Raw genomic sequence first — 144179 nt, forward strand, 5'->3', positions numbered from 1 at the left:
CATAACTGTCCTAGGCTTAACCTTCCCACGACTTTATATGGGAATGGCATGCCGCAGAAATGTGGCAGGTGGCTTAGATCCTACTGCAGGCTCTTTCTTTGCATAATGTAATGGATGAAATGGCCACCCAAAATGGTTGTCAGCCCCTCAGAACTAGGGAAACTAAATGGATTGATAGCAGAGACTCGTCCCAAGTCTCCCTGATTTGGGTTTAAATCATAATATTCACTTTTACTAATTTAATGACTAATCAATTACAAACACTCCACCCCTCATCTCCCCATCTGCATTATTTTGATGGTGTCCTGTCTTATGTTAGGAAGTCCATATGACAAAACCGTACAAGCCAACACAGTCAATCAGATAAAGTGGCAGTGAGGGTGGTAAGGAGTCCAAATACTGATGGTAATAGAAGGAAAGCAATGAAACAAGCTGCTAGGGTTACAAACAGCATTGAAACATCATACTAGCTTACAACTGTTGAAAAATGGGTGAAAATGTGCCTTTAAACACTCATGAAAACAAATACAAAATTAGCTAACTAGTTTTTGCTCAATGCAAAATATAGCAAGCGGGAGAATGAGTGGTCCCCAGTTTCTGACTAAAAGCTCCTCTTTTGCTTGAGTCCCATAGGGTTATACTTTTGTCATTGTGAGGTGCAGTGAGAGCTCCCTCTCCTGTTGTAATCTGCTTTGACACCTTCTGAGGGCTCCATTTGTGTGAAGCAATTATGACTTTGTGTTTTCCTTTATGGAGAATAAAAGCACCTATTGATGGACATCTTTGCACACAACACCATTCCTGGCCATGGTGAAACTCCTCAGTACATGATGAAAGGCATTGAGATACAGATAATTTCAAAGTAGCAAAAGGGAACAAACCTCCATCCTGTCAGATCCCAGTTTCTGAAGCAGAGGGCTGATAATTCAAAATTAAATTTGGAATGTATCTTTTGAAAAGTAAATGTTTGCAACTTTAAGTAAATTCTGGGAACATTTGAAGTAAAGTGAGCTTCACAAATGAATTTGCAACCAAAAAGAACAGATCGGTTCAGCCTTTGCCACTGGCTTGGGCTGATGAGAGTTGCAGTCTAAAATATCTAGAGAACACCAAAGCCCTATGTAAACACAGCTGTGAGAGAACTGAGTGACCATTGTCTTGAGACTTTATGGTAGCTATGTAATTCTGAAGATTTCTTTTTTTTAAAGTTGGATAGGCTTTGGAAGTTATTAATGGAAATATGGATTGTATTAAATCACTAATACTCTGATTTTTAATTTAATAATGGTAATAATTTTGATTTGAGGTTGAAGCAGCAGCTATAACCATGAAATATTCATAGAGAATTAAGGTTCCACAATGACCTTCTTATCTTTGAACTTAGGAGATAATGTGGATGTAACAAATGGTCAAGTCAAGCATCTGACCACTGGGTCTTTACATACAAAGGATAAATTCCATTGTACACCTGGCCTTTTTATAACTCATGTTGTAAGTGCGATCTTTGTGGTCTTTTCCCACCATACTCAATAACATCCTTATTGGCTCATGTCACTGACCCATCTACCACAATATATTGTTCTCAGCAGTATAAAGAGCATAGGGTTACTTGAAAACTACAGTCTCATTCATCACTTCCATCTCTCTCTTCACGCTAGAGGAAGTGTACTTCAATATGGATGAGGAAAAGATGGCTATGAAGGATAAGAAAGAAACCAGAAAACAATATATTGGTAATGTAAGTTTGATAGGTCTTTTTTAAAACCCAATTTGATTCTTAGGTACTACCTGTGATGTTAAAAATGCATCCTTGTATTTACATCATTTGGGGAGCTGATATTTAATTGGATCAGAGCAGGCATGGTGGGATAACCCTTTAATCTTCTGCTAAAGTCCTAAGGAAAATCTCTACTCCAAAGATGCTAGGATTCCAATTGGGAAGAAATTTCCCATAGAGTTCTGTGGTAAATAATTCCTAATTTTTGGCAACTGATCTCAGGTAATGAAACCTGGAAATTCACCCACCCAAGTCTTATGGAACATTACTCTAGTCTGCCTTTGTTACTCCTAAATGTTATTTCCAAGGGCTATGCTGAACTTGGATCCACCGATCTCATCCCCAGCAGCAAAACTGTTCAGCCATTTTATTTCAGTTATTTTATCAGTCTTAGACCACAGTTAGCTCAATGACTTTTACTTGGAAATGGGATTTATTTTCACGTTATGTTCTCCAATTGCTTCCTTGGCTTTTTCATTGTGCTGTGAAGCAATGAAACTCACAACAAAACTAAAAGGCAATAGGTCAGGTGGAACATAGGCACAGTACAGGTGTCTAATGAGGCTTGAGAACAAGTTTTCCACTTCAGGTCTACCTGGGAAATACCTTTCCCTTCCTCTGTATTTCTGATTTCACCCACCTTGTACAGTACTGACAGTAATGGCTGATTACAAAGAAGAGAAACTGACAATTGTAATGCTTCAGCTCCCTAGCAAGGCTACTTCTTGCATTAAGCTACAATGAAATTTAAAACCCAATTCTCCAGAAAACAGCAGCTCTCTTCATCTCCACATATAGAGTGACACATGAGGACCATGATTCTAGTAGCATGCCAAATGCCATGCAACTTTTACCAACACTGGTGTGTTACTGTAAATGCAGGCATCTGAAGAGTCCACATGCATGCATAGAGTTGTAGTGTTCAAGAGGAACAGCTAGGTGTGTACAGCTGGTTCTACCTTCAGATATCAATGCTTAACCCATGAATGTTGGGGGTGAGGACCAGGAGATGAGGTCCTGCATTTAGCCTCATAAATTGAAGGAAATTTGTGAATAGGGCAACTACTGCTCTGTGAAACAAGTAAAGCCCAAAGATCACACTGGAATTAAAACTTGACAATTGACACTGGATGGTCGTGGTGGTAAAATGAATGGTAATATTTCCCACCAGTTGACTTCCTCCCCAAAGGGTGAATGCATTGCACCAATATCTGTCTCATTTCTTACACTGCTACACTAATAGATTTTGGACAAGAGAACCAACCAACCTATTAAATACCGGAAAATAAAAACTGCAGATAAAGAAGAAGAGGATGCCACTACTTCTGATTTCATTAATGTGAAAGTGCACTATAGTTTCTGGTCTTTACAATTAGCACAGTGTCTACCAAAACACCTGATTAACACTTGATGGAAATAGATTTATTTGGTGATGGCGTCTTATAATGGATGAAGATTGATTCATGTGGTAAGAGGTAAAAGGTTTTAGCATGGTGTTTTGGCAAACAATAAACCTGGATAAAGAGCTGTCACCTACACCGCTGCAAAATTCAAAATATTTCACCCACATTATTTCAATGATCCTTACCACAGCTTTGTAAGTTTAGTCAGTATTATTATCCTCAGGTTTCATTTTGCAGACTGAGGAAGCAAGACACACTGAGGCTGGTGGAATGGTGATTTTGGTCAAACACAAACCAATGAATTAATGGGTGTGAGGTTTGAATCAAGGCTGTCCCAGTTTACACCTTACTATTTTAACTCTTAGTATGTCAGATATGAAATGGTTCCTTCAAAATGGTAAACTTCTTTACGAAGAAATTGAACCAGAAATGCCAATTTGCAACTCAGTTTAAAGGGGGGCCTTTCAGTCTTTCAGTCTTTAGTGCATTTGCATTTGCAAAACATGTGGAATCCATTTCAAAATGGTTTTCCTCCTCTCCAAAATAAACTCATTAGTAATATAAGGTCAGCTAGGATGTTGTTAGTGTACCGTCCACCCTGCTGTGCTACAAGCTTGCTAACCGAGCTGGTGGAAATAATCTTGCATGTGGTGTTGGCGAACCCTTTCACAGCGGTGTTGAGGAACTTCAGCATCCATGCTGAGGATGCCTCAAAGAGGCCAGTTTGAGACTCCATGGACTCCATGACAACCATTGAGCTGTGTCTCAGTACACATTCACACACATGTGGGCAAGCATATCCCCTACTTGATCTTTGCAACAGAGCAGATTGGTAATACTCTGTTGATTGAGGGACTCCTTGTGAATGTATAGACCATTCCCTGATGAGGTATGGGCTGAATATAGCAGCTACACTCTACAAGGATGGGGGACCCATTGAAACAGTCTACCCCTGGAGACTGATAGAATATGATGGGTTCATGAATGTTCTGAGGAATGACTCTGAAACTTCAGTTGGTCCAAAAGGCAGCAGTTAGATTACTGAAGGTTGGAAGACTGGGGCAAGATAAAAGAAAGTACTTCTTCACACAGCACATAGTCAAACTCTGGAACTCGCTCCCCCAGGAGGCAGTGATGGTGGGCGTAAATTGAAAATGTCTGTATTGATGCCTGGTACACTATGGAATAACAGCACTATAATGTTAATAAAAGTTGGAAAGCAAAGACAGCCCTCTCATGCACCACACATTGTTAAAAGAAATTTAATAATCATAGTACCAAGACTTCTGCTGCTTCTCTTCAGATTTCCTTATGAGGCAAGGAATTATGTGCAGGGCAGGGAGAGAAACTATTTCTACTTCTTATCACTCTTCATTATGAATCGAAGGAGGAATAGGACGGCCAAAGAAAAGCTTCTGTACAAGATGCTATAGCATTAGATATCCAGGCTCAACACAATGTCTTCTCCCATAATGTTTGATGGTTTCTTCAAAGAGATCCAACTTAACAGATACAGCTTGCTGGGGATAAGCAAATCTCTCAGTTTCAGTTTCTCTCTATTTCTCATTTTTAATATATATATAGCAGTTCTCTACATTGCACATCAGTTTGCAATTTTTTTAAAATGAAAAATTATTAGCATTTTAGTGCAAATTTCTCCTATGCATGTTTGTATACAATTTTGCCTAATTTGTGTATGTTCATTTCACTAACATATTTTAAGGCACATTTTACCACATCACATGCATATTTGTACACATTACTTGGCTGGAGAACTGCATTGCAAAATTAAGAAAACTATGCATTTTGAAGGATGACTGTGTTTCATGTATTGTTTTGAAAGTGCAAATTAGGTAGGTTTGCCTTTAAATGTGGAAAGAAATGAACTTTCTCCTCATCCCTAGGTGCAACTCACATTGTACTCCTCTCCCTAACATTAAATTTGAAAAGAAAGAAACAGGGAGAAAATGAACCATGCAAACATTAAATAATATACATTACCAGAAACAACTGTCTCAATACCTCAACATTTCTCCAGAGTGCTTCTCCTGTTGCCCTATTTGTTCCCACAGATCCTCTTTCCTTCCTTATAGGTGAGAATGCAAATATGGCCCACAAGGAAAAGATATAACACCCCACATGCAATTTGCAGCATCCTGAAACTGTATTTTGCTATATATATATTAAAAAGTTGTGGAATCGGTTACCTGTCACCAAGTGTCACATCTGAGCCTCCAAGTCACTAAACCTATTGTTCTGCAGTAGTTGTGTGCTGTGTCTTCTAATACGTGCATGGCTATTGCTTTGGAATCCTTAAATTATTTTCTTTGGAAGCAGGATGAAACACTTACATATGAACTTATCAGTACTTCAGAGCCTCAAATATACTAGACTTTTTTTAAAAAAAAAAGCTTTAATTTTCTTCCTAGACTGGTTGAGACACTTTTGAAAATGTATTTCAGATAGCTGAGATCAGTTTTATGCTATCTCAGAGTCAAGTGGAACCAGTCTGATCCCAGTACACACAATTACAAATTTACTGATCTGTGACTCAGGCTTATTTAACAACAGGAAAATAATGCTGCAAATTCGCTGGTCTTTAAAGCATATTTTAAAAAGAGGGAATTTCACTTCCATCACAGGGTGAGCAATAGATCCAGCATTTTTCATTTGTTATCCCAGATTTTAACACTATTGAAATTAGGCCACCTTAGTGCATATGCCTATATCCGTGCAGAGCCTCTTTCTGGTGGGTGGGGGTGTGGGGGGGGAGTGATGGAAGATTTAACTTCTAGTATCTTATTTTTTAAAGTCTTAAGGGAAGATTCATAAAACTTCAAGTTCACACATCTCTGTTAAACCTCTTTGACATGCAGATAATCCGTTCAGCAATCAGCTTTCAAACCCATGACTATTTACATTGATTTTCATGATCCCATACAGAAAAGCTACCTAGATAAACACACACACACACACACACACACACACACACACACACACACACACACACAGTGAACCTATTTATTGGGGTCTGGTCTATGCTATGCAGAAGTGACGCTAACACTTCCTTTTCCACCATCTTTCCCAGTAACTCCTTTTCATACTTATCAGTAATAAAAAGCACACTTTTGAGGATTATCTTAATCACCAAATTGCTGGTGCCTACTTTAAAGAGGACTCTCTTGGATTATTTTTCTTAATGTTTTTTTAAAGTCTCTTATGACGTCTTTGCCCTCAACTCATGTATTTACACAAAGGCAGAATTTGTCTGCTTGGGAGATCCTCTTGCTCAACTTCAGATTTAGTGCCGATTTCTATGACTAATAAGGGAGCTACAACTTTATGAGTCTCTTTCCCAAACAAATACTCCCACTAAGCAGTTTGGTCTGGCTATGTAAAGTCCAAAGGCAAGACCAAATTTCAACCAGAAACATATTCCATTATTTAATTCAAGCTACATTTATCTGGCTTTTACACACAGAAATGATTTCCATTGTTAGTAGGCAACACATTTAAATACAGTATCAGAGAATGGTGGGGGCTCTGATCACTTGCGAATATACACAATGGAAAGACATAGAGAGAGACTGGTGAACAGCAGGAATTTGAATTTGTGTAATAGAATGAGCCTTAGTCATGTTACAACTCTGAGGAGCAGAGGCATGCCATTTTATGACCAGTTCTGTGGGATAGGCTCATTCTGTAGCTCAGTGGTAGAGACCCAGCCAGATGGTCGGGGTACAAATATTATTATTATTATTATTATTATTATTATTATTATTATTATTATTATTATTATTACTTGCTTTGTGTACAGAAGGTTCCAGTTCCCAACCCCAACATCTCAAGGGAATACTGGGAATGTCCTCCTTCTGGTTAAAACCCTGGAAACCCTCTGTCAGTTGGTGAAGACAGTGCTGAGCTAGATGGACCAGTGGTCTAACTTGGCAATAAACAGTTTCCTATGCAACTCTGATTTTAAAATGAATAATCCTTCAACCTTGGATTGGCCACACCAAACACAAGAAACTGTATTCAAGACCTTCTGCAACTAGCAGCTCATGAAAACATTCTACTCTATAAAACTACATAAAAAGTCAAAGCTTCTAAGAGATTTGGAGTGCTGAATTTTAAGAGCTCTTCAGCAAGTAATATCCACGGTTAGAATCAGGGGGAGGCACAGTGCATGGATGGAAACTTCCCCAACTTAATCTAGGAGTGCAGCAGAGCTTTGACACTCATTTATCCTAACTCTTATCTGAGGATGCTGATATGAACACTGGTTACCATGCTAAATAACTAAATATTCGAGATGAAAATTCTCTCTCTCTCTCTCGGTATAAGGTCAGAGGGAGAGAGGTAAGCTAGGGACAAGGGATACTGAGAGATTGTATTGTTTTATTGTAATAATTTGAAAATGCTAATAAACCATGGATTTAAAAAAGGGGGGGTGTTGCAACTGATTCGAGCTTCTTCGCATTTCATAGTTTAACACCATGGTAAACACAAGAGTACTTCATTCCCTGGTTGAACAACGGAAACATCCCCTGCAGCATCCAAAAGGTGACTGGCAACTTGTCATAGGTGGCAATTACATGAGCAGTGCTTGAAAACATCATTACAGATGCAATTTCATTACTATGGAATTGTTTGTGTTTCTGTTACAAACACTGATTGCATTCATGGTAAACAGTCATAATCTACAGAAGACATTTCTCTCATCCGGAACAATATTCAATTCAAAGAAAGAATCCCTGCATTTTTGAAACAGCACCTAGATGACAGTAGACTGGCCACACTCTTAACACATACAAGGATCTCCCCTGTTGTCAGTTTGAGATGGTGGGGGAAGGGAATACAGCAGCAAATAGGTATCTGGAATCAATCCCCTGTCCCCCAAGCAAGTGATCAAAGTTGTCAGAACTGACAGTTCTGATTTCTGTGTGGTGGTTCATACACACTGCAAGAAAATGCTGTACCAAAGCGCTGGCTGTGGGATTCGTCCCTACCAATAGCATGGAAGGGAAGATGATATGCATACCAGGGGTGTCGCTGGGGAGGGGCGGTGGGGGCGGTACGCCCCCAGTGACAGGGTGACAAGTGGCGGGTGGGGGGGACAAGCGGCGGCCCCTCCCGCCACTCCCACGCGCTGCCGCTCCCTCCATCACCCCGGGAGCAGCAGCACACGAACGGGGTGCTTTCCGCCGCTTTTTTGGGCAGGGGGCAGTCGACCAGCGAGGGGGGGGTGTCGCGCTTGTCACCCCCTCCTCGCTGGCCACCACCCCCGCCGAAAAAAACCGCTGGGGGGGGGAAAGGAAGCAGAGCCGGCGCATTCAAACGCCGGCTCTGCTTCTTTTTCGCCTTTCCGCCGCTTTTGTCGGCGGGGGGGTCGACCAGCGGGGGTGGGTGTCACGCGCTTGTCACTCCCCTCACTGGTCACCCCCCCGCCGAAAAAAACGCTGGGGGGGCAGGGAAAGGAAGCAGAGCCAGCCGGCTCTGCTTCTTTTTCGCCTTTCCGCCACTTTTTTTGGCGGGGGGGGTTGACCAGTGAGGGGGGGTGTGGCGCTTGTCACCCCCTCCTCGCTGGCCACCACCCCCCACCGAAAAAAGCGGCGGAAAGGCGAAAAATTCCCCCTTTCTGCATCCACGTGCGCCGTGACATCATCATGCCGTCACGACGCACGCGTCGTGCCCCTCCCCCAGGGGGGTGCCTCTGCGCTGCTGCTGCCCCCAGCAGCGCAGAGGCTAGCTACGCCACTGATGCATACACTTCTTTCAGTGCATGGACTTTGTGGTTCTATATGGGGCTCCCTTTAGATGGCCATGTATATCCCATCAGTTATGAAGCATACAGTTTCACCACCATTCCATGCTTTACATAGCTTCTACATTCCTGATCTATTAGAGCAAAACCACACACACAAAAAGTGGGGTTTCCATATTTTGAAGCACAAAAAAGAGGACACATTTGCCGACTTGTAATTATGGATCACTGTGGCAGCTCTCATTTTACATACCCATGAAAAAGAGGACGTGGCCTTGAAAAAGAGGGCATATGGCAACCCTAAATTCTAATTTAACTATAACATTCTGAGCATGTGTACCTACCTATTATAAACTGAGATCATAACAACATCTAGACTACATGAATAAAATGGAGCTTGCTTCTGCTACTAAACACATTTACTTAGGAATAAACCATGCATCCATCACCATCTGCCTGCTCAACCAGCCATCCCAGTGACTATATATATATTTATTGGAAATAACCAGAAGTAAAAGAAAGCAGAGATCAGCATCAGCCCTGGTGTGCTCCAGCCTGTCCATGCCAGCCCAGCTGCTGATGTGAGCCTGTTTGCTTCTCCCCAATGCCCATAATGTGCTGTTCTCTGGGTGGTCATTTGGAGAGGCAGGATGGACTGTGAGACCTAGACAATTATTCCAGGGAACAAAAGCAAGTAAGTCTGGCTCTCACTTCACAGACATGCAGTCTTATCCCATGAGTGTTTACTGAGCAGTGTTTACCCCTACTGCATTCAATGGAATTACTCCCAAGTAGACACAGAATGCAGCCTTAATTTTCTACTGATTTGCCCTGGATTGGTTTCATTACTCATATGTAGACTAGATCTAGAGTCCAAAATAGTCACATATGCATGGCCAAAAGATGTTATGCATACATTATAGACCCTGTCATACACATACAAATTGCTTCAAGGTGAGGTGGGGGGTGTTCAAAAGTGGCAGGGGTCCAATAATGGCATGAATAGAACACAGCATGTCTCTGTGTACATGTGAATGTAGCATGAATGGTCTTGGGATTTGCGTCCTTGGTAAATAAGGTTTCTTGGCTTAAGCATATTTAGAAATAAAAGTTCAAAATCTTTTTTCAGGTACTGGCATCATGTAAAACCTTGTAACAGCATAATTAACTTTGCTGCAAATTAAGCAGATATTGGATTCTGTTGAGCAGAGCATCCAGATGCAGTGACCCAAGTGGTAAATATTGATTTGTGCCAAAGCGGAGATTAATATTTACCTCAAGGGTCAATACATTTTGATGTCCTCTGAAATGTGAAGTCAATATGCGTTTTGTTAGGACATTCTGAATATGTTCAAGAAGAAATATCTATAATCACCATTCTGACAATGCAGAGCTTAAGAGGATTTCGCTCTGCCTGCATCTCCTTTGCCAGGGAATCAACGTTAGAAATGTAGGAGTGGAGATTTTATTTCATGTGAACACATGAAGCTGCCTTAAAAGGTAAAGGTAAAGGGACCCCTGACCATTAGGTCCAGTTGCGGACGACTCTGGGGTTGCAACGCTCATCTCGCTTTACTGGCCGAGGGAGCCGGAGTACAGCTTCCAGGTCATGTGGCCAGCATGACTAAGCTGCTTCTGGCGAACCAGAGCAGCACATAGAAATGCTGTTTACCTTCCCACTGGAGTGGTACCTATTTATCTACTTGCACTTTGATGTGCTTTTGAACTGCTAGGTTGGCAGGAGCAGGGACCGAGCAATGGGAGCTCACCCTGTTGCAGGGATTCGAACCACCGACTTTCTGATCAGCAAGCCCTAGGGGCTCTGTGGTTTAACCCACAGTGCCACCCACGTCCCTTGAAGCTGCCTTACGCTGAGTCAACTCACTGTTGTACTTTGCTCAGTCTTCTCTTCTCCAACTTGCAGTGACTCTCTGGTATTTCCTAGCCCTGATACTTCCGATCCTTTTACAAAGAGGTGCCATAAATTGAACCTGGGACCTTTTGTATCCCAGTCATGGGCTTTAATACTGAGCAGTGGAGATATATGAGCAATAGAAGCTGCCTTATAAGGTCAGACCATTAAGGGGGATATGGCACCACAGCTCAGTGTTAGATCACAGGTTCATCCTTGCGATCCCAGCTAAAACTATCAGGTAGGAGTTTGGATCCAGACTCTGCCTTCTGAGAACAGAAAGACTCCTTCCATCCATGGGTGGCTGCTGAGCAGTGGAGGAATCTTTAGCTTTCCACTGCTTCCTTTTTGGCCCAGCTGGCACACTTCTTTGAAGGACCAGGATGAGTTAAGGTAGTAGCTGCCCCACCTGCCCCAGCCTATGGTATAAAAAGTATACCATAAGAAAATTTGAGAACAATGGAATTAATTGGTTTTCTACTTCCATTTGCAGTAATAATGATACATGCAATGGTTTTTTTCCTGGGGGTATGCAGGGGTATGCATACCCCTAAACATTTTGATAATCCAATGGGAGAAACACGGTGAGTCATCAGTTCCATTGCTACATTCGATGGCGGCCTCATTTCCTGTCATGGTGTTGCCTGAGTCTCAGAGGGAAGCAAGCGTTTAATGTGTGAAGTAGGAGTTGGAATCTAGCACAATGATCGGTCAGTTTCATTGTTACCACCTCCGATGGTGGCTTCATTTCCTTTCCCGGTGTTTCCTGAGTCTCAGATGGAAGCAAGCATTTAATGTGTGAAGCAGTGTGGAATGTGGATGTATGATGTTTTACTGATGAAAGTTTGGCCTCATTGAGGGGCAGTATTTCAATATGAGTAATGCATGTTCTTTGTACCGGTACTTTCGTCCATTTACTGTATTTATTTTCCCCGATCTGAAGTATAAAAGGGTGATTTTTCTTGAGTCAAAATGAGAGTATCCCTAAACATTTTTACGGAAAAAAAAGTGCTGGGTGCATGCAAGTACACAGGAATCCATGCTTTTTCCCAACAATTAGTATAAGTGACTTAGCTCTGTTTCATTTTTATTGAACCTTGTCAATGAGTTAAACAAATCTGAGAAAACGTGCACTGACTGTTCTGTCTGAGAGATAGTTTCCATAGGGTAGAGTTCCAGCCCTTTCTAAACATCAGGTGCTGTCAAGATGTTAAACTCGGGATTAAAAAGACACACATTTTAGAAGCATTTTTGAAGGGATTTACTCATGAATATACATCAAATAAGGAATTTATTCCTGAAATAGAAGTTAAATACCTATGATGCCAAGTTTCATACCAGACTTACCAACTCCTTGGACATAAATCTTTGTATATCTATTATTTTCATGCTTTAGCAAAACATGTGGGGTTGATTTATCTTCACAAGTCGTTCTGTCTTTTCTCTGGTATATGCTCACATGCTACAGTCTGCGCTTTTAAGGAAGAATTTGCTGATCCAGAGGCTGTAAGTGGAGAAGGCAATTTACCTTATATTTTCCCCTCCTTATGCCTCCTGAAGTATTTTTACTCATTGCTCACAATTTCTTCTCCTTTCACACTGAACCTGTACCTTATTTGCCCCAAACTTTTAGTTTCTTTCATTTATCCTTGTTGCTCCTGTTAGATTTGCTTCTTTCTCCTATAACACATTTCCTCTCTTATTGCCATTCCTATATAGTCTTCTTCTTCTTCTTCTTCTTCTTCTTCTTCTTCTTCTTCTTCTTCTTCTTCTTCTTCTTCTTCTTCTTCTTCCCCTTTCCTAATTTCCCCCAGTGCCTCCTTTCATCCTTTTCTCTCTCAGACTTCTCTGTCTCCCACCAACCTTTCTTTAGTATATGGGGAATACTTAGTGCTGGCCTCAGTCCAGTCCAAAGGCCATAGAACAACCAAGGAGTGAGGTAGGCAAGGGAGAAGGTACTGGGTGGGCTGCGACACTGGTGGTCCCCAGCCCATCATTTGAGAAATGCTGGATTGTGAAATGCAAATGCTCACCAACTTGCCCATCTCATTGAAAGTGCTGCTGTGTTGACCGAGCGCACCATCTTTTGGATACATATCTGAATGTGTAGCCAATATATGCCCGCAATATCAAGTCCAGTCCGGAAATGGATAGGCATGTAGGCTTAGGACTCTGCTTTAGATGCATCTGTAACATATTTTCTTCTGCTGCTGCTGCTTAAGCTGATCCACAGTCTTGGTCTGCTTCCCATTATGTTTCCCAGTCCTGCGGCATTTTACTCTCATGCTGAAAGCAGACTAGGCAGTGCATATTTAGCATGAAGATGCTTGCACACTTTTCGACAAGTACCACTGAAATAAATGGAACAAAAGCTAAGGCCCAAGTAGCATTGAAATAAATGAAAGAGAAACAGTTATGCGTAGCCTATAGCTATGCAGCATATAATCCTGTCTAGAGTTAGTCTTACTGAAATCAAAGGCGCTTGCCTTCACTTCACTGTGGGCAGTACTTTAACTGTAGAAAGCCATGCACATTGTTTTCTTGGGATTTACAAGGAACTGGATTCAGTATAGCAACAATCTCTTCAAGGCTTTATGGAATCTATTTCACTAAAGATCTTAGAAATAATCTTTACTTGCAGATGTTAGTCAGAGTGCTCCCCTAATCCATATATTTTGGTCTTTTGTATTTGGCTGGTCTGGGGGTGTCAACTTTAAATTATTGCAAAAAAAGCAAACAACTGGCAGCAGAAATTCATCTTAATTAGATCTTTAAGCATCAATGTTACTATATGCTACCTGTCAGAAAATGTGTGTGCACCTTGTACTAGAATGTTATTTTATGTATTATTAAACATTAGGAACCTAGCATCATAAAGATTGCTTTTTTAATGCAGTGGGTCTAATTTGATTACACAGTCTGAAGTAAGCAAAAGCATGCAGAGTGAAAATTCAGACACTGCAGATATAATCCATCTCCCTGACATATCCAACGCCTTATTGTGAGACAGCCAGTCACAGGCTGCTAAGATGAGAATGTCACAGAATACCAAAATAGGCAGAGATGCAGTCTTGTTCATCATCACATTTATCTGCTACTACCCAGCTAAATATATTTGGACTAGGGTTGGGGAAGAGAAACTGAAGCAGCAGACAGCAGCACAGCTGCTAACATGGAATACTTGAACAGAAGACCGGGAGTTCCACACTGACTGAACTTGATGTGAGCGGCTATTGTTTGCATTGTGAAAATGTTAAACGGAGAACTGTTCAGGACTGAGACTTGCCTTCTTGCCCTCCATAAAAGTGTCATGCACCCTGATGGTGCAAAATAAATAAATAAATAAACAAATAAATAAATAAAGTGAGATCCAAGATGTATCTATTGCAGATATTAATATTACACAGTTTGAAGCAATAGGATACATATAAAACCAACTTCTGTTGGAATAAAAATTGTCCAGACCCATAAATATGATTCAAAAGCTTTACCACCTTCTTAAAAACAGATACAAAAACAAGTAATGATACATCCAAATAGTTCCAAAAGACATGTGCTTGTCAAAGCATGGGTGCATTTTCTTAGTAATATTAAATGACTCAAAAGAAGACCTAAAATTGGAGATCTGTTTCTCTCCCTAGCCTGCATTAATTTGGAGTTGTTTTCTATCTAGGAGATACTCATTTGTACATCTGCCACTGTGGCTTGGAACCAAAGATCAAAGGCAACTCCATTCAAAATGGCGATTTGCAATTGAATACCTTACTTCAATACCTTACTTAAGTCAAAAATCAGAGAACACCAACAGTTAATTATTAACCCATTTAGGTGCTTAGAGCCCTACTTTGCTTTAGTGAACCCCGATGGAGTTTTCCAATATTAAACCCTTAGCAATACATATATTTTCCATTAAACAATTATACTTAACACTCTGAAAACTCATCAAAGAACCCCATCTTAAATAAGTTGCATGAGTGTCAGAGTGAGGGGTGGGGTGCATTGTTGTCTTCAAGAAGGATGAAAGAGGGGTCATTTATTCTCAAGTGACATAGTGGTGGATACTGCTGTTGCACATTTGTCAAACCATGCCCCTCTAAAGCCACCGTGGATTGGCTCATTTGAATCAGTGGGTTTGGCGGGAACCCGCGAGCCTCCACGGCTGCCGAAGAGGACATGCTGTGCTCATAATGGAGCGTCGCGTCTGAGCAGCGAGGGAGGTGCCGCGTTGGACCGCAACCACCGTTCACCAAGGAGGTACAGTAAGCAGCCATTTTCACCCAAATATACACCAGCTTTCTCTTTCTGAGGTGAGTGTTTAATCAATATTGCCTGTGGTTATGACTCTGCAATAAGATAATCAGCCGCTACAGTGTCTGAGCTTTGTCTCCAGCAGAAGGCAAAGATCTATGACACTGTCGAGATAAATGATTGCTATTAAGAATTGCTTAATTTTATATTTTGTCTTTCAGGCTAAGAGATTCCCAAATGTGTTGCAAAACTTGGTGCCAATGTACACTGCTCTTCCCAAGTGGAGTTAAACAGGTGCCACTTGGCACCATGAGCAATCTGTTCTTTCTTTCATGAAGCAGCCACAACAAAAGTGAAAAGGGAGAGCTGGTGAGCAATACACTGCAGCAAACAGCAGTTCCCAGTGAAAAGGGTATAGGTGGAATACACAATACAGTTAACAAAACCTGCATGTGTGGTGAGTTTGTGTGTGTTGTATATCTATGTGTGGTGAGTGTTGTGGTTTGTGCATGCACACTGTATATGGGTGCTATAAGTGGGTGTAGGTGTCTGTGTGTGCACAGACATAGGCCATGCTAATTGTTGGCATGTAGCCTCTGGAGCATAGCTGTCAACTTTTCCCTTTTTTTTAAAGGGAAATTCCCTTATTCCGAATAGGATTCCTTGCAAGAAAAGGGAAAAGTTAACAGCTATGCTCTGGAGGGATGACTGGCAGCAGTTGTGCCTCTCAGACCACCCCGGTTTAGAATAACAGGTTAATGATAGAGAAGACCTCCAGACAGGGTTGGGAAAGTCCTATTTGAAGCTCTGGAAAGATGCAGCCAGCTAGCATGGACAATACTGAGCTAGACGGACCAATGGTCCAATTCAGTATAAGGTAGTTTCCTGTGGAGTTTCATGTTATTAAAGAGATTGTTGGTAGCAAACTAGTTGTCCTACTAACTTCAGTGGGATTAGATTCTAATGCAATGTTGCAAATGATTTAGGGCTCATTCTGAGCTGAAGAAATAATTTATTATTTTTTCCATGCTGGCAGATAATACAGACCTTGTTCAGGATGTAAAATAAGTATGGTTCTTACACATTTGTAAGGCATACATGTATAGAAGATGAGCAGCATACACATGTGCTAAAATAAATTAAAAAGTCCCTCCCCAGTACTGCGTGCTGCCATACTAATATGATGTGCTAATTAATAAAGTCTATATGCCACACAGTTGAAGTGAAATATCAAGCCTGGTCCCCCCCAAAAATGCCTTTCCATTTGGAAGTAAATAAAAATTCAACCTTATTCTGTTTATCTAGGTGTTATATGTCACTACTGCTTCCTTTTTCAACAAGTAAATTCAGGTTTCCAGGTCCTAGATTAGGCCTAGATTACAAAAATCATAACCATTTGATGCAAGAATTTTACATTCACCTCATAAAATAAGTCATTTCAAAGATACTTGAAAGTGCATGCAAAAATGTGATATTTAGTAACAAAGAGGATCAGCCTTCTGAAACCAGCAGAATAAAATCCAGCTGTAGGGACTTTAAAATGGTGGGTTTGTTTGCTTTGAATTACCTTGACTAGCATTGATATTTTTGGGTCCATTCGTGGTTGGCTGTCCCTGACAGGTTAGTTTAGCTTAAAGCCATGCTTTTTTTTCTGACTCTGCAAAGAACGTCCATTAACCTTGAGTGTGAGAGGTCAAACAGCAGTAGCAGTTCATATGGTTCTCTAAGCTTTCAGAAACATTTAGCAAACAAATGATTGATAGTGACTTGTTGAAAGTGGCAGGGGAGCTAATGGAAAATAAACGTGACAGATAAAGAGATGGTTTTGAAACATCTTATTTTCCTGCCAAGATTGTTGTCTTCCTATCATCTCATGGAATTTGTTGTCTTCATATCATCTTATGGAATTTTGGATCATTATGGCAAAGTGGGTCTGTGAAAGCATGATTTAAAACCATGTTTTCTTATATTCCCATACATTGCTGTTATGCTGCTTCTGGATGACAGACATGTCTGCAATTCATTTTACTTGTAAACAGTGTCTTCAATAGGGCATTTGGTTATAATGATCACTCCCCACATCAAATGGGGGGCAACGTTTGTGTGGTCACGCGCAGGCCCTTGAGCTCCTGGGCGACACCTGGTAGTACGAACTGGCTGCGCCTTCCCCCAGGAGGGATACCTGGGGTCTCCGCCTACCTCAGCTAAGTGCCCAATCCCGCCTGGGGGAGGCGTTGCCAGGGGATTGGCCAGGTAAGGGGAGGGACTACCTAGCCCACACAATAGAAGGTAGCTTACTAGGAAGCAGCAGCCGGACTCCCGAGCTTCTCCCACCCTCCACTCCGTCAATTAATGCTTATTTTTGCAGGTTAACATCTTCTCCACAGGTACACAGGCGCTGCTATGTCAGGCCACTGTTGAAGGACCGGAAAGGAATTTCGCTGCATTGGCAGGTTTTGCCTTTCCCGTGGCAATTTGTCACAACTTTGGCAGTTTCAGGCCTTGGGCGGAATACTTTAGTCATCTTCCTAAATGGGGGGGGGGAGTGGGGCGGTGACTCCACGCCCCCAATGCGGCAGCGATACCAGGGTTCCCCGTTAAAGGGGTCTTGGGGGGAGGCATTGGCGATATGCCGAGAGGTTGTCATTGCTCTCCCCCACCAGTAGCGGCAAACGGGGGGCGGGGGCGGCGGGCTATCTGCTTTAACATATGTTCTCCAGAGCTAGCCCAATCCCCGCACATTATGGATAACCCTGAAGTTTCCCAGATCCCCGGCTGGGGGCTGGGAAGGATAAACGCCCAATGCCTGAGCCAAGGTCTCCCTACACCTGAATCTTAATAAAGTTGTGGCCAATTTTAATCCCATAGCATGTTGTCTTCTGTCATTATTCTGCTCGGGGGTCGCCTGGGGTTTGGGGGACTCCTCCTGTCCACGCAAATGCATCTCACACCAAAGAGAAATTCTCCAACCTATTTATATGAATGAATAGTAATTATATTGAGTTGATGTGGAGATTATTACTGAGACAGTTTTAAAAGTATGCATGTAAAAAAAAACCTTACATATATGTTGTTTCTGTTTTTGAAGAGTACAGTTGTAGGAAATATATTGGAAGAAATTTGGATAAATTACATTTATGCAGTCATGCTAGGGTACATGTTTACAGCTTTGGCTCAGTAGTGTAGAGAGTGAATGCACGATAACCTTATCAGAAAGTTGCTGCTGTGTTGGTCCCATAAAATGAGAGACAGAAAGTTGTTGGGGGCCTCAAATTTCTACAACAGAGGAGAAAGGAGGACTTATGTGTAGGCCAGTTTAATGAATAGTGTTGATTGGCTCATCCATTGACCCTACTTTCTCCTAGAAGTTGTGTTGTGGTAAAATTGTAGAGCCCTACACCCTGGAGTGGAATTTAGGCCCTTCGGCCTCCTGCTGTATCCTCTTCCATGTCCTAAGTACACAATTGGTCCAAAATAATGTTTTACCCTTTTTTCTTTAGGCAGTTGACCCTTCTGGTCATGAAAGCCTTCTTAAGTTACATGACTGGCATGTTTGATGCTTCTTTGTGTTCTGTGAAACTCTGGCAATATAAAATGTTGATATGTGGAAAGTGCCAATGACATGATTACTTCCCAGAGCACCCATCAAAGAAGCAATAATTGCAAGGGCCAATCAATCATTGTCAATCACTCCTATCTGAAATTAAAGCGGGATATCAAATCCAAACTCTTCTTCTTCTTCTTCCATTGGACAACATAGTTGCAACACCTATTGTGGTGTCCCAGAAACTCCATGCCCAGTGCAACTGAAGTGGCCGCGCTCCCCTAGACCTGCCATTTGCCCAATCAACCACTTAGATCTGTGGAGTTGGCAGTTTTACAAGTGTCACATAATGTTTCATTCTGCACTTGCAAGAAACTGATCTTCTAATGTGCCTTTGCTGCATTGTTTTCAGTGCCTGCTAAAAAAAAATTCTTTTCCAGCAAGCCTAACCAGCCATGAAATTTTAGCATGTGATTTTAAAAAGTAAATTTGTTTTAAAATTACTGATTTTATTTTATTTCACTCGCTTTTAACATTTTACTTTTACTGGTATTTTTAAATGAATATCTTAGATTGTCTTTTCTGAACAGCTTAGAGTCTTGAGCATGTGAGATGTTGCTTGTAAAATAATAATAAAGTAGTCTGTCCTGTTTTGCTGTGGGTTCATGTGGAAGATTCTAGCCAGGCCCTATTAAGAATACATCTGTTACAATTTGGTGGCAGCAAACAGGATTTGAAAATGCTCAGTGGTTGAGCTTCTGCTCACATGCAGCATCTCCAACTAGGCTGCAGTGGTGGGGGACAAAACAGGATTGAACAATTTCAAATTGCTGCACAGTTTAATGCAAATGTGACTTTTTAAGGGGTGTTGCAAGGGAAAGCTTGTGAACCCAATGAGGGACTGAATTCCAGAATCAGTAAAAATTATAACCAAATTGGCCACCAACTTGCAAAGAGTGCTAGAGCTAACAACTTCCTCTGAATGGTATCTCACTAAACTTTTAAATCACAGACCAGAAAGGTGAAACATCCTTGACACAAAGCCTGCAATGTCTTGGCTAACAGCCTATACCACTATGACCCCCTATATACCAGACATGTTGGAATATATCAGTTTGCAACCTAGGGTGATCAATCAATTGTGGGGTGATCAATTGCAGGGTGATCAGTAAATGTAGCAGAGACTGTTGAAGCATAAAACACTGGATAAAGTCGTGGCACAAGCAAGCAAGGTAGAATTAGTGAGGCACCAATCTATGACTCAAGTGCAATTACACACTTCAGAGAAGAAGGATTGATCTTGCCAATCTGATGAAAGCTCTACTACAAAGAATATTCCTACAGCCATTCAACAGTTGGAGAAAGATGTAAATAAGCTAAAAGCAGCTGAACAGGAACAGCCATGGGCTGTGATTTACCTGGAAGAAAAAGAAGATGAACACTTGAGGAAATGACTCTTGGGACTGCTAGGCATACAGGCAGGCATGTGCAAGAGGGAAATCATGTAATAAACAGGAAAATAGGAGAACGTCCCTTTTGCTGCAAGTTTGACGGAAGGTCCGGGTAGAAAACTATCCATAGGGTATCCATAGGAGATGGGTATCATGTACTGAGCAACCTATCCTACCCTAAGAATTTCTGGCAATGTCTTGTTAACAGCAGGTAGCTGATGTATCTCTGCTCTGCTTTATATAGGTCTTAGCTGGCATAAACAATGAGTTTCTCATAACCACCTACCATTTGGGATAGAAGAGAGCAAATCCACAGCTCACATACAAAAGTTCTTATCATCATCATCAACAACAACAACAACAACAATTATCCATCACTTATTACATAAAATGTCTCAAAGTGACTTGTAATTATAAAAGCATACATAATACAAAATTCAAAATACCTTGGAAAGATGAAAGAATAAATGGCACGTTGACATCACAGTAAGACAGTACTTACTTTTAGATGATTTTTTGTGTTTCAATTGTTTTATCATTGTGTTTGCTGGCTGGCGTCCTTTGTGAGGAAGGGTGATATATAAATTGAATAAATAAATGGAAATATAGAAATAAATACAAGGGCAGTCATAAATTGACTTGTATATTCCAGAAAGGTTACCTGGCAGGACTAGGAACAACTGAATTTAGTTCTCTATTTTTTTGACAGTCAAAATACTGAGAGAGCAATGGCAGCAAAGCTCTCTTTAAATCTAAAATAATATGAAGCCAAACCCATAAAACATTTCACGTATTGATCAGCATTGATCATGTTCCAACATTCTGTTTTTTGGGTTGTTGTTTTTTTACCATTGGTTGCTACTCTCTGAGCCAATACAACCTGTCCTCAATATTTTACTGACTTTCCAAACAATGTACACTATGCAGGTTTTATCATTAAGCTTGCAGCTCTGAGCTTTTGGGATCCTTTTGGGATGCTAGATGTTTCCCAAATGTCTTTTGGGTAAGTGTAAGTGTAATAAATATAATGGATTGTAGCGTGAAAGAGCACATGACATACATCCCTGTAGATGCTGCCTGATACCCAAGATGGGAACTGCTGTGTAGATCTCCTAAAACTATACCTACTTACCAAATTAAAATTAATAAATAAAAGTCAGCTGTTTCATGCCAAAATTTTAGGCTTAAATCATCTCTCACACAAGCCCATTATTCTATTGGGAAACTTGAGTTTTTGGAATATTCTATATCAAAATTATTATACATTTTGAGCATATCCGAGTTTGAGTAAGTGCTTTAGCTCATTTTGTAAATTATATAACTTGGATTTTCAGTTATTTAGAAAACTATTTTGAGGATCTTTCTAGAACTGAGAAAGTCTGATCAATTATGAATGCCTTGTTTAAAATAACCCTTCATGTCTTCCTTTCAGACACATCCTAATATGAAAAATAAATCACAGTTTTTCCATCTAGAAGTGTTATTTGAAGTCCTTGAATTTACTCCTTAGCAAAGATAAGATCTATTAATCTTTTAATCTCTGTTCCAATTCCCTAACACCTCTGATAAAATCCACAGTGATTTGACCTTCTGAAAGTGCAAGTCCTTATATTTGGTTGATAAACTATAAAATGTCAGGATGCTACTCTTGCAAATTAAAAGAGCAGCCAAAATACACGTACTGTGCACTAAGATCTTCCTCCTTCAGCTATACATAGAAATAATAAGTATTGTCAACTCTTTTGACAAGAGGGGACAATAATTCTTGAAATCAGTTCCAATTCCTAGGGCTGACACAACTGATTATCAATTCCAGGATGAATACAGGTTGAAACAGCACAGTTCAAGCCACTCTTGCATTCATGTGTAGACTGGCTGAAAATGTTTCAAGGAAACATTGTAGCCAGCTGTTAGCCAGAATTGTCCCTACACCTGCTTTTTCCAAAGAAAGAATCCCGGCTCTCAATGGAAGGTGGGGTCTTGGGCACTAAAATAGACTTGCTCAACTTTAGAGCCCAACTGCTTCCACATTGCTCTGCAATCGCAAACCAACACAGGACAAACAAACATCAGCAAAGCAGCAGTTTTTATTTGGATCCACCTTCAAAAACTAAATCGTACATATTTCAGATGCCTAAACTGATAAAAAAGCAACTATTGACATTCTTTTTCCTGTTAACAATGTGATTAATTTTTATTGCATGGACAGACAGAGCCCCCCCCCCCTCAGGCGACCCCCGAGCGGAATAATGACTCAAGACAATGTGCTATGGGATTAAAATTGGACACAACTTTATAAAGTTTCAGATGTAGTGATCCCTTGGCTCAGGCCTTGGGAATTTATCCTTCCCAGTCCCCAGCCGGTGTAGTGTAGTGATGTGGTGTAGTGTAGTGGTTAAGAGTGGTAGACTCGTAATCTGGTGAACCAGGTTCACGTCTCTGCTCCTCCACATGCAGCTGCTGGGTGACCTTGGGCTAGTCACACTTCTCTGAAGTCTCTCAGCCCCACTCACCTCACAGAGTGTTTGTTGTGGTGGAGGAAGGGAAAGGAGAATGTTGGCCACTTTGAGACTCCTTCGGGTAGTGATAAAGCAGGATATCAAATCCAAACTCTTCTTCTTCTTCTTCTTCTTCTTCTTCTTCTTCTTCTTCTTCTTCTTCTTCTTCTTCTTCTTCTTCAGGGTTATCCAGAATGTGTGGGGATTGGGCTGGCTCTGGAAAACATATGTTGAAGCAGAGAGCCCGCCCCCCCCATTTCACCACCACTGGAGGGGAGAGCAATGACAACCTCTCGGCGTATGGTCAATGCCTCTCCTGAAGACCCCTTTAATGGGGAACCCTGGTATCACCGCTGCAAGGGGGTATGGGTCACCATTTCAGCCCCCCCCCCCCAATTTAGGAAGATAAACTAAAGGATTCCGCCCAAGGCCTGAAACTGCCAAAGTTGTGACATTTTGCTACAGGAAAGGCAAAACCTGCCAATGCAGGAAAATTCCTTTCTAGCCCTTCAACAGCAACCCTGACATAGCAGCGCCTGCGTACCTGTGGAGAAGAGTTTAACCTGCAAAAGAAGACTTAATTGAGGGAGGGGAGGGTGAGAGAAGTTCTGGAGCCGATTGCCGCTTCGCAGGTAAGATTCACCTTCTGTTTTGTGGGCAGGGCGGTCCCTCCCCTTACCTGGCTAATCCCCTGGCAACGCCTCCCCAGGCGGGATTGGGCGATTGGCTGAGGTAGGCGGAGACCTCCAGGTATCCAGCCTGTGGAGGATGAAGCCAGCCCTAACTACCAGGAGTCGCAATGGGATCCGGGGGGCTGCATGCAACCATCCAAAAGGCGCCCCCCATTTGAAGTGGGGAGTGGTAATTATTAAGATTTCACATTAGAAAGATACTGCCTTCCTTCAGTTTCTTCAATGACCTCTGCAACATAATATGTAAATGCATCTAACTTTTAATGAACACACAAACAAATTAATAGACTAAAGCAGAAATCGTGGTCCTCCAGATGTTGCTATGCAACCCGAGCCAGCATTGCCAGTACTCAGGGATGATGGGAGTGGTAGTCAAGCAAAACCTGGAAGGCCAAAGACTCTTGACTCCTGAACTAAAATCAGTGCAATCCCTTGACAGTCTTCTCGTGTCTATTTAGAATGCTGTCTTTTAAATATTTTAAGGGTCATGAGCCAATCAAGCAAAGTGTTTTTAAGTTCTATTGATTTCTCTGAAATAGTAAGTAAGTGCCTAGTTAAATCAATGTTACTTAAAAGTGTTTAATTCTGGCCGAATCATGTCCCATGTTTGTTTATGTTATTACTCAATCTAGAGAACAAAGAAGTATAACAGTTTTTAATTACATTTTACAAATTTTATCATGGTGCTATAAATGTGTTTCCTTCAATATTAATATCCTACATTCCCTGCCACGTACAATTGTTAATTCAAAATAGATCTGGAATGGGTTGAGGAGAAAGCTAATCCTTTCTTACAAGAGGTACAATTTTTTTCAAAAGGCTGCTGCTAGCAGCTAAAAATAGTTTAAAAGAAAGAAATAAGTTCTCAAACCACCTCATCAATACTTCCAAAACAATGCTGATCTGTTAAAAGTTTATGGATTTTAAAAATTGTTTTTCTTTTTTTTTAAATTGTGCAGACTTTGGATCAAACAGACTTGGCAGACTACTTGTGTGTAATGGACAGGGACTACTTGATTAATCCCTAGCTACATGTGATCAAAATAGGTTCAAACAATAGAATAACGGCAGTCAGAAGTGGGTAAATCCCAGTTCTATAGGGTGAAACAACCGGTTGTGACAAAGTTTCTGTCTAATGTTATCAGTGCCCTATTCCCTGGCAATATGAACAGTAGCATAGGGCTTCAAAAGTCCGGATTTTTCTGGACATTACCAGGATTTCAAAGGCAGAATTGACATCCAGGGGAAATTTCCAAAAGTAAAGGAAATATGACTTAGATCAATAATTAATTCAGTCTTCAAAAATCAGTGATCCGGATGAACCAAAGAACTTCAGACCGATAAGTCTACTGTCAGTGATAGGGAAAATCTATGCTAAGCACCTTTTACTTAAATTACTTGCCCGGATGAAATATCTAAACTTACCAGGGAAAGAGCAAATAGGTTTTTCCAAAGGCTGTGCTATCTTATACCATTGTCTTAGACCAAACTCTGTGGGTGGTAACAGTGAATGGAATTCAGGAGGTAGCGTAACTTTCAAAATCTCTTTGACTCATCTCACAAGTCTCATTGAACTCTGAGGAATTTCCTTTTCTTTGTACATGTAATGCAAAATCGTGTCCTCTCTAAAAGAGGGTACGTGTTGCAGTGAGACTTGGAGACTGACCTCCTGGTTGTGGGTAGGTCTATTGGACAGCCACAACACCCGATTGGTAGGTCCCTCATTGCTGGGTTTAATCTAGCCAATAGGGTGCAGTCCAAACGGACCGAGGGACTATAAATACCCATGCACGTGACCCAGAGCTTTCTCTTTTGGCTTGTGCATCGGAACACCCGCCCACCTCTCCCTACTTTTAGGGCATTTTGCGATTGACCTTGCTATGCCGTCATGTCTTGTCTGTCATTGGGACAGGGGCATGGCAGGAATTTTTCCCACTTGGCTGATTGGCTGTTGCCATTTGGGTTTTTCCTGCCATGTAGCAAATCGTCACAACATGTAAGGTTGTGAATAGGCTCTGGTTCAGGTGATAGTTATAGGAGAACGGTCTCTCCATCCCTATGTGAAGGGTATTCTGTTAAAGGAATCCAGGGACTCAGCTTGGTTTGCTTGAGGGTTGTGCCCATGCCTGAGTCCAGGGGAGCATCCAGGGAGTGAAAAGAGTCTGTTCCCGGGCTTTTCACCTACCTCAGGTGTTCACCCTTGGCTGACCGATGATGGAGCTCTGGGTCAGTGCTACCTGCAAGAGTACAGGGAGCTAGTCGAACCAGAGCCTATGCAACCACTCACTTTTCTGTAATCAATAAAGTTGTGGCCTAAATTCTGCCATAAACCAAAACTAAAAATTGAGTCAAATGTGTGTTTATTTAGGGGGGAGGTCTCTGGGTCTTAACACGCAATTGCCTTATTATGAAAGTGTGACCGTGTACCTACTCTAGCTCAGCCTACCACTAGCTGTCCTATCGGCCCCAACAATTGCAATAGGCACCAGCTTCTTATGTTTTAAGGCAGGAAATGATCATGCCCCAAATGTTGAATTTGGAATACATTTCAGTTTAAGTTGAAGCAATATGCCCTGACCCAGCTCTAGTCACAGGCAAGTCATCTTATCCAAAAACCAGCAGATCTGGGTGGTGTATACATTCATGTGTTCTCTTCTGAGATTATATGCCCAGGGAGCAGGTCTGCTTTTGCAGAAGAATTAATCCTGTGATGAACAGGTGAGACTTGAAAAGAGTTGCAATCCCTGGATAAAGCTTGTTTTTCACCATTTCAGAATTTCAGAAGCGTCCCTTTTTGTCATCAAGATAGATTAGAGAAGAAAATGAAAGAGAGTATAGTTAAATGGAAACAATACAAGCTAGAGAAAATACAGAGAGGGGGGAGGGAAGATGTAAAGAAGCAACACAAGTGATTTTGGTAAACTATAAGAAGTTGGAATCATGTTTTTTACTCTGATTTTTAATGTTAGGCCTTATTTTAAAACAAATATACCCTTTGTAGCTGTGGTTGGGCTTGGAGCCAGAAATAAATACCTCAACAGATCAGTGAGGGGAGGAGGTCTACATGTGCAGTGTTTTGAGCACATAAACTCAGAAGCTCTGGAAATTTTACAAGACCACTAATAGAGAAAGTATTCAGCCTCATTGTCAAACCAAATAAGTTAGGCCAAGCATCAAGTCTTTTGAACTCATGTCAAAAATACTGAGCTTCTTGTCTTTCAGGCTTGCTTATTGCTTGTGATTACATTTCTTCAGAAACATTCTTACTGGTTTCACAGCTGTTGAGGTTATTATGTGCCACATGTTCAAAGTGGAAGGACAGATATTCAGTAGAACAAACATTTGTGTCACTTTCAGAAATCCAGGAACTCATGACAGAAATGCTTAAGGAACAATTTCCTCCCATATCTATAAGTCCCAGTGGTTGTCTCCAATGTTAGCCAACTATACAAAGTGAGGCAAGCTGAATGGCAAGAGTCAGTATAAAAGTAAAGGTTGAGGGGGGAATCAGAGAATTGTCACTAGATTATCAGTTTGAAAATCTTGGCTGTAGACAGAACTTATGCAGGTGTTGAGGTGAGTAGCTAAACAGCTTTCTACTGGGGTGAGATAGCCCTCAGCTCAAAAAGGGTTCTCCATCTCCATCTTATATCCTGTATCCATATGCTTATTAAAGCAGCCAAAAAGGAAAAGAAATGAATACATAAAATGTCAAAATAATATAATTTTATTTATTAGGATCTGTGGTATATGACATGTACGGGGGGCACATCCAATGGAAATATATTGTTTATTTGAAGTTGACATAGAGCTGCAGAGCAGATGATCAGTCATCATAATCAAATATTTAGATGGTGAGGTTTTCAACAAGCAAGCCTAAAACAGTTGATGTGGTCATGAGATATAGCCAGATTTCCCATTGGACTAGGAATGCTGTGGATTCTCAGAGTCCATTCTGGCAGGCGCTCCAATGCTCTGCAGAACTTTGGTCAAGTAGGTGAAGCTAAGCAAGTTTCAGCAGAGATGGTCCACACTTCTGCTTGCCCTTTGCAGAGAAAGCATTCATGAAAAACCTGATTTCCCTTGTCTCCAATTCAGTGCTAAACCACAGGTTTCACTAAGGAAAGTGGTGAATGAGCCCTAAGCATGTGCAAAAGTACCCTTAAGACACAGATATGTCTTATGTCTTCTCATCATCCCTGGAATGTACTTATAACCTGTGGCAGCTACTCTTAGCAAAGTTCATTTGTATTCGCAGATGGAATAGTGATGACAGGGGTGGGGGACAATGTTTTCTCACACTTTTCCAGTGGCTTGACACATGTGCAATGGCCATTCCAATCAATGTAGTGAATGTGATTATAGCGCCTATGAAAGAGAATAATTTTGGATTAATCCAGAATGTGATTTTATGCATATAATCCAAATATTTAACTGTATTTTTTTTTAATCCGACACCATCTTTATACTCTGGTTTACAAACAATACTATTTTCATATTCATTTCACAGCTGGACAGGAATAAAAGTACAGCCTTTGCTGCACATGCATTTCTCTCTCTCTCTCTCTCTCACACACACACACACACAATGAGAGAGCAAATTATGGAGTGATAAAAAGGAGAGCCCATTAAAGAGTGGTTAGGACATGTCTTAGTGCCAAGGTTTATTTAGTTATTACTTGCTCTGCTGCAAAATACTGTATGTCCCAACTACTACTACAAAATTTAGCACATTAATAGGAAACCAAGTTAATCAATGCAGCTGCAGCAGTAGTTGGTTATCTTAAAGTTAAATTCTTTGCCATGGTTAAGTCAGGGTAAACTGATATCTCCAAGTATAAGGAAACATACAAACAGAATGAAATCAGTAGCCACATTTAAATCAGCAAATTGGCTGAGCCTGGCAGTGACTTCAATTACTTCTGTCCAAGTGCACTTGAAGTATCAATTAATCTCCCACACTTAGAATGTACACGTTCCCCACTTATCAAATTAAGATTTAAAATTAAATCAATGCATGCAATGATAGTTTAATTATATTAAGCCACATAAAACACACAATGAGGAAGTCTGTTCATGCAGATAACCACTTGGGTGCCAGGGATTGAACAAATTGCTAAAACTATTAATTTACTTTTCAAGTTGCTTTTTGCATAAAATAATATTATTCTGCCATCAGCAATGCAGACACCAGTCTTGGTACATAGATGGCTGAAAAAGAGAACGAGGGGGTGGGTAGTGTATAATGGATTTTTTTTTTTCTCCTTAGGGCACCAGGTGTTTTAAATGCCACCAGAAGGGTGCTTCAGGCAAAACCAAGATAGCTTGGCATAGATTACTGAAAGCTTTTGTGTCCTTGGCAAGTTTTGATTAAGGGCCAATGCTGTAAGTCCAGTGGGCTTTCAGAGGGTACAGTCTAGCTCATATTTATTTTAATCGCTACTGGCAGTTAGGATAATTACATTTTAATTTAAATTGGTAATTTTATGCTAATATACAATCAGAATGCTAGACAAAGCGGCTCATATTTTGCTTTCCAGACAGTAGTCCTTGTGCGCTAACATAAAAGTCCAGTTCCACAGAGTGCAGTCTACCCTCTTGTATTACATACACTGAAGTTCCATCAAAGCTTGGACTTAGCGGACAGCATGAAGTCCCAAGAGTAAAAATAAATATTGAATATAACATGAATTTTTACTTCTTCCCCACCCCCCAAAACCCCAATAATTTCTGTCACAAGGCAAAAGCAAAATGAAACAGAAAGAAGGAAATATCTGTTTGATCAGTTTGTTATTCTTCATGATTCTAGTCCTTGCAACACTGAATCTCCCTCTCTAAGGCCGAGTTCACTCTAAACAACATGGTGGATTATTGAACAATAGTGTCCCTCATGCTGATGGAATGTTATTTGGTTCAGCAGAGGCTTCTGTCAGTGGAATGGAGAAGGACGACGTGTTTGCTGTTTTCCTCTCCCGTCTGCACACCCTCAAAATCTGCTCTAGAGAGCCTTCAGAACAGTGCAGGTGACACTGTGGACTGCAAAGGGGAAGGGAAATTGGTGGAAGTTGCCTTCTTCTCTGTTCCGCTGATGGAAGTTTCTGCTAAATTCTTTTTTTTTAAAAAAAAAACACACCTCCTTATCTGGCAATTCACCTCCTTATCTGAAGATGGAACTTTCAAGTTCACATTGAACACCAATGTGAGGAAGTGAAAATAAGAGTCTCAGGGACTGGACATTACATACGTAGATCATGCAAGTTTCTTAACCAAGTCTTTACTTCAGAGCAGTTGAAATATAGAATGTTAGAGGGTCAGTGGAAGTAAACAATGGAAAACTGAGAGGAGAGGAAGGGGAATTGGTCTGCTGAAACCCTAACAGCTTATTGTAAGTATGGAGGTGAATATTTAAACACATACTCTCTCTATATATATATCTGTTCCAATAAAATGCTCATATTTGGTCAATTCACATGGACTCTCTGTTTATGTCATCTATCCCAACCCCATTTTTTTAAAAAAAGAATCATACTGTTATGAGTTTGAGAGGTTAGGCTGAATACTTGGACCCGCCTTCTAATTCTTGGATCCAGCACAGTTGCTGGAATAGTCAGGCCAGCCTGGTAATCACCTGGGAGATGAGCCATTAAGAAAGAAAAGAGAAGGTAAGGGGTCATTAAGAAAGTCAAATGGGAGGTGCCCCTCCCTCAACCCAGAGTTTTGAAGTTTTGAAGTAAAGTTTTGGAGTTGAGTTTAGGATTGGAGTTTTTGCATGGTGTGAGCTAGGAGAGAAAGGTTGCAGCCTTGTAAAGGCAAAAGTCTGTAAAATGCAGCAAGCTGGAGAGAGGGTCAGAGCCATGGCTAAGGTCACTTTGAATCCAAGGTTACAGTTATGGGAGAAGCAGGACCCTCTTGAACTGTTAATGCTGTGAGCTCCTCCATTGTAGGCTTGGGTTGTATATATGTGTAAATAAACCATCTATCATAAAGGCACCACAATCTCCACTGTGCCTCATTTCCAAAGGAAACACAGACCCTAGAACCGCTGGAATCTTGCAATGCTCAGAGGTTGGGTGGAGTGCAACAAGACCAATTGGATTTCCTTGCAACCAAGCATCTATGTACAGCATCTCAGTCAAACACACCACTTGTTATTTGAGCCTCAAAAAGAAGCAGCTCATCCGATAAAGACATCTTGTCCTATCCAATGACTAAGTTGTAAAACATCAGTAGCTTTCTTTGTTTATCCATGCAATCATCAGGTATGCAACTGCACAAGACAATGTTAATATGGTTGAATGTGGGTATATATGGCTGTAGTGTGCTGAAAAAAATAGTCTGGTAAGACTGCTGGTTGAAAGAATAAAAAAAGTTTAAGTATAAGCTTAGATGTGACTATCACGGAGTCATGAAGTCAAACAAAAGGTCTAAGACTAACTGACTTGAACAGGAAGGAAGTGAAACCTGAGAAACAATGTACATGTCAGCAGTTACTGAAGAAGGAATCAGCAAGGGAAGAATAGGTTGCCTATACACACACTGGTTCAGGCTAACTTATTGAAAGCATTGTTGCTTTACTCCCAGCAATTATGAGCAGGGAGGGAGTACGTGACACTTACAACTATTGCTGCAATTTTAGTTCCAGTTGCTATGATCATAGCAATGGCCAGTGTTGTCTCTGTGTACTGCCCTCCTGTCACACGTAACATTTCTCTGCCCAGCTGTGCCGGCATACACTAACATGAAACAAATCCAGCTACTCCTGCATGTGGATCATCCCAAATCACTTGCCCAGTACCCAGCTTCAGGATATAGAGAGCTGCTACCAGTTGGTATAAACAGCATTGGTCCATCTAGTTCTGACTCAGAATAAAGGCACCTTCCTAGGTGCCTATGGTCTACGTATTACATCCTTTTTCGCTGTCTAATATTTTTTGAGAAATATTAATGAAAAACAGATTTGTTCTAATTTTATAGTATTTGTTCTGTTTCTTTTTCACTAATTGTGGTGTGAAGAATCTGGAGGAATGGAAGCCAAGATTTTCTGTCTGCCACATTTGGGGGGGGGGAGGGGAGAGGAGGAAATATAATGGCACACAAAGATGCCTGGCAGCATCAACACACTGCTGGAGAAGCAATTTCTCTTTGTTTAGATGGCAATGTGTACGAACATTTACATAATAAAATAGTCACACAAGTAACAGATGGTGAAGAGGCACTTACTTTGCCACATGTTGGAAGCATGATACAGCTCCTTGATGAACTCATTTTTCTTACTTTTGCCTGTGGACGTCTACCAGCTATTAACCCTCCAGGGTTATTTGACTGGTGAAAGCTTTGAGGGCTGAAGCTTGGCAAAAAACAACAAGCCCTGTCTACAGAATTTTCCATCTTAAATCAAGAGCAAATGTTTTACTCTGCCGGCAGCTTTGCAGTTTATCCAAATCTTCCCTCCCTCCTCTTTTTTTTTTTTTAAACTGTCAGAAAAACTAAATATTAATCCCTTTTGCTGGTGACACTTCCTGGGCTGAAATTCTGATAAAAGAAGATAAATCCTACCATTGCCCCAGGTCTTAAATCTCTTTCCCTCTGGGCTTTTTTCTTTTTTTCATAAGAAGAGGAATGAGAACCAGAAAGAGCTAACCATACTAATGCCTCTTATTAAAAAATATCAGTACTCTGATGAATACCATTAATTTTCTTTATGAATTAAATGCCAGTAAATAAATCTCTATTAGAAGGAATGGCAGCTTCACAATCTGTGTAAACCCATGATTCAACTATTAGGGGGAAACAGCTTGACTCCAAACTGTGCTGTACGCTAATTACAGCTGGAGCCAAATGCATCTTCTCATATCTACAAGATTGCCATGCGCAAAATTTGATATTTTTCATGGACCTTGGTGCCCATAGTCTCAGCCTTTTCTTTTCTTCTTTCTGAAAATATTGTAACCTTATGGATGCAAGGATTGAAAACTGATGGCCAGTTTCTATTAAGCACCAACAAACTTAGCAAAGCTTAAATGCCTGTGGGTGGTGGATTGTTTTACATAGGCTTACAGAGCTACTTTGCTTCTCCCATGACTCCTGTTCCCAGCTCCTCCCACAGACCTTTCTCCTCTTTCTACTCCCACATTTCTTACTGAAGCATTTCAAATGAGAACAACAAAAAGGAATACAACCTTGGGCAAAAGAAATGCAAGCCAACAATGAGGATTGGGGCCCGGAGAGAATTCAGGGAGTGCATCACTGCAAACATTAAGACCAACAATAACAAATGATCTAAATACCTTAGAAGCAGGAAACCAGTTAGAAGCTGATTGGGTCTTTGCAGGATAAGGGAGCCAAAGGTTTGTTAAAGGAGGAAAAGGAGACCGAAGAAAAGCTGAATGACTTCTTTGCATCTGTATGGACAGCAGAAGGTGTAGGGTAAAATCCTATGTCTGCCCTAGTCCAGTTTCCTCAGGATGAGCAGCTGAGGAATTAGGGCAAATAATAGTGACAGGAGACCAAGTTCTAGGCTGTATTGTCAAATTAAAAATAGTATTCATCTTAAAGTATCTAAATATGACATTGCTTATCTTTTCGTGCATCTTAAGGACATGTTATATATTGTTGTTCCTCAGCTCTTTGGAACAAATTTTGAGGGTGCATGGAGGACTGTGGGGAAGAGGAAGAGGATGTTTTGTTGCATGCGTGGAAGTGTGTTGTGAGAATGTAATTGGCCCAATGACTGCATGTTAATTGCAAATAAGTGTTCGGTAAGTTTTGCAATTTCAAATTCTTTAGCTTGGTTTACTAAGCACACTGAAAATAAACCTGCTAAATTAAACCTTTCTTTGTAGCTTTTCTAAGAAGGCATTTCAGAATATTCTACCAGTTCAGCCTAATCCAGGAAAAAAACAGTGGCACCAGCAGGAGAAAGGCAGCCCTTCTTGGAGTTTGTGGTTCACAGCCTTGTTTTGATTACTTAGAGCAAGGGTAACCAACATGGTGTTCTCCAAATATTTATTGCTGGACTAAAATACTACCATCCCAGACCATTGGTTATGCTGGCTGAGGCTGGAGTCCAGAAAAATCTGAAGGATACTATGTTATCCATGAAATACAGATATATGCTGAATCTGGGTCCATGGGTGTATCCAGGATTTCTGTTGTGGGGCCAGGACACTCACCGAGCTACCTATGATGCGATTGGTCAGTTCACAGAAGCCATGCCTATCGCTCAGTTGTGTTGCCAGTTGTGTCTCTAGAATGCACCACAACATCATCCAAGTGATCTCAGCGAACATTTCAATTTAAAATATTCTATGTCTACTTTTTGTCAAGTGTTTTTATTTATTTGCATGATTTAGGGGGGTAGCTGCCCCCCTGCCTGCCTGGCTATGCCCATGTCTGAGTCTTAATTAGTAATTCCAAAAAAGAAAACAAAAAGAAAATACAGAAAGTTAATTTTTTTAATGAATGAATGAGCCACGTAGCCAAATGGTTGTTGTTGGGTTATTTTTTAATAATCCTGAAGTGATATGGAAGCAACCACAGAGGCACCAGCGAGCAATTAGGTAGATGTAAAGAAGGGATTGGTCTCATTGAACTCAGTGGGACATTTCTGAGCACATGTTCTTAGGTCTCAGTAGGTCTCAGTTCTCAAATGTTTCCAATATACGTGTTGCTCTCTGAAACATTCTGAGATCTTTGTTGACCTGCAATGAAATGTTAGTTTCGGTACTATTAGCCTGATGGCTGAGGCAATGTTGTTTTTCTTATTTTAGGGAACATATTCATTGTTTGTGGAGTCTAATGTCACACCAGACTTTCTGAAACATGCCTTCAAGGAGTGAACTCATCAACAAGTAATTGAAAGGACTTTAGCTGATTCAGTATGCTGTTGAGATTCTACTTCATGCTGTTTTACAAGAGCACTCATTTTTCACCTGCTGTGGATAATCATGAATGAGTTTAACCTGAAAAAGAAAGATCAGCATCAATTTGGCCATCAGTCAACTGAAAATGGTAGTGTACTCAACGTTTGTGAGCTGATTCCACTCTCAAATGCAGCTATGAATATGTTAGACTTCCGTTTCTGAGCCCTAGTTTGACGAGATCTTCTGATACATCAGTTTTGTAAGCATGTATTTGTGTAAATTCAGGGAAATCTGCTCTGTAATATGTAGTTATGTAACTACATATTGTAGTCACATGTAACTCTTTGATATTTATTTTTTTAATAAATAGTAATTTACTGTGAGTTATTTATCACAGACTATTCAAACATTGGATAAAATTTGATTTGCACATTTGGGTGTCCTACAGAGGTTCATCTCTCATGCAGCAGAAAATATTTTGCTCCAAAAGGTTCCTATTAAATGGGTCATTGCTAGGGTGCTCTGCTCTGCTGGCTAGCCATATGGTTAAACTCTAGAACATATCACTGACTATGTATGTCACTGTAGCAGAAGCCAATCTTATACTCTACTCTATCAAAAAGTTTATAAAGGCTGAGCAGAATTTTTATGTGAACGTTTTCAGCAATGTTAAAAAATGTATTCCCCATTTGTTGGCATTCTTCATTTAAAAAAAAAGCTTACAGATTTGTCTAAATTACTCTCACCTGCTGTTGCTGACATCATCATGCAAGCATATCTAATTGGCTATGAGATGTGCTGGGATAGCTCAGTCAGTAGAGCATGAGACTCACCCTCAGGATTGTAGATTCGTGCCCCATGTTGGGCAAAAGATTCCTGCATTGCAGGGGATTGGACTAAATTACCCTTGTGGCCCCTTCCATCTCTACAATTCTATGTGTAGCATTGTGACAGCATCCCATTCAGTATGTGATCCCTGGTTAGGTCAGATTACCATATGGGTGTGTGGAAATGCAATGAGCTAGGGATATTACCATACAAGTGGCCTGAATATAAGCCTCACTTTCCCCCCAAATTCTGACCATGGAAAGTTAAAATGTGGCTTATATTTGCGACCTTATGGTATGCAGCCAGGAGCATGGGGCAAACAGCACCAGGAGCGCAGCAAAGCGGCGCCCGCCCCATGTGTACTTCCGTCCTCTCTCCCAAGGCCAGGAAGGGAGAGCAAGGAAGAGGAAAGGCTGCTGGAAATGCAGTGTGGCTCCCCCCCCCCAGTATGCAGCCAGGAGCAGCAAGGAATGGAACGGCTTATATCTGGGTATTTTCTTCTTTTGTTCCCCTTCCCCCCAATTTTAAAGGTGCGGCTTATATTTGAGTGTGGCTTATATTCGGGCCAATACGGTATTTTCTTTTTTCTCTTTCAGGAGAACAGGAATTGCTAGTTTCAACTTGAAAACTGAATCTAGAGTTTATACAGTGTAGCCCAAATATTTATTATTAGAGTTCATTGAGACAAAACGTTTCCATTCAATTCATTACACATTTCCTTTTCTAAAACAACCTGATTCTGACAAATGGAAATGTAGATCTTATAGTCTGTCTTTTCCATATGATCTCACTCAGAAACGATAGGCCCACCAGCAGCCATTACTGTTTATTCTGTTTTTGTGACAGCTGTGAACAGTGATGAAGTGGTGTATGTATTTTTAATTTGAGTATTTATGTCCTGACTTTCCAATGTAAATACACCAGTCAGCCAGCCACCCCAGACCATCAATAAGCAAGCATTGCCACCACTAGGGCTGCCATCTCAGGAAGATAGAACAGCCTGGAGGCTCAGGAGTAATGAGTGAGGACAAGAAGTTGCTATCATAATCCATGTCCATCTCCCTGTACTCATGAGCCACCTAAATCTTTCTAATGGTAGGACAGGCCATGACAGCTGGGAGTCAAACTTCTTCTACAATTGCCCCACGGTTGTGGAACCTGCTGCCTGAAGATGTTAGAAGACCTCTTTGAAGGTGTTTTGGAGGAAGTGCAAGAAACCTGTTGGATCGGGCATTTAACTGAGAATATAATTCCTCTGGCTGTTCATATGTAGTGTCAGTGTTGTTTTTAAAAAGAGCTTTTTTAAAGTTGCATTTTCTTTTGCACTGCAAACATCTTTTAATCCTTTCAAGAAAGTATGTTGGCATCTGTCTCGAGAAACAATGGAGTGCACTGCACATCCAGGGGTAAAGTCTAACTGCTCTGTTAGCAGTACCGAAGTGACCGCCCCATAGTGCAAGCCTGAGCAGTGTTTGCATGTCCTGGGATGCCCAGATGACAGGACCCCCCCTCTCAGCCTCGCTGATGTGGTCCAAAGGAAAGCAGAGCAATACGTTTGGCACCAGCTTGGCTACAGGAGTTGCCAGAAGGAGGCATACAAGGTGCCATTCAACTGTCTTAGAGTCTCCACTCCAGATTTGTTTAGGGTTTACTCCTTAGCCTTTTCTTCTCCTGAATATATCTCTCAAGGCAGCAGGGGTTAGGACCAGAGTTTTTCTTCTCCTAGATAGGCTACCTTCCTAGGTTGATGAGCCCCATTTGCTTCTCACTCCCCTCTACAGCTCATGCAGAAAATACTTTTTTGACCATTAGACCTACTGTTTGTCTCATCAGCTCAATCCACTGGAGCCTGTCTTTGCATGCAGGGGAAGTCTCTGACTCACCAAGGGTCTGAGACCCATTGGCTATCCTCACCTGGTTTAGCTAGCCAGTTGAAGCCACTGTCACATGCTGACAGCTTCTAGGAGCCAATGGTGAGAGCTGAGTGTAGGGTGGGGACCAAAGATGGACAAACTATCCCAGAAGGAGCACAACACATCCCCCACCAGAGATACTACCCCTCCCCTAACACCCTATACACCCCTTTGGGGAAAGTGATACTTGAATGAATAATAATACAAATAAAATAGAAAGACCAGCTTTGGAATAGTTGAAGGCTTGACATTGTTGTTGTTGTTGTTGTTCAGTCGTTCAGTCGTGTCCGACTCTTCGTGACCCCATGGACCAGAGTACGCCAGGCACGCCTATCCTTCACTGCCTCTCGCAGTTTGGCCAAACTCATGTTAGTAGCTTCAAGAACACTGTCCAACCATCTCATCCTCTGTCGTCCCCTTCTCCTTGTGCCCTCCATCTTTCCCAACATCAGGGTCTTTTCTAGGGAGTCTTCTCTTCTCATGAGGTGGCCAAAGTACTGGAGCCTCAACTTCAGGATCTGTCCTTCTAGTGAGTACTCAGGGCTGATTTCTTTGAGAATGGATAGGTTTGATCTTCTTGCAGTCCACGGGACTCTCAAGAGTCTCCTCCAGCACCATAATTCAAAAGCATCAATTCTACGGCGATCAGCCTTCTTGATGGTCCAGCTCTCACTTCCGTACATTACTACTGGGAAAACCATAGCTTTAACTATACGGACCTTTGTCGGCAAGGTGATGTCTTTGCTTTTTAAGATGCTGTCTAGGTTTGTCATTGCTTTTCTCCCAAGAAGCAGGCGTCTTCTGATTTCGTGACTGCTGTCACCATCTGCAGTGATCATGGAACCCAAGAAAGTGAAATCTCTCACTGCCTCCATTTCTTCCCCTTCTATTTGCCAGGAGGTGATGGGACCAGTGGCCATGATCTTAGTTTTTTTGATGTTGAGCTTCAGACCATATTTTGCGCTCTCCTCTTTCACCCTCATTAAAAGGCTCTTTAATTCTTCCTCACTTTCTGCCATCAAGGTTGTATCATCAGCATATCTGAGGTTGTTGATATTTTTTCCGGCAATCTTAATTCCGGTTGGGGATTCATCCAGTCCAGCCTTTCGCATGATGTATTCTGCATATAAGTTAAATAAGCAGGGAGACAATATACAGCCTTGTCGTACTCCTTTCCCAATTTTGAACCAATCAGTTGTTCCATATCCAGTTCTAACTGTAGCTTCTTGTCCCACATAGAGATTTCTCAGGAGGCAAATGAGGTGATCCGGCACTCCCATTTCTTTAAGAACTTGCCATAGTTTGCTGTGGTCAACACAGTCAAATGCTTTTGCATAATCAATGAAGCAGAAGTAGATGTTTTTCTGGAACTCTCTGGCTTTCTCCATAATCCAGCGCATGTTTGCAATTGGTCTCTGGTTCCTCTGCCCCTTCGAAATCCAGCTTGCACTTCTGGGAGTTCTCGGTCCACATACTGCTTAAGCCTGCCTTGTAGAATTTTAAGCATAACCTTGCTAGCGTGTGAAATGAGTGCAATTGTGCGGTAGTTGGAGCATTCTTTGGCACTGCCCTTCTTTGGGATTGGGATGTAGACTGATCTTCTCCAATCCTCTGGCCACTGCTGAGTTTTCCAAACTTGCTGGCATATTGAGTGCAGCACCTTAACAGCATCCTCTTTTAAATTTAAATAGTTCAGCTGGAATATCATCACTTCCACTGGCCTTGTTGTTAGCAAGGCTTTCTAAGGCCCAATTTGACTTCACTCTCCAGGATGTCTGGCTCAAGGTCAGCAACCACATTTCCTGGGGTGTATGAGACCTCCATATCTTTCTGGTATAATTCCTCTGTGTATTCTTGCCACCTCTTCTTGATGTCTTCTGTTTCTGTTAGGTCCTTTCCACTTTTGTCCTTAATTGTGTTAATCTTTGTACGAAATGTTCCTTTCATATCTCCAATTTCTTGAATAAATCTCTGGTTTTTCCCATTCTGTTATTTTCCTCTATTTCTTTGCATGCTCGTTTACAAAGGCCCTCTTGTCTCTCCTTGCTATTCTTTGGAAATCTGCATTCAATTTCCTGTATCTTTCACGATCTCCTTTCGCATTTTGCTTGTCTTCTCTCCCCCGCTATTTGTAAGGCCCTCATTGGTCAGCCACTTTGCTTTCTGCATTTTCTTTTCATTGGGATGGTTTTCGTTGCTGTCTCCTGTATAATGTTACGAGCCTCCATCCACAGTTCTTCAGGTACTCTATCCATCAAATCTAAATCCTTGAAACTGTTCTTCACTTCAACTGTGTATTCATAAGGAATTTGATTTAGATTGAATCTTACTGGCCCAGTGGTTTTTCCTACTTTCTTTCAGTTTAAGCTGGAATTTGCTATAAGAAGCTGATGATCTGAGCCACAGTCAGCTCCAGGTCTTGTTTTTGCTGAGTGTATAGAGCTTCTCCATCTTTGGCTGCAGAGAATAAATCAATCTGATTTCGATGTTGCCCATCTGGTGATGTCCATGTGTAGAGTCGTCTCTTGTGTTGTTGGAAAGAGTGTTTGTGATGACCAGCTTGTTCTCTTGACAGAACTCTATTAGCCTTTGCCCTGCTTCATTTGATCTCCAAGGCCAAACTTGCCAGTTGTTCCTTTTATCTCTTGACTTCCTACTTTAGCATTCCAATCCCCTATAATGAGAAGAACATCCTTCTTTGGTGTTCATTTCTATAAGGTGTTGTAAGTCTTCATAGAATTGATCAATTTCGGTTTCTTCAGCACTGGTAGTTGGTGCATAAACTGGATTACTGTGATGTTAAAAGGACTGCCTTGGATTCGTATCGAGATCATTCTATCATTTTTGAAGTTGCATCCCAGTACAGCTTTCGCCAACTCTTTTGTTGACTATGAGGGCCACTCCATTTCTTTTACGGGATTCCTGCCCACAGTAGTAGATATGATAGTCATCCGAACTGAATTCGCCCATTCCTGTCCATTTTAGTTCACTGATGCCTAGGATGTCAATGTTTATTCTTGCCATCTCACTTTTTACCACATCCAGCTTACCAAGGTTCATGGTTCTTACATTCCAGGTTCCTATGCAATACTTTTCTTACAGCATTGGACTTTCCTTTCGCTTCCAGGCATATCCGCACTGAGCGTCCTTTCGGCTTTGGCCAGCCGCTTCATCAGCTCTGGATCTACTTGTACTTGTCCTCCGCTCTTCCCCAGTAGCAAGTGGACGCCTTCCGACCTGAGGGGCTCATCTTCCAGCGTCATATCTTTTATATGCTGTTGTCTTTGTCCATGGAGTTTTCTTGGCAGGGATACTGGAGCGGCTTGCCAGTTCCTTCTCCAGGTGGATCACGTTTGGTCCAAACTCTTCCGCTATGACCTGTCCATCTTGACCTGTCCATAGCTTGCCTGAGTAATTCAAGCCCCTTCGCCACGACAAGGCAGTGATCCATGAAGGGGAGGCTTGACATACTTCTTGGTTATTGAAGCTCATTGTATAACAATTATTCTTTGGTCAGAGGTTTCTAATTTTCATTTCAATTCAAGTCCCTTTTAATACACAAAAATTATATTTCCAAAACTGACCAGCTAACATACAAAATGATTATTTCTAAAACCATGACAGCTAGAATGAACATGAAAGGCAAAGTGAAATAAAAATACTGTATGAAGTCAACTGTGTCCTCAATAATTGAGGGAGAAAGCACAGCAAATATAGATGTATTTGGAAAAAGTAGCTCAAAGAACCTGGCATCCCTCTGTCAATTTGAGCTGCCAATTTGCAAATTCAGCAAAGGTTGACAATGAATTACAAGGGCTTTTAGCTGTGGGCCAGCTCCCTGGTGTTTTATGTATTCCATTTTTTTTTATTAGAAAGAATAAAACTGTAGTTGGAAAAGGAACTGAAAGTTGCATGGGCCATCCCATAGATAAATTTGCAAACTAGGCTAATTTAAAGCAGACATTCACACATGTAACATCCAAAAGAGGAGGGAAATCCATTTTTTTGGTTCTATAACCAAGTTCAGTGTGGGTGTGAGGTCAAATTTCCCTACCAAATCCAAAATTAAATAAATGAAGCTTTCTCTCAATTGTGATGATCTAAAAATCACTGGTGATCATAGGTGTTTCATTATGTTGATAACACATATATTTTAGTTACACACTTGGGCTCCAAATTCATGGCTCCAAAAAGAGCCTGGTCGTGCAATGGGTCTTTCCTGCCCTTTCTGACCATTGAAATCTCTGCTCATCCAAAAGCAACTCCCAACCTTTGAAGTTTGGGGATCTTCTGGACCAATACTGAATAGGATGGATGTGGGTGGGCCTGCAGTAAGATGCGGGTGGGGAAGCCATATCGCCTTAGCAGACTTCTCTTTGTACAAGTTTGGATTCAAGCCATAATTATTCATTTAGGTTCAGTACAACCCATATTTTTGTGCCAACAGGTTTAAGGAAACTTGTGCTGCATCCATATGTTGGTTTTTGAAGGAGGCAGACATATATCTTATTCAGTCTTCCCAGAGCTTCCATTCAGCCTCAGCAAGCATGGACAATGGTCAGGGATCGTTGGTGTTAGGAGAGCACCAGGTTCTGGAAGGTTGATCTAATTCATAACGTCTACCATCAGGCTACACACACTGGTCCATATTTGCCCCCAGCTGTCTCCACCAGTGGTGTATGTAACCCTGGGTTCCCTTCTTTTGTCCATTTGCAAAAGTATACTTCTTAGGATATTTCACAAGATTTTAGGACTGGTATACTGAATCTACAGTCTAATCTAAAAATTGTGGGAACAAATCTGATGGCAAAGTGAAGTGTTTCCTCTATTTGCTAGGTTCAGGATAGTTCATAAGCAAGCATTTGATGAAAAACCCATATAATTTATCAGTGAAGCTTTCTGCCCAATCTTACAGTTTTCTACTTTCTAAATAGTTTCCAATTGGAACTTAATGGGACGAAACCCAGTTAGGTTCTTGATTAGTGTTCTAGATGTTTTTCCAGTGGAAAGCTCAACTGCAAAATGTTTTAGAAGAGAGTGTTCCTCATATCCTCCAAAAGATCTCAGGCATTCAGATCCCACCCACTGATAATTTCCCCTCATTATAAAGGGTATTATTTCAAAATTCTCTTTATTAAATATTTCATAAATGGTCATGAATCTTTATGATTTTTGTTTTACATAAGCATATCACTGAGTTACTAAGTTTTATCAGTGCTGGCCCAAGACATTCACTGCTGAAAGCAGCAAAGAACCAAGCAGCACCACACATGTGTCCAAATGCTAGGATCAATACTTTAAAAGTTCTCATTGACTCTTCAAGGACTGCCTTCATTAATTTCCATCTATTCCTCTTCTTAAAGCAACCAGCTTCACTTTGCCTGCTTCACTTTCGGTAGGACTTGCCCTGAAACAATTGAACTAGACAGTTGACTAAACATTGCCCTGTACAAAAACAATGAGTAGGGAAACTTCCAACAAACAAAGTCAGTATTGAAAACACATTTTTAAAACTGTAGTACTCAGTACAGCCATAATATTCTCTCTTCAGCTTCCCAAAAATCTCAATTCCTTTAAAATTTATATAATAAAATTACTTCTGAAAGTGGAATGGTGAATGCCAGTGTATTTGATTGTTTTCTCTTCTCATATATCTCTTATAAATCTGAACTGATATGAAAATAAACATATTCAAGTCTCCTGTTCTCACTTATATATTGCCTTCTCATAGGTTGCTTCTTACTGTGAAATTGTGACTGTTCAAGAAAATTTTATATTCTGGTATCACACAGATATATAGCAGGGAGGGATGGTAAACAGTGGGACCAAATGGACACCATAATGCAAACCATACAGTTTGTGACACTTCAATGGAAAGTTTAAAAGTGTAGGCAACTCCTCATTTATGTGGGGGTTACATTCTGAGGCATCATGTGTTCTAATAAAATCTCATATATTTGGAACACCATTGAAAAAGTCTGCAAACACCGCAAGCTCCAACTCTCCACAGGCCACAAAGGTCGGTGCAAGGGCTCATGGGATTGCACTTGCAAGGGCTTGTGGGATTGCTAGACGCTATTTTCGCTGTTTTGTGCTCTTTTGGTGCCATTTTGCCCCTTTACTTCTGTGTTCGTGGCAGTGTCTCCATGTGCTCTCACGCACATGAGTAAATGGGGAGTTGCCAGTATACAAAAGTACCAAGACATTCTGCTGTTACTTCTCCAGAACAATGTTCAGAATTTTGTGAGTTGTTTCAGCACGACAGTTAAGTGTTCACCTGATTCATCTCCTTTAACCCGTGATTTTATTACCAGCTACCGACATAAAATGTAACACAATCCAAGGTCAGGGAACAGTGTGTGCTGTTCATGTAAGTAAGTAGAAAGCTTATCTCAAGAAGGGATGCAGAGGAAATGATAATGGGCATGTTATAAAAAGGTGAATGCTATTCCATCCATTACCGAGCTCTAAAACAATAATTTTTTTCTGGTCTGGAGATGTCAATAAATCATTTTGTTTTTACTTTGGGTGATTTGTTTGGTAATGGAGTAGTCAGAAAGCTCGGGGAATTGTTAGCCACAGTGGTCTTCTACTTCTGTACATGGGATGGGATGGTGAACATGTGGCCTTTCTGAAATTGTTGGACTAAAATTCCTGCCACCCTTGACCACTGACTGCCATGCTGTTTGGGGGTGACAGGAGTCAGAGTCAAGCAACATCTGGAAGGATGCAGGTGATATCACACACAGATGGGTGTGGTTTCGGCAAAACAGTCTTCTGGGCCAAACTTGGCCTATGGACCAGAGGTTTCCCTTGTCTGCTCTACAGATTGGTTGTGCCGGAGCACTGGTTGTTTTAGTTCTAAGGTGTGTTAGTTCAGTTTCTTAAAACTACATCCACTGTTTTAAGCTTTGAGATGTGCACAGGCTTAGAGACTGACCTGTAAGCATTACTGTTTAGCTTTTATATAAGCCAAAGGCAATTCAGGCTAATAAAGACTTCTTATTGTCTCCTATTATCTCCTCTGGCTGGGGCAGCCCAGTCAGATGGGTGGGGTACAGATAATAAATTATTATAAGTTATTATTTATTTTTTTAAAAATTATTTTTTTAAAAAAAAATGCAACACTGCACACAGTGAGATCTGTTATGTCCCATTTGGAGACAGCTATGAATATTCCACTTATTTCTTGGTGGAGCATCTGAATCACATTTTTATGAGCACTAATGATGATGAGTTTTCCAAACTTATTTTTATTAACCAAAGCACAATATATTCTGAAAAGTAACCAATTCCAAATCACAACCATTGGGAATGTAACAATATTGTAAAATGTTTATCCATTCTAGGTGTATATGGAACAAGGCAATGCAACCTAACAGATAGACTTGGTAGTCTTAGAATCGGGGGGGGGGGCATTCTGTTACTTCTTCTGTCACTTTCACTTTATTTAAAATTGATTGAGCCATGTTCTAAAAGTACAACCCCCCTCCCCCAATGCAGGACTGTTAGATGAACTTTAAACCAAAGGTGTCAGACATACAGTTTCTGGACCATGTGTTGATTGCTATTTATCATGCCCATAAGTGTCTGGGCCTTGTAACATAAAGCTTTAAGCATAAAAATAATTATTTCCACTGCCCTTTCAGCTCTATCAGACCCATATCATCATACCACAAGTACAATGAAGTTCCTTCCTCCCCAGACTACGCATGGCCTTAGCTGGCAAAAATGTCAAATTAAAAGGAGATATCCTGTACTGTAATATATAATGTCATTAAAAAAAAAAAAAACTTGTTTGTGTAAATCAAGCTGCACCTGGCTGTCAAATATGGTCTACTCAAATGGTCCTAATCTGACAATTACAAATTATGGTGTGTAGAACTATATTCTTTTAAGACTATTTATTTACACTGGTGATGGGCCAAGGGCACCCAATATTATTATTATTGTACAGCAACAAATAATTTACTTGTTGGCTTTACTATGAAGAAAAATATCTAAGAGAAACTGTTAATCAAGACTTGAGAATTATTCTGTTCTATTAACTTGCAGTGAAAAGGTTTGAAGTAGAAATAAATTTGCTGAAGCTCTGTACTGATTCTCAGTGGTGGTCTTATGCTAAAGCTCTTAAAGCAACCAAAAATGGCCCAGCAAGTAGACTGTACTTAGCAGAGCTTTTTTTCATCCCAAGAAGATAATAGTTGCATGGCATGATGGTTAGAGTGAGTGGAGAGGAGGGTTCAATTCCTATTTGGCCATGAAGCTCACTAGGTAACTTTGAGCCAGTCACTGTCTCTCATCCTAACCTACCTCACAGGATTCTTGTGGGGATTAAATGAGGAGGGAGGATTCATCAGAAAAAAAAACTATTGTTTTGGTGGTGTTTTGCAGTGGCCAGTTGCATCCAAAACTACTCATACCGTCATCAATTATCAAACTAGGTGATAGAAATTTGTGGATAGTGTAAGGATTGTCAAAGATATGCTTGAAATTCAAAATGATCTCAATACTTTGGAAGATCCTTGGCATGTACCAAGGGATAGAAGTAAACAATAAATATGACATACATAAGGATCAAATGTATAAAGCAAGATAACTAGCTAAGAGAAAGATCAAAAGGTATTGTGGATAATAAACTGACCCCAAACCAGTAATGTTATGCTACAGCTCCAAAGGTCAATATTGTTTTATGTTCTATCAATAGGAACATGGTTTCCAAGTTATAGCACAAAACTATTCAGTGTTGGGAACACCTTGTTCAGAATCCCACTTTTTACATTCGTTACATTTGTGAGAATCAAAGTGCCTGTCCTTCTATACTGCCCAGTTTCAGCTAACATGTAGTCACATGTCCTGTAAACATCAGGTTTGCTATGTCCGACTAAGGTCTGTTTTACCAGATTTGGTGCAAACACGACAACTTTACTAAAGATGATTAACATCACAGCAAGGCATAATAGCTAACAGTAGGGATGACAATTTGCATTGCCCTTATTTATGCTCTTAGAAAACACCACCCACCTCAAATCCTATCACTTGTTTAAACCTAGGTAGGGTTCTCACTGCCAACTCACTCTGAAGATTGCCAAGTCTCCCAGGGTGGGGATTCTGCTTATCTGCTGCCCCACACTCAGCAGGATGGTTCCTTCAGGTCCCAAGAACATCACACTTCAAGTCAGACAGCCATGTGCCCTGGATACCTGATATCTAGATTAATTTCCAGGCTGCCTGGTATCCCAAGTTATGACAGGAAGATAAAGCAAATTAGAGCCAAATCATGCACATTTGGCTGTTACATAATTAAGGCTGCAATCCTATAACTACTTATCTTGGGGAGAGGGAAGTAAGACCTGCTGAATTTATCAGTAGACATATACAAGATCATCAAAAGATCTGAAGTGATGAATAAGGGGTTTCATTCTTTTTGGTGGTGCGGGAAGCAGGATCCATAAATGACTTAGTCTATAAGGGATCTTTTACAAGGTCTCCTGTGGTCTCCTGTTTGTTTGGGGGGTCTTGAGTATTTTATGTTAAGCTGTCCACCTATCTCATAAAATTAGTTCTATCCTAGCTAAATTATTTATTGCTTCATATGTGCACTTGTTAAGATAGCACCTCTTTTTGTTATAGCCCTGGCTGCTAATATCACTTCAAAAAAGAGTGAGACTACTTCCCGTTATAAATATAAATCACTATTTTCAGTAGGCTAGAATCTGGGTATAAATAATCAGTCTGTGAGGAAATGTGGCTTGCAATATGCTTGTCAAGGAGCAATGCTTTTTATTAGTTTAAAAACAGTTTAAGAATATTGTAAATCAGCAAGTGTGAAAACCAGTGTAATTTCCATTGGGCTTGTTAAATTATAAAAGAGGGCTATTTGTTTATTTATCTTACTGCTATCCTGCCCTTCCTCCAAGGACTTCAAGGAGACATACATGGCTTCCCCATTCTATTTTAGCTATAGAACCACCTTATGAGGTAGGCCAGGCTGAAATATAATGACTGGCATAAGATCACAAAGTAACTGCAGTACTCAGTGTCCCACTTCGTTTCACAGATGAATAGAGATTGTACCATTGTTCTTCCCATTCCTGCTCAGGCATTCTCTCTATCATAGCATACTGCATACAGAACATCTGTCAGCTCTACTTTCTTTGGCATGTTTCCTAGTAAAATCAATCTCGTGCAGCTATAATCTGGATTTGCAGAGTGAGCTGTAGATTTTTATGGGCCCTCGGGCAATATGCAAGAAAATTGGGCGCCTCCAAAGAACTGGAAATAGGAGCAAAAAGCAATGAAGTAGACAAAGACATATTCCAATGCATTTCAGACTCTGCTGGTCCTTCAAGGAAATGCTAACATTTAACACTTAACTTTTAACTTTTAACATTGTCTGTCTGTTTGTTTGTTTGTTTGTAGAACGATGTTATACAATAAGTATACCAAGTTTTCTCATGCCATTTGTATACCACAAAAATGGCATAACAAATGTGGAAAAATCTTCAACATACATTTCATTATTCATGGTCAATGTATGAGTTCTTGGTTTATGAATTGGCTTAAACAATTAGGAAGAGGAAGAAGAAAAAAAAAGGGGGAGAGGGGGGAATGGTGAGTGGGGTGGAGCCAGGTGGTTATGCTTCTGTTCTTCTAGTGTGTGTGTGTGTGTGTGTGTTAGAGTTACTTGTATGGGTTCTCTTGCTATTGACTTGTTGTATTTCCTTGGTGGAGAGAGGTTGGGTGTGCTTAGGGTTGTGGTTGGTTTTTTCTTTGGTTTGCGTACGTGTAGTGAGCATTATTTTTGTGTGTGTGAGCGGGGAACATTTAACATTTAGATTAGACAGCACATCTAAATGTCAAAACTTCCTTTTCGCTATTTTTTTCCCTGAAAAGGACCAGCAAGATCCAAAATGCATTGAATCATGACTATCCTGTTGCATTTTTGCTCCTACCTCCCTTAGGCAAAAGACGGTCAATGATCTACTTTTAGCTCAATTTCCACTGGAACCTATTACTGAAGAAAGAATACCCTTCAAGATGTACATGCTGTTACTGCATAACTGATGTCAGAAGCCAAACATCTAAAATCTAGGGGTAGAGTCTTACAAAGTTTCATTCAGATGGGAAACCTGGCACCTTTCAGATAAGGCAACACAACATAGGCTCAAACCCACCTGTACAAACAAATAGGACAAAAAACAAGCATGCTATCATCAGGTCTGTAGATCATATCAAGATTCCTGTTGCTAATGTAATGTGTGTGTGTGTGAAGATAATAGCTTGCTTGAGAGAGAAGATAGCAGCACTGAGAGATTCATGATGACTCTCTCAACAGTGACGGTATCTTGGTCAACCCTGCCAACGATTGACACTGGTGACCCCACGTAAAATATTCCAAAATTGTCTGAAAAGCTCTTTTCTTTGCCAAATACCACTTCTATTAGAAGACTGATACTTTGATGTGTTAATCCCTCACATGAGAATTTGTTATGGGTCTTTGCCATATTTGCTGTGACAAAAATGTACATTGTGAAAAAGGAGCTGTCTTCAATATCAGTATCATGCGATACACTGAAAAATATCTTGCTTTGCATACTTCATCTACCTGAAGGAGTGATTTTGTTATTCATTAACAGCTGTGATACTTATAGGGGGAATGGCTGTGTGTGTGTGTGTGTGTGTGTGTGTTCGTGCGTATTGAAACCTTTATGTAGTGTTTATTATACATTTTGGATGTATTACTGGACCATGTTATTGGTTTAGGCTGATTTCTGTACATAACCATTTTGTTCCACATTTCTTTATTTTGTTTACCATCATTTACTGCAAAAAAGAAGAAACAGACACATCCCTTTGTACAAGCCAATCTTATACCATATTGTATATAAATTATGAAATCTGTTAGTATGTACACTTGTGCTGCAAGGGACACAGCCTTCTCCAGCAGTCTCCTACCTGACCGAGCAGAGGAGACTCAGGTTATCTAGGGTCTTTTACAATGAGGTCAGAGGATGGCAGCGCCACATCATTGGGCTGGTGGGTGGGGACTTGCGGGGATTCTTTGCTGGAGCCTCCCGTGTGCAGGACAAGGTCAACTGCACACGGGATACTAGTTGCTGGGGATCTGCGGCCAGCGTCTCATGTGCGTCCTTGCACGGGCACCGGCCAAGCCTGCAAATGGAACAGCCGATAATTCCAGAGCTTAAACTCACACCGAGCCATTGTCCGCCAGGCTAAATCTGAAGGGTGCGTGAGTAGTTCAGATGAAAAATGCCTCGTGAAAGTACCTGCAAGCACTTGCGACCTCCTAAAGTGTTCCCTTAAGTAACATACCCAAGCAAATGATGGCCAAAGTTACGGCCAAGCATAAAGGCTAAACAGACCCCCCAAAATTAAATTAAGACGAAATAAAGACAGACGACATTAGTTCTTTAGATGGCTTTGGCTAACCCGCATGGGCTTCTACATTTCCCTATGCCTAGACTATTCTAAGCTTTCCTAAGCTAACAGACCCTGCACCGCCAATTCTTCCGCAATGCTAAAACTAGCTAAGTCTTTACCGCCAAATCTCCCGCAATGCTAACCTAGGCTAACACTAAAGCTAGCTAAACCTTTACCGCCAAATCTTCCGCAAGCTAAACCTCTCTACCTCCTGCACGCGCTTCCAACCCAACCAACCCAACCAAACCTTTGGAGCCAAAAGTCTAAGCGGAGGGATCTCAGTGGCAAGACGCCTACTGAGCCCTGCTTTCACTTTCGGTTTTAGACGGAAGAATACGTTAAATAGTGCATGTTTTAACATTAACCAGACACAAATAATCGCGGATGCAAAGACATCCACAAAGTGTATTCCCACAGGGACTAGCCCCACTGGTAGTTTTGGTAGTCATGCCTCTGGGGTTGGCCCTGTATGCCTTTTCCTTCATATTCAGAGTCCTCAACTCTATCACCTGATGAAGAGGAATCCAACTCCTGATCCCTGACAAAGAGGAGATGTACTACAATTCCCATTACATTTTACTACCACTTTTAAGAATGCCCTGCGAATGTCTTTTCTTCCTTCAATAATTAACAGAATATGGTGGCAAGGAAATCTTTTATTAATAATGTTCTCAGACACTGACCTTGCTCTATTCATTATGAATAGTCAGTAGCAGTTGCAACTTTAAAATGCTCTGCTCCAGGAGATAGAAGGCATAGCATATTATCTATGTACATGTGCCAAGAATCTATAACTAGATTATTGTTTCATTTAAAGTTGTATTTTTTTAGCCAAAGCTGCTTCAAATATGATACTTCATGTGCCCTTGGTTAGGTATTCAAAAAGGATGCCTTGGGGTGTTTTCTTGTAATTCCTTAATGTTCTGCAAGGTGACTTTTCCACATTCAAGTTCCCACTATTACAAATGACTGACGTTATCCCCAGTTTTGAAACTGCACACACAAAAGAGTGAGTTAAAATGTGATGCGCTTTAAATCTGAGTGGTTATGCTGAAAATGGATCAGACAGCATTACATATTTCAATTAATTTCCTAGAATACTAAACCAATCAGACATATTCTTCACTCCAGGCAACAAAATAATTTTGGGTTTGGATAAACTTGATCTTCAGTTAATCTTCAGTTAAGGTCAAATATTTCTGGCAGTGCAACAAATCAGAAACAGCAGGAAATAGTTTGGAGCAAAGTTGGAAACCACAATAATGATAAACGGTCCCAAATATTTTATCCCTCGATTTAAATACTTGGCTACCTATGGAGCCTCTATTGTTGTTTTTAGTTGCTGGATTTTTCTAGGCAGCGTTTCTGTCCACAGTTGCACTTGGGCAAATCTTGTTAAAATGGGGACGAGATACATTAAACTGTGGGCTGGAGTAGAGCCTTAAGAAACAAAGTACATCTATCCTCATGTCTGTACTATCCCTGTCTCAGGAGAAGCATGTTTTTTATTTATTTACATGAAAAAGACACAAATTTATTTTATAAATGCGTATCTCCATGGGGTTCTGATTGACATCTGGACCTCTGGACAAGCAGAGATCTGCCCAGTTCTCTCCAACATGTGTGTGTGTGTGTGTGTGTGTGTGTGTGTGTGTGTGTGTGTAATAATTTGTGCAATTAGACTGTGTGGAACAATCTCTCATAGTCTCTGATTACAAGGAACAGGATCCAAATGCCACTGTTCAAAGGTAACAGGCTTTACCTTCAAGAGTTTGGTTCTCAGCAGAGTCTAAGAAAAACATTTTCACCCCTTTTCACATCTTATAATTTTAAAAGTATAGGGGAAGCATATTATCCTCTCATTACTAACGTTTGTCTTTCTCTGACTGTCTACGTGGATTTGGGAGAGGCACACACTTAGATTTAAAGTCATTTTGTTGCTAAATTTTGCAAACTTCTCTGCTCTTCCCTCATTCCTTCCAGAAGTCCAAGGTGTTACTTAAAAGCGCTTGTAGCAAAATATTTTTTTTCTAAGCAGAAAAAAAATCTAGCATGTACTGCAGTAAATGCTTTGAAGCTTAAAGTAATCCTAGGAAAGAAAAACATGGAACCCAGCTGGAACAAGTTTGGCCAGAACTCGTTGCTTTAGTCTCATCTAGCCAGGCCTAGGAGATACATACCAGGGCAGCAGCCTCATCCAGTTTTAAAATGATGGACAAGGCCGATTTATTTTGCTATTTAAGTATTATTAATGAGTGTGATATTTGTTGTTGTTTGATTTATTGCCTACCTTTCCTCCTGAAGGAGCCCAGGAAGGCAGACAAAGCAATGAAATAACATTAAAGATAATCTATTAAAAAAATTAAACACATTATTTAAAAAATAAACGTGTTATCTCAAAGACAGCATCTTTTAGCCATCAGATGCTTGGGTAAACAGGAATGTTTTTAACTTTCTCCTGAAAGTTACTAATGAGTGAGACAGACACACCTCACTATGGAAGGCATTCCACAAATAGGGAATGAAAAGGCCTTTTGCACACTGCAAACTGGTCGACACCAAGCAGCCAGTATGCAGTGGAGCCACCACCAAGGCCTCTCCTGCCAAACACAGGATCGAAGATGGCTGATTTTGGGAAAGGTACTCTTTTATGTACATGGTTCCCAAGCCATTTACAGCTTAAGTACTAATACCCTGAATCTGGTCAAGTAGCTCACTGGCAGCAAATGCAGGAATATCAGGACTAGTGACTCACGGTGTCATTGAGAGCCAGTGTGGTGTAGTGGTTAAGAGCGGTAGACTCGTAATCTGGGGAACCAGGTTCGTGTCTCCGCTTCTCCACATGCAGCTGCTGGGTGACCTTGGGCTAGTCACACTTCTCTGAAGTCTCTGAGCCCCACTCACCTCACAGAGTGTTGTGGGGTAGGAAGGGAAAGGAGAATGTTAGCTGCTTTGAGACTCCTTAGGATAGTGATAAAGCGGGATATCAAAGCCAAACTCTTCTTCTTCTTCATTGGGCTGCCCCATTTTCCAACCTAATATCTGCATTTTGCACTAGCTGCAGCCTCCAGACCACATATAGCACATTACAGTAGGCCAGATGGGAGGTCACCAGAGAACGGACAGCTGAGACCAATCCCGATCCAGGAATGACCATAGCTGGCGAATCAGCCTAAGTTGGCAAAAGCATTCCTAGTGACAGAAGCCACTTGAAGAAGAAAGTTGGAATCCAGGAGTACTGCTATACTACAAACCTGTTCCTTTAGCAGGAGTGCAACCCCTCCCAGGACAGGTTGTCCACCTAATCCCTGGACACGGGAGACACCAGCCCAAAGTGAGTGCATCTTATGTGATCCAACACTTTCACAACTTCTCCTGATGCAGATGGAATGGAGAGATAGAGCTGCCTGTCAGCAGCATATTAATAGCACTACTGGATGACAGTTTCCAACAGTCTGTATCAGGCAAAGGCAAACTCCGGCCCTCCAGATGTTTGGGACTACAATTCCCATCATCCCTGACCACTGGTCCTGTTAGCTAGGGATGATGGGAATTGTAGTCCCAAACATCTGGAGGGCCGGAGTTTGCCTATGCCTGGTCTATATGAAAAGCGCTTCCTCCCACCGTCGGGGGGGGGGGGAAGCTGAGGGTTTAGACCAGTGGGTTGGAGTTAGCAGGGATGTAATCTGGAGTGGGGGCAGGGTAAGAGCTTTGCTGCCCATTTGAGTGCAAGGCTGAAGCTATGGAAGAAAGAGGGGCTTTCGGTGTGAGCCCCTCCATCCAGGTTCAGCTTGTAACTATATGTGTTTAAATAAACCATATATCCTAAAGACATCACAGTCTACGCTGTGTCTCATTTGTCTGAAAAGAAACACAGACAATGGGTTAAAGCATGCCTGCAACTCTTGCGGTGGTATACTGAGCCTTTGGGATGTATTGGTTTTAAACGAAATAATAAAAATTAAACAAAATGTTAACTAACAATTATTCTAAATTGTGGGAGGGATACATATTTTAGAGACATCAACTAGAGTATATAGTCAAACTCTCCCCCTCCCCACCCTCATATTTACATTAAAAAGCTCTAGTTGAGCAGGAAAAGGTGCCATGTGCAAAAATGTGGTATGCTAAATAAAAAATTGTGAGGTTTTTTTTTTCAGGCCTTACATAAAAAATGTTCCTTCATTTTTCAGGATGAGTGTGTATTTCTAAATACGAAATTGTGCAAAATATATCTACATCCCCAAAATGACTTGTGGGTTTCAAAATGCACCCCTCCCTTTCTGTATTTCCTTCCCCTTCCATCCTCTCCCAGTTTTCAAACCTAAAACCTGCCAAGGAAAACATAATACACAGAAGGATATCAGGTATAGCATTAATCAAAGTCAGCTCCCACAACAACTGCGGCATGTTTGAAAGAAAAGGCTAGGAAAATCACCATCCAGGACCAAAAGCAATGACATCAGTGCACCTCCATGATGAAACTTAAATAGTAAATTCTTTTCTTTAGGTCAGGCACAGCTGCTAATAAAGAAATGTAAATAATATCAGACAAAGTGGAAATCAGAATAGATGTTTCAAATTTTGCATTTTCATCCACACATTTCCTTTTGCAAGTCTGACTAGTAACATGCCTACAGAGCCATGGGGGGGACCTGTGGGTCTCCAGTTGTTATTGAACGGCAGGTACTGTTATCCCAAACCATTGACTATGCTGGCTGGGGTTTGTGGCAATTGGAGCCCAACAAAATATTATTTTTGGGGAGGGGGCACACAGGTCCAACATGATTCTGGTTGTATGTTAATAATCAGATTTCCAAAAGGAAATATGAGGATGAAATGCAAAGTTTGTATCATCTATTTTATTTTATTGAAGCTCTCCACAGATGTTGGGACATTCATTTTATTCTCCTTAAACATGGGGAAACTATTTGTATCCATGAATACTATTACAGCCTTGAATGTCTACTGCAGACAGTTTTTCTTCCTTAGCCTTTTGCACTTCTCCCTAAGGAGATGCTTATAATTAGTCCTTGGAGATGGATTCACTTAACTGAGATTCATGACCAGGGCACTGCAGCAAAAATGCAACCCACAAACAGGCAATTTGTTAGTGTCAATTTTCTCCCTTAACTGCAATTTATTTGGGGTTTCCCCCCACTCCTAATGGTCTGCCGTGATGTTTAACTTTTTTTTTTAAAAAAAAAAACTTTTCAGAAGAAAAATTTCTGTCAGTTTTCCACAGATGCAAAAAGCCATAAAAACGTATTTTGTAGACAAAAAAGAGATATTAATAAAAAAAAAACAAAGCAGAACCCCCTAGAATGGAAAATTTAACAGAGTTTCAGTATTACTTTGCAGCCATTAATAAAAACCCTTTCCAGAGCTTGTGAAATATAAGTAGGTCAAGTACAAAAACATTAGCAAGATAGGAATGTTTTTCAATTGCTTTTATAATCTATTTTAGCGGCTAACAAATTTGGTGCTTGAGAATTGTATTCAGGAGATGGGGGGTGTTTCTTTGTTCAGTTTTTGCCCACTGACATTAAATACTGTTTTCCTAATTATTAACATTTTGAGAAAATCACTATTTCCTTTGGAAAACATGGGATTGAATCTGTTTTAGAAAAAATGTTCAAGATGGTGCTTAAATTTTACCAAAAACTGAGATGCTTTTTTCACCTCCTGATATTCTCTCTCTCTCTCTCTCTCTCTCTCACACACACACACACACACACACACACACAGATATATGATGACAAAACATTCTATATTACATTAAATACTGCCTCATCCATTATATATCCACTAGGCCACTGCAGCTTCTCCTTCAAGTTCCAAATACCTCAGAAGCCCATGGAGTGGTGGCATCAGAAGAAGAAGAAAAAACAATATTGGGAGGCAAAGAAGGGGCAAAGTATATTTCTAGTTGAGGAGTTGTGTGCTACATGTTAAGATCTCTGAGAGAAGATGTAGCCTTTCAGTTGTACTTGATCTCAGCAGCTCCCTGTACAGTGAGTAAGGGCAGTTGAGAGTCAAAGAAGTTTTTTGGGAGGGGAAAATTGGAAATTCAAACATGGAGTCTATGCAGCTGAACCTACAGTTCTACATTAAAAGTACCCATCTGGCAACCAATAGCATCTACCAGAATGATAAGAACTGGAAGGTTCTTTGGGCCCCCTGCCCAAAGAAAGCATTTTAAAGTATTTTTCCTTTTAGCCAGTTAATGGGAAAATGTACAAGATGCTTGATTGGCTTATATTTAAATGTTCTTAATATTGTTGAGTCTATAAAAGAAGAAAGGGATGATTTGGTATCTTTACAAAAACCGCAGTAAGGTGTAAAATGCAGAAACAAAAATTGATGGTTGGGTGGTTTTTCCCCCCTCCCCAAAAATTTAAGTTGATTTCAGAAAAAATCCAGAGAGCCAGACTGCAAATAGTGTTTTAATATGGTTCTTCTTTGTTTATGGAGCACACAGCCTAGTGTTAAAATTGGATGCCTGGGATACAGCCTAAATGATTGTTCAATTACATCTTAAATTAGTTCATTCATTCAAGAGCTGGAAAAACAAGCTGACCGGCAGCATGAGGTTGCTTGATGAGGAAAGAAGTGAATACAAAAAAAGCTTTAATCTTCCAACAAGTCTTTTTCCCGAGCCACAATAAGGGATTGATGTTGCATTTTAAACTAATCAATCAAATGAGTTCTGTGTACAAATGTTAATGAATACACAAAAAAGTATACCATTTAACATCAAGCATCAAAAAGCCTTTGTGAAGCTAACCATATGGCAAAAGGAATAAATTCTTTTATGTAGTTTTAAGCAATCATTGCGGCATAATTATTTTAGCGGCGGCCCTCTACGGCTCACGGCCGCTGCAGGATCGATCGCATCCTGCGCTTCCCCTTCCCTGGGAAGCTGCTCCCCCTGTGGAGCTTACCTGTCCTCTGCAGATCTTACTTCCCTTCCCCCCTGCGGCCGCTTGTCTCTTTCTCCCGTCGCCACGGTGCAGTTTGGCTCTCCCCCTGGGGTGAGCCAGTCCCTTCCCACAAACAGGCAGGAAGCGCGCTTGGGGCCAGCAAACGCCAGACCAGGAGAGCCTTTTCTGCTGTGCAGCGACGCCTCGGACTCCCTGTTTTCTCAATCCCGGGGAACAGCGAAGGGTTCCCGGCCAATGCACCACGTTATGGAGCCTTATTTGCCCCTACGGGTTCCCATTGTTGCGCCCGGTGAGAGAACATGGAAGTAAAAAAAACCTGAGGCTTCTGGCTTCAGAGAGAGAGAAAGATTTAATTTCTGCATGCAGAGGTACTTCGGTGTTTAGATAGCCAAGCAAGTACAAAAGTTAGTCAGTTTACCAGCAGTTCTTATACAGTTTTCCAACTCATTCCCCCCACCTTCGGAAAACTTCCTCTTGTCCATATAAGGAACATTTCCTGTTGTACATATAAGGCAAATGACATTTAGCCAGAGTTGGTTCATGTGCACTCCAGCAAGGCCATCCTATCTCTTGACCTAGGCAACAGTTCCTCTCTGCAAGGACAGCTACAGTACTCTCTGCGTAAGGTCTGCTGTTCTTATCTCCAGACACTTAGTAAGGCAAAGCTTGCCAGAGAGAAGTACAATTCAGATCAAAGTTCACAGCTTTACAGAGCAGTTTCATACAGAAAAGCTTAACAGGGGCACTTTTATACTTAATACATTCACTGGACTAACAATACATTCAGGTAAATATATAGGTTAGCTAATTAACCCCTTCCATTCCCTCCTCTTCTTCGGACCGCTGGAATTCTTTCTCCAGCGCGTCCCTGGGAAATGACTGATATTCTCTAGCAAGGGCAATGAGCTGAAGAATCTATGACACAACTTTATATGCATGCATTGCATTAAACAGGAAATACAAAGGCAAAATAACAATGGGGAACACAATATCAACAGATACAACTAAGGATATTTTACTTTGAATATCCCTAACACTAATTACAGAAACTGTTCAACTGGTCACATTATCTGGTAACTGGTCAACACAAATTAAGGCAATATGATCATTCAGTCCTCCCATTCAGTGTTCTTTTCCTTCCCTTTCTTCTATTGGCGTGCACAGGGTCAATGGCCCCTCCCCTGTGCATTGGCAGCAGGTTTGTTGCTTCTTGGCCTTTGTTGCTTCCCTGGATCTTCAGCTTCAAGGGATGTTTCAGCACATTGTGGCAGGTCCTGTCTCTACATGAGGAGGCGGACACCAGCCACTTTCACCACTGGCAGTGTTGTCATAAAGACTGTAGGATCTATGCCACTTAGGTTTCAGAGTCTCTGCATAGGGATAAAACTAGCATAGCAAAGCTACATGGCATTAGGGCACCTGCTAAAAGAATAGGAGATAGTTACAGAGATTATATCTGCCCTTGGAGGGTGGTGTCTTGGGCCCCTCCTGCCTTTCTTTTGCCTCACAGATTAACCTCACAGGTATCGATATTGATCACACCTCAGTCCTCCTCCCTGTTGGAGGTAAGCTAGAATAACCCAATCAAATAAGCACAGCCTCCCATACACTCACAAGATATTACTGACCATGCCGGATCACTATCTCCTCGAAATACAATATTCTTCCGCAATAATTATCCCATAGCTCTTTGGTCTACTCCTTTGGCTCAGAATAATAATTTAGTTCATTTTTCCAATCCATGCAAACACTCCAAACTTAGAATACACACAAATATAAACAAATACACAATACAATCATACACGCTATCATCATTAGCATCACCACAATTTCAGACCAATTTAATATAAAACTCTGCTAATGTCAGGGAACAGAAAGATACATTTTTTTCCCAAATAAGATCCATTTCTTCAACATCACTTTCAAACACACTACTAGAGCTATTGCAATTCTTACTATCTTGACATCCTTCAGAACATTCTCCTTTTAAGAAACTTTTACATAGCAACTAATCTTCTCCAATATAACATTGTACAAATGATCTAGGGTGTTTGGGTATAGCTATTTTCTCCTTACTGTCTTCTCTTTCCTAATATTCCATTTCTCCATCCCAATTATATTACCAGTTCCAACAGCCATATCAAAAACTAACTTTCCCTCCTCTTCTATTTCCTGCATCCAAGCACCAGCCATTGACTCTCAGTACCTAATTTTCTACTTATCACCTCACCAAGCCTATCAGGACCTCGTGTCCAAGAATTAACTCACCACCACCAACCTATTTTTGACCCTCAGGAGGACTTAGGGTGGAAACAGGGCAGTAGGGAACAAATTCTGACAGAGTTGGGTTGTCAGACAGAACAGAACTTGGCCTATCTCGCTTCAGAGCCATCGGTTGGTCACTCTCATCATCTCACACATGGCAGCCAGCTTAGCAAAATTGCTAACTCCTCACAACGGTGTTTCATTAGGACAATGGAGTTGAACCCTTGATGTGCTCATTCAAATAGTGACAATTTTCAGGCTTCTTTTAGGTAACAACGAATTATGGACAGGGCAATAGGAAAAACTCCTGTCTTTTTAAAACAATCTTTGAAGGGCTTACTATATATACCACCTCTGAAGCAGAGCCATCTTCAGGCCTCTCTCATTGTCTCACGCTTCCATGGCAACAACCTGGCGGTCCTCTCCATGGTTTGGACAATGGATTCACCCCCCTAGATGTGCTCTGCAACCTTGGCATGGAGGGTGGTGTATTGCCTTCAATATTGTTTCCTGCTGGGCAGGGGGTTGGACTAGATGACCCTTGGGGTCCCTTCCAACTCTATGATTCTATGATATGTGATATGTATACCTTCACTTTATCATCAATTTTTCTTCCAATCATTCCAAAAAAAATTCTGTCCCCTTTTCCTCCTGAGGTTCAAACTTCCTCCAAATCCTAACTTACACTGTCAGGGCTACACTGTCAGTTGCTAACCATGAGCCCCTTCCCATTCTATTTCAACATTCTCTTCTCCTTCATTCTACATCCCACAAACCTACATCTACATTCCCAAATAACTTTCTGCCAAGAAGCCATTTCTTCTGTTTCAAAACCTTCCCTGAAAAACTTAAAACCTGGGATATAAAATAAAACTTTCCCCTCTAATCAACTTCTGTTGGAAACAATCAAACTGCTCAGAAGACATAATCTTTCCCCCCCCTTTGTGGGTGGCAAATTCCCTTCCTTTGCAAGATTCACTGCTGCAAAGAGAAAAAAAAATCATTGCTGTTTAAACTAAGGCTTCTCTCCATTTCTGTCCATCTCCCCACTCTCATTGCTTTACCAAAGGTCAATTAAGAAACAAAATAAGACTGTACCAGCTTTAAAAACAAACTAACAAACATTCCTGATTGCAAGAGCAGCCCTCCTTTCAATGCTTCAGACACACTTTTACATTCACCTTAACATTGCAGAGAAATACTTTTACAGCCCATTCTATTAAAGACACATACCTTGGCACACAAACAATTTCCAAAACACACTCACCTAACCCTGGGGTTCAAACAGATTCCTTGAAGGGACAACAAAACAAAACAACCAATACAAATTGTGCAGCCACATATACAAGGAAAAAACGAACTTCCCAGACTTCGTTGGCAATGCAGCAAGAAATGAAACAATTTTGGGAACACAGAGTTTGGGAACACACAGATTAGGGCTGCTTTCTGCACCACCTTTCCAAAATGAATGCAAGCCTCAAACAGGGACCAACACACACACACAGGCACTGCAGACACAGACAAACTCACAAAAATCACACTGCACAATCACTGCAAATACAGATCTCATACAACACACACATACTGAAGGAAAAATCATAAAATTATTACAAGTCATAAATTTTTACACAGCAACAAAAATTCCAATTCCCCATCTCAGCTAGCTCAGGTTCAACCTGGGACAGTGGGACACTCCTTCCACCTAACCAGACTTTTTTCATGCACACACTCTCCGCTTCGCTAGGGACACTGAGTTCCTGCGTCTCATTCACTCAATACATCCATTGGAGTGTCCCCACACACCATTCCCATACACAGAGTAAAATCACAGGAAAATTCTTAACCCCCTTCTCTCTCTGAAAAATTCTTAACCCCCTTCTCTCTCCTCAGAGAGGGCACCCCCCTTCTTTTTCCCCACAGCCAACGGCACTCTTTTGCTCTCTGCTGGCTCCTTCCTGGCGGCCCTCTACGGCTCACGGCCAGGCTTCTGGCGGCCCTCTACGGCTCACGGCCAGGCTCCGGTGGCAAATCTACTTGCACACTACCGGATTTTAGCGGCGGCCCTCTACGGCTCACGGCCGCTGCAGGATCGATCGCATCCTGCGCTTCCCCTTCCCTGGGAAGCTGCTCCCCCTGTGGAGCTTACCTGTCCTCTGCAGATCTTACTTCCCTTCCCCCCTGCGGCCGCTTGTCTCTTTCTCCCGTCGCCACGGTGCAGTTTGGCTCTCCCCCTGGGGTGAGCCAGTCCCTTCCCACAAACAGGCAGGAAGCGCGCTTGGGGCCAGCAAACGCCAGACCAGGAGAGCCTTTTCTGCTGTGCAGCGACGCCTCGGACTCCCTGTTTTCTCAATCCCGGGGAACAGCGAAGGGTTCCCGGCCAATGCACCACGTTATGGAGCCTTATTTGCCCCTACGGGTTCCCATTGTTGCGCCCGGTGAGAGAACATGGAAGTAAAAAAAACCTGAGGCTTCTGGCTTCAGAGAGAGAGAAAGATTTAATTTCTGCATGCAGAGGTACTTCGGTGTTTAGATAGCCAAGCAAGTACAAAAGTTAGTCAGTTTACCAGCAGTTCTTATACAGTTTTCCAACTCATTCCCCCCACCTTCGGAAAACTTCCTCTTGTCCATATAAGGAACATTTCCTGTTGTACATATAAGGCAAATGACATTTAGCCAGAGTTGGTTCATGTGCACTCCAGCAAGGCCATCCTATCTCTTGACCTAGGCAACAGTTCCTCTCTGCAAGGACAGCTACAGTACTCTCTGCGTAAGGTCTGCTGTTCTTATCTCCAGACACTTAGTAAGGCAAAGCTTGCCAGAGAGAAGTACAATTCAGATCAAAGTTCACAGCTTTACAGAGCAGTTTCATACAGAAAAGCTTAACAGGGGCACTTTTATACTTAATACATTCACTGGACTAACAATACATTCAGGTAAATATATAGGTTAGCTAATTAACCCCTTCCAAGGAAGCTTTTCCACATAGAACTACTTTCAACATTAAATGTGTCGTTTTTATATTCAATTTGAAAGACCTTCTCTGCACACACCCTTGTGAAGACTATGCATGCAATATATATTATATTCACAATCAAGTTGGCTGTAAAACCTTGTGAAAGCAATAACAATATGGATATATATTGTTTATTACAATTGCAGTCAGTTTGGCTGCAAAACGTGCATGTATGGTTTAAGAAGCACCTACACCTTGTGAAAGAACAACTAAGGTGGAGGGAGGCGGAATAGTGAGGAGCAGCAACTGCTGCTGCACCAAAATATGTCTTCTAATTGAAGAAGAAGAAGAAGAAGAAGAAGAAGAAGAAGAAGAAGAAAACCCCCTGCAAAAGAGGCTCTTACAACACTTTAGAATTTCTCTAGCACTTCAGTGGTGTAGTAGCCTTATCTGATACATATTTGCAAGAAAATCCCAGTGAATCCAATGAGGCCTGGGAGGATTGACAGTGAATTCATTGATGCACCCAGAGCTCTGCTGGCTCACACTAGTCAGGGCAGAAGGAGGTGAAGGGGGGAAAGGTGGATCTAAGGAAGCATGACTGATGCAGTTGCACTGGGCATGGAGCTGCTGGCGCACCAGTAAGTGCTGCAACAATGATGTCAAATGGAAGGCAAGAGGCGAGGGGGGGCACCGGATTTTTGCGTTGGACAGGGTGCCACTGAAATTTGAGGTGCCAACGTCTGCCACAGTTTTCCTTTATTTTCTATTTTTGCTATGCAAGCTCCAGGCTGGTATACTGAAGGGTTCAAGATCCATTGGATCCAAACCCACCTGGGCATCAAAACCTCCCGTCTGCTAGCCATCCTAATTCCACTCTAGTCAGGGCCGGCCCATCCATGAGGCAACGTAAGGTGACTGCCTCAGGTGGCAGGTGCCACAGGGGCAGCAGATCCCAATGTAGATCTTTATTCCCTCTTGTTCCTGGTGTAGCTCTTCACTCACTCCTTCTTCCTTGACAGGGAGGGGATGCCATTTTATGGTTTGCCTGAGGTGCCAAAATGCATTGGGCCAGCAAATCCAGCCTTAACATTCCTTAGTTTTTGAACGGAAATAAATTACACTCAGTTCAATTGAACTTCTAGTGAGGGTGCATTGGATTATAGCCTGACATCACAATCCCACACAAAATCCTATTGAATTTTCTGACACTAATGAATGTATATAAGAATGCACCCTAACTATTTACAAATACGGCAGAAATAAATTGTAGATTATAGGGTTTTTTTTTACTGGTAGATGTAAAAGCGAAGTTAACTGTTTCAGCAATGGGGAACTAACTATATGAATGTAATCTACAAATACTTTATAAGGGTTTATAATTCTAGATTAATCTGCCGATTTAATACAATGTTAATATACTGTACATAAATTTAATTTTGCTGCATTAACTGTAGTCTTTGGTTCTTTCATTTCTTTATCACTGGGGTTTTTTTTCCTTCCCAAGATTATGCATCAGCGGCTAGATGTATCCATTGTGTCCTCTGGCTATGCAGAACTCTTCCTGAGTTGCATTAATAATATTTCTTTTGGCACTGAACAGTCTTGGAAGTGACATGAGGTGAATACAAAACATATAGAAGTCTCCAGCTGATCTGCAATCTTACATGACAATAATTTATTATTTGAAAAAACCTTCTCTGCTTTTGACTAATTCAGTGGACATTTACTCAGGAGTAAGTCCTGTTTATCTCCAAGAGTATGTGTGAAAAAAATTAATCTTTGTTCAAGTCAACACAAAATGCAGCAGCTTTCTGCATATCCTTACCTAGACACAGACTTTTTCTTGTATGTGTGTATGCATTAAAAGATTAAAGTATTTGGTACATTGTGAAAGCATTAATTGGTGGCGATGTGCCTGCAATGATGTCACGAGGCATTTCCCAACATTGCTGCTTATGCATATTCATCTTCTCATAATCTGCAGTTAGGAGCGGCAAAGACATCTTCAGACTCACAATTTTGTGGGATTCAAGCACATACCAGAAATTTGCACAATTAAAGTTTGCACAATTAAACATCTGGAGGGCCAGTTGTTCTCCACACCTGCCTGAGCACAACAAATCCACTTTTAAAAATAATTGAATGAATTATTTTGTGGTTAGGAAAGCGATGAGGAAATGCACTGAAAAGTGTGGGATGAATGAATGGGCTCATGGCATTATGTATAAACACCACACAAAAAAATCAAGATGGATGCTCGGTGTTTCATAACTCCATACAAACAAACCAGAATGAATACTCAATAGAGACTCAACAAAGGCTAACTTCTGCATAAGTTTTGTGCAAGCAAATTAGTGTGAATGCTCAATAAACAGGCCATCTGGAGAAGCCCCCACCTCCAGTAAGCTCAAAAACAACATTTACAGTGCAATTCTATGCATGTTTACTCAGAGCTGTATCCCACTGAGTTCAATGAGACTTACTTGTACATAGCAGTGATGGGGAATTGCTGGTCTATGGACTTAGATCTGGCCCATGGCACCTTTGGATCTGGTCCATGACCTCAGAGAGAGATGGAAGGGGGAGAAAAAGAAAGAAAAATGGGGAGGCCCAGAGAAAGAGGGAGGGAAGGAAGAGGCAGCAGAAGGAGATAAAACCGAGTTGCTCTTCTCATCACTGGCTTACTCCCTGAACATAGATGAACAGCATCATCAGTCAAAACAAAATAAAATAAAAAAATCCTTCCAGTAGCACCTTAGAGACCAACTAAGTTTGTTCTTGGTATCATCAGTGTATGGACAAATCGCGTTCTACCTTGAGTAAGAGCACGTGTTGTGGTCGGGACCTGGCAAGACACTTCCCTGTCCTGTGGGGGTGGGGCCGGCAGCCGGCCTTAGCTGCTATAGGGTCAAGAGGTGTTGCTGGGCAAAGCTAGATGTAGCAATTTGTGATGGACAGTTCAGCGTCCTTTATATTCCTCTGCACACAGGGTGATCTCTCTCTTGGCTGCAAGCTTCTGATCACCCATCCTGCCCCCCCTCTTTTCCTTAGGCCTCTGCTCTTGACCTTGCAACTGCCTGTCATGGGGTCGTCTGCTTTTGGGGCAGAGGCCCAGTAGGAATTTTTCCATCTAGCTGATTGGCTGTTGCCATTTGGTTTTCGCCTACTGCAGTAGCAACTTGTCACAACTTGTAAGGTTGGCGGTTAGGCATTGGTTCCTGTGTGGATTGCTGGATGGGCGGTGCCCACATCCAGAATCATGATGATAATGGGAATTCCGTTAAAGGAATCCAGCGGCTCTTATGCTTTGTCCGAACCCCCGGTAGGGGTTAGGGCCGTAGCCGAGTCCCTGGGACCTCTGGGGAGAGGGAAGCGTTGACCCCTGCTCCTTAACTCTCCTCAGTTGCGCTTTCCCAATCGCTGGCTGTAGGCCAGCCTCTGTCCCGGTAGGACAGTAGTCTGAACCAATGCCTACGCAACCACTCACTGAATTTGTATTTAAATAAAGTTGTGGCCTAAATTATTGCCAAAAACCCAAACAAAAATGATGTCTCCTGTGTCAATTCATTGGGGGGTGGCTTGAGGTCCTCGATACGCAACTGGCATTGTCAGTTGTCCATATCAGTGTATGGACAACTGGCATCATCAGTGTATGGACAACTGACATTATTGCCCTCCAAAGGGAAACTACATTTAGAATAGTTTTCCACAGAGCAGTTGTGGCAAAAATTATCTGCAGAGAAAGGGTTAAAAACCACTTCCATGCCCCCACTCTGATCAAATTTGTAGTCTACCCCATCCTATGGCTTAATTTCAGGGGAGGGGGGTTGTGTTTTTTTTAATGTGTTAACATGTGTCTCCTGTGTCTCATCTAGTTTGACCATGAGACATGTCCTAAAGGAAAGAGTTAAACGGCTTTCCGAGTCTCAACCCCTTTGAAATGTTTTCTCCTTTACCAACCTAGACAAGACTCCACAGTGCAATTAGAAACTATTGAAGGGAACATATGAGCTTTGTAAAAACAACATTGCATAATTTCTCATGATCATTCTAAGTCACCTCCATGCAACGGATAAAAGCCTTCTCGACCCAGAATCCACGGCAACTCAAAAAGAATATTGATTTTCTCGTTACTGAGAAATGCACCTAACATATTAGGAGTGAAAGCTGTAGACACAATGTAATGACCTCTCTTCTTTGGCTTCTCTCCTCTAACATAAACAGAGTCATTTTCATTGCTTGGTTGGATATTAAACAGTAAATCTTGTAACTGTGTTTGCAAGGGGCTCTGCTTGCTTTATCTAGTTAGCATATTGCAAGAGCAAAAATGAAAAGACACAGCTTTTAATTTATCAAAGTATCAGCTCCATTTGCTCTGCTTTAGCAATGTCTATGGTGAACAAGTGGGTGCTCTAATTTGTTCTCATGCTGAGGGGAGCTGCATTCTCTTTGCATTTTAACACTGATGCATTAGTTCAGATACCACCATTAATTTCACTGAGGGCATAAGACCTTGGCTGCCCTTTGTTTTATATTTAGCTCTTTTAGGAGCAGAGTCCAGCATATCCATATCAATTAGGTGCTCTTTTCAGGTTACAGACATGCCAGGATTATATTTATTGCAATATGTAAAATTTGTGGCATATTACCTCAAGGGGGGCATATCCTAATCAGAAGAGCAGAATGGAAACTATGTCAATCATCATGCTGACATACATATTACCTCAGAGGGACATATCCTGATCATAAAAGTGGAATGGAAACTATGTTAAAACAAAAGCTTCGGTTTCCAGAAGAGTCATGAAGGTCGGTGTTTGTTTTTACACCTGTCTTGTGTCAGTCTAATCACCTTTAGGGATGCTTCTTCAGAACAATAGGCTGAGGCTGGATATCTTTCCCATTGCAGGGTGTTCCTTTCCTCTGGATTTAAATAATAAATAGTAGGAGGCTTTCCCTAGGGAGACCAGAGCTCTGTGTGTGAATGTTTGTGGTGTGTGTATCTCAGCCTGGTTTTTTAGGGAGGGTGGGTGGAGAAAAAAAGTACCGGTATCTCACAGCAAGTGATAGGGAAATGAACCTAGCAGACTTGGTGCCATCTGGCAGACCTTTTCTGGGTAGTATGGGGCTTTTTACAGTCTAGAATGGAATGTGGGTCTTTGGCTGAAAGGGATCCCCATCCCCATGTTATGTTTTTTCATGGGCGGTAGGCTTCAAAGGCTGTTGAGAAGGATTTGCAAATGTACACAAATATGTACACTCACCTTTCTTGGCTTTGGCCTATCCCATATAAAATAAAAATATAATTTCTTGTGATCTGACATTTCCCTAACCAGACCACAACCTAGATTTCTAATGTGATAGACACAAGCCTAGCTCAGTAATATTCTGCTTCTGTAGCACTAGGTTGTTTCTTTAACGGTCAATGTCTGCGGTGGAGAGCTTTGAGAGAAATGGTATGTTAAAGACCAAAGAATTATCTAAGTCATATTTTCTCTTCTGCTGTTTTCTTTTCTTTTTAAATCTTTCCTTTCATAATGCTGCAGTTAGCAGTTAATATCTTTGCAAGACCCTGTTGGAGCAGAACAAGCTTGTGGGATTTTATTTCCTTTTCTTTCTTTCTTCTTTTTAAAAAAAATGTAATTCCGCAGAAAGATCCTGTGATTATGAAGAATTAAATCCAAGAACAAAGTGACCCAAGAGAAAGATCTGATACCTTGGAGCTTTTTCACTGTAGAAGCAAAGTATGGCTCCAGAGGAGGAGGAGAAGGAGGAGGAAATAAATGGGTAGCGTGAGATACCAGGTTTTGGAAATAACAGGGGATCTCCAATAACTATCAGCACCTTTAAAAAAACTACATGTGCCAATATTATTTGGGGGAAGCCCTGACTGTTTAAAGTGGTAAAGAGTGTTTTAAATGTATGGCATGGGCAGGACCTTTGGCCACATCTATATCATTTAAAGCACACTTATAGTATCAACTCATAACTTTCTTTTCTTCCTGGGTGAATTTTATTTTGGGATGGTTTCAAAAGTGTTGGAGATAGTGCTCCTGATTTATATGCGATAAACTCGCCACCCCGTTATTGAGAACACAACAGTTGCAAGTCAACGTAAGAGAAACACATCTCAAAGTAGTCTGCATTTTCAAGCACTCTCAAGCACATGATTTCACTCTCCATCCTTTTTCCATTATCCTGGCTGTCATCACCATCTGTATGTAAGGGACACACTGGACCAATAGTATGATCTTTAATCGTGGGATCTACAATCCACCCTCCAAAAATCCTGGCCAATTTTAGGTAACGAATCAGTACTGCCAGTTGCACTTTCCTTCTTTTTAATTGCCCTGACATGTTCAGAAACATCGTTTGCCAAACATGTATTACATAAAAGAAACTTTTCTAACTCCATCTGCCTTGGCGGATCTCCATCAAGAAATGAATACCACTTACAGTGCAGCTGGCAGGTTTGAATAGACAGGTTTGTACAGTGTTTGGAACTGGAAAGAGCCATGGAAAGTTCTGGGCTTCCCATGGAGGGAAAATCTTCTTCATCCTTTGCTTTTGGCTACTTCTTTTAGCAGGTCAGTAGCTGGTTTTGTGTTTCTGTATGGGCGGTACCAAATAATTCATCAAATGTTAGTGTTCTTCTGAATCCATGCCCTTTAAAAATCAAGTTTCTATTCTATAGATTTAAAGCATTTCTAAAATACTGGGTTACATCTTAATGGACAAAAGGGAAGATATTTAAGCAACTTGTCCATACTAGCATCTTCCCTCTGAACTGGTTGATGAAGACATCATGACTTCGAACCAAATGGGTTCTTTTTGAAGGGAAATGTTCCCTTGAGGGGAAAAAACAATGCTTATGAGCTGCTATCTTATTCCTACCATGAGAAACACAAATCATATGACTGAGAACCAGGTCTTGGTCTGAACCTGAATGAGTGAAGGATAATGGCAGCTAGACACTGGAAGACAAGTATTACTCCTTGCTTGACTTACAGTTGAGAAGAAGGCACACACACCCTTCCTGCTTCTAGCTGTTAGTGAAGAGATGCTGGGAAATGGGGCAATTGGCTGTCGATTGATATGACTTAGTACTTGGAAAGGCCCTCTAAAGGAAATCCTTGATTTAGAGCTCCAAGTGATTTGTAACCAGCTTTCCCCCTGTGGGTCAGTTCATATGAGTGACATGGTTATGTGAAGCCACCTTGTGTTCTTATTTTTGGGACAGTGATAAGTCTAGTGTGATTGCTCCAACACTGCTAATGTTCTCAGAGACAGGCATGATGTAAGAGATCCATGATTGGATTTCCTGACTATGTTTTATATACTACTTTGAAGCAGACAGGGAGGCTCCAGTTTTGATCTAAACTTTGTACACACTATTTTAGTTAAAGCACATTATCCCCTCCCCCAAACGATCATGGGAACTGTAGTTTATTAATGGTGCTGGAAACTAGCTCTTTGAGATACAAACTACAGTTTCCAAGATTCCTAAGGGTGTGCTTTAAATGAAGGGTAATAAATAAATAAATATGTGATGGAACAATATATTTCTATAATACAACAGAGAACTCATTCAAGCAACCAAACCAAGAGAGATCAAACTCCTTGCTGGGCTATGTCTCTACCAGCCCCACACCTGACATCGCATATGACATCAGATGTACGGCAGATGGGCATGCTTTGGGGAAACAGCCTTGAATGCTAAATGGGAAGGCCCAATCTTCTCATCTCAAACTGCTGAAATGACCATTTGCTTCCTACTGCCAGGCTTTCTTTGTACTGCATAGCTTCATGGGAGCATTGAGGAAATACTTACATAAACATGGAGTGACAGGAAGCTCCATAAGCGATTCAAGATGGCCTGTGGAAACACACACAGAGAGAACCGTGGAACACACCCTAGAACCCTCTTGCAATGTTCAGGAAGGGGTACTGCAGCAGCTGAGCTGGGGCTTCTCAAAATAAAAAAAAACGAAGCAGTAAATCTATATTTCTAGAGATAGAAAGTTTGATATCCTCTTCTGTAGTACATTTGGACCTGTGTACATCAGGTGTGTGTGACTGTTAAATATTTATGGTTCTATTTAACCATCATCTTCAGGGGGGGGGCAAGCAAACACTAGTGCTCAGTGTCACATACCAACAACAACTTCATATTAAGCCTAAACATAATAGAAGAGCTAGTGCCTTTTGCACAAGGGGTTAGCATCCCATCACATACAGGAATTAAAAGAGGCAGGCAGGCTGATCACAAGCAAAAAAGCAGGTTTAATTGATGCTTGATATATTTCAGGAAGGATTCTTTTTGACTCAGAGATGTTCCAGAGTTGTTACTGAGATCAGCCCTTGAAGAAGGAAAGCATCAGGCACCAATAAACTTGTGTACTTCTAGAGAAAAGCAGTCATTTCCTTTTTCAACGTATTGTGGATTTCAACATATGCCACAATAACATTTCAAGACTACCCCTGAAGATAGGAAAGGTAGTAGGCTCAAGATAGGGAAGCTCCAACCCCAATAATTACATTAGTGGCATTGTTACCACCACTGAAACAAGTCACAGTTGTTGAAGGAATTGCCATGGTGGTGGTGGTGTCTCCTTGTGACTGAGGATCCCTCTGAGAGGAGGCAGGGATATTGACAGCAGTTCTTGGGCATCTCCTTGCCCTGCTTCTGGGCAGGAACTGATGAGAAAGTGCTTCTCCTCTAGTCTACACCGTTGTACTTTACAGGGAAGGACTCCTGGTAGGTCCCAACACACCAGTGTTGTCTATGCCCTCTGAGATGTTTGAATTGGTCTTGTCCAAAGAGGCAACAATGCCTCTTCTCCCTGCATTTAAATCCATTCTCACTAAGCATGTGCACTGCAGTTCAAACATATTGTATTGGAAATAAGTCTTGCGGAAGTGAAAAGAGCATACTTTTCAAGCAAGCATACTTAGGCTTGCAGCTTTTCTGCACTAAACCACTGAGATTTGGAGATAATAACCCTGGCATACTTGCCAAATCAATAGTATGTATGCTATGAACCATTAAAATGCTTGGAGATGTTATTTGTATAACCATATGCTATTTATTTGATATTGCTACACTTATGTTTATAACTGGGGGTGGGGGAGGTGCTCACCGTTTTTGCCTTGTCCTAGTTTGACAGTTTTCAAAAAAATAATAATGAGTTATTTTCCTCACAGGAAGAAGTGTAATTTGTTATCTTGCCCGAGGGATATCTCTGAATTTGATTCTGATGCACAAAGAAATGTTTCCCCCCTTTTAGTGTGATACATAAGCTGAGGAATACAGATACAACATAAACTTAACTATTTTTAAAATATGGTCTTGTTTTATGAGTGATGCCACCTTATAGTAGCATTTAGGCTGCAATAATAACATACTTCCAGGGGTGAAAGCCCCATTAAACACAGTGGAACTATCTTCCAAGGAAACAGTATACCTGAAGGAGCATCTCCACCTCCATCATTCAGCCCAGACACTGAGGTCCATTTCCAAGGGTTTTCTGGCAGTTCCCTCACTGAGAGAAGTAAATTAACAGGGAACCAGGCATAGGGCCTTTTCAGCAGTGGCACCCTCCCTGTGGAATGCCCTCCCATCAGATGTCAGGGCGGCAAAGAATTACACAACTTTTAGAAAACATCTGAAAGCAGCCCTGTTCAGGGTAGTTTTTAATGTCTGACATTTTGTTATTTTTTATATTTTGCTGGAAGCTGCTCAGAGTGGCTGGGGGAACCCAGCCAGATGGGCAGGGTATAAACAATAAAATTGTTGCTGTTGTTGTTGTTGTTGTTGTTGTTGTTGTTGTTGTTGTTGCAAAGGAATGAGCTGTTAGTGTTTATATATCTTCAAACTCAGTTCAAAATTCTTGGGGTCCTTGTTATTATTATATTGCTTTTATTTATTATGTATTTATTGTAGTTTACAGTTGTCCTGCAAGGTCGGCCAGTATTATCATAACCATATTGCTGAAACTGACGGCTTGCTTAATGTGTCATAGTGAGTTTATTGAAGACATGATATTCAAATCAATCACTGTTTGGCTCACAGTTCAAGCTTATTCATGTCTACTCAGAAGTAAGACCCATTGAGTTCAGTGGGAGTTGGTCCCAGGTAAGTATGTAGCCTTTGTTATCATTATGCCTATGCAGTTGGTGAGGCTGGCCCAAGACACTTTGCTGCCTTGGGGCAAAGGGGAAAATGGCACCTCTTCTCATTCCACACAAGAAGCCAACTGGTCTGACAGCTGAATCTGAACTCAACAATGGTGATAGGATGGTGACTGAGGAAGAAGGCTAGTTTTTGGGGGGTAGACATGTCATGTAGCATATTTACAACTTTGTCATCCAGAAGGGAATGGCCAGTAGGCTTAGAAATAACAAGGGGTCTGCTGCTCTTCCTCCTCTATAGCACCTGCCACCTGCCACACTTGGCCTAATGATAGGGCCGGTCCTGGTACATTTCCAGAGAGAACTTGTTTTTTCATATGGCCTCAGGCAGTTGAAGACGGTTTCTTCACAATAATTAATTCACTGCAATACACCTTTACATCACAACCAGGCTTTGCAATTCCATTCTTAACATGCTTGTCATATGGATGTGATGAATTGTTGGTTGGGCATAAGAAATGAAAGCAATTTGTCTCAGGATGTTCCCATACAAAGTTATTTGCTGCATTAGAAACAAATGAGAGAAAAGCACCATTATTATAATAAGAAAACTATAATAAATTGTTAAATCAACATGCCTTTTATTTGTTGAGTGAAGTACAGAGTCATCGTAACCCCATCCCAGCACCTGCATGTATTCACATGAGTGCAAAACCTTTTATTCAGACAGGAAATGCAGGGAAGTCCTCTTTCAGTACTGGCAAGCTAGAAAGACATCTGCATTAGGATGCAAGATTTACATGAGATTTTGAGTGGTACAGGTGCATTGAGAATCAGATTGCACCTGTCAATGTACCTAGGAGAGTTTTCTCTTTCTCAGAATTGCCTGCTCTTTGAAATTTAAATAAGTATGCTTACATTTCCTCCTCAGACGTACTGAGCATATCAGTTCTCGCTTCTGTCTTCAGGAAGATGTGCTCATAATCCCTGAAAATGATTGAGATACTGTTCTTTGTTTAGTGTACATTATTTACAGTTTTGATTTACTTAAACTATTAGTATATACCATCTTCCATTGGAATTGGTTCTTTTGTGTGTGGGGGGGTGTGTGTTGCACTAATAAAACAGCAAAACAGCAAAGCTATATGATCAAACAAACCAGCAGGGTAAACAGACAATCTGACAGATTTTAAAATGCCTAAACTTAAAAAGTCAGGAAGAGCCTTCCCTGTCCTTGAGCCTCAACCCCAATCAGTCTTGACCATTGACTATGCTGACTGCGGGTGTTGGGGTTGGATGTTGTCTAAGAACATTCGAGACCCAACATTGGGGAAGATAAAGCAAAATATTATTTTTTTAATTACCCAGTACTTGGTGCCTAATGAATAGCAATGTTAGTGCTAGGTAAGACTGCCTGAGGAATATATTCCATCGAAGGGCCCCCCCAGCCTTTTCACTCACTCTGCTTCTAACAAAGGAGCAACAGAGAGAAGTTCCTCAGATAATAATCTGAGATATAGGTACAGTAGGTGCTCCTTCAGGTACCTACCTCCCAAACTGATTAAGGCATTCAAAGTCAATGCAAGCACTTTCGACTGGGATTGGAAGCAGGCAGGCAGCTTGTGGAGCTATTTTAATGCTGGTGCAATATGATCCCAAATGGGCTGTGCCAGGAAAATCCTGGCATATGTATTCTGTACTAGCCGAAGCTTCCAAACCATCTTCAAAAGAAAGCCCACATGTAACACTGTATGCAAATCCAATTGGGAGATCATCAGGGCATAGATGACTGCCACAGAACCAAGAGAGAGAACTCCATTTTGACTCCATATGCCCCTGAGCGAATTTCAATGTTATTAGCCCCAGAGAAGGGGAATCCTTTCCAAAATACACCAGACATCAATAAAATTTGGCACTTTTTGAGAAAAAACAAGTTGCTTTCTTTATTGTGTTTGTGGTGATTAATGTGCTAGATCAGGGGTCCCCAAACTAAGGCCCGGGGGCCGGATACGGCCCAATCGCCTTCTAAATGTGGCCCGCGGATGGTCTGGGAATCAGCGTGTTTTTACATGAGTAGAATGTGTCCTTTTATTTAAAATGCATCTCTGGGTTATTTGTGGGGCCTGCCTGGTGTTTTTACATGAGTAGAATGTGTGCTTTTATTTAAAATGTATCTCTGGGTTATTTGTGGGGCATAGGAATTTGTTCATATTTATTTTAAAAAATATAGTCCGGGCCCCCACCCCACAAGGTCTGAAGGACAGTGGACCAGCCCCCTGCTGAAAAAGTTTGCTGACCCCTGTGCTAGATCCTCCAACCTGATCTATCAGAGGAATTACAACTCCATTCTGCAGAGGTTGAATGGCTTCACTCTTGAACCTGGAGCTATCTATCCACAGTGCCTCCATATTATCTGGACTGAACTTCAGGGTTTTTTATCCTCATTCTGCTGATCTCCGATTCCAGACTCAAGGTACTGCCCATCAGGTGAGGCCTCTGATTGGCCCATTTGAAGCTGGCATTCAGGCCTTGAGATCACACAGCCAGGGGAATTTCTAAACAGCCCACAAGCACGTGAGAGCTGTCTGCTGGGATGCTGGTGGAGAGCGAGGGGCCGCAACTGCTGCCCACCTGGAAAAGGTGAACACCCATTCCAGATTCAAATGACATGGAAAAACAGAGTGTTGTCAGAGTCCTCATGTCATCTCACTGGAAAGCCTTGGATTGACCACACCCAGCAGCTTCATTTACATATTTAAATGAGATAACAAGATGAGATATTATGGGATCCATAGTACAAATGCTAAGGGATTAAGAATGTCATCCTAGACAATGCTCTGGAACTGGCCTGAAGTAAGAGCACTCCCCACTTTCAAAGGTCAAGAAGTCAAGAAGAACCAACAGGGTCTTTCCTTGGCATAGAAGATGGAAGTTTGCATGACTGGAATGATCACTGGCCAAGGATAACCTCAGGCTGCACTAGATCTCTGAAGTTCTCCTGAGGTTTTCCAGATATTATTCCCTGGGAATAAAATTCACAACCTCGCTCTGTCCTCTGCATCATGCACTTTGTTGGAGCTATAGGCAAGACAACTAAGGTAGATCTGAACCATGTACAATTCCAGAGTATTTTCCAGAATATTTCCAAAAAGTGTGAGTAGAGCTACTTCCAACAAGCCATTCCCCTAGCAAGGGATATATGTTGAATGCAGAGAAATGGAGGAGAATGCTCTCGCTATTATTGATCTTTTGTGAGTTTGTGAATTTGTAAAATGAAAAGTTTAGGCTCTGTGCTTATCTGGACATAACTCTACATCCTTCCCCAAACCTGAAAGATATTCTCCCAAATCTCAGACATAACAGAGATTGATAATGATAATGAAGAAGTGTGCATGCACACAAAAGCTCATACCAAGAACAAACTTAGTTGGTCTCTAAGGTGCTACTGGAAGGATTTTTTTATTTTTTATTTTTTTTATAATGATTAGTCTGTCATGATGAAATCTACACATGAACAGAGATTATTGCTTCACATTTTCAGAACTCAGCTATGCACTGCAAATATGGTTTGAAACGTTAATTTTTATTTTTGTCTATTGGTTGGAATACTTTTAATTTAGAGGAAGAAGTATTTTTGATAATGAATAGTTTAATTTATTTTTGTGATGAGGAAAACTACATGTAACTGGAAGCAAGTTTTCCTCACATTTTAACATTTTTGTGTGTTTAGATTTTGGCAACAAATGTGTAGGTGTTAACAACACATGAGTTCAAAAACATATATTATTTGGTATGGCTTAATTTCTAAATTGCTTGTCTGAAAATGATACTTGGGCCCTCTTAATATGGCAGCTCTTTCCCTGATCATAATTGAAGTATTATTATTTTTTTAGAGTGAAGGAGACTGTGCGTGTGTAATGACACACTTTCCTAAATAAGTACCGTACAAGTCCTATTGTGATGAAAACACCAAAGTTAATAATTGCAGCCAAGTCAAAATGTTAGCAGCCATCCCGGCTATAGGCCTTTGGTCCACATGCTTCTCCACTGATTCCTGGATATTCTAAACCTACTTTACTCTCAAGGGAAGAGTAAAGCTGGAGAGAGTTTCCTTGTCAAAAAACATTTTGAAAAATAGGAGGTGCAAATGTCTCACCCATGAACCCACGTTTCATGCGCATAATAAAGCTCAAGGTGTCTAGTTTCACTTGAGTTACAGATATGCCTAGGGCTGAGGCACCAATTATTCAAAGAAAAGTAACTGACCAAGCTTCCAAGAGAAGGGAGGGAGCAAAATGGGAAATAATTCATTATTCTATTCACACTACTAGGGAATAGGAAGGAGTGTTTGATTACACAGCTTCTTTCATGACCAAACTAGCTTTGGCATGTGAGGCTTTTGCGATTCAATTCACGAGGGAAAAAGATTTCCTCTTCAAGCACATTCAGAAATTCAAGATTCTTAATTCTTCTCCGGATAGTGCATTTCTTCACGAACAGTGAGATGGTGGCTCAAAGACTAATGCATTCTAACTGCCTGTCTCCTGCCCTAAATAAACCCACCTACATTTAAGGCACAAGAGAATTAAAAGCAATGAAATGAAATCATATATATATATAGTTAAACCTGCACTAAAGAGATTCTGAAGATACAGCCTTATTTGAGGTATTATTTTGCTGGTTCTTTAGGTTTTTTCCCCTCTTCTGCACTGAAAGGTGATTTTTGATGCTCAATCAAAGTGTTCAGCAGCAAAATGGCCTTTATTTGTTAGACAAAGATAGAGGTTTTGTTGAACTTCAGCATTTCAATGTTCAGTCAACCCTGTCTCAAAAATCTGAAGGAAGGCAACCAGTGCTTGAAAACAAAACGAAAAAACATTAAATATTAAATGGTCCTAATACTGCACACACCATTTATTTTAGTTGTGACTGTATTTATAATTCTTCATCCAGACAATGAAAGAAATTGTCATTTTTCACTTGAAGTTCAATTTTTTTCATTGTGATAGACAGTAATGTTGCACTCTAAATCCTCTCAGCCTTTACTCTATAATATGAAAACACATGTAAAAGAGGGAAATAACCTACTTCCCGTGTTTTCTTATTCCCCGTTACCATTTGTTGGAGTTTGTATATTTAATTTCCTTTGTGGTTTAAAAATTTGCTCCCTTCGATGCTAAGGATTTGACAGATTAATAACCTCGAATTGTTTAACAATCTCCCATCTTTTTTTAATCTCACCAGCTGTAATTTAATCTTTGATATGTAGTATACACCTGAGACTCTGTAAGGGCATGTTCAACTGTGAATCATTTGCAATAACTCTCTTGTACGCCAATGTGCCAAGCAGATTTTTCCCCATACCCCAGAGAATTATAACCTTGTTGAATTTCTGCGCAGCAAAATTATGTATATGATTTATTTATTTATTTTCACAATTGGCCTCTATTAGGCAAATAGCGCATAATGTGCCAGATTCAAATATAATCCATGTAATTTGCCCTCAGCTTTCAGAGTATAAAAGAGCTACTCGTCGAGTCATCTTGTCAACCGAAGCAGGCTTCTCTAAGTGCTTTGGGAAAAGGTAGCAGAGGGTGGAAAATTAATGAGAATACCGTATTTTTCGCTCCATAGAACGCACCGGACCATAGGGCGCACCTCATTTTTAGAGGAGGAAACAAGGGGAAAAAATATTTTTCTGGTTTTCCTCCTCTAAAAGCCCTTTTTGTGGGTTTTTTTTTTTTTTTTTTTTTTTGAGGATCAGCTAAAAGTTTTGCAGCTTTTTTGCAAAGGGAAAAGCCCTGGCTTTTTTGAGGATCAGCTAAAAGTTTTGCAGCTTTTTTTGCAAAGGGAAAAGCCCTGGGTTCCCCCCCCCCCCAGGATCAGCTAAAGGTTTTGCAGCTTGTTTTGAAAAGGGGGAAAAGCAAAGCTCCCATTTTTATGAGGTTTAACTCACATTTCTGAAAAATCTTAAGGAAAGGGAGCCATTTCTACAGTTTCCAGACAGATAATCTAATCAGCCAGTCACATGTCCTGGGGAAACAAACAACCTCCCTCTGCAGCACATTCAACAAAGGAGGGCGGGGCTGAAAGGGAGCCGGGACTCTTATCTCTCTCCTGATCTCTTGCTGATCAGCTGCTGAGCGGGGTCCTTTCAACACTCCCTTTTCTCTTTGTAAAATAAAAAGCATGATCCTCTTTTGGCCCCTGGGCAATTCAGCTCCAGGGACCACCATTCGCTCAATAAGACGCACAGGCATTTCCCCTTACTTTTTAGGAGGAAAAAAGTGCGTCTTATGGAGCAAAAAATACGGTAAATTCCTGGCCCACAGTTTGGACAAAAAGAACACCTCTGCCAGAGACCCAGGAGAGCTGTTGCTAGTCAATATAGTCTGACCTCGTATAGGGTGGCTCCCTATGCTTGATACACCATGAATGTATTTAATGCCAAACTACACATTGCATGTAACAGCTTTGGAAGGGAGTTCAGACTGGAGAAGTAGTTGAGGAGAGACTTGTTAATTCTTTTAAAAATGGGCATGGAAGTGCTGGTGGAATGGATCTGAAAAATTCCTGCTAACTGTTGTTTACTCAGTTTGCTGTTGCTTCTTCTGCACACTGCACACTTTCCCAAGCCATTCAGAGTGAGGGCCGTGGAAGGACTCTGCAGTGACATTGTAACTGAAGGCAAATAGAGCTGTCTCATTGCCCTCTGAATGGGTGGCAATCTTGCCCTGCTGCACTGGTGGTGTATGGTGAATGTGTGTCCTCCCATTCCTGTTCTGTCTGAACCTATCAACTGTGCACAACTTGATCCAAGCAGAGGAGCACTAGCTCCGTTGACTCAAATGCCAGGATGTGTTTTTTCTTCTACTATTTCCTCGCACCTGGAGCCTTTTGAACACGCCAGCACCCTTTCACAAAGGGTTGCACAAAGGGTGGGCATGTTCTATGGTGGTGAGATTCTATGTAAAATGTGCCCACCATTTCTGTACAGCACTCATAAGCCCCACTGACCATAGAAGGACTTACATCCAAGTAAACAAGCGCTACATCACCCTAAACTCTAAAAACATTAATTAGCAGTTATATAGAAAAATGCATGTTGCAGAATTCAGAAAATTAATTACACCAGAAACCCCAAAACTTCTTACAGGTAGACTGTCAAAAATAATGAGCACAAGATTCAAAATGTATGATTAAATTGTTCCGCAGATGAACAGAATCCTTAATTTCTTTCAGTTACATAAGCACTTAGGTAATCTATTTAGTCACCCTTGTTACATGTTAATTCACTATTGGTCAGACCTTAAGCAAGCTATTACATGAAGGTCATTCGAAATGCTGTTCTGATTAGTTAGTCCGTCTCCGCCTGCCATGTAGGCAAGTTAAGGCTTGTATGAATTTGTCAGAATCATCTTAACTTCGTTCCATTTGTCAGGCATAAGAACTCTTTATTTGCCTCATTTTTTTTCCTTAAAGCATTTCTACACTTACCTGTTACATTTCCATTTACATGGAAGCCTCGCCATATTTAAAAGCCATAACCAAACCTATATAGGTATATAGGTTTCCATGCTTTTTGCAGGGGGTTTTGTGTTTAGGTTTGTTTTTTTTTTTAGGATTTTTACTTACAAAATTGCATTTCCCTTTATGCACCTTTATGGTCTTCTGCAATGAAGTCACAGTGCTGACATCAACTTACTGTGAAAATTGCATTGCTGATCAGAAGCAACACTTGTCAGATGTATGCTCAAAGTAAATTTTAAAAGCCCTCTCATTCTTGAAAAGTCATGCAATGAATGTACTCAGAAATTATGTGAGATGAACAAATTATGAAGATCATTTCATTTTCAGTTATAGGTTTGCATGCATTTATTCTGCCTCTGCTACTTATCATGGAGGAATTATTGCTTCCACTGGAAGACTTCCTTTCCCTCCCTTCTGAGGACACATTCCAGTAAAAATTAAGCATCTTTAAGGTTTCAGACTAAGATGGAGGGCACAAGGAGAAGGGGACGACAGAGGACGAGATGGTTGGACAGTGTTCTCGAAGCTACCAACATGAGTTTGACCAAACTGCGGGAGGCAGTGGTAGCTGGAGCCCAACAACATCTGGACAAGTTTCAAATGTGTGGTTTACATCTTTTATAGCACTCCCAGGCTTGAGTTGCTATATGGAAATAAGTTCTTAATGTGAGAATTGTCCTGCTTAGCTCTCACCAAAAGCCCCATCTAGTTCAGCATCCTTTTCTCACACTGGCCAACCAAATGCCCTTGGAAAGCTTGCAAGCAGGACATTTATTAGGAAAAGGCTATTTCATTTGTCAGAATGAAGAGTAGGCACAATCAGGCCAGAAATTAATGTTCGAATTCCCTTTTACTCCATTTATTAAAATTATTTTTGTAATTCTTAGCTTATTGAATGCGTACCCAGTCATGCACTCCCAAGTTCATTGGGAAGATAAAAACATGCTGTAAAATTGGTGAGATATTATCACCAAAAGCAATGGCAAACGTATGATCTGCAGGGATGTGTGCACAGCTCTTTTTGAGAACCCTCTTCGTTCACCAAAACAGATGAGACTATCGAAATTGGTGGCATTTGAGATGGTGATGATGCTTCTGCCTTGGCACTGTGCTCCCTCATTGAGCAACTTAGGAGCAACCCCTGAGGTGGGCTAGGTAGGAAGAAAAGGTGGTGATATTTTAATTTATTGACCACCCTTCACCCTAAGATCCCTGGGTGGGATACAAACATTTAAAATACAGCATAAAACAATTTTAAAAACTTGCCATTACGAAAAACACAGTCACAAAAAATAGTGTGTGTTCTGTGTTTTGTGATTTTTTTTGTCACACAATTTTTCGCTGAGCAAAAATACAGGGTGTGAAGCAGAGGTGGGAAAGGACCTGAGAAAAGTTCTGAGGGCAGATACAGAGGCCTGAAGCTCCATATTTGGCTTTTGGGAGTGAGATTGCCCATCCCTTCAGCAGGGAGAGGGACAAACAGCTTTCTTGTATAGGATTCCTTTCAAAGACCCATTTGTGAGTACGGTACTTCAGTGCCCGCAAGTGTACTGGCTCTTTTTGTGAACAACCGCACTAGAGAAACACAAAGGAAGAAGATGCTACTTTTCACTTGAAGAGCTAACCGGCTAATTAGAGGGGAGCCTTGTAAAAAGGTCGACATAAACTCAGCACCAGCGGCATTTTATAGCTCATAATGAGCCCATTTTCTTTGTCTGATGGTTGCTGCACACCCTCTACTGACAACATATGTGTTATCTGCCTATGCGCCTACAAAGTAGGAGCAGAAATTAGGGCAAAAACGATGGCACTCAATTCACTACGAGGGTGAACAAAATTCTGTAGGCTGGTATTACGTAACGACCTCTAACTGTGTGCTTTCTATTAAGCCCCTGCTTCAGCTGCCTGTTTTACAAGTGCCACCGTTTGCTTTCCAAATTACATTTTGGTTTTGGTTTTATTGCACTAACCACCTGTGTGCTGTGTGTGCTTCACATGCTTTGTATCCATACTGAGGTACACAAAATTGGGAAACTGCTTGACTGGGTGGTTTCTTGCACTATTCTAATGTTTTATTTAAGACAGGCTCAAGAGCCAGAATGGACATGATATGATTCATGCAATTAGTAACTGAGTAAATAGTTTTTTTAAAGTAAATTGCAGGTGTTTACTTGCCCCTACAGCTCTGGTCTGCTCTATTCATTGGGGGGGAAGCTCACATCTGTTGCAACGGGAGCTTTTTTACTTCAATTTAAATTGCATGTATGGTGTTCCATGGGTTCCATGATCACTGCAGATGGTGACAGCAGTCACGAAATTAGAAGACGCCTGCTTCTTGGGAGAAAAGCAATGACAAACCTAGACAGCATCTTAAAAAGCAAAGAAATCACCTTGCCGACAAAGGTCCGTATAGTTAAAGCTATGGTTTTCCCAGTAGTAATGTACGAAAGTGAGAGCTGGACCATAAAGATGGCTGATCGCGGAAGAATTGATGCTTTTGAATTATGGTGCTGGAGGAGACTCTTGAGAGTCCCATGGATTGCAAGAAGATCAAACCTATCCATTCTGAAGGAAATCAGCCCTGAGTGCTCACTAGAAGGACAGATCCTGAAGTTGAGGCTCCAGTACTTTGGCCACCTCATGAAAAGAGAAGACTCCCTAGAAAAGACCCTGATGTTGGGAAAGATGGAGGGCACAAGGAGAAGGGGACGACAGAGGATGAGATGGTTGGACACTGTTCTCGAAGCGACTGGCATGAGTTTGGCCAAACTGCGAGAGGCAGTGAAGGATAGGCGTGCCTGGCGTGCTCTTGTCAATGGGGTCACGAAGAGTCGGACACGACTGAACGACTGAACAACAACAACAATGGTGTTCCCAGGTCAGATATGAACTGTAGTCACAGGGAGGGGAGGGGAGGAGAGGAGAGGGCACAAATGTTTAAAGTTCCCCTAGTTATGACTTTAGAAATCAATGAAGAACAAAATTTCAGTTTGCCTCTATACCAAAAGCCCAATGAAATGACAAATATATCTTGCGAAAATAAGCAGACAACACTCCTTTCTGCCATCATTTCAACATAAACCTTGAATTACTTTTAATTGCACAAATCCATTACTGTTGACTGAACTACGTTTTCAGAGGTAGCAGGCATATTTCATTAATTTCTGAAGTTTTAACAAAATCAAATCTTTTAGTCGCAACACCAGCTCCTTTATAATTATTTTTTTTGATGCTGTTCACTAAGAGGCTTCATTTCCCCATGTGTGGTTTGTGTGACTTCAGCAGTAACTTTTCATCCCTCTGCCCTCAATAACCATTTCAAAAGGAAGCCACATATGTTCGTTGATTAGCTGAGTTATATGAAAGATAAGTGACTTAGAATTAGGTAGCTAAGACTTCAGTGCCGGGAGGAATTCAATCAGGTTTATGTCACCATAATGCAGCATGCAATTTCATTTTAAATTTGCTGTACCTGTAATAAACAAAGTTTAAAATTTCAAAGATGTCTTTGTTTACCACAGCTAGAAAATTTAAGACAATCTGCCTCCTCCTGCATGTCCTCACATTACTTGGACACAGTCACCCTTGGATGAACTTCACCAAACCATAAATGACGGTACTGTACAGAATAACAAGCCTATTGTGCATGAACTGTGGATGCAGGTAGCTGAATGGATCTTTTGTAGCTGTAAATACAGGTAGCATTACAATATTACATTTAATTTGACTTCCACAGATGTTTCTGATGAAAATGTGATAATGTAACCATTCTAACAGAAAATAGGATTTCACAGAGCTGAAAAAGCCCAGAAAAATATCTAGTGCAGTCACCTAGAAGATCTTCCACAGCAGCAGGGAGGAGGGAGAACCTCAACACTGGGAGCCAAATGCAACCTTCCAGGCCTCTGGATCTGGCCCACCTCCTCTACTGTGCCATGCCCCCTCCCCCAACTGCCACTGCCCCAACTCTATGGGCATACCAGTAGGGGGTGTGGGGAAAGTGGATGTGGTCTGCTACATGCCACACTCCATCCAGGCAAGCAAGAGGTACTATTCACAGCTCAAGACCAAAACACTCAGGATGTGTAGCTGGGCGAAAAATGGGTGTGGCTTGAACCTCGGGTTCTCTACTCTGTCCTATAAGACTTGAGAGGATCCAGCAATAGACAAGCTGCTGTTATAACACCACAAGTTTGTATACTGAAGGGTCATCTGGGGAGTTCCAGGTGGAATCTACACACGTATAAAAAACACTGTGAAAATACTTTTTTAAAAAAACATTTTTAAAAATACATTGAATTTGCCATAGCTCATCGTCACCATCTAGTGTCAGATTTGTACACTGTACTTCACAAGAAATTTAAAAACGTTTTATTTGCCGCTGTGTAGCTGAGTCCACAGGGACGCGGTGTGGCGCTGTGGGTTAAACCACAGAGCCTAGGGCTTGCTGATCAGAAGGTCGGCGGTTTGAATCCCTGCAACGGGTGAGCTCCCATTGCTCGGTCCCACCTCCTGCCCACCTAGCACTTCGAAAGCACGTCAAAGTGCAAGTAGAAAAATAGGTACCAATCTGGCAGGCAGGTAAACGGTGTTTTCGTGCGCTGCTCTGGTTTGCCAGAAGCAGCTTTGTCATGCTGGCCACATGACCCGGAAGCTGTACGCCGGCTCCCTCGGCCAGTAATGCGAGATGAGCGCCGCAACCCCAGAGTCGGACACGACTGGACCTAATGGTCAGGGGCCCCTTTACCTTTACCTGAGTCCCCAATAAAGCTCATTTTAGAATTAATGTTTTGAAGCATTGCCTATCAAAACATTTTATGGGATGTTCTCTGAGAGAGAGAGAGAGAGAGAGAGAGAGAGAGAGAGAGAGAGAGAGAGAGAGAGAGAGTTGCTGCTCTATTGTAGAATCTTCTAGAAGAAGGAAGTTTTTAAGAACTTCAGTACTGCATGGAAGTTATAATGATCTGAAATATACAAGTGACTTCAAGAGAGTTAACGGAGTGTAATGTGGGTCTTGTAAATCTAGTAAAAAGACGGACCTTTGTAACAGTTCCAAGATTTATTAATGCTAGGAAATTGTTTTGTGGGTTCTTTAAACCATGGGATGTCACATTTAATTGGGTTTACTGTTTTTATTTTGTGCTGCAGCTATTATGGAAGGACCTGAGCAGTGTGATTGATGGTTAATTTCCTACAAGATGATTGTTGAGGTTCAAACCTACTTGGAAACACAGATTTACACATGGCTACTGGGGATGGGTGAGTTTGGCAGGGATAAGGGGAAAGCACTTAGAAAGAAACACAGAACACAGGTTATAGGGCTTGGTGTGGTTCAGATGCAGCTATGGCTCATTGCTAAAAACCTGCTGTTGCAGATTATGGCTCCACCCTGAAACCTACTGTAGCAATTATGGATCCTTGAGATGTGCTGCACTTGTATACTGATGGGGAATGCACTGATGATATGTCAGGGATATTTAGGGTTGTGAGCTTCTTGAAGTTTAAACAGCTCAAAGGGTTAGCTAGCTGGTTGGACAGGGATTCCCACCTTTCTATGCTAACTCAGGCCTCAAGAAAGATCAGGAGTTTCTGGGAACCTTCAATTCTGTGTGAATCTAGATTGTGGAGCTAAGTATTAGAGCTGCCCTTTAGAGATCTTTGTGGCAGTGCAATCTTCCTCTGAAGAGGAAGGGCTATGAAAGACTTCCTGGTTCACCGGGACTTTATCTGATCAACAAGTTCTTCCTTGCCAGTTGTTCCTTGGTTTGGACTCCTGAACTTCATCACCCAACAATGACTCCCTGGCTAGCTCCTAGTTTCTGACTCATTTCTGCCTAAGACCCAGTCTTGACCATCAGCTACATTTCAACTTAAACTTCTAAAACCATATTGAACTCGATTTTGCAAACGGTTTAATTTTGCTTGTCTTTTGCATTATTGAATTAGGTTCAGCTTAGACCCCTAAAACCAAATCGAACTTGATTTTGAAAACTGCTTAATTTCTCTCGTCTTCTGCAAGATTGAATTAGGTGCATCATGCAAAGTCCTTCTGACTAGTTTATTTAACAAACCACTTGTTTGAAAAACAAAACAATTTTTTTTTTAGCAGCGTACAAGAAAAAAAAGAAAGAAAGATGCGTCGCACCACAAAAGCTGCCAGTGGTCTGTTCAAACCCTGCATTCCTAGGGCAGGGCTCTGATGGCTCAGCACAGCTTGATGACTCTGTGTTTGGCATGCCTAGCAGACCAGCTGCTGAAACAGTGTCAGTCTTTTTATTGAGATCTTCTGCAGCTACTTTGGCATTCATTGAATTGCTGGGAGGTGCATATGTAAAAAGAGAACGGTGGTAACCTCTAGCACTCACTGGTGAAAGAGGGCAACTGGAGCCACGGCAAAGTGTGCTCCAAACCATTATTGTAAAACAGCAACAACCCTGCTCTATGGATATGGAATGTTTTGCTAGGTTGTAATAACTCTCAGGAATGTGCTATCCCACAAACCAAGCACATTGTAAAACCTGTTGTTCCCACATTTTTCCAATAAAACTTCATGCCACTGTAAATCTGCTTTTGTTTTATTTTTAATGGCAGAAATGTGTTTATCATAAAAACACTACCCCCCATCAAAAGGGGGGGGTCCATAGGACAGTGTTGTAAAGCACCCAACCAATATTCTGAGTTCATGACCTCTTGTCAGAGCTATAAATTGCATCCCAGTTTGAAATATTTATTCATAAAATGCTCCATAAAATGCAAAATAAATGTCATTATGCATCACCCAGTTGGAAGCTGGAGCAAGGATAATTTGAAACATGCAATCAGACAATTAGCAGAAATAATGGTGATATGCAAATGCCTGTCACATTTATAAGCAGCTGGTATGAAAACAGGAGGGTGGCATTGAGAATAAGACAGCCGAGAAATTCATCCGAGTCCCAGTAAAGTCTCTTGGATATGTAAATCAAGGTGAAATGTGAGTGGCAAGCTTGAAAATTCTAACTGGAAGAAGCCAAAGGACATCAGCATGGAGAGTTGATGCAAGGGAGAGTCTAATTGGGAAATTTGTGATTTGTGTGTGGGAGTGTTGGATTCCTTCTGCCTCAAATCAACAGATGCATAAAGCAAGGATCAGAAACTGGAGGTTGTCCAGCAGTAGTTCAGAGCTTAATATAGAGCTGGGATGGGGAACCTCAGGCCTGGGGGCAAAGGGCAAGCGTCTCTTTCTAACCATCAAGTCTCTATCCAGGACACACATCCTCCCTAGCCACACACCCCACCAGCCGTGATATAGAGGATCACCATCATGAATTTGAGAAATCGGGTCCTCCCTTAAAGAGGGCACATGTTGCGGTGAGACCTGGAAACCAACACCCTGTGTTGTTGGTGGGTACCATTGGTTAGCCACAATACCCAATTGGAAGGTCCCTCAATGCTGGGATTAATCAGACCATGGAGCACAGTTCAAACAGATCGAGGGACCTATATATACCCATGCACGTGTCCCAGAGCTTCCTCTTTCTGCGCATGCATTCGGAACACCCACCCACCTCTCCCTATTTTTAGGGCTGTTGCGCTTGACCTTGCTATGCCGTCGTGTGTCGTCTGTCGTTGGGACAGGGGCACGGCAGGAATTTTCCCCACTTGGCTGATTGGCTGTTGCCATTTGAGTTTCGCCTGCTGCGTAGCAAATTGTCACAATTTGTAAGGTTGAAGATAGGCTCTGGTTCAGATGATAGGGATGGGAGAACGGTTTCGCCATCCCTATGTGAAGGGTATTCTGTTAAAAGAATCCAGGGACTCAATGGTTTGGTCAACCCCTGAGAGGGGGTTGTGCCCGTGCCTGAGTCCAGGGGGACATTTGGGTGGTAGAGATAGTCTGGTCCTGGCTTTCTGCTTATCCAGGTGTTCACCCTTGGCTGACCTATGCTGGAACCCTGGGTCAGCGCTACCTGCAAGGTAGGGAGCTAGTCAAACCAGAGCCTATGCAACCACTCACTTGATGTAATCAATAAAGTTGTTGCCTAAATTCTGCCAAAAACCAAACCAAAATTTGAGTCAAGTGTGAATTTATTTAGGGGGGAGGTTTCTGGGTCTGAACACACAACTATGAGTCTAGGGTTTGCACATTCTTGCATGATTCTCTCCTCTTGTTAATACAGAGTTTTTTGTAACTTTATGTTGTTTGCTCACTTGTTTAAGTCATTGCATAATTTTACAAAAAAAAACAAAAAACCTAAGTATGTTTTGGGAGTGGCATCCTGTGTTTTTATTCTTACTTTTGTGGGTCACTGCAATCTAAATTATATAGGTTAATTTAAAGAAGGGGTAGGCCTATGTTTTCATAAACCCATTGTTATTGTGACTATTTATTATTTTCTTTATTAGATTTATTACCTATTAAAAATAGCTGAACAGTTTCTCAGGATGTCTTGTCTGTGGGGAACCAATAAGATGAACATTTGGCTGAAGTCATTAGTACTGGTTTCATATAGTACTACTATTTTTGCATTCCTAATGTAGGTGGGTCCTTTGATATTCACAATATGTTCTTTTTAATGCTGCTTCTTTTTAGTCTCTTTATTCTAAATCTAGTCTGTTATATTGACAGCAAAGTATATGAAGTTTTTGCTTCTGTTGGTGTTTACTTTCAAAATACTTCACTCCTCTAGGCTACGTATCAAACACAACCTCTTGTTCACCACAATGTCTTGTATTTCTTCCATTTACTGAAAAAGAAGGCCCAAGGCATTGTTCCATACCAGAATCCCAAATGAATTCATTCTTGAACAATGAATTCAAATGAAGTGGGATTATAAATGCATTCCATGGGCAAACTTTCCTGAATGCTCCTACTTTTCCATTTGGGAGCAACAATATATTTTTTGTAATTAATCTTGGATCTCAGCTGCTTTAAAAGTTTATCAAAGCCTGATCTTTTCAGTCAAAATATGAGCATATGAGTTTTGAGATTTGTTCTGGAAGGTTAGCAGATATGGTGGCCACTGGCCACCCAGAGCCCATCTTCTTCTAAATATTCTGAGTGAGTGATATTTCCTTTTCATATTCCATATTACAAAAACATAGCCTGCTCTAAATCCTGGTTGAGCTAAAGTAACTAAGTTTTGGTTGCACATTTCAGCATTCATTTTACTTGGAAAAAATACCTTTGATCTTCAGAAATGGCTACCCAGTTCTTACATAGTTCACACGTAATTTTCCCATCTTCGCATACTGCCTCCAACATTTTTGTTTTCATTCATTACTTTCAACCTCTTCTCAACTGGGATGGGGCCGAGACAGTACTGCTGCTCATTTGAAGGCATCAAGTTCTAGGTCCTATTACTACAAGAACTCCAAGCAGATGGAGCACAGGGGAGGGTTTTGTTCCACTGCTCCTGCCTTCCACCCTGGCTGCAGTGGGCAGCATGGCTGCAGATGCAGCAATGGCTGCTTTCCTGCTTTCCTGGGTGAGTTGTTGTTGTGGTCCCTCCTCCCTGGCAGCCAGGCATGTAGGCTAGGCTGGCCATTATGAATCTCCCTGGCAGGCTGGCCTGCAGAGCAGGAACTGCCTGCTCAAATACCCAGTTCAAACAGGCCATTCAGGGGCCTGCAGTTTGTCAACAACACATAAAAGCTAACTGGTGGAAATCTCTGTCTAGAAGCCAAGCATGGGGCAGTTGGGCTTCCAGCGGCCACCTGGGAAGGGCCACCTGGCAGATTGGTGTCTTGGAGATGCCATAATCCTTGGCACTACCCTGTCAAAAAATTGAGGCCTGAGCCAAAGTCCACCTACATCTGAACATTGTTCACTTGGAATGAGATCTCCAGTTCTAAATTAAATGGGATCTCCTAGTTCTAAGATCTCCTGTTTGGAAACATGTTGACCAGGCCAGATGTAAGAAATGCAAACCAAAGTGTCTTGTTATCTTTTGTGTGCAAAAATAGATTAAATAGGACTTCCTTTCAAAATTATCTGAATTTTAAAAACTGAAAACAATGCAAACCAAGAGAGATTATTTGGCTTTCCAGCCCAGAAGATTATCTTATTGGTGTTATATTGTTGTTGTTGTTCAGTCGTTCAGTCGTGTCCGACTCTTCGTGACCCCATGGACCAGAGCACGCCAGGCACGCCTATTATATTATTACATTATATTATTACAAGCTAAATGAGATGCATGAGGTTCAATGGGTCTGAGAATCAACCCTTCTAAAATTCCTTAAAATTACTGTCCAGAGAGAATGATCTGAAGGCACAAACTTAGTTCAGCTGTTGAAGCTAAGGTGGTCTGACCCTGAGAAGGGACTAGATGGGAATTCTAAGTAAGCTGCTTTGAGCTCTTCATAGGAAGCACAGGATTTAAACATAACAAACAAAATAAACAAAAAAACATGTATCTGCCGAACTGCTACATAATACAGCTACCCTAGGATGGGATATGGTTGGATGTTTCTATATTAATTTGACTCAGACACTGTTATTTCAAAACCTTCTAGAGCGGGAAGGATTTATCCTATTTTCCTATCATGTGGTAATGCATTACATCTTTGCTGTTGAATTTCCAATATATATGTTTGTAACATTTAACATTTGTCCTATTTTGAAAGATACATGGGCTCATGTGGGATAACTCTGACTTTTTGTACAAAATCACGTGGGATTTTGGTGAGATGTGTGAAACTTTCAAGATACCAAAGATGCTTAAAATTAGGATGACCAATGTTATTTGCCTAACATTTTAAAAAAAAACCCTGAAGAAGTAACACTGCTTTTTCTCTGCTTTTTCTGCATGTGTCTATTGAATTCACAGACATATATTAACAATTGTAAAATGATATAACGGTTCAGCAACTATTCAGGATTGTAAAATTCTCATGTCACTGCAGGTTCTGGACTTCATATGGATTAAGTTAGTGAATGACTTTGTTCTCCCCACCCACCCTACTTTACTCCTCCCCCTCCCTATAATTTAAATCAGTCTTCTGGAAAGTTGACTAAAGCAACAGTGATCTTCTGTTAAAATTAACAAAATTCAAGAATATCCTAGCAGATTTCGTTCTTTTGTTTTAAACTGTTTCCATCTGGTACTAAGATTTTTTTAAAAATAAAATAAAAATAAAAATCTTAAAGCATCAAAGGTTCTCTCTTTTGCCCAGTTAGACTTCCAAACATAGGGTAACAACCTTCTTTTTCAAAGAACTGATGATTTGATTAAATTAAACCATTGGGTTAAATCTGTTGTTCTGCAATGGAGACCTCCCAGTGAAAACAGGCACAATCAACAGGGGAGGTGAGAACTCTTCCTTGTTCTTAGTCCCTAAAACCCCAGTTTCCACCACTATCCAATCTTCTTGTGTAGGCTCTGTGCCATATCACATGCAAACTCTTTGGAAAAGGAGTTTCCTTTTCAGTGAGTCAAAAAACTCACTAGGCATGGGTTATATACCATTGGTCTAAAGTATGTGGTCCTCGTTTTGTTTGTTTGTTTGTTTACAGTAAATTCCATTGCATGGGCATCCTGAAGTCTGACCTTAAAAGGGTTGTTCTTTTGTGAATGCACAGTCTGAGTGCTTGTAAAAGGCTGTCCTTGGGACCCTGAAGGTCATGGAAGGCATTTTGTGAGTGCCTTAAACCTTTGGAAGCACCTGAATACCTTTTCTCATGGCACCTCTGTTTGCTGTCTGCATGAAAATGTAACCATAGCACAATACCATAACTTATCTTTTTGAATTCAGGTAGGTAGCCGTGTTGGTCTGACACAGTCGAAATAAAAATAAAAAATAAAAAATTGTCCAGTAGCACCTTAGAGACCAACTAAATTAGTTCTGGGTATAAGCTTTCGTGTGCACGCACACTGCTTCAGATTGTTTCAACAATTTATATGCTGCTTAACACTGTAGTCCCTAAAAAAATTAACATTAACTGTAAAAACTTTCTTAAAATGCCTGTTGAAATCAAGTGCCTGAAGTTCAGCCTGTCTGATCTCATCCAGAAATTCTACAGAATTGGGCTTGCAATGCTGAACATGAAGCTCCTAGTGGTTATGAGCCTTTTCTTCCAGCCAGGGGGATTACAAACAGTGGCTTCCACAAAGACCTCAGTGGTCGGGCAGGGATGTAATATATCAGGTGGTCCTTGCGATATCCTAGACTCAAGTTGGTAAAATCCTTGTAAATTAACACAAGAACCTTGACCTTGGACGAGCAGCATACGGGCAGCCAGTAGAAGCTTTTAAGCACTGGAATTATGCGCTGGCAGAATTTTGCACCCAACAGGAGCCGTAGGGTAGAAGACACTCAAAACATTTTTTTAGAGAATAGAGGATTATTTGAGAAATACCCATACTGAAAGCCATCATTGTTTGGTCCTAATTGGCTGACTGTCTTCTGACAGGACCTAGGAATTCCACTATAACCTGATACCAATTTTGTTCCTTTTAAAAGGATTAATACGTTGATGAATACTTAATGTAGTACTTAAACAAAAATGTTAGAGCTGGTCAATCTGAGTAAAGCATTGAGCAAGGGAAAGATTGTGTTTAATGGGATAATAGTAGCATAGGGGTGCTTCCAGCCTGGGAATGATCCATTCCCTCAATATTATGGTCTCAATCAAATCCCTTTGTGGTATTCTTAAAATTTGAAAAAGTTGGCAGGAAATCTTATCATTGATCTCCTTTTTAATTCTACTTTGGCACGCACTAAGCAACACACCCACTATATAAGATGAGTAACACAATACATATTGTAACGCAGAATGCCAATTAAATCATCCTTTAGTAGCATTAAATACTTGTCAAAATTCAGATTCGCCTAACTTTTCATGCGCTGTATTCTCATTTAACAAATAACCCAAAGGTATTAAAGATGTTCATTGGATGTCATCATACGATCAAAGATTTCTTTTTCACTAAAATCAGTAACTCACTACCAATGCAATACAACAAATATCTACTCAGAAGTAAGAACTACAATCTGTATCTGGGAGTACTGAACTCATTGGGACTTATTTATGAATAGATACATATGGGAGTAAATGTACAGTGAGTGTAAAATGTACGGTATATGTTATATTTTAAATGGTTAATGTATTTTATCTGGTTAATGCTCTGAATGAAACAGAGTGACAAGAATGATTGTTGGGGAAAGGTCACAATTTCAGCCCACTTAGACGTCTGCAAATATAAGCACTTGGGGGGATCAGGTTGCTTGTCAAGAAATCTGTAGAGGGTAAAGTTCTTAAAAAGTTTCTCATGCAAGTTTTTGTCAGTAATTGGAAAGCTGACCTTTGTAACGGGGCTGCAAAAATAGCTACCCATTTTAGAACATTTACATACTCTGTAAAGAAAAGTAAGCTGGAGAGATTTGTGTGATACCTGAAGAATCAAATATAGAAATGGAAATAATAAGTTTCTATGTTTTATCATCATGAAATCTAGGGTCTTATCATGAGCAGACTTCATGAGGATATTCTCTTACAAGGGTGGTTCAATTCAGAAATAATAGGAAACCATATTTTCCTGATACATGATCAGTCCTGCATGAGCCTCAGGCATACACTCCTCCTTTGTACACCACATGAAAGTATCATTAAAAGCATCTACTGGTACTTTGAATCCAAATTAACCATGGCTCCCCATTATATCTAATCTTAGAAAGCCGTGGTTTGTTTGCACTATGGTTAATGAGAATCAGCCAGCATCAAACAATCGTTTCAGAATCTGGCTTGTTCTCAAACCATACATTAAACAAACCACAGTTCCCTGAGTAGCATCTATAAGCCCAAGCTGGAAAACTTTGTATGTATATGAACTGAATGTGTGATTTGTGAGTTTTAATAAACTAGATATTTCATTTGTTGTTGGTTTTTTTTTAAAAAAAACAACAACACCATGTATTGTTAAAAGAAATTCAACACAAATGCCATAGATTAGCCGTCCCATGGTACTGCTGAAACAGTGGCAGCATAAAGAGTACACATGGAAATTATTGCTAGAACATTACAATTTAAAATGTTTCAAACTACCTTACAAGTCACAGGGGATCTTGTAAAGAATATCTGTGTTCTAGGAAGTGGGCTAAAGTAATCTAAAATATAACCAGATTTTCAAGTCCTTTAATCCCATACAGGTAGTAAATAAAATAGTTCCGTTTTTCCTATAAGACTGAATTCTCCCCCTGATCACTGTAACTAGCACCTTTATGTATCACAATGAGGTGGAGCCTTTTCTTGCACTGGGAGAATGAGTTGGGCTATCAAACTATTGGGTATTGATGGCCTATAATTACTGGATCTTGTCTGACATTGAAAAATAGCAAAGCTTTTCCTCAATCTCTGGAGCACCGGCAGCTCCTAAAAAAAATAAGACAAATGAAACCTCTAAACATCCCAAACAAATGACAATCCTATTACTGGTCAACTTTGTAGCTTTTAAATAGGACATGGGCAATTCCAAGCCATCAGTTACCAAAAAAGAAAAAGAAAAGCACATATCTTTCCTACACCATTGACTTGAGAAAATATATTTGAAATCGTTGTGGAAATGCTTAAAAGGAGCCCTTCATTTAAAAGCCATCTGCATCAGACATAGGCAAACGTGATTCATCCTCTGATGCCTTTATCTTCAAATTTCATTCACTCCTGAGTAGTCTTATTAACTCCAGAAGAATTTTACTGGGACCAATGAAGAGTAGGGTTGCAATCCTATATCCACTTACCAGGCAGTAAATGCCATTGAAAACTATGAGGCTTCCCTTTGAGTTGACACATCTAGGATCACACTATATGAGGAAGGACAGTTGCTTCCTATCTTTCACAATAACTCAGACTGTTCTGATATTCATTATCTTTGGTAGACAAGCATGCAAGCGGGGAGTAGGCATGAGTGCATGAGCTCTGTTCCGTTTACCCCATCCCTATTACCCCCCAGCAGCAATGGGAACAGGGAAGGCTCCGGAAGAAGCACTGATGGTGCTATTATATATGAAGAACTAGTATAACATCCGGCTCTAGCTTTTAGAACCATCTGCTGTTCTAAATTGAAAGCTTCGGTTTTTATGGGAAGAGCAATATCATGACCTTACATCCTTATGCACATGAATGAGCTAAAATCAAAACTGTGTTCCTAACCATTATTTTCCGTAAGATGGAATTTACTTTTTATGTGAGTGTGCCTATGGCGGTAGAAGTGTTGCCTGATTTTACACAATCTGATGCTGACTTAGAAATAAGTTCCACTGCTCAATGGGAGCTTATTCTGAAGTAAGCAAGAGTAGGATTTATTGTTAATGAAATATTTTGACAACAATGTATGGTGTTACTAGACTTACACAGCACTCCTACGCATGTTTATTTAGAACTAAGTCCTGCTCCTTTGACGTGCTTTACTCCCTAGTAAGAATGCATGAGATAGCATCTGTGATTTGTATTTTTTTTTTTAAAAAAATCCCCAATAAAGTACTGTAGTGCTAAGAAAGCCTCAAAATGCTGCTGCAGTCAATGGAGTTCCACACATAGCACTGCAGGTTAATTGAGTAATAAACAGGTAGGCTGCATGGATATTGAGCACTGACCTTTACCCTTTCAGGGAAAGGAATTTCACTTTGCACATTTTGCAAAGTATTACTATATATCGTTAAGTATGTGTGTGAAATTTAGTTGTACACATTCTGATGCATGCTGCTAAAAGGTCCTCTTTCAGCATAAAGAAACTGGCAGAGATTAAGACCAAAAGAAGCACAATATTATTATAGCCATTATTTATTCTAGATTAATGAGAGGAAAAACAAAGCTACTTTGGTTTCAAGTGGCGTACTGAAAAATCATTCATCTTAGAGCCCAGACCATCTATTCTGTTCAAAATATATTGTGGTTAGTTGGTTTATCCACTTAGAAATGAATGATTATGCCAGTATCCAGTGATATCAGTTTTCATTACAGGGCAGTCTTCCAAGCTTCACTGTATATTTTTATTTCTTCCTATTGTTGAGTTTTTGGTTCAGTGTTTTAAATTGCAATCCTAACTCCACTTGCCTGGGAGTAAACTGCATTGAATTCAATAGCATTTACATCTCAGTAGACATGGTTAGGATGGTGCTATCAGCAAGGAAGTACAGTAGGCCTGCAACCTATGCGCATTCAGCTTTATGCGTGTGGCCAAAAAATTTAAAAAATCAAATGGGAGGGGAAAGGGGCAGGGTTCTTGGAAAAATGACTTTGACAGTTCCACCCACCATTGAACTCAATGGGTTTTGACTATATGCAACTCTGGCTTTAGCCTTGATCCTTGGAACATAACCTCCATGTAAGTTGCAGGCTTACTGTGCGTCCTTTGACAAAACAGGTATAGGAAGGCCTTTTTGTTCATTTAGCCAATAGTCATAGAATCATAGAGTTGGAAGAGACCACAAGGGCCATCCAGTCCAACCCCCTGCCAAGCAGGAAACACCATCAAAGCATTCCTGACAGATGGCTGTCAAGCCTCTGCTTAAAGACCTCCAAAGAAGGAGACTCCACCACACTCCTTGGTAGCAATCCCCATTTCTTTGTTTGCAGGATAGGACAACACCTTGAAAGATGCTTTTCCGTCCTCCAAGATTGTGATTTTTTAAATCTTGAATTCAGGCGATATTTCAATGTATTGTCTATGCAAGAATATATGGTGCATCTTGACACGTTATTTCTGCTAGATGATATTGATTAAAATTTGAAGAGAATTTCAGGGTAACATATTGTATGTCCTTCCCTTCATTCCAACGTATGTCCATCAGGTGATTACTTCTATTGCCCATGCATAGAACTCTGTATTAACTATGGAAATATCTCTCTTTGTACATCAGGGGGATGCCTCTGCAAGATCTCACCATCATTCCAGTATTAAAATGGCTCCATTGGAGGTTACATTACATCTTGCTGATCCAAACCTGGGAACATGAACTGATAAAGACTGAGCAATTACTTCATCAAGAGTGTTAAAAGACTCCGATGTTGTGTTTTATAAGGTCTTTTAGATGGAAGAATTACTCACACTTCTGCATTGCTACTAAAAAAGGAAAGGAGGAGTAATATCAGAATGATTAACACACTAACTCGGGGGGGGGGGGTTCACCTCTTTGCACAAATCAGACCAGATAATGGGAAGGTTTCAGATGTAATTCTGGCTGTGCACACTCCTGTTTACTCTTCAACCGGTGTATTCCCACCACTTCTGGGTGTGTGTACGTGTGTGTGTGTGTGTGTACAGCATGAATCACAATCTATTTATTCTGTCATTATTTGGTTGTTTCTTATGAAATATTGCATTAAGATGCATCCCCTCCCCAACCAGCTTTGGTCTGAATTGCAAGAAAGAATGACATAGCTGTGTTTTGTGCTGGTAACATGTACACAGCCTTGTTTTCATCCAGGTTCCAGCTTTCTGATACTATAGACATTGCATTTGCAGTCTGAGTCACCCTCGGCTTCTTTGACTATAAAGACATATCCTGCTGTGGCATCAACCTGTTCACATGAGCACTGCTCATAGGGCTGAAATTGCCAATCGTACATTTGAAGTAGCCATCAAGAGGAGAGTGAGTAAAGCATGGATGGGAAAACATGGGACCCTTTAATGTTCTTGGACTTCATCTTCCACCAGCCCTGGTCCCCATGGTCCAAAGGTCAGGGGTGATGGAAGTTGGAGTCCAGCAACCTCTGGAGAGTCACCTGTTTCCTGCCGTTGGAGTAGAGTTGCTGTTTCTGTGGCTGCATCAGAGGTGGAGCTGAATGCCATCCAACTGGAAATATTTGCTATTAGCTTCCTTCCCTCCCAGAATTCTGTTCATTGTGCAGCTTCATTATCGAATAGTAGCTGAATTTGCTTGTTTTCCTTTGCCTTTCAATTCCTTTAGTGCCTTGCTTATGAAACTGGCAGCCATTCTGGTAAGGATTTGTCTATTCTACTTTTTGCATCATGCTTACTAGTGTTTCAAAAGCTTAATAAATGATGATGATGTTCCACAGAAAAGAAGTAATGTGACCAAGAAGCAGGTTTCCCCACCAGAGTCTGGAGATCTGCCATAAAAAATGATATGGGGGTTCTGAAAACACATTAATTAACAGACTACTTGGCTAAAGCACCAAGGTTAATGCAATAATGGACTCCAATCTGCCATTATAACAGACCCCTTGGACTGATCTTTGAACAAAAAAATTATTGGAATATCCCATGCATAGATAGCTCCATCTTATAGGAAGGTAAGAAGCTGCCTGTCACAGAGCAAGCCAGTCAATAAATTACACACAGTTCAAGCTGGAGTTAACTCTTTATTAGCAAAACATGATTTTCACAGTCTTGGCATAGTTTCAGGCCTAATGAACACAGCAGCTCATGCCCTGTAGGTCCTACTCCATGAAATCAGTTGCCTCCCCACAGCTGTCTATATCTCCTCCTGTCCAGAGCTTCTTTCAAACAATCATAGACTTATCCTGTGTGCTTCCTGTCTTTGCTCCTCCCACTTCATGCCTCTCCTGGTGCTGGGAGTCACAGCAGGAGGGGGAGGCACACATGGCTCTTCACTAGCCTGATGCATATCTGCATCTAGACCTCCCTCCTCCCACTCGCCTGCTTCATCTTCTCCCTCTGATTCTGGACATCTATTCACCACAGGCTCTCACAACTCACTGAGCCCTGTTACCCCTTCAGCTTCTGACGCCTCTTGTTCCCAGTCTTCTCCCTGTCCTACCACCAAGGCTGTGGTCTGTTCTTCTCTCGATGGTTCCCCAGCTAGTTCCTCCCACCATTCCTCTGTGGCCAAGCAGTCCATGACACTGCCATATACCAAGTCAGATGACTGGTCCATCTAGTTCAGCATTGTTCACCCTGACTGGCACTGGCACTGGCACTGGCACTCTTCAGGATTTGAGACAGGGGACATTCTCAGCCCTACACGGAGAGGCCAAGGACTAACCCTGTGATCTTCTGCATGTAAAGCAGATGCTCTGCTTCTGAGCTATGGCCCTTCTCCTTTTCTGGCACAGTATGTATATGGCCAGAGGCCACATTGAAACAAATGCCATTAAGTGCTCTACCATAGCACTTTTCAAAGGATTAGGTTGCTGCTGGTAGACTTAGGGATGCCAGTGTGGGAAATTAATTCCCTTCATGTTTTACATTTTACCTTCCAAAACAACATTTTCTTTATGAGCAAGGCTAGTATCTCAGGAAATATTACAACTACAATATTGCACAATGTAATTGGAGACAACGTAAAGTCCCAATATGCAGTGACTCCAAGAAAAACAAATTAATTCACATTAAGGCAGTATTAGATTGATCAAAGGTGACATAAAGGGGAAAACACATTTAAAAATGGAAGCTAGGAGGGGAATGTTTTGTATTAAGACAAATGAGGGCACTGCAGTTACAAAATGCAATTCTCAAACAGAAAGTTTCTGGTCAATATTTGTACCTGGGGCAGCTTCACTGGTGTCAACTCATTTACACCATTATTTGGGCACAACATTGTTGCTCTAGAAGACGGATGGAGAGTCAGAAATTAATTATCTAGGTAATCATCTTTTGCACACCACCACCAATTGTATTTGGTAATAGTTTCAAATTCTCCCTGACTCATATTTAAGGGACTAACTTTCTTCACTTTAAACTTGTTGTCCTAGCAGAGAATAAAAGAGATGGAGTGTGTGCAGAATGATAGTTGCTATTACACTCCCCCCCCCCCCATTGCCTGAGCAGTTAGATGCTCCAATGAACTTAAGTTTGGTTTCCTTTGGAAGTAAATCACTGGAGGTCTATGGTGTTTGTAACATTTGTAGGTATACAGGTATAGCATTTGTGAAGGCACCACTTAAACACTCTAACAAACAGCCAAAGTCCGCTGCTCTCACATCAGTTCATCAGAGAGACAGTCAGAATCCCAAAATGCTTACAGAAACCAAACTCATCTCTATGGAACAGTTTGCATGCCATAGTGGATGCCGTTTACATGGCTTAGTGCAAACTTAGGCTGTCAGAGAGAAGATTGTAGACACTGTGCACCTCCTCTGTTCCCACTGTTATTGCACTGCCAGGTGCTAAGCCATGGTTTGGTACGCCATCTAAATTAGGGGTTGTGGTGTGTCTCCTCCAGACAGGCAAGCCACAAGATGTCAACCAGTAACAAATATGGGCTACAGCTCATTGTTTTTCTGGAGTAAGACAAACCATAAGCCCACATTTAGACAACATGCTAAGCCAAACCATGGCTTAGCACAGCAGCAGCAAGATCAGAGGAGGAGCAAAGTGGACAGAATACAGAAGCCAGCATGCTCATGTTAAGTAATGGTTTGGTTTAAGTTACAGGTAGGTAGCCGTGTTGGTCTGCCATAGTCAAAACAAAATAAAATAAAAAATTCCTTCCAGTAGCACCTTAGAGACCAACTAAGTTTGTTCTTGGTATGAGCTTTTGTGTGCATGCACACTTCTTCAGATACACTGAAACAGAAGTCACCAGACCCTTAAATATATTGAGGGAGTGGGGAGGGGTATTGCTCAGAAGGGTGGTGGGAATGGGTGATCAGCTGATAGGTGTGGAAAACCTGTTGATGACTGTTAACAAGAAAGGCAAGGGGTGAGATAGGTGCAAACCAGGTCACTGTCTATTCCATTATCAGCCTCACTCAAACTGAAGGGTTTTTTTCACACAGAGAAAGCCTTGCTCTTCCCCACTTGGGACTTCAAATGAATCAGCTCTTCTGACCATCACCTTGTCTTTTGAGCTCCCATGAAGACACATCAGTGGAACATCATGAGCTATCAACAGCAGGCTTTTGTCAAGTCCTTGGGGCAATCCCCACTGTTGCACCCACTTACAACAGCCCTGCACACTCCACGCTGACCATCCTATGTTGGAAGAGGTGGCAGATCCAGGCCCCTGAAGAACACACTGTTGCTGCCTCCTGCACTTGTTGCCTGCAAGAAGAACAGAGCCACTCACTGCTGCCACCACCTGCTCCTCTCCGGCCTACTCTTTTATCCTTCACTGACTTCAGCATGCCAGGGGTTCCCTGGGCAGCCTCCAGTCATCTCAGGTGGCAGAGGAGGAGAAGGCAGTGGGGAAGAAGCATTTTCTATGTCAGTGTTTTTCAAACACTGTTCCGCGGCACACTAGTGTGCCGCAAGATGTTGCCTGGTGTGCCGTGGGAAAAATTGAAAAATTCAAGAGAATTACTTTATATATAGTCAATATAGGCACAGAGTTAAATTTTTTAACATTTTCTAATGGTGGTGTGCCTCGTGATTTTTTTCATGAAACAAGTGTGCCTTTGCCCAAAAAAGGCTGAAAAACACTGTTCTATGTTGCCTCAAGCAGCAAAATGTATTGGGCTGGCCCTGATGCAGGGAGCCTACATGTGTAGGAATGCATGAAGAATAAAGGAGGTCAGGGGGATGTAATAGTTGGGGGTGGTCTCCACAAGCATGGCCTGGTCCCATGTGAAGAGAGAACAACTGGAGCCTTAGGAATTGGTTGGAATAAATATTCTATAAGAATAAATCTTGTATATTTGGTATGACTTTGTAACATTTCTGTTAATATCTAATAATTATTTGGAGCTTGGTAATTCAAAATGGAGTCTTTCAGATTCCCCATCATAATGCTTTCCACTGCCTACAGTTTTGCACATCCCTTGGTGTTCCAGATAGACAGGATGGAGGAATTCTACCATATTAAAATTCAGTCCACATTTTCACAGATGCCTTTGTCTTTTGCTACACTGAATCTGGCTGGAAGCTGTTCAGAGGTAGAATTGATATACAAGCCTGAGGGGAAAGTAAGCTTTGTGCTAGTGGCAGAAATTTCAATTTTTGCTTGGATTCACAAATTGAAAATGAGAGCCTTTGCTCCCCACTTTCAGCAGAAATAAATCTTCCTAAACCGAACGGCTTTCTGTTTTTAGACTTCAGCAGAGAGTCAACCTATTCAAGTATGCTGTTTGCCCCACTCTTCCTTGTTAAACATTTAGATCCCTTTCATCTTCTTTTTTTCCTTTTTTTTAATAAAAAAAATCACTTTGAAACCTCACATTTATTTTACAATGATCATGACAACCAAGGAAGCTATAAGTGACGTAGAATGGAAAGGAGCTTACATCGATGGCAACAGTAAATAATTGCACAAGGTCATATAGTGGATCCTAGAAGCAGTTAGGCAGTGACGGATTTATAGGTATGTGTAGTTATGAAGAATTAGGGGCGCCCTGAATCTGAGCACCCACACCAGTTTATTGGTACACATTGTTAAATGAAAGTATGCCTTTGAAATGTGACTACAAACAATCATTAGTGACCGGTGGGGCGGCAGAGAGCGGGCACCACTGCCCTCCTGCCTTCCAAACACAGCATGCTGCTGGCACTTACTGGAGGGGGGGGTCAGGGTGATGCCAGGGGGGGTCAGGGTGATGCCAGGCGAGCTCAGCACTGTGCAGTGCAATGGAGCCGATCCACTGGTCTTGCAGTTACTTGACTGCACAATGCCAAGCTCCCTTTGCTTCTCCTTTCTCATCTTCCTCCAGTAAGTGCCAGCGACATGCTGTGTTTGGAAGCTGGGAGAGCAGCGCTGCCCTTCTTCCAGAAGCCGCTGTTTCAAACAACAAATTGCCATTGTTGGATTCTAGTATGTTGCGCTGTTTCCGGTCTCTCACAGTAAAATAGCAAAAAAGTATTGTAATATCTTATGCCTAAGAACTTTATCAGATGCATGCTCACAAAAGCCACAGTGAGTGGCTGTAAATTCTTATGTTGACATATTTGCTTCAGCAGATGAACACGGTTGCTCCTCTGTGATCGCTCTCAAAGTATATTAGCTCTTCTCCTCTGCATAGGCATAAAACATGTTTATAATGCGAGCCTATACAGCGTCTATTCATAAGCAAGTTCTGTTAAATTCAGCAGTACATGCTCCCAGCTAGGTGTGTACTGGATTGTAACCTAAATCATATCTGTAAAACCAAAACTTAAGCTTCTGATCACCTTGGCACCAAGTCCGTTCAAGCAATCCCCCTGCACAGCTCAAAGCAAACCAATCTATTTTTGTTTCAGCATATTCTGTTTGCCCTATGTTTTTATTCTTGTGTTACCAATGTGCTGTGTATAAACTGGCTGTGTAAAATGTTTAGCTGTCAAAAGCACAGTGGTGGGCAAAGCTGAAGTAGTGCCACTCCATTTAGTAACAAGGAGAGGGTGGGAGGGCGTGAGAGAGACAGAGAATGTGATATTTGGAGGTTTAGCACACCTTAGTGGACACAGCTAGTATTGCTGCGCATTTCCTTTTTTAAAAAGAAAAAGCAATCCAAACAAAGGCAACTACCATTGTCTTAGGATTTCTAGATAGTTGTACAGTTGTAAATGATTTGAATTAGTTTTATTTCTTTTTACGTGAACGCAACTGAAATCCACATGATTCCTTTACCTTTACCTTTCATCTTTTGGTCAAATACACCATTAACAGGGAATCCTTACAGTTTCATTGCCTTCTTAATACATTAAAACCATTGATGATACTCAAGCAAATGCCACGTCAAAATCCTGCCTTTTCTAAAATGACAGAAGAGCAGCGCAGCTCTGTCCAACCAGCACCCTTCAGTGGCTGACGCATTGTGCCTAATGGTAGGGCTGGCTCTAGCTCCTGGTTACAAGGTGACCTAAATGGCTTAATACCTTGGTGCCAAGGGAGCCAGTGTGGTGTAGTGGTTAAGAGCGGTATACTCGTAATCTGGTGAACCGGGTTTGTGTCTCCGCTCCTCCACATGCAGCTGCTGGGTGACCTTGGGCTAGTCACACTTCTTTGAAGTCTCTCAGCCCCACTCACCTCACCGAGTGTTTGTTGTGGGGGAGGAAGGGAAAGGAGAATGTTAGCCACTTTGAGACTCCTTCGGGTAGTGATAAAGCGGGATATCAAATCCAAACTCTTCTTCTTCTTCTTCTTGAAACCATTAGCAACTCCACCTCATCAGTACCTACAAAAACCTTGTCATGGACCTGTTCTCAGAACCAAGCCAGCACATGGTAATTGCGAGAACAGCTACAGGCAAAAAGGCCAGCTCGTTCTTACTTCCAGCTTCATCAGCTCATTTCACATAGTGATGTATGTGATGTTGCTGCCACTGCCACCCTCATATTAAATTCAACCAAAATAATCATTCGGCACTGTGTCCCAAACATTAAAAGATAAGTGATGTGACAAAAGCTAGGTATGGTAGCGGTACTTAGATGTCTACATCGTCATGAGCTGAAGTGAAATGTGAAGAGGAGTTGACATGGCTAGGCCAGGCATTTTCCTGTGGACTCCAACACACTTAGGTCACCTTGTAACCAGGAGCTAGAGCCAGCCCTACCATTAGGCACAATGCGTCAGCCACTGAAGGGTGCTGGTTGGACAGAGCTGCGCTGCTCTTCTGTCATTTTAGAAAAGGCAGGATTTTGACGTGGCATTTGCTTGAGTATCATCCGTATAACCCAGGCAGAAATTTGCCCAATAATGCATTTTATGTGTTCAAGTAAGGAAGATCATTACTAGATATTAGTGTTGATGAGGCAGACTTACCTTATTCAACAGAAAAATCACGACCAAATTTTGAAAAACTGTGCACTGCTCCATTTTATCCATGGTTTATAGTTTTGTTCTGTTTTTAGATGGGTTTTTGAAAGTTGCATTACTGGTGTTGTATTTTTAGATGAATTTGGAGTGATTCGCCCACCCCATCTGTATTTTATATAAACCCTTCTAGATACTTCTTTTGTACTGAGCACAAAGAGTTTTATTAAAAATGAACAAATAAATGATAGCAAGGATTGCTTCTGGGACGGGTGAATGTGTCAATTTTGGTGTCTCTCATTTTCTTGTTTTTCCAGTCTTAAATTCATTTATCTACATTTCTACCTCATTTTGTGCTTTTTTATTTTAAAAAAAGTCACCATGAAAATTTATCAGCATTTCTGTGCAAATTTGTCCTACTATACACAGTGCAGTTTTGCACAAAGTGCACATTTTTTGCAAATCCATTTCCAGTAATTTAATGCATATTTGTATGTTGCTGTCAAAAATAAACGCATTTTGTGCACACTTTACCCCAGGATATGAATTTCTGTACGCTTTTCTAACCGTTTAAAGCTTCGAAAGCTAAAATAATTATTTGGGCTGACACAATCTTTATCGGCTACATATGTATCAGCTATAGTAGCTGTATGCAATACTTGGCTGTTTGATCACTTAAGCATCTTTTTCCACAGCAAAGGTGGAGAACTGAATACACCCAACACGGCATAGCTGTCAACTTTCCCCTTTTTTTAAAGGGAAATTCCCTTATTCTGAATAGGATTCCACACAAGAAAAGGGAAAAGTTGACAGCTATGCGACATGGGCCAAGTTTGACAGATGGGTGGGGCTGTCCACAATGATGTCAGGTAACCCATTTTGTCCCTGTGTTATTGTTGGAAGTCCCAACAATCAGCTGATAGGGGGAAAAGGAGAAGGGGGAAGCCGCCATGACGACGGAGGCGACACTTGCCGGCTGAGGGAGTTTGTGAGAAGCCGATGGAGACGCCAATCCCAGCGCCACCAATGTGGACGCCTCCGGCCACTTGCCCAGCAAAGCCGTTGCCTCACGGGCCCCAGGATCCACCGTCAGGCAGAGGAAAAGTGCTAGCTGTGGAACAAGGAGTGCAGGCCGTACAACTTCTGCAGGCACTGGAGGGATGTGAAGGTTTTATACAGAGGATTCCCCTGGCCTCAAAGTTGGTCCTGTTCCAGTTCTCATTATGAGTCTCCTCTTTATTGCATCTGTATTCATGTTGCACATCTGGGGCAAATACACTCGGTCATAGACTTCACTATATCCCACCTGCCAACTTGAAAACTATGATTTGGACCAAAAGTATGGTAGCTTTCAGAGTTTACTTGGAGTAAAGTCATTTGAGCTGTTTCTCTACTCTAGATAAAACTATTGATTTTTCCTTAATTGGTTTTGCTGTTGAATGGACTCTTAAACTTTCTCTAAGAAGGGTTTTTGATTCCTTTCTGTCAAAGTTTATTGCTATTTCCTATGTATACTTTGAAGTGCAAATTATTTCATTAAAATTTGTCTACATAGAAAAAAAAACATCAGCTGATAGGGCTGCAAAGCATCATGCACTGTTCTCTGAAACCATACCTGATCTTTGGTGCTTGCGAAATGTCATGCACGGGCCTTTGCAGGCACCCTTATGCTCCACCCCCTGCAACAGAGCAGGTAGGCGTGGTTTGTCCAAAATGGCCTCATGGGCCTAATTAGACCAGCAGGCCAGAGGTCTTCCCTGGATGCTCTATATAATCCCATTTTAAATATACATAAAATCTTAATCCCATCTTAAATATACAAAAATATAGTCTTGAATTATAATTATAATTATTAATTGTTAACCTATTATTAATTTATACTCGTATCATGAGCGGCAGCCACTAATTGCTGCTGAACGTCGAGGCTGGAAGATCTCGGCACCCTTCCAAACGTTTGTTGGCAAGAAATTAAAACAGCTACTAGCTGATATGTAGCCGATAAAGATTGTGTCAGCCCAGATAATTATTTTAGCTTTAAAGGTTTAGAAAAGATAAACATAAAACAAACTAAAAAGACCAGAGGTCAGATTGGAGCTACCTCCCTTGGCGCCATCTTGGCTGAGGTTATTGGATATTTCAGACAGCGATCTTCGCTCCAAATCTTATGTAACCTGTGGACCGTTTGCAACTGGAATCCACTTTGCTATGGTTTTCAGTTACCATTGAATTTCATGAATCTGTCTGTACCCAACTATCGCCGATTATTCACCAAAGCCACACTAAATGTATTTCCATCAGAAGTACTCAGTAGCAGACTGTCTGGCATACCCTATCAGAACAGGCTCTCAGGTTGTCGACCCTATGAAGCATGTCCTACTACTCTTTGAGCAGTTCAAACAAGCCAGGGATCAATTAATGAAACCCCTATTGGTAAACTTAACAGGAAAATCCAAAACCTTCTACCTTAAGTACCTCCTTGGAGATATGTCAAATGCTCTGGATAAAACATAATGACTGCCTTGGAATACTGTCCCTGTCCCTGTCCCTGTGTATTATTTTGCTTTTGAAAATGCTTTTGTGGGTCTTTGGACTGAAATAAAGACTGTATTAGTATTAACAAATGACCTGATAGCTGCACACAACTTAAGAGATGGTGCCATTCTGGCCCAAATCTGGATATTACTAGAGCCAACAGGTGGAGTCTTTGTGTTGCTGGCCAGGCGCTTTCCTTGTAGAATGAAGTCACACCCTCGGCATAATTATTTTGGAAGTTAGTTGTGCAAGTCACAAGGAAGTTGTCTGGTCTTCCTTGTGACTTGCACATATTAAGACAGCAAAAGCTGTAGTCATGTTATAGATTGTATGTTAAACACACACACGTTTGTTTTTCACGGTGGTTTACCAAAGCTCAAGATAAAAGATGAGGGAATGATCTTGTCCTCCTGCCTGCTATATCTTTTTAAGGCAGGACAAAGCACAGAACAATCAGACTTTTGCTTGCTGCTATTCCCATAATTTGGATCTCTGCTGTTCTGAAATAATCAAAGATGTCCATAATAGATGTGATTTCTAATATCTTCTCTATGCGTTCTTCCCCCCTGCCCCCCCAAAAGCTATATTGTTTCCATGGATGCTCCGTATAATCTAATTATTCCTGATGGGTTGTCTATTGTAGCCTGGGATTCTTCAAAGGAAAGGAAAACAGCAAGGTAGATCATTTCAGCAAAATTCTTTTATTTGTTAGGGACAATGTGTCACAAAAGCTCTAGCTAGGAGGGGACAGAAATCTCTTCTGAGCCTTTTTTCTTTGAGAATCCAAGTCTCTATACTCATGTAAAGCAGATCTGTGTACAGTATACTTTATTCTTTTCTTTTCCTGGACGACGGAAGACAGTCCTCTCTCACACTCCATGAAATATTTAGGCACTTGTATAGTAAGATTTACTGTAGACCAGGAGGAGTTAAAACAATCTCAGGCAATGAAGCTCAGACCTTACACTTGCGGCTTGTGAAAGGGATAATGCAATTCATCCCAGTAGGGCATCTTTTCTTGAGAAAGGCATGCAGTGGTTGCAAGGGAAGGGATGTACACATCTACCTCATTAAAGTTAATCAGCTTTCTGTTATTAACACTGGGACCTCAAAGCCCTGATGAAAAAGTGCGGAAATCTTTCTGATCTAAGAGTTACCCCACTGCTCTGTTGTTGACCTCACCCATTGTCCTGGCCAGTCTTAATGCCAGCTGGATACATAAGGCAGCCCCTGGCAACAACAAAATATACGTATCTCTTCTTTCCTGCTTCATGTCTGTCAAGCATGCTGTGTGTAGCCAACAATGACATCTGGCAACATGCAACTCTGGTTGTTTAGGGTATTATGGAATCGTCACACATTTTCACACATTGCAAGGACTACGATGCAGGACGACAATGAATCCACACTCTTTTCTGATATCAACCATCTGGATTTCCTAATTTTTTAGCAGCAGCATGTTTCCAACTGTTCTGGAATGTATGACAAATGGCATTTTGTCTCCTAAAATGTCAGGCTGGGGAGAAATGGTCAAGAGCATTCTGTTTATGATTTGACAAGAGAACACACGGTTGAGGTAACAGTAGAACCATGGTAAATATAGGCCAGGCATAGGCAAACTCAGCCCTCCAGATGTTTTGGGACTACAATTCCCATCATCCCTGACCACTAATCCTGTTAGCATGTTAACATCTGGAGGGCCGAGTTTGCCTATGCCTGATATAGGTTGAATAACATCTAGAGGAAGGAAACTAATATCCTGCTGAATATCATTGGCTTCTCGCTCCCAGTCACACAAAACTTTCTCTTTACTGCCACTAGTATCATGCAGGAGCTAAGTGGCTGAGCTGTCAACTGGGAAATACCTGCTTCAAAGCTACTATGAAGTTACTAGGCAAGATGTTCGGAGGAAGGGAGAGGAACTGAGCTGTATCCCGAGCTAGCTTCACAGCTGTTTCTAGCTTGCATTGTGTCCAATCCTGGCCTCTTAAATGTGCCATCCTGAAGCTGGCCAGGCCTATCCTTCCCTCTCACCTTCCACCACCACCATTGTTAACAGCACAGCTCAGGATGCTATAGCAGTTCCAATACTCCTCAGACTGTATTAGCTATGGAAACAAATGAAGAAAGGTATGAGCTGTTCCAGCGTGGATCAGACTGCCTCAGAAGGTGCTTTGTTTGAGATTTATAAGAAAGAGACTGCAAGGCCTCTTTTCAGGCATTCTACAGCAGAGCACTGGCAGAAGGTTGGAAAGCCAGTTTGGTACACTGCTTAGAGTGTTGGACTAGGACTTGGAAGAAAGAGCCATGAAGCTCACTGAGTAACCTGAGGCTGGTCACTGCCTCTCAACTTAACCTACCTCACAGAGTTGGTATGGGAATTGAATGAGGATGGAGAAAACCATGAACTCCTTGGAGGAATGCACCAAACAAACAAACAACTGCTTTGTGATCCTTTCAGCTAGGAGATCCTTCTATGAATACATGAAATGTTAGGAACACTAACTAAATGGGGGTTTGTCCCCTCACTTTCACACATTTGTGTACTAATGGATTCAAGGAGCCGGGCAACTAGTTTCATGGATACATGAGAATGTTGGCCATATGTTACTTGGCCAATTAGATGCTATGACATTTGACAAACCTCTTTCCAGATTGAGAAAGGCCTCAAAAGCACTTTGTGGTATGTGGTAGGAGACTTTGCAAAAACAAACAATAAAACAAAACAAAACACTGGGTACATTCAAAAGCCTCTGACATGTCTAAAGGAGCTATCTGAGTCCTAGATTATATTTCTTGCACTTCATTTACAACTTTAGGTACCATGACAGCGTTAGAGAACATCTGCATTGTAGTTGGCTGTATGTAAATGCTTTGTATTGTGGCTTTCACATTGTTATGTATGATGCTGTCAATGTGGTTGAGATCCTAAAGATAATGAACATATATTAAATAAGAGACATCGAGGCTACAGTCCTATACATCAGGGTTGGCCAACTCCCAAGAGACTGCGATCTACTCACAGAGTTAAAAACTGGCAGTGATCTACCCAGTTTTGGGGGAGTTTAGGTCAAAGTTGTTGAGCTTTTTTAGGAAGGAAGAAGGTCCATTTTGGGGGGGGGGTTGGGGTCAAAGTTGTTGAGTTTTTTCAGAGAGGAGGTAAAATGTTGAGCTTTTTTAAGGGGAGCCACAGTTGTTCAGCTTCTCTGGGGGGAGCCAATGATCTACCAGTGATCTACCACAGACATCCAGTGATCTGCTGGTAGATCATGATCTACCTGTTAGACATGCCTGCTATACATGTTCTCCTGCAAGCAGGCTCCTCTTAACTCAAGGGAACTTCTGAGAATAAGCCTGTGGTGTGTGGGATAATTAGCTTACACTTTACCATATTTATCTGTGGTGTCTAAGCACTGAATAAAGTCAACCTAATTACAGAGTATGTAGAACTAAACAGATATATTACACTGAAAGAGCCTATGATTTTAACAAAAAGACCAAATTGCCAAATAACTAAGTTGTTAATTGATTCCAATAGTTTGGCAGATTTTGAATCACCAGCCCACAGAACAAAGAGATCTCTGAAACCACTTTGTTCCATGTGTAACTATCTGATTAGCAGATTACATAGACACTGCTAAAATAATTACTGCATGTGCATCCTTAGCTTTATATGAAGAACAGTATCTGGAAACTTTCCAAACTGTTACTAGCAGTGACATGTTCTTTAACTATTGCTAAAGCTATAGTTACTTTGATAATGTGTATCAAAGTATTATGCAATTCTTTAGGCAATGCCAAATATATGTGAGCCATTAACTAATAATACACTTTTTGTGCCAAACCACTCATCGCACGTTTGAAATTGCTTATTCTATGTCTAATCGTTTTCTTTTGCTGACAGTGCCAGTATCTGAAACAAGTTTCCTTTGTGCAACTGACACAGATTTTGAAATGCATGCATATTTCAGCCAATGTATGCTATTCAGTCAGTTGAATAAAAAAAAAAAATGTGTACATTCTTCTCATTTGATCCTCTCCCCAACTGAACTGTGATTTAGTCTTGCTTATATGTCAGTATGATGAATAATGCCATCTTAAGGAGCTTGGTGACTAACCTGTATCAATTTCAGGTAAATAAAATGGCTTTTTCAAAAGAAAGAGGTACAAACTCAAACAAAGTAGTCCAAAACATTATCAGCCAAATGTACTGTCCCTTTTCCATGGAAGAAGCTATAACAACTACGGTAGCAGCAACAACAAACTTTCTTTTAAGAATAGACTTACATGTACTGGCTTGGGTGGTCAGATGTGCGGGGATTCGGTGCTAGAGCTTCCCGTGTGTGAGTCTAGGCCACCCACACACGGGATACCAGTTGCTGGGGAAATGCGGCCAGCGTTCCACGGGCGTATTGGCACGGGCGCCGGCCAAGCCTCATAACCTGAAGTTGCGTGAGTAAGTCGGAAATGATGATGCCTCGGAAATGAATGGATGCCTCGAAAATGAATGAATGCCTCGAACTAACTTGAAGTTACTTGCGACCTCCTGTACTGTTACCAACGTAAAAGCAATTAAACTAAGGGCAAAGTTAAAGCACTAAGGTGAAACCCCTGACGTTTTTCAAAATTAAATAAAAACCTTTTCCCCAATAAAGACAGGCACCGATATATCTTTTATGGCTTTGGCTGACCCGCATAGGCTCTTTACACTTTGCTGTTCCTAGCCCTATGCTAAGGTTCCCTAAACTCTCAGTCCCTGCACCGCCAAATCTTCCGCAATACTAAACTAAATAAAACTATACCGCCAAATCTTCCACGATCTAAACCTAAACTAGGTCTAAGGGCTATCTAACCTTCACCACCAAGTCTTCCGCGATCTAGACCCTAACTACCACCTGCACGCGCTTCCAACCCATCCAGCCCATCCAACCCACAGCCCCAAAACCCTTAAACTAAACTTGACCCAACTGAAAGAACTAAAGACTAACCTAAGACTGAACTGAGATGCCTAAGCGGGGAGCCTCAGCCTTTTATTGATCACCAAGTATGACATCACGATTGATAAATTTACCAATGAGATCGCTGTTGCTGCCCTCCAAAAAGGCGGGAAGCAGAATAAACGTCCATTGACAACTTCAAAAACCTCTGGAACTACACTTTTTGGGCGGAGTGATCTTCAGTGGCAAAGCGCTCACTGAGTTCACTTTTACTTTCGTTTTAGAACGGAAGGATACTAAAAATAGTACTCAAATAAAACATTAATAAACAAATAACCGCGGATCTTAACGGATCCACGAACTGTATTCCGACAAAATGCAAAGGAGCTCCCACACCTTTAAGACAATGTTTTTACACATTCTGAAATCTACTCTTCTACACAACTCTTGTTTTGTATCTGGCCTAATTATTAGGTCTGGTTTATAGTCATCCTAGGCTTGGCCTACATCCTATTGCAGCCAACAGGCAAGATATCATAGGACAAACATGGCCAAAGTGGTGTACTCCCTACAGTTCCCATCAGCTCAAAACAACGGTCAGGGATGATGGGAGTTGCAGTCCACAAGTTCTGAAGGAAACCACATTGGCTATAAGAAGTGGGCAGCACTACAGTATGCTTGGGAATACACACTCTTTAGTCCTTGCCAATCATGCACAACTTTAAGTAGTCTGAGGCCAAATACAGATCTGAGTCCTAAGAGTGCAAGCCTGTGCATAACTATGCAAAAGGAAATCCCACTGAGTTTAATGGGCCTTATTCCTGGGACACGGGTGGTGCTGTGGGTTAAACCACAGAGCCTAGGGCTTGCTGATCAGAAGGTTGGCGGTTCGAATCCCCGCGATGGGGTGAGCTCCCGTTGCTCGGCCCCAGCTCCTGCCCACCTAGCAGTTCAAAAGCACGTCAAAAAGTGAAAGTAGATAAATAGGTACCACTCCGGTGGGAAGGTAAACAGTGTTTCCGTGAGCTGCTCTGGTTTGCCAGAAGCGGCTTTGTCATGCTGGCCACATGACCCGGAAGCTGTATGCCGGCTCCCTCAGCCAGTAACGCGAGATGAGCGCTGCAACCCCAGAGACAGACACGACTGGGCCTAATGGTCTGGGGTCCCTTTACCTTTATTCCTGGGTAAGGGCACATAGGATTAAAGCCTAAGGCTGCCATCCTAAATATGCTTACCAGGGAGTATGCATAAGTGTCACTGGACACAGTGGAATTTTGCTACTGAGTAACGTGCATCAAAATATTATGTAATCCTTTAGACAATACCCAGTACATACAAATCATTAACTAATAATGCACCTTTTGTGCCAAACTACTCTTCAAATGTTTGAAGTTGCTTGTTGTGTGCTTGCTCATTCTTCTTTGCAAATCCTGTTGCTCATTCATATTTCCAAATGTATCTCTCCTAACTCATCTCTTTTCTAGATAAATAACTCCATCTATTATATTTTATGGGGAAAACAATGGTATATTATACACAGTTGCATGCAATGTTTTCTCATTTAAACACACACACACACAAACACACACACACACACCAGAAGGCTGTCCTGGAATCTGTCATGATACTTTCCTATTATAGGGTAAATTGGGTAGTGGCTGCTTGTGTCCATGATTTACTTTGATCAGTAGGAAGTCCCAATGTGTTTTGAGACCCAGATAGAAGAGTTTTACAATGACCCCATTAGACCACTTGTTTCAGTTTCTGCAAGGCAACTCTTGCCTTCCTTTATTGAAATGGTGGTGATCTGGTCTTTTGAAGTTTATTTTCACTCTGTACACTAGCACCTAGTGTAAAACAAGGAAAACCAGTCCTGGATGGGGCTGCCAATCAGGTCCTCCAAAACTACTGCTGCTGGATTTTGCTGCAGTCAACACTTCCTTTAAGTCTGCTGCTGGGAATGCATCCAAATAGATGTGAGTGGTGGAATCAGAAACTGTGCATTTCCAAAGAGGTTCTATTACCGGTAACTCTCAAGTGGCAGATGGCTGTCTGGTTCAGTATAACTGGAAGCTTTCTTACAGTGCAATCCTAAACACATATATTCAGGAGTAAACACCATGAGACACAGTAGGCATATACATATTTAGGATTGCACTGTTAGCGTGGGTAGTATTTTGATATATTTTTGTGACACTAGATTGTAGAAGGCTATCTAATGTTCACCTTCATTACAATTGCACTTCATTACAATGGCAACAACCACTGAAGAATTCAGCTACGCAAATAATCTGCCCACAGGATGAAAAGAAAAAATAACTCATGAAGCAAAGTGCAATGAATCACACACTCTGTTTGGAGGTTGTGATTAGTGTGGATGAAAGCTGAATCCAGCCCAAATCATATTTTTTTTCAGACCCTGTGAGGAATTAATTTAGGTGTGTGATAGATGAACTGGCAAGGTCTCCATCTCAACAAGTTAGGAGCCTCAGGGTATTCCTCAGCCAGATCTCAGCTTGGATATTTTAGAAGCTGGATGCTGAAATGACTACAAGTACTTCCTATTTCCTGCTTCACAGGAGTCATCCCTTTCTGGCTCAAGAAATACTTGCCATGCCAATGCACGTAACCCCTGGGCTTCACTACTGCAAAGAATGTTACTTAAGGCTTTCTATGTAGGGGTGATTCAAAAGCTTCAGGTGGTGCAAAACACAACTGCCTATTTTGTGATGTATGCAAGTATTGCATCAATTGCACTGGCTACCAACATGCCTTCAGGCGCAATTCAGTGCTGCTGTTGACCCACAAAGCTCCTCACTGCATGGGATCTGCAATCCTGAGGAACCACATCTCTCTGTTCCAGTCTCCATGTGTGTTATGGTCCAAAGATCATGTCCTGTACCCCCCTCCTCCCTTGTAAAAGGTTTTCATCCTGATAGTAGAAAACATGATTTCTAATGCAGTGCCCCATAGGTTTTGGAATGACTTGTTTCTAGACATCAGAAATTTAGAATAAATCACCTTTGTTGTGTTATCTGTATAAAAGTGTTTAAGCAGGTGATTACCAATGTCTTCTGTCCATCCAACATTGTTAAAATAATATCATTTCAGGTGCTGTTATATTATACTACAGTGGTACCTCTAGTTACGAACTTAATTCGTTCCGGAGGTCCGTTCTTAACCTGAGGTACCACTTTAGCTAATGGGGCCTCCTGCTGCCGTACCGCCGGGCACGATTTCTGTTCTCATCCTAGGGCAAAGTTCTTAACCCAAGGTACTACTTCCAGGTTAGCGGAGTCTGTAACCCGAAGTGTTTGTAACCCAAGGTACCACTGTACAGGTACTAGTTACATACTAATTATTCTGATTGGTGATGGAGGGGAAAGCAATACAGATACTGCACCCATCTCTCCCTAGGCAGGGCCTGTAAAATGAGATGGCCCACCTTTTGCAGATTCTTCACCTCCTCCAAATGAAACAATGTCCCCAAATGCTGTTATTTAACTCTTTTCTACAGGAAAATAGTAGTGATTGACACATATGAGACCCTATGGGGCGGGTCAGCAGTTTTATTAAATTATTAACTCCAATTTCATTCACATAGTATCTAGCAGAAGATTAACGACTTTATACATTTGTGAAATGGGTCAGCGTTTGGTGAACTTTTCTCTCAATAGAAAATTCTTTCCAGTGGCACCTTAGAGACCAAATGAGTTTGTGCTTGGTATGAGCTTTCGTGTGCATGCACACTTCTTCAGATACACTGAAACAGAAGTCACCAGATCCTTAAATATAGTGAGGGAGTGGGGAGGGGTATTACTCAGAAGGGTGATGGGAATGGGTGATCAGCTGATAGGTGTGGAAAACCTGTTGACGACTCTTAACGGCTGCAATTAGTCTTGCAGGGAAAGGCAAGGGGTGAGATGGCTAAAGATAGCTTTGTTATGTATAGTGAGATAAGAATCCAATGTCTTTGTTCAGACCAGGTTTCTCCATGGTTTTAAGTTTGGTGATTAGTTGCAATTCAGCCACTTCTCTTTCCAGTCTATTTCTGAAATTTCTTTGTATTAAGACAGCTACTCCCTCACTATATTTAAGGATCTGGTGACTTCTGTTTCAGTGTATCTGAAGAAGTGTGCATGCACACGAAAGCTCATGCCAAGAACAAACTCAGTTGGTCTCTAAGGTGCCACTGGAAAGAATTTTCTATTTTGTTTTGACTATGGCAGACCAACACGGCTACCCACCTGTAACTGGAACTTTTCTCTCAATATTTCAATAGCCACCACTAGAGGGACCCTTGTCTAGGAGCTGGCTTATCAAAACCCAATCTACAGAGTGGAAGAACCTGTATTTTCTAATGAGGGCTTTTGTTTTGCTTTTTTTAAAAAAAAAATGCACATAACATGCACAACAAAAATGAAACACAGCATTGAACTGTTTCCATACAAGGATGCATGCAACTGCTAAATTATTTATGTTTTATATAATGTACAGTGGTACCTTGGTACTCGAATGGCTTGGCTCCCAAACAAATTGGCTCCTGAACGCAGCAAACCCAGAAGTAAGTGTTCCGGTTTGCGAACGTTTTTCAGAAGCCGAACATCTGACGTGGCTCCCGCAGCTTCCACTTGCGTGCAGCAAACTCCTGCAGCCAATCGGAAGTCATGCTTTGGGTTTCAAACAGTTTCAGGAGTCGAACAGACTCCCAGAATGGATTAAGTTCAAAAACCAAAGTACCACTGTATACCCTGTCTTTATAATGCACATAGTGCATCCTATAAATTGAAAGCTTGATATAAAACTATAAGAATATCAGCAATATAAAAATAACACTACAGCAATCAAAATTTATTTCTTTAGGCTATTTATGTCCTGCTCTTAATCTGATGCTCTCAGGGTGGGTAGCAATAAGATTTAATAAAACACTATCAAACAATACAGTCACCATAATACAGAACAAAATACTTTATCCTGGCATCTGGGGACAAATTTGTCCATCCGCATGATATGTGTCAATCAGCATAGTGTGCTTGATGGCTGGCTAATCACCCCTGGCTAGGAGCAAAATTCCTGTTGTATTCTTGATAACCCTGCAATGGCTGACACCGATTCCCAACCAATGCTGATTTCAGAAACTAGATACGAGATAGAAAAAGGCAGCTTGTAGAAGTCTGCATTTCCTTTTAAGCTGCAGGAAGCTGGAGCAGGTAATTCCATTTCCCCCTTCCCTTAATTTTCCATTCTTATTTTTCAACTGACACACACTGTCCTCATTAGGCTGTTTTGTTTTGTTTTTAAACCCATGTGTGTACTTTTGCAAACTCAAGCATTCCATTCCCTGTTTTGGCTCCATTCCCACTGACACTCACCCCTGGACACTGCTGCTTATTTAGAGAAGATTACCAGGGGAGGCATTTCATTGCTACTACAGCTGAACCTGAGAGATTTTCGATTTTAAAAAACAGGAAATACATTCCCTTAAACAGTACTGGTTTTCTATAGGAAAAAAATGTGCCTGTACTCACCATGAAGTTATTACAGCAAGTGCCACACATTTAACATTGGGGGGGGTGTGTGAGGTGCAGGTACTGCATTGCCTGGGGTACCTCCAGGAGAAAAGCACTGTCCTTTAAAAATCCATATCTGTTCACCTACCAATTCATCTAGATCAGGAATGGGGAAATAATGCCGCTCTGGATGTTGTTGGACTCAGGCTGCCATTGGTCCCAAACCAGCATGGCAAGTGGTCAGGAAGGATGAACGCTGCAGTCCGACAATATCTGGAAGGCCACAGGTTCCCCATTGTTAATCTAGATAGGTGTGTGTATTGAGACAAAGAGATTTTTTTAAAAAAATGATATTCCATTTATTTACATTTATTACTTGGCACTGTGGTCCAAACCACTGAGCCTAGGGCTTGCCGACCGGAAGGTCAGCGGTTCGAATCCCCGCGACGGGGCGAGCTCCCATTGCTCGGTCCCAGCACCTGCCCACCTAGCAGTTCGAAAGCACATCAAAGTGCAAGTAGATAAATAGGTACCGCTCCGGCGGGAAGGTAAACGGTGTTTCCGTGCGCTGCTCTGCTTCGCTAGAAGCGGCTTAGTCATTCTGGCCACCTGACCTGGAAAAACTGTCTGCGGACAAACTCCAGCTCCCTGGGCCAGTAAAGCGAGATGAGCACCGCAATCCCAGAGTCATCCACGACTTGACTTAACTGCCTGGGGTCCTTTACCTTTACCTGGTGTTAGGAAAGGCATGCTTGTTTTTCTAGGATATAATGAGCTATGAAATATTTATTTTTAGGCCTCTGAAATCGTGCGTAAAATGGTGAAGAGTTTTTTTTTGTAAAGCAAACAGTACGCTTGGTGCTGCTTACAAATGGTTGATAGCTGACTCCAGGAGGATGACAGAGGCGTCCTGAACTTTGTGGCAGGGGCCCTTCTCTCTTCCTTTGTTCTGCTTGCTGAATAGAAGCCTCTGCTTAAATGTGACTGTCCATGAAGTGTCTTTCCATGGCGTGTAGTGGCTGTAGGGGGAGGAATCACTATGCAGATCAGCTCCCACTTCTCAGAAATGCCTCACAGACACTTCATACAAGCAGCATTTTTTTTCCTTCCTGGCCTCCCACTTCAGCTTGTCATTTGAGGTTTCAGTCAGCCTGGTGTCAGGTGATTCATGTCCCTGAAACAGAGTGATGTATGTAGGTGGATGTCTGTGGAAAAAAACAGGGGGAGAAAAGCACAGAGATAAAAATCCTGGAAAGCTACTGCACAGCCTGCATGCTTCAAAGGGAAAGGAGCACCTGATAGGCTCAGCTCTTAGCTCTCTGGCACTTGCATCTTCCCATGGCCTATTCAACCTATGTGTAAATAGACTAGAAATATACTGAAGAGCATAGCAGACTCTCCAAGTGTCCCTGTTTTCAAGGAATGTCCCTGATTTGGAGAAGCCATCCCAAATTCTGAATTGATCCCGGAATGTCCCGCTTTTCCTGGAGAAATGTTGGAGGGTACGGAGTTATCTGGCCCCCCGAGCCATCTGAAAGCAATCCTTAATGGGGAAGTTTTTTTAAAATGTTTAGTTATGTTTTTATATATGTTGGAAGCTGCTTAGAGTGGCTGGGGCAACCCAGTAAGATGTGTAGGGTATAAATAGTAAAATTATCATTATGCAATGGGATGTCCCTATTTTCATCGGAAAAATGTTGGAGGGTATGTGATAGGCCAGGATTGGAGACAGGGGACAAATTCAGATTAACACCCAGCATCTGTAATTCCCACTTTCTCTTTCTAGTTCATGAAATCAGTAGGGTCTACTCAGTACCCATTAGGATTTCATCCTAGAAGTAATTTCCCAGCCTATGTAAAATATTTCATGTGTGTTAGAAATTAAGAATGAACTAGGAAGTCTGCTGGCAGGAAAACGATGCGCTGGGCATCTCTTTGGACCATCTGCCAATCTTAAATGCTTATCTTCATCAGTACCCATGGGCATTATTGGATGAGCATTCAGGCAGATATAGTTGCCTGAATTCAGAACTTGCCAGTAGATAAAACTGTAGCTTCACTGGCTCACTAAAGCTAACGGCATCAGGCATGTTATTGCCACACCATTTGGCATTTACTATTGCACAGAAATGCTCTGACTGGTATGGAGACTGCAAGCAGCTATCTCCTACCATAATTCCTAAATGCTACTACTATTATTGTTGTTGTTAGGATCAGAAAAGAAACCTATAAAAGAAGTAAGCTTTTTTAACCAGTTTTTGATCCTATGTAAGGCCGCTTCCATCCTGTTTTGTTTTGTTTTTTTTATAAAAATTGTCTACATCCTATATCTTTTTCAAAGCATTCAACGGGAATTTTGAATTCCACTTACTCACCATAAAATCCTGGGTTAATGTATATTAAAGATTTAGCAACCTTAGGTGGACCTAGGGTCTGTTGCCCCCCCCCCAAGCTATATTGTTTCCATGGATGCTGCCGTATAATCTAATTATTCCTGATGGGTTGTCTATTGTAGCCTAGGATTCTTCAAAGGAAAGGAAAACAGCAAGGTAGATCATTTCAGCAAAATTCTTTTATTTGTTAGGGACAATGTGTCACAAAAGCTCTAGCTGGGAGGGGACAGAAATCTCTTCTGAGCCTTTTTTCTTTGAGAATCCAAGTCTCTATACTCATGTAAAGCAGATCTGTGTACAGTATATTTTATTCCTTTCTTTTCCTGGACGACGGAAGACAGTCCTCTCTCTCACTCCATGAAATATTTAGGCACTTGTATTGTAAGATTTACTGTAGACCAGGAGGAGTTAAAACAATCTCAGACAATGAAGCTCAGACCTTACACTTGCGGCTTGTGAAAGGGATAATGCAATTCATCCCAGTAGGGCATCTTTTCTTGAGAAAGGCATGCAGTGGTTGCAAGGGAAGGGATGTACACATCCACCTCATTAAAGTTAATCAGCTTTCTGTTATTAACACTGGGACCTCAAAGCCCTGATGAAAATCAGTGCGGAAATCTTTCTGATCTAAGAGTTACCCCACTGCTCTGTTGTTGACCTCGCTCATTGTCCTGGCCAGTCTTAATACCAGCTGGATACATAAGGCACTGTTCTTAAAAAAAACAAACTTATTCATTTAAAATATTTATTTGCCAATTTTTAAGGTAATCTCTCCCCTCCCCCCCAACCCAGATTTTTTATACTAGATAAAATATGACATTACAATCTCCTATTTCATTAAAATAAAGTCACTGAAAGTAGCGGCAACAAATCATTTCATGATCCAGCCACACACTTGAATAAAACTAGTTCAAACCATTTAAGACAAATGGAAAGTATTTAAACCCAGAAATTCAGCTTAGCATCTTAGCTAAAAAGAGCTAAAATGTAAGTTTTTGACACCCAGTGTAAAGCCGATTCAGATGTAGCTACACATATGTAGCTACATATTCCACAGATATAGAGGCACTATTAGAAACCGCGTCTCTAATGGTTGCCTATTTGATTCATTTTGAAGGTAGCCCATGAGAGGACTTCTGAAAGTAATATCAAAGCCCAGGCTAACAGTGTTGTTAAAATCAGCTATTGTTTACCAATGGAAAATGTTATTTGAAAATATAGTTTATTTCCATAAGAAGCACCAAACAGTTTTCAAATAAGAATTGATATGATAAAGTCAAAATAAGCACCCCATGCTAACTCTCTCCAAATGAAATCAATTGGTTTTCAGTATTTAATTTTGCCTCAATGATGCAGAAATATTTTACAAGCCTTTTCTTGAAGGCTGGTTCACCTAAGCACATTTTGAACTTTCAGTACCATGGCAGCATTAGTGAATATCTGTATTGTAGCTGAACATATGTAAATGCTTTGTATTGTGGGTTTCTTGTTGTTATTTATGATGTTGTCAATGTGGTTGATATCATAAAGCTAATGAACATGGAAGAGACATTGAGGCTGCAATCCTATACACATTTTCCTGAAACAAGCCTCACTGGGACTTACTTCTAAGCCTTCCCTGTGTGGGATGTAAACAGATGTATTATACTGACAGAGTCTCTGATTTTAACAAAAGGACCAAATTGCCAAATAACCAAGTAGCTAATTGATTCCATTTGTTTGGCAGACTTTGAATCACAAACCCACAGAACAAAGAAAACTCTGAGAGAAACTATCTGATTAGCAGATTATATAGCTATATCTAAAATGATTACTTAATGTGCATCCTAAGCTTTACATATATGAAGAACAGTATCTGGAAACTTTCTAAACCATTCCTAGCAGTTTTGTGGTTTGTAATCATAAAGCTATACTTACTTTGTGCATCAAAATATTACATAATCCTCTAGATAATACCCAGTATACACAAACCATTATCTAATAGTACACTTTTTGTGTAGATATCCACAGGGCCCTGTACTTTGTACATACATACATACTATGTTCGTCTTTCCATAGGCAGTACCTGTAAAAGAAGTCTGAGTCACACTTTGCTAGGGCTGAAGGGCAGTGTCCTATAATACTGTTTTATTCTCTTTTCCATAGGAATATGATAGCATTGAAATGCATGGGTGTAAGTTGTTCCTTGTAGGTTTGCAGTTATATTACATTCTTAATCCAAATTTCTCCTGTATCATTTGCATTGTAGTAGAAGTATCTGGTTGAAAATTCATAGATTCATAGCATTTGTGAAATGGTCCAACATTTGGTGAACTTTCCACTTGACATTTCATTTTCTGCCACTAGAGGGATCTTACCTAGCTCATCAAACACAGAACTTTCATTTTCTACTGAAAGGGAATTATTTATTATTATTATTATTATTATTATTATTATTATTATTATTGTAAAGGTGTAAGATGCACAACAGAAATGAAACACAATATCAGATTGTTTTCCATACAACACATACACATATATTTTTTAAATAATTCATACTCTGCCTTTCTAATGCACTTGCTGTTTCGTATCAATTAAAATCACAACACAAAAATATAATCACCTTACATGATGTCATATAACCTTCCTGCAAGCAGATTCATGAAGAGGTTGTCTAGAAACAGCCTCTTTTTAAAGAGTTCCTAGAAGTAGCTGGTGTATGGGCATCCCTGCACTTACTTGGTGATTATATTCTGGGGGCCCCACAGGCGTAAGTGAAATTACCTAAAGTGGGGAGCACCCCACTTTAACAGGATGGGCACGTGGGAAGGAGAGAGGGAGGGAGGGAGGGGGAGGGAGGGATATATATATATATATATATATATTCACCCTGGAAATTGTTTGGGGCAGCTAACCAGCTTGTCCCGGGTCTGCCTGCCTAAGGGAAGCCAGTGTCTGGGGTTTTGTTTTTTGTTAAACTGATTTGTGTACTTTTGTCAACTCAGATATTCTCACGGCTCCCACAGAGGCCCTGTTTTGGCTCCATTCATATTGACATTCACTTCTCTGAGTTTACTATCACAAGGAGTGGGGTGGGGGTGGGGGAATCCACAATAGTTTTAAATATTGAATGCTAAATCTGCCCACCAGTGCTTATTTGGAGAACATCATTTTAATCAGAGATTACCAGGGGAGGCAGTTCAATGCTACCACAATTGAATCTGGATTCACCCCCCCCCCCAATAACTGGACACATTTTCCATATCCATATCAATATTGCTTGTGGCAGGAGAAGTTGTCTATTAAATTAATAACAAGAATCCACCTACCTAATCAGGGATGGGGAAGTAATGGCCCTCCAAAAAGTGTTGGACACCAGCTGTCATTGGACCTAACTAGCAATGCAAGTGGTGAAGAATGATGAGAGCTACAGTCCAAAAATATCTGGAGGGTCATGGGTTCACCATAATCAATATACATAGATGAATAGGAAGGAGAGATACAAAAAGGTGTGTTTCAAATTGCTGTTATCTCATGCCTGTTGTTAGCAACAGAGCCGTCTCATCCATAGAGGCCGGTGGCGCGCCGCGCCAGGGCACAGGGCACCCCAGGGGCGCCCCCGTGAGCCCACCGGCATACCGGGCTCCCCCTCCCCAAGCCGCCCGCCCTCGCCTCCCGGAGCCCCAGCTGGAGCGCTGAAGCGGCGCGGGCTTTGCGCGACCTTCCAGCACTCCAGCTGGGACTCTGGGAGGCGAGGGCGGCCGGCTTGCAGCCCTCCCGCCCTCCCGCCGGTGCGCGAGCGCCCACCCGCCCGCCCCTCATCCTCCGCCCGCCCCTCATCCTCCGCCCGCCGGTGCGCGGGCGCCCGCTCCAACACCACGCCTCTCATTCCCGCTCACCCACCCCCCCTCCCGAGGGGTGGCCAGCGCGGGAGGGAGGCGGGCGGAGAGGCGGCAGGCTGGGGGCGCTGAGGGATCACTGCGCCAGGGCGGCCGATCCCTCTACGACGGGCCTGGTTAGCAATGGCATGCATTTCTAGGATAGGAAAAAGTATGACTTAAAGTGTGATTTATTTATTTTTAGGCCTCTAAAATAGTATTCTTTACAGGTGCCAGAAATTGACAATTGCTGTAAAGGCAAACACATTTTTCTAGGGTAGAAGGGGCTCTGAAATATTTATTTTTAGGCATCTGAAAACCTTGTTCTTTACAGGTGCAAAAACTGACAGTTCTTGTAAAACAAACGGTACATTTTGTGCTGCTTACAAATATATTTTTGGTAGGCAGCTGGTGCCAGGAGGCTGATAGAGATGTCCTGAGCTGCGTGAATGTAAGATACTTGAATACAACATTCACGAAGTGCTTTATCAGTGACGCTACAGGCTTTGTGGCAGGGGCCCTTCTCTCTTCCTTTGTTCTGCTTGCTGAATAGAAGCCTCTGCTTAAATGTGACTGTCCATGAAGTGTCTTTCCATGGCGTGTAGTGGCTGTAGGGGGAGGAATCACTATGTAGATCAGCTCCCACTTCTCAGAAATGCCTCACAGACACTTCATACAAGCAGCATTTTTTTTTCCTTCCTGGCCTCCCACTTCAGCTTGTCATTTGAGGTTTCAGTCAGCCTGGTGTCAGGTGATTCATCTCCCTGAAACTATGGGTGTAAAGGTAGATGTCAGCAAAAAAAATGAACAGTGGGGAAAGCACAGAAATAAAAATCCTGGATAGCTACTACACAGCCTGCGTGCTTCCAAACCTGACTGGCTTGGCTTCCGAGAGTGGGGAGCTCTCGCCCCAATGCTTGCCTTCCTTCCATTTATAGCTCTCTGCCAGTTGTGTTGCAGCTGATAACTTGGCATGCAAAATGGACAAGATTTTAAGAATGAAAAAGAAGCACCTCTCAACATCAGCTCTTCAAAAGCACCGGAAAAACAGATACCCCTTTTGAGATCCTTTCAGGTCCCTCATTCAGTCTTCACCTAGTAACCTACTCCAACCTGTTCCTGCTGCAGTTTCTGAATAGTCTTCTAGGATCACCCAATATATAATGCAGAAAATACAGCAATTTGTCCCTCCTGAGGATGTTACCTATAAACACTATGGTTACTGACCCGGTTTTTAATGTCTAATTATTTCATAGTAAAATTCACAGCTGCTTAAATAATTGGGGGGAAGTGTGTGTGTTGCTTCTCATTCACTCCTGCCAGATTGCTGGGAAACAATGCCATAGTCATGTCATCTGAACGCCAAACAAACCATGAATACAAAGTGAACAGCAAACCCTGGTTGCTTGTAGAGAAACATACAATGAAACGGGGTTTCTACAACATGACAAACCAGACCTTAGGTTTTTTTCTTTTCTTAGTAGCATGACAATAGAGGAGTTTATCTTATCCAGGGGTCAGCAACCTTTTTTAGTCGTGGGCCGGTCCACCATCCCTCAGACCATGTGGTGGGCCGGACTATTTTTTTTGGGGGGGGGGGTGAACAAATTCCTATGCCCCACAAATAACCCAGAGATGCATTTTTTTTTTAAAGGACACGTTCTACTCATGTAAAAACACACTGATTCCCGGACCGTCCGCAGGCCGGATTTAGAAGGTGATTGGGCCAGATCCGGTCCACGAGCCTTAGGTTGCCTACCCCTGATCTTATCTATGGTTTAATAACGTGATGTGTGAACCAGGCCAGTTTGTGCGTGCTTCATTTGCAGAGTACGTGCCATGGCTTTTTGCTCTTTTGGGGACCAAGCTTTGGAAAACCAATCTTTGGGATCAATTTCTGGAAAATGAGACACTTGGCAGAAGCCACCCCATGCACACTTAACCACTCCATTTGTCGTCCTTTGCCATCTGCAATTGTGCATCTTAGGTATGCATTGAAATCCCTTGCACAATTTTCAGCCAAGAATTCTGAACAATTTGATCACAGGCAACATACTATTGATATGCCTTATAAAATATAGCCAGTAGGTGGCAATACTATCCTAAACATTATTGTTAGAATGTGTTCACAAATGAAAAGGGAAATAAATACATGAGAATAAATACAATTGATGGTAATTTGCTACAGCAATCAGCATTAATACGTCCTTGTGCCTTTGTTTCACATTAAGTGCCTCTAGCACTCAGCTTTTTATCTGGCTATTTCTATTTAAGGGTATGATAACAGCTGCATAACAACATACAAACATATAAAAATAGCTACAGCAACAGTGCTGGTCTACAGATGTGTCCTATTAGATACACCGAGGGTGGATGCAAGAGCCAATCACTGCACTGGTCATGTCTCATTGTTAGCATTTCACTAAAGGGCAGTGCTGCACCATCATAACAATTTGTTCTCTGCTGTGTGAATGTACGTATATGTTTATCCACTCATAAACAAGTAATGACCATAATGGTGGACAAAAATCTCTTCTTTGTTGAGCATGGTGTCATGCACAATGGAGATAGTAGCTGGTCCCTTAACAATCAGCTGTAGAAAGAAACACTTTGCCCCTTTGTATGTGAAAGCTACCTGAAAGTCTAATGTACTTTGCAAAGAGTATCAGCTGGCAAAGGTATTTTGCAATGGAGTTGGAAGCCAACGACTCGTGTTTGTTGTTCCTGAAAAGTAGTGTTATGAGTTTGGTGGAGAATAGGCTGTACGCCAAGGCCTAGGCCTTGCTTCTAATTCCAGGAATAGCCAAAATGGCTTCCTGATAAGGTGATGGGTCATTCAGGGGACCAAAGAAGGAGCTCTGTGTGAGATGGCAAATGGGCGAGACCCTCTACCCCAACTCGTGGGAAGTTAGAAAGTCAAAACCAGAGTTGAGAGCAGAAAGGACAGTGATGAGAACTAGAAGCAAAGCAGCAAGCTGGAGAGAGGGAGAGAGAACAATGTTTGATTTCTGTTTGAATCCAAGGCTGCAGCTATGGAAGAAGCAAGAGCAACACCTTCTTGGGAGGTTAATGCTGTGACCCCTCCATCGTAGGCACAGGTTGTATATATGTGTAAATAAACCATATATCATAAAGACAGCACTTTCTCCACTATGCCTCATTCTAAAAGGAAACACAGAGCCTGGGTAAGTGACTTGAACCCCTGGAATCTTGCACTGCTTGGAGATTGGGGTGGTGTGCAACAGGCTACAGACAGGGTGTACTGTTTAACCAGTACACCCTGCTCTACATACATTTGAAGTGCATGCACAGATAGAAAGAGAGAAAGGTAGAATGGGATAGAGGAGGAGGAGGATAGAGAAAGAGAATGCAAAGCATCCTGAGAACTGTAGTGTGTTAAGAGTGCTGAGAACTGCAGCCACCAGGGAACCAGGCAGAAAGCCTTCTTGGTTGTCACACCCACCTTGTAGAACACACTTCCATCGGATGTCAAGGAAGTAAACATCTATCTGACTTTTTAAAGTTGCAGGTAGGTAGCCGTGTTGGTCTGCCATAGTCAAAACAAAATAAAAAAATCCTTCCAGTAGAACATTAGAGACCAACTAAGTTTGTTCTTGGTATGAGCTTTCGTTTTTATTTTGTTTTGACTTTTTAAAGACATCTGAAGGCAGCCCTGTACAGTGAGGGTTTTTAATGTTTGAAGTTTGTTGTGTTTTCATATTTTGTTGGCAGCCACCCAGAATGGCTGAGACAGCCCAGTCAGATGGCCGACATATAAACGTTGTTGTTGTTGTTGTTGTTGTTGTATTGTTAACTACAGTTCCCAGGATCCTTGGGGCAGATGTGCTTTAAATGTGTGGTGGATATGCCATGAAACACAACTTTAATGCTAAACCATTTATGAAGGGGAAAGCTATGCAGCAGGTTTCTGCTCGCAATGGAAAACTGAAACTAAAAACATGGTATGTGACAGCTGACTCGGCCAGTTCCTGGTATGGCAAGCCAGGAAGTCCAATACACTGTGGCTCCTAAGAGTGAAGAAGAATCTAACTTCAAAGCATAATAAGGATACTTATTTCTACCAATAAGTTCCTTTCTCCTCTCCCCCGCACTTGTTGCCTTGCCATTCCTCACCCCCCCCCCAAAAAAAATCTCATCAACTTGTGAAAATGGCCTGGTCTGGCAATCATATAGAATTCATGAAAAGAAAGAGCTTGGATTTTGCTAGGCACATAGTTAATAGGAAACTGATCTGCAAAAGGCAAATGAGCCACAGATGCTTGAGAGCTAACTTTCCCCTGCCCCCATAAAGCATATACCCACTGGGCTGGGATATTTGGGAACTGAAAATTGTCCAGCTGGGAGTAAGGTTAAACAGCCCTTTCCTGCTGATACCGATCTGAGGAAAATGAAAAGGGCAATTGCCTGTTGCTGAATTTCAATCATTCAATAAAAAAGAAAGAAAAAAGGAGTCAGAAGAAGCAATCATGGATATGCTGCATGACGTTTAACCTACACCAGAGCTTTCCAAACTATGTGTTGCGACAAGTTAGCGTGTTGGTTGCGTGTTGTGTGAATGCTCCCCACACTCCAACCAGGGCTGGAAAGTGGTTAGTTTAACCACTGGTTTGCTATTAAAACTGAATTACTGTGTCACAAAATGATGCATGTCTAAAAAATGTATCACCAACATGAAAAATTTGGAAAGCTCTGTTCTACACTGACAATTTTTGGTGTGGTTAAAAGTGTTACCATACATATTTTGAATCTCTTGTTCTTCGATATCAAGATAGCAATAGCTGCAGAAAATTACCTACATATTGATTTAAGAAGAGCCTGCTTGATTAGGCCAATGACTCATCTATTCCAGCAATCTGTTCTCTCAATGACCAACCGAAAGCTTGTGGGAAACTGGCAAGCATGACGTGAGCACAGAACGCTCTACCCTCCAGTAGCTTCCAGCAACTGGTACTCAGAAGCATTACTGCCTCTGACCATAGAGGCAGAGCAGTGTCATCATGACTAGTAGCCTTTGACATGCTCCATGAATTTGTCCAATCCTCCAGTCATCCAAGTTGGTTGCCATCATTACAGAGGCAAGGGCCATATGTAGGTTATTATTCAGCACATGTAATTCCCAGGCTTTCTTTCTAGCTGATGGAATCAGCGGGGTCTACTCAGTAATCATTAGGATCTTGCCCTAGAAGTCATTTCCCAGTCCATCTAAAAAACATCTCATGAAAGATGAACCAGGATGTCTGCTGGCAGGAAAATGATGCACCGGATGACATCTCTTTGGACCATCTGTCAATCTTAATTGCTCATCTCCATCAGTACCCATGGGCATTATTGGAGAAGCATTCAGGCAGATAGAAATAGTTGGCTGCATTGAGAACACGCCAGCAGATAACACTGCAGCTTCACTGGCTCGCTAAAGCTAACGGCATTAGGCATGTTATTGCCACACCATTTGGCATTTTCTATTGCACATAAATGCTCTGACTGGTATGGAAACTGCAAGCAGCTACCTCCTACTGTAATTCCTAAATGCTGCTGCTGTGTGCAGGGAGCGAACGAGACTAGACAATAATAGCTGATGTGTCATATTATCTCATGTTTCCATGGGGGGGGGCTGCTATTAAAAAGTCACACAATAAGGATGCCTTAAGCAAATGAGCTAATTTGCACATTGACGGAATTCAGACATTTTGCACTTATTCCTTTATTTCTAACATTTAAATCCTGCCCTTCAATGGTCAATCGTCATTCTTAGAGTAGCTTAAGAAAGACTAAAAAGAGGGAAATATTGCAAAACAAATGAAATAATAAAACAGGAGCACAACACAGGATGGAAATTCCAATCATTCCTATCACCGGCTGGCCTGAGATAAGGAGACCAATGATACTCAAAACACATATCACTCCATTGCCATGAAATGAATGTTAATGATATTCAAATGTAATAATATGTTGCTGATTCATATGGCTACCTACATCACACTGAAACATGATTTTGAAAACTCCAGGTTGTAATGGTAACTTATAGAATCACCAAGTTCATATGGAACCTGTGGTCACATTGCATGCCAGCACTCCTAACGGAGATGCAACATAGCAGTTAACCTGCACGGTTACCCATGAATATGTTACTAGTGGAACATCACTAGGGGAACATTTTTATTTGCAACCAATGGCATTGGACTATGAGCAGGACTTGATGACATGCTAAAGTCTCCATTACCAGAGAATCCAAAGAGACAGATTCTAAATCAGTAGCCAAATTAAAACACACAACTCTCTGAGAATTACTGGATGGCTGGTTGTACCTTGGTTGACAAATGCCTTGTGAGTCAAACATTTTGGCTTCCAAATGCCACAAACCCAGAAGTGAGTATTCTGGTTTGCGAACGTTCTTTGAAACCTGAATATCTGATGCGGCTTTCACAGCTTCCAATTGACTGCAGGACCTTCCTGCAGCCAATTGGAAGCCACACCTTGGTTTCCAAACATTTTGGAAGTCTAACGGACTTCCAGAATGGATTCCATTCGACTTCCGAGGTATCACTGTACGTTGTTTCCCAGATGTAGAATACTCTTCTAATTGCTTCAGAGGAAGCCACTGTTTGCTCTATTATGGCTACAGTTAAAGATGTGCCCAAGGCATTATCTTCATTACCATACTTTTTACAAGTTCCCTTCATTCAGAGGCAGCCATATACCAAGTCAGAGCACTGGTCTAGCCAGTCATTTACACTTAACTGGTTGGAGATATTCAGGGATTCAGACAGGAGTCAGTTGAACTCTTCCACACGGAAAGCAAGTACTCTTCCACTGAGCTATGGTGCTTCCAGGGTTTATTAATACAGATTATGTTGAGGAATGCAGTTACTTAAATAAAAGCAAATTCCACTGATTGGCTTATCATGAATGATAAATAACGAGGCATGCAAGGCCATTGTTCCTTTTCTGATTACTTCTCTAGCTTTATTCTGTGTATTAGTTTCCAAGCAGGCTGGATTACTAGGATAATCCATGTAGGCCGTATGTTCTAAAATTTCAGCAGTTGTGCATTTTAATCCCCTACAAAGATCTAAGAGAAAGATAACATCTCTCCACTCTCCCTCTTTTATTGTATTGCTTCCTTCAAGCCATGAAAATGAAGGCAAATATTTTCCAGCTGGTCCACATAGAATAATAAGTACAGTACACTGTACTGTACTGTTATAATTAAGATAATATTTATTGGGTGTCAACAGTGTACTGTGCATTATACCAAACATAAAAACATTGTGATTTGTGTCACATTGGATTGTTGGCATCTGTCTGTCTCGAGAGACAATGGAGTACACCTCCAGGGGTGAAGTCAAACTGCTGGGTAAGCAGCACTGAAGTGACCTCCCTGGGGAGCAAATCTAAGCAATGTGTATGGAGGTCCTGGGCTGCCAGATAAGACCCCCTCCCCTCGGTCTCACTGATGTGGTTGAAAGGAAAGCAGACCAATACGTTTGGCACCAACTTGGCTGCAATAATTGCTGGCATACGAAGCACCATCCATCCGTTTTAGGGACTCCAGTCTGGATTATTGTTGGTTTTACTCCTTAGGCTTTTTTCTCCCAAAGATGCCCCACAAGGCAGCAGAGACTTAGGATCAGAGTTTTCCTTCCAGGTGGGCTACCTTCCCAGGTTGACAAACCCCACCTGCCCTTTACCTCCCTCTACAGCACATGAAGGAACCACCTTAACTGTTGGATCCACTATTGGTCTTGTCTGCTCAATCTGCCAGAGCCTATCTTCACATGCATGGGAAGTCCCTAACTCACTGAGGGTTTGAGGGTTTAGCTGACCAGATGAAGCCATTCCTGAGGTGTGGTTCCTGTCACATGCTGATAGCTTCTAGGAGCCACAGATGGAAGCTGAAAGGTGCTGAAAGCCTCCATCTCAACAAGAGGTGATCTGACCATAACAAGGGATTGATGTCAGCATCCCCCACTTCCAGATCCCCTTCCTGCCCAGTCAAGAAAACATGGTCCAGAATGTGGCCTGCCACATAAGTTGGACCAATTACATGTTGGGACAGCCCCATGTCATCATGACAGCCATGAAGTCCTGAGTCCACCTCAAAACCAGTTGTCTCAGCATGGATGTTGAAGTCTCGCAAAACCAGGAGTCTGGGAGTCCTCAACATAGCCTCCAAGACCAGCTCTGTCAGCTCAGGTAGGTAGCAAGGCAAGTGGTAAAGCAGCAGAATCCCTGACCTTCTGCCCTGATCTGCACCAAGTACCAGGTGGGCACAGCTAGGTGAGACCAATTCCTCCCAGCTCATGCACCCAGGTTTCAGAGATACAGACCAGATTGGCCTCCTCCTACACAATCAGATGAGCAATGTCTTATTCAGAGCTGAACTAGCATTCAGCAGCAACAGCCACAGACCCGAGGGCTTCCTGATAGGACAACCACAATTCCCCAGGTTGGAGGAGGAGCTGGCACACAGCACAGTCACTGCCTGCCTGTGCTGTATGCCTCTTACCTGGCCTGGCCCACCTCTCACACCATACCTCTCCTTACTTTGAATTACTGCAATTGCACCCCCTATTATCCCCAGCTTCTCTCCTCCCAGACAAATCTCTCCTTCCTCAGTAAAGACAACAACAATCCACACAAATGAAAAACAGTTAACCCACCAACAATACCTCAACCTAATATTTTGAAGCTGGAGTCAGTCAGGGCCCCATCCTCCAGGCCAGATGGAAAAAGGCGTGCAAGACAAAGAGGAGTTCCCTCAGAACTCATAGCCAACCTCTTTCCAGAAGGATAGTTCCCCAGCTTCCATTACAGTACAGTATCCTTTTTCAGCTCTCTGCTAGTGAGCTGGTTTCAATATAGATGTCAAAACCACTGCTGTTAACAGTCAGAATCTTGATCTCCTCAACTCAGACCTTTGCACAAACAAATCCCATTAAATACAGTGGGGTTTACTTCCGGGCTGCCGTATTTCACCAACAGTGCCCATGTAGAAAATGGGTTCATTTATTGTTAAATCAATATGCTTCCTAAGGGAATCTTCCAAATCATTTACAAATAATGGCTGCACATCTTCAATCAGAGATACTGCACACAAACTGAACTGACATTATTGATTTCAGAAGTCCTCCTCCAAATTTAATGAGAGATGGATTTGACCCTATTGCTCAGAAACTGCTTATGGTGGAGATTAATGCTTAATACCTCTAGATTGGATGTTAGGATGTTACTTTTTTCATATGCTTCAACGATCTGTTCCCTGGTTGTATTAGACTATAAAACCCTCTGTATCTGAGCATTAAAAAGGAAATACCAAGGCAACCATGGTACATCTGAAAGATTTTATATTAATTAAAACACTGTCTCCAGGTTTTATTAGTAGAAAACCTTGTTTGTGGTCACCAACCTGATACTAACAGGAAGCACAAAGTAGGTTATTTGATACTGTTTAGAACCATCTTGGGATGCGGGTGGTGCTGTGATCTAAACCACAGAGCCTAGGGCTTGCTGATCAGAAGGTTGGTGGTTTGAATCCCTGTGATGGGATGAGCTCCCGTTGCTTGGTCCCTGCTCCTGCTCACCTAGCAGTTCGAAAGCACGTCAAAGTGCAAATAGATAAATAGGTGTGGTGGCCTGGGACTCGGGCTCGGAGCCGGAGGAGTTGCAGCCTGCACTGGACCCTCTGCCTGGGACATCGGCTGAACCAAGTCTGGGGCCTGGTCCTGAGGAGCCCAGTCTGCTCAGCCTCCCCTGCAACAAGACTCAGCTGAGCCAAGTCTAGGGCCTGAGTCTGCCTTGGTTCCAGATGCAGGGGATACCTCGTTGCCATCAGCCGGGTCGTCACCAGCAGCTGGCCCACTGCTGGCTGGGGCTAAGGCGGCTCCTGGGTCCTGTAACCCACAGGCATCTCCCAAGCTGCAGAGACTCAGGACTGATAGAAGGAGAGACCTGAGTACTCGCTGGAGTGCTCGCTTCCATGGGAGGCAAGGGAATGAGTTGCCAGGGGATCGGGGCTGTCCGTTACCCCGTTCTAGATAAAAGGCAGCCAGACTCCGCCCCGGGTTGCAGGAGCAATATTGTTGGTTGCTAGTTCCTGCTTGAGACCTGTCTTGCTTTCCTGCCTGAGCTCCTGACGCTCCCTGGTTCCCTGCCTGCATACCTGTTCCTGACTTTGCCTGACTCCCTGCCCTGCACCCAGCTTCAGCTACTACGGACTGTCTCTATGCTGAACCTTTGACCATGGACTGGACTTTGACCTCACCTCTTGGGTAACTCATGGGACCAGCACAATAGGTACCGCTGCGGCGGGAAGGTAAACAGCATTTCCGTGCGCTGCTCTGGTTTGCCAGAAGCGGCTTAGTCATGCTGGCCACATGACCCGGAAAAACTGTCTGTGGACAAACGTCGGCTCCCTGGGCCAGTAAAGTGAGATGAGTGCACAACCCCAGAGTCATCCGCGACTGGACCTAACGGTCAGGGGTACCTTTACCTTTACCTAGAACCTTCTCAGTTTAGTGTCAGTAGTTGATTCAATAGCAAAAATGATTTTACTTATGTGTGTCTCCCCTGATAGCACAATATACCTCAAACTTCTGTTCCCATCTATTGCCTTGCTCTCCCATTCCCAAGATACAGCTACATATTTGTCCCATGGCCAGGTATATTCCAATCACTTCTCTTTTTCATTAGATTCTGTGAACCCATGTAGGTCCAAAGAATGAGTGACAGACTGAGTGGGAGCCAACAAACTAAAGCTCAGGTGCACAGTAATAATTGTAGAAGTTTTGCCTCTTCTGGGAAGTATCAACCAGAAATTAAGATCTGTAAAATCTGAGCCTAATTTAATACCATGTCGTAAAAGCTTGTTCTTGATTACGCTAATTATATACATTGTATACATTGGTCCTGTCAATGAAGTTTCTTTTATATCCAGAAATTCACCACATGCTGTTTTGCACCACTATGTAAAATCCTGTTCTCGCTAACCATGTAGATCTAAATATAAACAAATGGAAAATTACACTTCATGTATCTAATGGTGGACTGTAGTCCAAAAGGGGAAGGGCACAATAAATCTGTTAGTCTTCAAGGGAGCCCTTTATAATAACAGTCAACCCTTTGAAATAATAATGAAAAACACAAATTGGCTCTCAATGCCCCCCTCCACTATTATCCAACTGCAAGCAGTGATTTTCCACTGCTGTGGTGCATGATTAAATGTAAAGAATCCATTCAACACACCATTTCAGTCTCTCCACAGAAAATGGAAAATCCCACCTCGTTTGTTGTCTTGATACGGATATGAAATAGTAGGTTGACTGAAACTAATAGAGTTTTGAAGTTACTGAATTCTACACTTATCTGAAACATTCTAGCATTAATTACTTTGGACCTCGTTGAAATTAGTTTGTGCAGTTAGCACATAAAGAAACCATAGAATTTTGCAGGGTGGTGAACTTGCTGCTTTTTTCATCTGTCTCACTGCTAACAGCTTGGTGACCCTTCGGCTCAATGCTTGCTGTCACTGTTTCCTTCTCTCACTGTTCTGATGCAGAAATACCGTGAATTATCCATCCTTCCTAACAGTATATATAATATGCAATATCAGTATATTTAATTCACATTTCAGAAAAAATCCAATTGCTTAGTGTGAACATTGTTGAATATGGCAACTGTCATTTCCCTAGCAGCAGCAATTATTAGACATTAATTAGGCATTTAAACTGCATATCACTTTAAATAAAGATGTGCCTTTTTGAGTTTAAGTCCCTATGAAAATTCTGGCATTGGTTTTAAGTAAGCTCCCCCCCTTTAAAAAACACTTTATTTTCTTTTTGGATTCAATTGATAGCCATGTGAATGGGCTACTAGTGCAATTCAAAGAGCTGGTTATGACCTATAAATTTTCGTTCAATTTTTCATTTCACTTCCTATATTACTATACGCAAGGTGATTTAAAGGCTGAAGAAACAGCAACATATACAACAAAGATCACACACCTTATAACAATCTGCATTCATTTTGGCTCAACTCAAGTTATCTGAAGGACTGTATTCCCTCATATGAACCTGCTTAGGATTTGAGATATTTGGGGAAGGCCCTTCTCTCAATCCTGCCAGCCTCACTGGCATACTTAGTAGGGACATGGGAGAGGGCCTTCTTAGTGGATGCTCCCAGACTTTGAAACTCGCGCCCTAGAGAAGCTAGACTGGCTCCCTCCTTGTTGTCCTTCCGTCAGCAGGTGAAGACCTTCTTATCTGTAAGGCACCTTCAGTCCCAGTCAGGGGGAAAAAGCCGGAGAATAAACAAATAAATACATAAAGTGAGTGATGGTAAAGAATGGATCTGTGGCTGACAGAGTTAAGTACACAGGTTTGTGCAATTTGAGACATGTTAATATCAATTCATCATTACAAACTCCAACAGCCAGTGATTGCATTCACACGTAACATCAAGCAATGGTTTGGAGATATAAGGGTGAGCCTCCAGAAGCTCAAGAGAAGCCTCTGTCTGTCATGTCCCCCCCTTCCCTCTTATCCTTTCACACAGCTGGGAGGATTCCTGCTGAATTTAGTTTCACTTTTAATGAATATTGGCTTAGTATTACGTATGAACCAGGTAACCTGGTTTAGAACAAAGCATTTATTTTTGATTACTAAAGAAACCAACTTCAAACAATAGATTCTGAAGTTTGCTAGCATAACTATCATTTGTTTTAAAGCATGGTCTATTGTTATGTGGAAACAGAGGCATAGGGAGCCTCTTGGGTGCTTGGGGCAGCGTTGCCACGCGGAGGCACCCCCCTGGGGACGGGGCGTCCTGACGCATGCGTCCTGACGTCACGACGCATGCATCAGGACAGACTTCCTTTTTTAAAATAAAGATTTTATTAGTTTTTCATAACACAAAACACTCCATCACCTTCACCAACATTAACCCCAACACTTACCCACCACTATGACTAAACAAATACATACATACTAACAATTCTTCTTCTTATTTAAAAAAAAAATTTCTTGGTCGAATCATCATTATGACTTCCCCTGTTTTCTCTCCTTCGGTTCCTATTCCAAATTTACTTTAATAACTTCATATCTCTAAAATTGAATTCACTTCAAAATTCAAAACTAAACATTCTTCAAAAAATCTTATTTTTTTTTAGTTTACAATAATATTTTTGTCCTTATCTTGTATAAAATCAAATCATATTGCAACTTCATATAGTTAATCACAAAACATATTATTCTTTATATCTTAACATATTATTAACATATCTTAACAAATTATCCTTCATATCTTAACAAATTATTCTTAGATCAAATCATATCAAACATCTTCTTTCTCTAAAACTGCTGCTAATATAGAAATAAAACGAAATATCCCTTATCTAGTTTAAAAGCTTAAAAGAAAAATAACTTGACCCACCGGCTTCAGGCTAACAATACAGTTCATCCTATCCCACTTCTAACCATTTTCCTTTTCCTTCTTACTTGAAGACCACTCCTCGAATTGTCCTCTTTTCTTGTACATCCACAGATCCAGACACAGTTCACAGAAATCCTTGCATAAAGCATCGGGGTACACAATTCTTCACCGTCCAGCATCTCCGTTTCTTCATCCCATTCTTCTTTTGTTAGTAGATCTTCTCGGAGATGCCAAGCCGTTTTGCTCTGTTCTTCCATGATCCCCTTTAGCTCTTTGCCAAGGTTCTCTTCCATTGCAGCAATATTCTGGAAAGTCTCCTCTGTGGGAAATACCTTTTCTGCCATATCCCGGTTCAGCAACACCAGTTTCTGGTTGCTCAGTTCAAGCCTCAGAAAAATAATCCTTTGTTCATCAGTTAGTCCAGAGTCCAGGACCAGCTCAAAAACGAAACCCAGCATGGCTGAAGTGGGCATAGGTGTCAGATTTCAATGTTTTTCCTCTTAATGCCAGTACTTTTCCACTCAGTCTCAAGCCTTCGCAGCCATTTTTCCTGGAGCCAGGGCGCAAGAATTACAAATCCAAAAGGAGATATTTTCCACTATCTTAACCCCCAAAGGGAAATTCAAACAGTCTCACTTGTCAAAAGTTAAAACATTGTAACCATCACTGTAGCAACAGTCTGTCAATACAGTTATTTTCTTTCCACCGAAGGGAGGGAAACAGGCTTCCTTTTCGTGATACCTCCCGGGTCGTTAAATGTCAGAAAAAGTCAGAAATAAGTCCAATCTCAGTACTCACGACCACCAGGTTTCCTTTTTTTTTCTTTCTGCAGGGAGAACATTGTCGCTCACCGCGAGCGGCGGCCGCCGCTTCGCCGTCCCGGTTGGGGCATTTCCCCTATAGCCCGGCTCCGTAGCCCCTTCACCCCCACTCCCCCTTTACAGGGGGAACGGGGGAAGGGTTTGGAGCCATAGTGGGCCCGCCGGGGAGCCCAAGGCGTGGGACGCTCTTCCCGCGCCTCACCGGAGCCCCGCTTTGCGGTAGCGGGGCTCCAACCCCCGGGACAGCCTGGGTCGCCTCGCTGCCGAGGCAACCCACGACCGCCCGCAATGGCGTCGCCGCCGGAAGTCCGTATCAGGACAGACTTCCATCCCGCTGGCGCTGCTGCGCCAGCGGCAACCCGCTGAGCGAGCGCCGGCTCCTGGGGCTCCCCCGTCTGTGCTGCTTTAAAGCAGCACGAACGGGTCAGCCCCACAAGCCGCTGATCGCGCGGGACAGCCCCATAGCGGCGCCGGTGGGCAGACCCCGAACGGGCCACGGGGTGGAGCAGCTTCGCTCTGCGGCTTGCTCGGGGCCTGCTGGCGGGGAAGGGCTGGCCCAAGTGTCACCCCCCTCCCCTGGAACCCAGGGCGTACCGCCCCCCACCCCCACTCATAACGCCCGTGTGTGGAAACCATGTCAATAAATTGCACAGGATGAAGACCTCACTTCACAACAGAAGCAGACAGCATGGTAGGGTGCTGCTCCTCACCTGACCTCCAACTGATCGTGTCACTACTGCTTACCAGGAGGTAGAGGGGGATGGGTGAAGCAGTGCTGAGACTGGAGCAGTGCAAACATACTGGTAAGTAAATCCAATCCTCCCAACTGTAATTGCAATGGCACCATGCCAGACTTGTGCTACCTCACCCCTTCTTCTTCATCGTCTGGTAAGCAGCAGCAACACGAAGACAGTCAAGTGAGCAGTGCTGCCTTATCACGCCAACTTATTTCAAAGGTCTGTCTGAGGAAAATCCTTGTTCCAAGAAAAGTATCTGGCATCATTCCCAGTCCATGGATTTAGAAGAAGACAAAACTAACTTTTTCTTTTTTCAGCTCACACAAATTTGGTTTTCTTAGGACACTGAGTTGTTCATAAAAAATATCAGAGTATTGTTTGCAGTTCATGGGCTATTGACCTCACTGTTCACAATGTTTTCATTTGTACCCAGACAGCTGTGCTTGCAGATATGTGTATCTGCAAACTGAGGCTATTACCTCATGCATCTTGCCCATGAAAGCTTCTGTCACAATAAAGCTGTTTTTAAAGTTCCACAAGATGACTTCTTTGGAATTGTACAAAGAAAGGTACCTCTTTAGAACTAATCTAACATTATCTCAAATAACTCTCTGCTATTTTCTGCTAACTTGATTCTTAATGTCATAATTATTATTTTTGAAGAGTTGTGGTTGATTCAAGAATACTTTGCATGATAATTTCTAATCTTATGGTTATGACTCATCAGAGCTGTACATAAATACTCAGAATAACCCTAAGGCTTTTTTCTCTGCAGTGGGATCAGAAAACAATAATTATTATTTTCAGGAAAAACATGGTATCATTTTAAAAAACCCATCATACTATATTTTCTGCCCTGGTACACTTCTGTCATAGTCAGCACTTCTTTGTGATAAGCCATGTGGTTCAATAAGGAGCCATTTGACATCTCATCTTGATCCATATGGAGAAAAAGTACTTGTAGCAATAGAATGGATTTCATGAAAAGCCACAATGACCCTGAACCGAAAAACAAAACATTAATCATCACCCGTTTCTCTGTTCTACAGAACTGGATTAATATATATGATACTCAGAAAGAACTTCACATTTTATTAGGCTTATAAAACAAAGGCTAATTTTCCAGGGGCAAATTAGAAAGAAAATATAAGCTTCATTAAGGGAGATTAATTCAGAATAGACAAGCAGCAGTGCTGGAAACCTCTCAAAGTAGAGAATGAATTACTGTGTTGTCAGCAATAAGCCAGCTGTCAGATCTCCATCGTCCAGGTCAGTAAACAAATGAAAACATACATAAGGTCTTTCATCAGCTAGCTGACACTGATGTCTGAGGCATGTCTTAACACACCTTAAATCCCTAAAGTTAGCATATGCAAATCCACAAAGAGTTGCTTAACATTTGCATTCCTGAGCAAGGATATATTTAAAACCACCGCAAGGGAGGGGTAAAATGCCTTATTACCATAGAATCATCAGTGCACAGGGTTTATTACAGAGTAACATAAAGAACATGAAAGCTGATTTGTATAGTCAAATTTACGGCCCAAGTGGGAGAAATATCAGACAAAGGATATAAGAGAAATGAATTGCCATGACTAGAATTACACTCCTTTTGGTTTCATGTAAGGCTACCTCATGGGATGAACATGGAAAGCAGAAACCTAAACCTGTTGAACTTAGGTGCAATGAAGGATACTGTCCTGTCACCTGTTTTGAAGTATGATTCAGCTGCCAGTCCAGTTAGTTTCTGAATATGAAAGGAGTGCCATCTTCATTTCAGGCCACAAAATGCCTTGGGTTGGCCCCTGCCTGCCTCTGCAGCAAATGCTGATCATCTCATTGGTTTGGCCCTTCCTCCTCCGATGCTTCTGGTGAGTTGTGTGCCAATTGCTCATTGGTTCGTTTATGTTTGTATGTTTATGAAACATATTCTGTATAATTAAGGGTTGTTTCTAATTCTGCCATTCCGCTTGTGGAATAGATTTGTGAGTGCGCAACAGAACTTCCCTCTCCTCTCCACCTTAAATCTGCTCCAGAGGGTTGGCGGACTCTCCAGAGCAGATTTGGGGGGCATACAGGGAGAGGAGAGGAAGGGAAAGTTCTGTTACATGAGTGGAACTTGGCGCATGCACAGAACTGACTACAACTCTATGTATTTATATAAAAACATGGTGCCACATGATCCCCTGGCATTCAGTCTTCAAGAGAAGATTGTATGTGTGACAATAACACAGTGAATGAACTTTCCAGAGATGACTGGCTCCTGTTTGTATGTATGTTTACACAGTGGTGCTGCCAGAACCATATGAATTTTATAATTCCCAGATGCCCAGAATGTGATGTGCTGTCATATACAAATGACAGACTGGGAAAAGTTATGGAAAACAGATCTGAAATTTATGGAATGTTGTACACTGAAAGAAAATTGTATGAAAATAATGTACCGGTGGTATTTGACTCCAGTTCAGTTAGCAAAAATATACAGAACAAGTTCAAATACCGTATTTTCCGGCATATAAGATGACTGGGCGTATAAGACGACCCTCAACTTTTCCAGTTAAAATATAGAGTTTGAGATATACTTGACCACAGATTCTCCACCCAGCATATAAGACGACCCCTGACTTTTGAGAAGATTTTCCTGAATTAAAAAGTAGTCTTATACGCCAGAATATACAGTACCTGCTGGAAATGTAAAGAAAAAGAAGGTACCTTTTATCATATGTGGTGAGTGTGTAAAGTAATAAAAAAAAATGTGGGAGATGATATATAATGAACTGAAAAAAATGTTTAAAGTAACTTTTGTTTAAAAAAAAAGAAGCCTTTTTACTAGGAATTACAGAAAAGACTGTTTATGTATGCAACAACAGTCGCACGGATGCTATTAGCCCAGAGATGGAAGGAAGAAACAACCCCGACTAGAGAAAATATGGCAAACCAAGTTGATGGAATATGCTTAAATGGCAAAACTAACTGGGAAGCTCAGAAATCAAGAAGGCAAGAACTTTAAAAAAGAATGGGAAAAGTTTATGATTAATTTAAGAGACCATTGTAAGCAGGTTAAAACATTAGCAGGATTTTAACCACACTTGTAATGGAAAGTTTGGATAATTTGGAAGGACAAAAATTTGGAATATTTGCAGATATTACTATTTGGACCCATGGAAGGGATAGGGTGAAGTCAGGAGATTCAGAGTAATCTCGACATTTGGATTTTGTATTGGTTTTTTTAAAATATATGTTTATATTCTTTTAAAACCAAATTATAAAAATTATAAAAAGAATGTGATGTTCTGTCTCTGTAATTTGTGTATGATAAAAAAAATCAGTTTACAAACCTTTTTTTGCACCTGCACTGTCTGCATGGTTGGCATGACTAAGCATCCAATCCTGGGCAGTATCCACTATATTTGTGCATACTTTCATCCTTTGGTTATCCCAGGCCTATCCAATCAGTTTGTAAGCAAAACAGATTTAAAAATGGTCAGTCAGAGAATGATGCATTGTGACAAATGACCCTGTGGGCACATGGGCAGAAAAGGAATGTAGCACCAAAAAAATGAAATTTCCCCAGGTGCACTTCAGAAGCATGTATGTGCTAAAAAAACAGCAATGATTTGAAAGCTTGGAATATAGGAGATCTATTTGGTCCCAAATTTTCATTCATAAATCTCACTCGGTTCCAAATTGCAGTGGGGCCATGTCTCTCATCATTAATTTAGATTCTTCCGAAGATAATTCCCTCACATTAAATTACGGTATACTCACTGTAATTGTCTGAGGAAAATTGGTAATTGGGAAACGTGCTATACTATAATTGTAATGCATCTCCCAAGGTATGTTAAAAGTATGCTATAAGCTCTCACAAACAAGAAACACCTTTTCTTACCTTTCTACCTCTTTGATGTTTACATACCTGCTAGAACTTATGCAAATCTCTGTTTAAAGACACACATCCTGGCAACACGCCCTGAAAGCTGTTATTAGTTTTAATCCAACAATTTAGGAAATGACTTGAGACTTATTAATATGCTCAGTATTACACAGACAGTTCATGGCAGCAAAAGGAGTTAAGTTTAGTAATGTAATTTTGGGGAAAGAGATGGAGCTTTCGAGCTTTCACTTTTGTTTTGATCGTATCCATCACTCTATTTAAGTCAATGTTTATAGGCCAGCTAATCAAAAGTAGCAGATGTTTGAATGTGAAAACACTGTCAAAAAGACAATAAGTATTGTGGGGTGCAATGAATATACTCAATTATTTTAGCTAGAGCTTTGACCAAAAATAAATAAATAAATAAAATAAATCCACATCAACTATTGGCTGTAAACAGAAAGTTATCAGTTTTTATCTTTTAACAATCCTGTTGTCTGCCAAAAAGCTGAATGGTACAAGGGCAGAAGTAGTCAGTGGTGGGGGCTTCCTGTAATTGAATGAATAAGCAGAAATGGGATGCAGTCAGCATTTCCAAGCTATAGAACTTGTAACACAGCAGGCAATACTATGTAACTTCTGCAGTGTGCTTCTAATCTAGCACTACTACTTGCCTGCATTTTGTTTCTTTTAATCATTTACAAATATTTTTTGTTTAGCAAGTCTAGTATTTATAATTTGTTAGATGCTTTGAATATTTTACATGGAAAGAGTGATGTACAGTAGTAGCAAATACTGTACCAAAAGCTATCCCAGAAACATTACACCAGCAGGTACAAGAAAACATATAACCGGGAAACATATCATCTGGTAGAACAGAAATATTTTTAATTTATGTCCAAAAGTGGCCAAAGAAAATGTCGTTCATATTTTGTAGGGGCGGGGGCTAGTAACAAAATCATCCAAACAAACTCAAATTATTCATAGGCAGACCTACATTTTGGGGGGCCCCCTGAAGATTGAACTGTTATGGGGCCCCCTTCACAACCAGCAATGAGTTCTGGGTAACCACTGTTCTCTTCTTCAATGGAATTGTTCCATGACAGATCACCACACCTTTACAACATCTGTGCCACTGAGTCTCAAACTATGGTATTGTTGAAATATACACAACAAAAAATCGATCAATTTCAATCATGCAACTCAAATTGGGTCTACTAGACCCAATTTTGAAGCTTAAGCTTCATTAGTTTCATAGTAGATATGCCACTGGGGGATACTTGACTACCAACAAATTGATAAGGGAGAATAAATGAGATCACATAGCTACCTGCAAAACAAAACAAAACAAAAACCTCTCCCACTCTCCCCAGACAGCAGCCTCAAATTCTCCAATATAGGTAAGGAAGGAGAGGAAGGAAGAAATAAAATCACATTTGGCATCCCCACTCCAAAAACAAAATCTGTGAACAATACCCAGTATCAGAGACAGCAGTGATTCTTTCCCCCCCCCCAGTATTTTTTTTAAACCCTCTGCCAATTACAGTTGTGTACCGCTAATTACTCTCTGCAGCTCCCTGTTCCTGCAACTTGTAACAGAGTTCATGGTACAGTTCTGTTTCTGAACAGTGTGTGAACTGAGCATGTCAAAGTTCATTTTGATAAGAGTTTATTCTTTAACCACAAACCACCCGTCAAGCAGCAGTTGGCAGTTTCGAGTTTCGGTGTTTTACTTTCTTGGTGGCGTAAGAAGTACAGCTACGGTAGCATCCCCCACAAATGTATTCATTTCTCCTGTTCATTTGCATTCTTTATGGATTTTTATAATTTTGGAGTCCCTCCAATGATGTTTCCCTTTTCACATGTTCAAATTAGGTTGACTGAATGTGCATAGACTGGGGTTCACCTGCTGCTATGATTCCACTCTTCCTTCACCTGCCTTTCCAAGAGTTCAAAATGGCTTACATCCACTGGCAGAGCAAGGCGGGTGCGGTAGGTGCAGCCAGCCCGGGTGTCATCCCTGAAGGGGTGTGACATCGCCACCGCCCCTGGGACGTTCGCCACAGGCACCACCCCACTGAAACGCTTGCCGCGGGCAGCTAGCTCTGCTTCTGCTTACATCACACACAGAAAATGTCAAAAATTAAATTTAAAAAATGAGAAAACCATGGCATTTGTTCTCCTGGTAGCTGAATCCAGCGCATACTCTTTCCACTTGATGGTTATTGTTATGTACTGAGTTGAATAGGATCCAAAATGCAGCAGTCTGATTGGTCCTAGAACAATAGGATTGAGTTTGCATTAGTCTGACTGGTCCCAGAACAATAGGGTTGAGATTGCAGCAGT

General features: G+C 41.4%; 1 pseudogene; it reads left to right on the top strand.

Moving 5' to 3' along the window:
- Window positions 1-101234: 101234 nt before the first annotated feature.
- Window positions 101235-105042, top strand: LOC117045369 (annotated as a pseudogene).
- The last annotated feature ends 39137 nt before the right edge of the window (window positions 105043-144179 follow it).

The sequence above is a fragment of the Lacerta agilis genome, chromosome 4, assembly GCF_009819535.1.
Source record: "Lacerta agilis isolate rLacAgi1 chromosome 4, rLacAgi1.pri, whole genome shotgun sequence".
Classification (NCBI taxonomy): domain Eukaryota; kingdom Metazoa; phylum Chordata; class Lepidosauria; order Squamata; family Lacertidae; genus Lacerta; species Lacerta agilis.